This window comes from Schistocerca cancellata, chromosome 4, assembly GCF_023864275.1.
Source record: "Schistocerca cancellata isolate TAMUIC-IGC-003103 chromosome 4, iqSchCanc2.1, whole genome shotgun sequence".
Lineage (NCBI taxonomy): Eukaryota > Metazoa > Arthropoda > Insecta > Orthoptera > Acrididae > Schistocerca > Schistocerca cancellata.
In genome coordinates, this window is record NC_064629.1 from 408,409,668 (window position 1) to 408,553,846 (window position 144,179).

Here is a 144,179-nt window from a genome sequence, read left to right on the forward strand (position 1 = left end):
TAACGCGTGCCATGTTTAGCATCGTGATGTGGGTATTAGAAACGCGTTTTGGCTACGTATGCAGTGGGAAACTACGATCGATGTGTCACACTACAGGTCCATATACTGCTTCCTAAGAAGAAAGTAAAAAGGGTTATGATCAACCCATGCATTTTATAAGGTTCCTGGCCGTACTTTGTAGTACCGATTGTTGCTTACGGATATGCTATAAAACTCCCCCCCTTACTAAGTAAAAGACGTCTGCCAAACACAATAACGTAATGATGGACTTTATTATCGATAGGTTTAATTAACATGCTCATTCCGTGTAAACACTATTGAGAACCAACGTTCACAGAAAACGTAATGTAAGAGAAATTAAGATTTGTACAGATAGATGCTTTCCTGTCCCTCTCGAGGTACGTGTTTGTGAGTGGTACATGGTACTATCTGAAATTTGTGTGTGCGCGTGCGTGTGTGTGTGTGTGTGTGTGTGTGTGTGTGTGTGTGTGTGTGTGTGAGCTAAAATAATTAGGAATAGACGTCACGAGCTGTTATATATGCGACCCAGAGTTCAGACAAACATTAAAAAATTGAACACTTGCAACACATACAGGAAGGCTATGTTTCTGCCAGCCATAGCTGCGAACTGCGAGCGTCTTTCCGTGTTGGTTCTATAATAAGTAGGGGTACAGACGGAATGATTTCAGCCATTTGGCGGAGTAGCTCCCAATTCCTCCATTAGATCGTCTACAAAACAGCTGCCAGTATCGCTGTTCTGTGTAATCGATTTCCACGTCAAAACTATAGGCATACAGGGCATCGTATTATAGACCACTATAATCCTAATTGTCTATTTTCAATTTCCACAACATGTACACATCCAGCTAAAAATATAACACTTATGTATTCTAATTTTAGGAGTCACATCCTGAAAAGATGTTATGATCATGTGATCAACAACATACAAGCTAGTATTACATTCCAGTAGACAAAACTGCAGAACGATCTTAGGATTACATATACGAAAGCTTTAATAAGTATTGAGCTAAGTCTGCTCGACACACTTTTCTTCCTTCATGTATCAAGGAGGTACAGGGTGTCAATTACTGCACTGTATGAAAATAAACGTAAATTAGTTACAACCTACAGCGCGCAGGCTCTGTATTCAACATGTGAACGGCGCTAGAGATATTCTAATTTACGTTATGACACCTTCGATATCCCTGCCATCATTGGCAGACGAATAGCGAAGTTCTGCATGACCCGCTGAAACGCTGGAGCATCGATGACCTTCTGAATGGCTGTTTTCAGCTGAGGAATGGTTTTGGGGTTATTGCTGTACACCTTGTCTTTAATATAACCCCAAAAAAGGAGTCGTATGTGTTCAGATCTGGAGAATATGAGCAGCAATCGAGGCCCACGCCATTGGCCTCTGGGTACCCCAGAGCCAGAATGCGGTCCCCAAAGTGCTCCTCCAGGATATCAAACACTCTCGTGCTTCGATGGGGTCGAGCGCCGTCTTGTATGAACTCCATCTTGTCGAAATCAGGGTCTCTTTGGATAATGGGGATGAAATCATCTTTCAAAACCCTCACGTACCGTTGGGTAGTCACAGTACCATTAAGGAATGTCACACCGATTATTCCGTGGCTGGACATTGCACACCACACAGTCACCCATCGAGGGTGTGGAGACTTGTCGATTGCGAAATGCGGGTTCTCAGTCGTCCAAATGCGTCAGTTTTGCTTATTGACGAGCCCGTCAAAATGAAAGTGGGCTTCGTCGCTAAACCATATCATACAATTCCCATCATGCCCCGCGGCCAACCGTGCAGTTTGAACGTGATGACGCAAACCGTTCAGAAGTTGTGACGATTTTATTTCATACAGTTCAATAATTGTCAGCCTGTGTAATTTATGTATTGAAATAACGAGCAACCAGCTGCATAAAAAGATATTTATTTTTTTAATCGGTTTCTGGCTCTTAGTACCCTTCTACAGAAGGTTATATCTAACACATTATATGAGAGTGTCAACTAAACTTAGTGCCCTTCTTCAGAAGGTTATATCTATCACATCATATGAGAGTGTCAACTAAATGTCCGAAACCGATTAAGAAATTTAATTTCTTTTTGTGCAACAGGGTACTCATTATTTCGATACATGAAACTACAGTTGCTGAGGATGGATAAAATACTAAAGCTTAATTTCTTCTATATCCTTGCCATGAAGACGGTCAGATCTTTTAGAGATGTATAGATGTTCTTAGCATTCTGAGATTTACTGTCTCTAGAATTTTCCATATCTTCCACATACCAACAAAAAAAAGATCCTCTGGGAAGGAATGGTATCCCATACAGATTTACTTACAACGAACAGACAGTCATCCACCCATACACATTCCACAGAAGAACTGTTAGCATCGCTGTTTGGTAGCTCGTGTTATCGATTGCCAGGTTAAATAATTAAAATTATACGCACATAGGGCATAGTTCTGTAAGCAATTATCAGTCCTGATTACCTGGAATGTATGTACTAACATGCTAAAAAGTATCCGAACGAATGACATGAATTGTATTTCGTCTGATTTTTGTGCAGTCGACGTAATGTAACTGTCTTGTAGGTCCTCTGCTCTCTTTCCGGTACAACCGTTTGACTCTTAATGGCTATCAATCCAGATTCAAATTAATGTCATGATAACGCAAATATCAGAAAACATTTTATTAGAGATCATACAGCCATTACGCTTGTAAACTAAAATTTATTGGAGCATATGACATTTCGAAAAGCAAGTTTCTGCTTGAAATTATATTACGAAAATTTTTGTACTGGACTAGGACCTGCGTCTCCAATCCAACAACTATTTTTTCTGTTAACCAACCACGATCGATCTTAAATACGATTACAATCACAAATAAGTATGCACATGTTAAACTTGAAATGATATGGGATAAATGATTGTGTTGGGCAGAGATTCGAACCGAGCCCATAATCGAATTGTTAACTAAGCACAATAACATGTTAGAAATAATATTTTTACACCAGTAGCGAAACGACTGAAACTGAAATGACGAAACGAACAAGTGTTGCCTTACCAGTATTCGAAGCAGTAACCCATCGTCGTTAATTTATAGTCGCGAATAGGTGTTAAAAACCGGTTTATTTCACCGGTAGCGAAATGTGCAGACGTCTGAACTGAAAGTAACATGAAGAAAAGATCTGTGTTGACTGGGAGTCGAAACCCGCACATGTCATCATCGTTGTTGACTACACACAGAGAGATGTTTACTATAGAATTCTTTTGGGCCAGTAACTAAGAGTGGCATGTTTCAACCTGAAATGATACGACGGAAAGATCTGTGTCGCACTGGGAGTCGTGACTGGTACCAATCGTTTTTGTTGACAATGCATGGGGAGGTGCTAAAAATCATAATCATTTGTCGCCTGTAGTTTGGTGAGCGCATGCTTCAACTTGAAATGACAGGATGGAGAATTGTTGCCTCAGACCAGGATTCGAACCAAGACATATAATCTTCTTCGAGACCTTGTGGAGTTTGGCATCTTTGGGAAACAATGAAACGCTGGAACTGTATCGCCCCAAAATGCTCAAGCCAAGCCTAAAGGGGAGATCTGAGTTCGAATCCGGGTCCAGCACCAATCTTTTCTGAACAACTCAGGTTCGGATGGAATAAGAAATACGTGCCCTGTGATCTTATATGACAATCGGCTTGTTGAAAATGTTTCCCTGAAGTGTGAATGGAACTCAGACCACCAGCGTGGGTTATGATTGTATCGTTAATAAAGATGCTCCACACAGAAAGATTCTCTGGAGCTTTATTACAACCTGTTCGAAATATTCACGTTCTTGTTCGTCCACGTCGATAGTCACTAGCTGCCTTGTGCAGCCGCCGGCCGATGTGGTCGAGCGGCTCTAGGCGCTTCAGTCTGGAACCGCGCGACCGCTACGGTCGCAGGTTCGAATCCTGCGTCGGGCATGAATGTGTGTAATGTCCTTAGTTTGGTTAGGTTTAAGTAGTTCTGGGGGACTGAAGACCTTAGATGTTAAGTCCCATAGTGCTCAGAGCCATTTTGAACCTTGTGTAGCCAATGCGTGCTTTTGATTTGATTTTGTAATCACCGAAATAAAATCACATAACAGCCAGCTGCACGAACTGGCAACACGGTAGGATGCAGAAATTTCTGCAGGATATGTTGCTTTCCATTTGTGCTTCTGTGCTGACGTATGTACCATCACAGTCGTACACGAGAATCACCATAACTTTAGACCGCTCCATTCTCACCATCCACAGAACAGGCTCTGCTAACGGTATACTACGCCTTCCACATCGATGGCAACGCATTCTACACAACGCTGGTGACTACTTTGAAGGACATTAACAGGTGCCAACATGTAACGCTTTTGTATCGGTTGTGAATAAATAGTTCCCACCATTTAAGTTCCAACCCTCGTATTTACGGTCGACTGATAAATATGGCGTAGTGTAAACGCAAAGGTCAGTTATCGAGCACATTGTCATCTTTGCGTTTCTAAACCGCATTTCGTCTAATGTGATTATCTAGGCAAAGGAATAGAGACATATTCTCATGAAGCATTTTACGTGAAGATTGTTGATGTATATACGGTGAATCACCTAAAACTTGTACCGAAAATATTGCGGAAATGGAAAGTACTGTAAATGTGCCGTTTTCACAGAATGGATAGGTAGTCAGGGGTTCGCAATGTTAGCCTATCAAAAGATTGTAATAATTCTTAGATTGTACTTCTTGTGCAAATATATACTTTTTAAATGGAACAATGCCTATTGACATTAACAAACTAAAAGTACGGTAAATCAGACTGTCAGTGGTGTTCGTTGCAAGATTCTAATGCGAGTCTAATGCGAATCCCAAACTAACATGTATGCAATACCTATGGTAGCGCACACTAAAGAACAATACAAGTGCATACACTAGTTATGTGGATTTTGACCAGTACCGAGACAGCTCACCATCACAGGTTGTGTTCAAAATGACCACCGGCAGCGGCAATACTCGCTTCCAGTCTAGTAAGGAACGAATGCTGCACACGTGCTAGTATTTCAGTGGAGATGATCGAGCAAGCTACAGTAATACGTCGTTGCATATTATCAGGTGTAGTTAGCATGTCTTTATATACAGCGTCTTTCAGCTTTCCCCACAGAAAAAAGTCTACAGGCATCAAACCCGGGGAAAGGGCTGGCCAAGGTACAGGTCCTCTGCGTCCAGTCCAACGATTTCGAGACAATTCGTGAAGAAATGCTGTTGTACTTCGTGCAGTATGGGCTGGACAGCCATTATATTGGTACGTCTTCTAGCATCCGTGGACGATGATCTGTTACGAGGCTGCGATACTTGTGCGCGTTCAGTGTTTCATAAAAATATGAGAAACGTATCTAGGAGCTGATTTTCCCTTTCCCAAGCCACACTTTTATACTTACTTCATGGGCGCAGACGTTTCACCTGATGAAGCCAACGGGCATTGTCAACAGACCAATAGTGCATATTCAGGTGGTTCACCTGGCCGCGATTGGTTAATGAGGCTTCAGCATTAAACAAGATACATTATACATCTGGAGTATCCAGTCTTAATGTCCATGTACAGAGATTAACACTATTCTCATAATCGTTTCCATGCAGCTCGTGATGGAGAGAAATGTAATAGGGATGGAACTGCGGCGATCGAGAATGCGTAGGACACTTGCCTGACTCATGCTACTTCCTCGTGCAAGTGCGCGGGAGCTAATGTGCAGATCAACTGCAACTGCAGCAAGAACATTAATTTCCCCCTCTTCTCTCCTCACTGGCTTCATTCTGTCACGTTGTCTGGGTGTTACACTAACACTTTCACGTAACTGAATGAAGAGGTTGATAAATAATTCCCGCGATTGTTGACGTCTATTGGGATATTTTGCTGGGTAGGCGGTACAAGAACGAACTGCATTCTTCCTACACTCTCCACACACCACGGGCATGTCGGCTTTCAATGCTTGGTAAATTCCATCGTTCAGTCACGACCTACTGCTTTGTCTGTCAGATACTAACTGACTAACAAGTCGTAATGCACTCAAGGAACAGAAACACACTGCAAGCAAACATTGCAACCTCGTACCTACAACAGGTTGACTGGCACAAACAAATGGCGGTGTTGAAACTTTTCAAAATACGATATCTCGTAAACAACTTGCACTAGAATACTGCAGCAGACACCACCGAAGTTCTAGTTTATCCTAATTTTAGTCTGTTAATATCAATAGCCACTGTTCCATTTAAAAATGTGTATGTTTGAGCAAAAAATATTTTTTCTAAGTAATATTACAGTATGTTGACTGGCTAACAAAAAGGAGCCCCTGACTTACAATTCTGGGAAGATCGCCCGTTAATAGCACTTTCCGTTTCCGCTATATTTGGTGTGCAAGTTTTAGGTGATTCTTCCTGTATAACCCACGAAGGCAAAATTTAGTTCTCTTTGCATATAACAGACGGTTGCAGCTGGAAAGATTTGAGCCGTTTATAAGATAAATGGATGGGAAAAATCACTTAAAATTGTTTTCTCATTTCAAGCAGTAATGCTTCGACGTGAATTATTCGCCACGTTAGAATGCCTTTTCATGGTTTACCAATACGGTATACCCGATTACCGGCAAATGTGATAAACAGCGAATATTTAACCTTCGTGGTCCACTTGCAATCTATGAGCCATGTTGGGTGAGAATGAAAGAGAGGAAGCTTAAGGTTAAACTGCATCCCATGGATGTGCCCATCGCAGCTGGCAAAGGTTTTCAACAAATGGGACCCCTTGCATCCGCAACCTACGAAATGTGACCAAGGAAAGTGCAACTAGTGTTGTTACTACTCGGGAACGTACATCTACACTTTACTGATTTCACAAAAGAAATTATCCAGGACCTTGGCTGGAAAGCAATCCCTACCGCTCTTCTTCTTATGATCTAGCACCCTCAGGGGCTTATCTTTCTTGCTTCTAATCGAACAGCCATCAAGAATCGAAAAGGCAACTTGTGTACTGCCGATCCATAATGTCCAACGGGCACAATATTTCGGGGATCAGATATGTTGACATCGTCATGTGCGTTGTCGAACTGAGAACCCGAACTGCTGACTTACATCCCCTCCCATCTCGAGTCATTCCCTCCGCGGTCCGCCCCTGATCGTCAGATTGTTGTGTTTGCTGAGCGTCTTCTTAGTGAAACCCAGTGCTGGTTCCCAATCTTTGCTGAGATTATAGTCGAAGTCCTGAATGATTAGATTCTAGCTCGGTGGAAAAATATTCACCCTTTAAGACTGCGGTAGCTTTCGGTTGAAATCCAGCAGGTGATATGATTTTTACTTGTTCTGCGAGAAAGGTACACTCTGGCAGATTGACTATTAGTAAAGAACACTGTAGCTCTAAAAAGTCAGACATTAAGGATTTGCAAACTTGTTATTGCTACATTTTCTGCATCTACAGAGATAATTTTTAGTTTATTATGAAGAAACAATGTTACTGACTTATCTGGGGCACTGGATGGTTTGTTAACTGGATTTAGATATGATTTTTCCCTGACTGCTACATTTCCATACTTTAGTGGTAGTCCTGTAACAACACTCCAGTATGTCTATGGACTGCACATAGTCACAGACGGTTTTTATGCCAAAAGTGCGTAATGTCTTGCTAATTTTTGACGATTTGGGGACGTTTGTGTTATGGGTACTTTGCTTTATTATATACGTCCTTTATTTTAAGGTTATCGTGGTAAGATGCAATTCATTTGCATTAGTACAGTGTATGCTCTATAGCGTCTAATCGTCAGTTTATTGAACACAGCATATAAACATATGAAATAAATTAATCATCAATGTAGTCTTCCAGACTATCTAACATTATTGAAACTGCACTTTACGTATTCATTTACTTCACTTTCTTCACTGCGTTTTGAGTCCTGTTTTTTGGTCAATGCGAAAGTTTTCCTTGCACTGTTTGCTTTTCTTTTTTGAAACTGGATTTCATTAGCAGCCTATGAAATAGCTTTGTGGATATCTGTGTTATTTACTCAGCGTCTGTTGCCTTTTCATTTGTGTTAGTATATGTTAGAGGTGGTGTCAATGAAAGAATTCTTGGAAAAAACTGCTTTAACTGAATAATATTTTAAAAAACATTTGCCCATAATCTTAACTGTGACAATTGATGCTAAAAAAGCGAATCACTTCCAGTGAATAAGCTTCATCTTTTCAGTATATATAAGACGTAAAAAAGAAAAGATAGCTATGACATCTACTGAAGAGTAAAGCCATCCCCCGCTCTTTACAAATTATGTTCGTTTTACACTCAGTTAGTCTAAATATTATTCGTAACTATGGTTTAGATCAACATCATAGTTCCAAAATTTCGTTGGATTATACTTAAGATATTTCAGCTGCCAGTTAAAGCGGTAGAAGGCACCTTCGCCGCGTCTTCGAAAGGTAAGCTTCCACTTGCTAACCAGCTTAGCGCATCGGATAAGCGAACGTATTCTTCCTGTCGCTTGTGTAATAGAGAATTCGCATCATTGTAGAATACACTTGGCAACTACGTGGCCATCGAATTACTCCCACGCGTGTTTAAGAGTTGTCTTGCTAAATTCATTTGATATTTCGTTGCCATTTCCGATAAATAACCCAACTTATTCTCATTAAAGGTATAATAATGGGGTGTAAAATTTATTATTTGATGCAAGGAAGGTCATTCCAAACAGTAGCTATAACTAATCTCATATTTAACATTACTAATTATGTCGACTGTTAATGGACAATATCACAATAGGAGCTTTCGTTTGCAGAAGTGGGTCGCTAGCTCAGTCGCAGCCGGCACGGTTGCTCAGTGTGTTCGTTCAGAGGCTTTGCCGCCCTCTGTAATAAAAAAAAATGAGGAAGGGATCAAAGGGATCAACGATGAAAATAAACGGGTGTCATGAGACGTCCACCCCGAATAAATGCAACCAACAGTAAAACTGCGGCTTCGTGCAAGGAAGGGTGCATTAGCTCTGGGTTCTAATATCGCTAGAGGTCTACATGCTTCGTTTGCTTTTTACTTCTTCTCTTAACAAGCTCTAAGTTTCCATATCGAACACTATCAAGGAAATCTTAACTTCGTCATCTTAAGTTTCACTGAAACTTCTATTTAGTATCTCTAAATGCAAACGCGAAAAGCTTTTACATTGTGACCTTGGCACTTGTTAAAACTTATGTTTTTCTGCTTATACCGACACATATCTTACTTTTCTCGGAATAAGCAATTCAACTGATTATTCGTATGTGTGGCAGTGAATAATTTGTTAACTGGGTTTCTTTTTGGCTCTATTGCCACTGCGAGGTTTTTATATTTTTGTGGTAATTAAGAAATGCTTCTAGGGTAGGGCACCGGACTTCACGTAGACACAGAGCATTTGGGGGCAAAATGGAGTAATATCTTGCTAATGCGTGATGTATTGGGGAAGCTCGTGTAACAGATACTATTTGTTTTATTAAATTAGACTTGTTAAGTTACCCTGCTAAGTTTTAAATGATTTGTATTAGAACAGAGCACATTTTACAGCGTTTCTCATTGGTTTATGTAATGTAACAGAAAGACATAAGGGAGAAATTAATCAACAATATATTCCCTCTCCTCTCCCCGCCACCCCCCTTCATTAACTAAAACAGTCTTGACAATGGTCAGCTGATTTTTCGATTGCACGCCTGTAGAAAGCTACTTTATTGGAGATAAAGATATCCTCAACCCAAGTTTAAAGTACGTTTTCACCCACGAAGAAATTTTCTTGATGGTTGTTCGCTAAGGAGTGAGAAAGATAAACACTTGAGAGCGCTAAATCACATGAAAAAGTGCGGTAGGAATTGCTTTCCAGTCAAGCTCCTGGATATGTTCTTTTGTGATTGGAGATAAAGATATAGTCAATCCAAGTTTAGAGTGTATTTTCACCCACAAAGAAGTTTTCTTGATGGTATTTCACTAACGCTTTCCAGTCAAGCTCCTGGATATGTTCTTTCGTGAAATCATCAACGTGTAGAAGGGCGTTCTCGTACAGTAGAGACACTAGTTGGAGTTTACTTGATCGCTTTTCGTATATTACGACCTCAAGGTTCCTCAGTTGTTGAAGACAGATGACAACTGCGATGGACAAGACCCTGGGATGCAGTTCTTAACACAAAACGTCGCCTTTGTGCCACTAGACGCATAATGTTACATTTTGAGAACAAACCTTTTTTTTTGTATTTTTGTTTTTAAAAAGGGCCAACCATTGCTTTCAGTTTATGAGCTTAATACACAGTGCTTCAAACCCCCATTTCCTTAAATCAGCCGGCCGCGGTGGTCTAGCGGTTCTGGCGCTGCAGTTCGGAACCGCGGGACTGCTACGGTCGCAGGTTCGAATCCTGCCTCGGGCATGGGTGTGTGTGATGTCCTTAGGTTAGTTAGGTTTAAGTAGTTCTAAGTTCTAGGGGACTTATGACCTAAGATGTTGAGTCCCATAGTGCTCAGAGCCATTTGAACCATTTGAACCTTAAATCAATTTTTTTGTCCATTTGTTTTTTGCCTACCTGTGTGTCCGTCTGTTAAGACCTCTTTCTGCCAGGAACGGGTGGAGGTTGAAACGTCCCCTTAGAAAAATGTTATAAATGTCAGTGCTGGAAAACCTCTACGTTATTTGATTTTCAAACAGCTGAGCAAAACTGGACGTACTCAGGTGCTGAAATATAGGTGCTGAAACTTCCTGGCAGATTATTACTGTGTGCCGGACCGAGAATCGAACTCGGGACCTTGGCCATTCGCGGGCAAGTACTCTACCAACTTTTTTTTATTTTGTTCGTTGTGGATCGTTGTGTTTGGTCGTTGCGGACGTCACATGACACCCGTTCAAGTTCGTTGTTGATCCTTTCACTCAGGTTTTTATTACAGAGGCCAGCCAGCTCTCTGACCGAACACGCGGAGCTACCGTGCCGGCTACCAACTGAGCTCCCCAAGCACGACTCACGCCCCGTCCTCACAGCTTTACGTCCGCCATTACCTCGTCTCCTACCTTCCAAACTTTACAGAAGTTCTCCTGCGAACCATGCTCAGTTGGTAGAGCACTTGCCCGCGAAAGGCAAAGGTCCCGAGTTCGAGTCTCAGTCCGGCAAACAGTTTTAATCTGCCAGGAAGTTTCATATCAGCGCACACTCCGCTGCAGAGGGAAAATCTCATTCTGGAAATATAGGTGCTCTTAGTGACCTTAATAAATAATTTTGAAAACATTAATGATTTCAGCTCTTTTCATTTTATTAATACCATAAACTTATTAAATTTTAAGTTGCTTAAGAAAAGTTATATACACTTTAAAAACTTCAATATTACGTTTTATTCTTTTAAGAATAAGTGAGAAATTGCTTTACATCGAAATTTCTGCAGGTTAGTTATCACATAATTTCCCGCACCATGGGTTTTGCGTACGAGTCAATAGATCCCCAATAACGTCCTGGCTATCACAGTACAAAAGGAAAGAGAGAAATGCATTAAACTGGGATATTTGTAAGATTTTTACGTTGGATCACTATAAATTAGACGCAGTATAAACGGTCGCCCCTGCTTCATATGGACACATGCTGTTTTGTACTATTTCAGTGTTGTTTAGTGCAACGCAGCCAGAGAAGTTTGACATCTCTCCAGGAAGCACGGTGACCCACACCACTAGAATCTAGAAGACGAATATGCTGTAACGGGTGAGCCGTCGAATGAGACATATGACACAGGGTAGGTCGAAGATCATTCTGTCGGCTACAGCAATGTAACAAAATGAAAGACAAAAGGTGCAATATAATTTGTTACAACCAGTATAATGTTCTGGTGACCAAATCGAAAATTAAAGGAAATTACAAAATTTGTAATAAAACTTCCGAGAGAGAAGAGCGTTATCGTAATTACTCCTGAAGTACTGAGGAAATCTGGAAACGGATTTTAGCTGTTGTCATTTTGAGAGCATTTGTTAATTTACTCATTTCGAACAGTTCCTTCTTATTCCACATGAAGGGGCAGAAATACAGTGTGGACCTCTTTTCGGACTGCTGGAACTGAGCCAGAATGTGAAACTTACGGCGGTCCACTTCACGACCGTCCCGATTTTTGGTTTCTGAATTAACTATGCAGACTAGCGTCCCGATGTGTTATGAACTTAACTGCTAAGGGAACAACGACTGGGCATCATGATGGGGTGTGGGGGGGGGATTCCATGTTACAATTAAAGTGGACCGTTTTTACCGAAGTTAACGGAATGAGACGACGCTACTATTGTGGCCGGTGGATTTAAGAGCAGGCAGCTAGCAGCGGGCAGCTGGTGGCGCAGCTATAACGAAGGCGCGGCAAAGCATACGCTGTTGGCACCGGCTACAGCATGAATACTGAAGTATATTAACGAATGTTCAGTTTTATGTAAATTTCTGACCTGTGTGGTGTATTGTTAAGATATATGAGCCCAGATTATTTTGATTTACACTGGAGTTAATGAATTCTCAATGCTAGTCAGAGAATCTAAACGGAGCATCGCTGTAAAAAAAAAATTATGACAATATATGAGGGGTGAGGGTATAAGTGATACAAGTGACATTTCATAAGAAAATGATCACATTTGATAAGCTTAAAAGTGGATCTATCCTGAGTAAACGAAGTATAAGCGATATCGTGCATATAGCTGCACTCTGTGATGATAAAGTTCTAAGCAAATGTCTGGAGTGAATTTAGAATAAAACTAGTACCAGTGAATTGGCGGACAGAAGGAGAATTGCTGACGTCTTTAATGAAGTTTCTAGTATGTATTTTTGTAAAGTACAGCAGTAGCATAACGTGTATGCTTTTAAGAGTATTTATAGTAACATTTAACGCTTGCTTAAACAGGCCATATTTTAAAATACTGGATGTATATTTTGAGGCAAAATTAACGTTCTGACACAATACATCACAAGGTCCTTGACCCTGACTGTACATACTATATGTGAAATTTTATAAGGATTTTGGACTGTCTGAAAGGACAAAGAAACACTTCAAATATGTATTTGTTCCCAAAGACATGAACAGGATACAAGCAGTGGAGCGGATCAACAGAAAGCTTTCCGTAGTGGAAAGGAAAACAGAAAATTTTCTTTCAATTGAAACAACGGATGCCATAACAAAGGAAAAACTTGCTGCCGGCCGAAGTGGCCGTGCGGTTCTAGGCGCTGCAGTCTGGAACCGAGCGACCGCTACGGTCGCAGGTTCGAATCCTGCCTCAGGCATGGATGTGTGTGATGTCCTTAGGTTAGTTAGGTTTAATTAGTTCTAATTTCTAGGCGACTGATGACCTCAGAAGTTATGTCGCATAGTGCTCAGAGCCATTTGAACCAAAAACTTGCTAAGGACACAAAAGCAAACAAAACACAATGGAAGAACACCAGGTGGACCTGAGCCAAGAAACAAAATTCTTTAATAATGCAGTTCAGATATTCACTAAACCTGATCTTGTGTTTATATAAGCGGCTTTTAGGAGGCCCAATATTAGTTCTCCATCAATACTTCTTCTATCAGCTTTGAATCAAGGCAAAATAAAATTTTAGAATTGGAAAAACCTTCAAGAAATAAATAACAACGTCCATCCTATTTATTATGAGGTGTTTAAATATATACCCTAATTCCAGATAGCACTTGCCATTGGTATAAGAAGAGGTAGTGGAGAAAGAAGAGGATGTCAAAGAATGGGACGAGGAAGACTGAAAAAATGAACCACACAGTGGTACAGCATCACGATTGTTGCCCATGGAGGACAATCTTCAAGAGATAACGCAGAAGGGAATGATTACGATTCTGTAGGCATCGACTGTGAGAGGATTATAGAACGAGACTACGGATAACGGGAAAAAAATGGTTCAAATGGCTCTGAGCACTATGGGACTTAACATCTGGGGCTCATCAGTCCCCTAGAACTTAGAACTACTTAAACCTAACTAACCTAAGGACATCATACACATCCATGCCCGAGGCAGGATTCGAACCTGCGACCGTAGCGGTCGCGCGGTTCCCGACTGACGCGCCTAGAACCGCTTGGCCACACCGGCCGGAGATAATGGAAACACAAATTATATTTTTGTTTTGGTATTTTAACTTTGTTTGCTGTTAAACTATTGTTTTCAAGCTTGTCATGTGAATTTTTCTTTAATTGCTCACGTATCCTTGTTTTATAATAAATATGTATTGTACTATGTATACCATGTGTTTCAAACAAAAAAAAATCTTCAAAATATAGCACAGTTAATAAGATGTTTTTGCACTATTACCTATTTTACTCTAAAAAAGTTTTAAGACGAAAGAAGCATAAGTATGTTTACTATATTACAAAAAAATGCAAGGGCATTACAGTTTCTAAAGATGCATATACCTGTACACAGACTAACTAAGCATCAGGGGAAAATAGCTGATGTTTCGATAGCAGATCACATAATTTATAAACAGCCACTGAATTTTGGTAATCATTTAACAGTATGCTTCAGCAAGCACTTGTACCATATGTACTCACAGCTCCTCCTATAACGGTCTTAAATTCAGCTGTTGGTGCTGCGTGATTGTAGTGGAACTTTGGTGATATCCTGATGAGCGAATCTGATGATTAACTTTTCTACTTACTTTAAGAACCGGGAAGGATACCTTCGATAGAACAGGAAAAGTTTTTAGGAAAATGACATTCTGTTTATTCTTTTAACTGAAAGTTTCTCTGAGTTGGGTGATTTTGGCTAGTGATAGCAGTAGTCATTGTTTTTCCTTCGATAGTCTTCTGTGCAGTCCGAGACGTTTAAAGTATTCATGACTTAGCAGCGATTGCCAAATCTTAATAAAATGTAAATTCCATCCAGGCCCTATATTATGTGGTGCCGACCCTGGAACGACGACCCTAACCAAGCGCTTCAAGGTTCCTTGGGCCAATTGGTAGATCAAATACCAGAATTCTAGTATGTTCCCGGAGAAAGGATGACTGCCATGGACTTCCATTGGCAAAAGACAGGCAGTTCTCTGTGTCACAGCAGGTGGGGTTTATCCCCTGCCCATTCACATAAATTGGCCCTATTTTTGGGGTTGGCTGCATATAATACGATTGCAGTTTTACGACGTGAAACTGTCACTGCAATTCGTGTATAGTTAATTAACTGCATCACTTCTGAATGTTTACTCTGTATTGTAAGAACTGTCTAGTAATGTTTATGCCTTGTAAAACACAGTCTTCTTTTTTTACGTTTTGTTTGTGCTGCTGTTTTATTTTTACATGACCTAATGTGACTGCGAAAGAAAATGTTAGTAAGAGAATCAGCGAGAAGCAATATTTATTCTTGAGTAATGAATCCCACAGCCTTCCTGTTAAAAAAGTGTGTCATGAGCTATCTTCTGCACTTGAAGGGATAGTATCCCGAGCATGCTCAGTTTCACCTGAAACATGTCAGCGAGTTCCGGCTGAGTGAGTAGCTCTTTTCATGGTAACAGTTTGTTGGAAGATGATTAAATAAAAGGAGAGACCCACATGTAGTCGTTTTGAGTTTTAAATTATTATTATTCTCTTTGCTCTTTCGACACCAACTGTTAATATACTGCTACAAAACTAGTACCAACTGCACAACTTTTATTAATAAAGTTAGACATTTTGTCGAAAACTGACATCCCTTCTGTACTTTTTTCATTACTTTAAGCTGCAGACTAATACTCGTATCTTTCTTCCATCCTCGACGTTCTACCCAAGATATTAATTTTATCAAATCACCTGACGTTGACCTATTTACTACTACCATCCAACTCACACTCACTTAGCATCCCTTCCGCCGGGGTGCCTACTTCTATCGCACGTTGTGATCACATGAACAGCACAAAGGAGTTGACAGCAATAAAACGTGCGCCTGTCAAGGGATCGTCAGAGGAGAGCAATACTCTTTTGGACAATTTCTTTGCCTTAAGGCACTTTTATTATCAAAAAATATAGTAAATTGACACTGAGTTGAGGGATAATTTTTATATTCATTTACATATAAAGAATTTTAATCATCTGTGCATTAATAAAAGCGTGACGTGAAATCTGAGGTTCATGAGGATGTGGTCACAGTATACAAGCTCACTAGGGAATGGCGACTCCAGAGTCAGAAAAGGTCGCGCCATAACCGCCCAGGCGCCATTCAGTTTCAGCTTCGATACCGAGCAACATATGCACTCTCGTCTCGGTTGCGGCTGCTTTTTGCTATAGGCACTTGCCACAGTGCATTTAGTAATAGATTAACTCGGCTATGTAGCTCGCGTATGCACGCCGCTTAATTCGCTCGGCGAACGCTGCGGCCACAGACTGAACGCGCGAGCCCTATGATAAGACTCCGTCACCTGAATCGGTATCTTATGTCTCGGTAATCTCTTTCTGGCTTAATCGAATCCCTTTCAACATTCTCCAGCTAGCACAGCACTTCCCTTTGCACATCTCAAAGTACATTAACCAAACTCCATTACTGGCTGAAGCGAATGAACCACCCTTAAATCTGCGAAGACTATCCCTGTGCAAGAAATTGGCTCCTATTTTGACGAATATGGACCCTCGACTAAAATTTCCTGCTGTGTGTGAGGAAAATGTTGGGTAAGTAAGAAACTTCCACCCCTCGCAGACGAACATATGGACATACAGGCACTAAGACCCAGGTGTAGGAAAGTCCTCTCATACCTCACTAGAACAGACCACACGATGCGTCGACTCCGCGGACTGGTGAAAGGGCCAATTTAATGTTTCAATGCCACGGCCCCAGTAACCCAACGGCAATGGTTGTCCTGCCTCCCTACCACGATGTGCACGTGGTGTATACAGATTGGTCCAAGTCTAATGACGGCGTTGGTAGTGCCTACTGAGTACCGAAAACTAAACGAAGGTGGATCCAGCCAGGCTGACTGCCATTTTGGAAGCCCTGATATTCCGGCAGACGACCATTACAGATACGATAGTCATAATCTCTAATAGTTTTTTAGCCCTTAGACTGATTGTAAACCACCATAACAGTTATAGCATCCCCATAGTCGCAGCAATTATCGACTGTTTTCGTTGAAGAGGACCTATCGCAACGTCGTGGTAGTGTGGGTGAGAGGTAATTCTAGAATACCTGAAAATGAAAAAGTTGAAGTCTTAGCAAAGCAAGCATCCCTAAATAGAGCTGTTAAATATAATAAACTCCCTTTCACAGATATTACACTCATACTCAGAAAGCGATTGTCATTGGACTGGCAGGAGGAATGAGCGAGAACATGTAATATCAAAGACAGTCACTACGCGCTAATTTATCTCAGGATTCCAAGAGTACCATGGTATAATAACACAAAACATCGAGGGGTTTCAGTACTGTTATAGGCCGACTTAAATTTAATCATTGAAATTTCGACAAACATTTCTATCTGGTCAACCTAAGCGCCACACCTCTGTACGTTTGCGGAGAGGAAGAAGGTCCTAACCACATATTCCTACAACGTCCTCCGAGACAGTCACACAAACCTCCTTGAAAGTAGTCTTCGGAATCTTGGTAATCAGTTTCAAAGCAGCCTCCAAATCTTGTTAGCATTAACGATACTGTAACGACTAAAACACTGTACGTGGTTTTCAACAGTGCCAACATCCCGATATAGTTCCCTGCGCTGTTAATCTAATGTTCGTGGTATTTAGAATGCCAGAGGAATATCAAAGCACAATATACCTACCTTCTCACCTGCTATTCAGCAGCATATGGAATGTTAAGTCTATGAATGTGGGACACTAGGAACTACCTGTATTTACAGGTATGTGCCCGAATACTAGTGAATCTATACATATGGCTGCTATAATACGCAATTCTGGTTCTTTTATAATGTTCCTATGTTCTGTCTAGTGGTCAGCACACCACTCTCCCGGCCATTGCCAGTTTTCGTGACTGGTATCGCTACTTCACAGTGATGTAGCTCCTCGATTGGGGCTGAGTGCACCCCACTTGTCAACAGCACTCGGCAGACCCGGACAGTGACCCATCTAAGTGGTATCCTAAACTGACAGTACTTAACTTCGGCGATCTGGCGGGAACCGCTGTTACCACTGTTGCAAGGTACAGGGTGTCCAGAAAAGGACTCCCTGATTTCAAAATTAAATATCTCGAAAACAAAGATCGATAGAGGAATGCAGTAAACGGTATGTTTATTGTGAAAGCTGTAAGAAGTTTATACAGCAGTTTGAAATAATAGTTACAAAAGCTGCTAACAGATGGCGCTGTAATCGCCATACGTAATGCCTAGTATAAATAGTGATCCGAAGCCCAGAGCGATCAGTTCCACTATTGAAACGTGAAAGGAGGTTAGCGTACCGAAGGAAGAGATTAAAACCATGTACTCTATTGAACAACGCGTTTTTCTGGTGCTAGAGTACCACAGGTTAGAAGAGAGTCCTACGGCAACAAGGCGAAGTTTTCAAGCACGATTTAATGTTCCAAAAGGATCCGATGCGAAAACCATTCGTACGCTCTTCGCAAAATTTCAACGAACAGGCAGCGTAACTGATGATCTAGTGGGGCATGTTGGCCGCAAGCAAACCGCAGTTACGCCTGAAAATATCTCTACAGTTTCTGGAATTATTCAGCGAAATCCAATGTCATCCGTCCGTAGAATTGCATCTGAGACAGGTTTGAAGCGTTCCAGCACGCAGAAAATACTGAGAAAGAGCCTACACATGTTTCCACTCAAAATTCAAACGCACCAGGCCATACCCGTACGAGCTGTGCAACAAAGGGTTGCCTTTGCTAATCAGATGCTCACAATGATTGATAGTAAAGGATTTGATGTTGGCTGCATCTGGTTTACAGATGAAGCACACTTCCACCTTAATGAATACGTGAATAAGCAGAACTGGCGATTTTGGGGTTCCGAAAAGCCATATTGGTATGAAGCGAAACCCCTGTATTCTCCTAAAGTTACTGTGTGGGCTGCAGTATGCAGCAGAGGCATTATTGGCCCTTTTTTCATTCGAGAAACGGCCCCTGGTGCACGTTACGTAGCAATTTTGGAACATTTTGTCGCCACAGAGCAAGCGTTAGAGGATTGACCAGGTACTAAATGGTTTATGCAAGATGGAGCCCGACCACATCGGACCGAACAAGTATTTCGTTTTCTTGAGGAATACTTCGGGAATCGAGTCATTGCTTTGGAATATCCCAAATTTACTGGTGCAGGCATGGATTGGCCTCCATATTCGCCGAATTTGACTCCCTGTGACCTTTTTTTGTGGGGCACAGTGAGAGACATGGTCTACCCGAAGCATCCCGCCACGCTGGACGAGCTTGAATCGGCCATCTCTGTGGCATGTGAATCCATTTCGGTTGAGACACTACGAAATGTGATGGCGAATTTCATTCTTCGTTTGCGCCACCTCTGTAGTGCCAATGGTGAACATTTTGAAAACATTGTGATGCGATTGTTTGCAACGATTGTTTTCATACGATTATTTCACTTACGTATGCTGACATGAGCTGTACAGCGTACAGCGCCATCTGTTAGCAGCTTTTGTAACTATTATTTCAAACTGCTGTATAAACTTCTTACAGCTTTCACAATAAGCATACCGTTTACTGCATTCCTCTATCGATCTTTGTTTTCGAGATATTTAATTTTGAAATCAGGGAGCCCTTTTCTGGACACCCTATAGTTGGCAGATGGTACTTAAAGACTTGCACAGATGTTTGGTTCTGCATCCGGAGCCTTTGAAACAATTCTTACTGTACATCCAGAGATCATTTTTGTCACTTTAGATACATCTTCATTAATAACGATTAAATTGGGAAAAATCCAAATGTGTAAAAACGGCCCATTTAACAGTTCTTACTGCATTACTTTTAGGATTTTTATAGAATGTTGCCTATGTGTATCGTGAGGTAAATTTTCGTCTTGTTTAGTCGCTTTAGTATATTGTGTATGTGAAAATTTGTTTTATGTCGGAATCTGTCCTTTGTCAAGCCTAAGTAACTTCGTACCAGGGTAAGAATTAAACTAATGTATCTCTGAACTGTCAAAACAAGCCACAGTATAACATTTCCAGTGTTGAAGTGGCTGCTTTGGCATATTCCGAAAGTCAGTAAATAAACAAATAAAAAAGTAAGTGTACATAGAGTTGAGCGGTTTCTGTGGACTTCAACTAAGTTTGCTATTCAGGTACTCTCCTTTAGCAATGCTTAACATTAGCGAAGGTCGTCTTATAATCTCTGAATACATCCATTTCTCTCTGTTACACCTGCTACTGGTTTTTCTTTTTATATGAGACCTTTCTCCCTTATCTTCCGAGGCCACCATATTAATCAAGGACCTCCTGCAAGTAAGATCGCTTCCGACGTCATACTCGGCCGGGGACTGAATAGGTAATGATTGTTAGAATCACGGTGGCCCGTTGATCTTTAATGACACTGTAACCCACGAAAAGCTGCTTTCGTATTAACCACCTGGGGTGAGAATGTTGTAAACTGACTGTAAAGTGGACCCCTCACAAGGTCAAAAGCCTAATGTACAGAGAAGAAAAAAAATGACAATTAATTTAACATCCTTATCAAAATAATTGAAACAGAGTGGATGAGCCAGATGAGGTAAATTACGAGTATATGAGAGGTGTACAAAAATAGTTGAAATGATTGGATGAAGTTTGCTACATGGGAAGGAGTTAATTGAATTTCATCGTTTCAAATGACTCACTACAGAATTCCACACATTTCTTGGTCTCTAAGGTTTGTGACAGCTGGAGTTTTTATTATCTGTTTTCTCGTGGTGTGCGATGACAGCTGCCAGTATTAATGTGGGAGAAACCGAGAGGTGAAACCAGAATCACTAATTAACACCGGCGTGAAAACAGTAGAAACGAAGAAGTCTTGCTGTGGATCCCACAGAGTACAGTTTGAATCCTGGAACTTCCAGGCTGGTTTTTACAGCCGGTACCGCTGAAGACAACTGTTGTCTTAAATAATGGTTCACTGATGGGCACGTCGAGGTTTCCAGTGACTCAGTGTTATCACGCCTGCTGCACCCACGTGTCTACTAGCTTCCACTCATAAGAACTCATTACTCATCAGTTTTATAGGTTTGAGAACACTGAGCAATGACATTCAAGCAGGAGGTCCCCGCCCTAGCAACGGAGAAGTAACAGCAATCAGTCTCACCCCACCAAATGCCGTACATCTGTCAATTGTTAACAGTATTTACACGATTAAAAGCAAGAAACTCTGCCGCTTTGCGACGCACGAAGGGAGTCGAGCAGAGTCCCATGCTGCTCTCGGAAGTCCGTCCTCAGGGGTTGGTGCGGAAGAAATATTCTAGTCCATAAAACCCTAAGTTTATTTTGAATGGACAGTTTTTGTCGGCTTGAATCATAAATGGGCCAAACCCATGACCATAGATCTCTCGCCTGTGGGATAGTACTTTTGATTTTCGCTTCTCGCCTCCCCGCAGTTGGCTGTGGTAGCAGTATGCTACTCGTAGGACTTGATATTTTTACGGAGTCCCTCTCCACCACCTTCGTCTTTCTCGTGTAGCTGCTTATGCTGAAAGCCAGAAAATACATAACTGTTGGACTATGATCTTGGCTCCTTGGGATTTCCCTTTGTCTGAAGATTTCCTCAATTAGCGAGTGTAATACAGGTCGTCCCTACTATATTACACACAATCACCTCAATTTTCACCGTTAACCGTGCAGCAGATAGGTGTTCACCGCTCGCAAGCCTAAAGGTGACGCATATACCTATCGTTGATAACAGTTTGGCAAAAGGGAGACACTGGGCAAATAGTTTGGAAGGGTGGAGAAATTGGATGGCTACTAGTAACACAACATTCATTCGGTACATGTTCATCAAATGTTGAGGCAGACTTCTGCGGTCTTACTTGCCAGAACTGTGGTATTTCTTATGTCAGTCAGTCGGGAAGAAAGTAGCATGGACTGGTTCATAGATTGCCTCGACTGTGTCCTCGGGAGACTTCTAGCGAATCGCATCATTGTCTTTGATGTTACAATCTGCGAGATCATCGGAAAGGCAGGAAGATTAAGGTTTAACGCCCCGTCATTACAGACAGAGAACACGCTCGGATTAGGTATGGACGCAAAAGAAAGCCGGCTATATACCTCTCCGATATTTGGCTTAAGCCGTTTAATTGGGGAAATTACGGAAAACCTAAAACGAGCTGGCTATCCTCACAAATTAAAGTCAATTGTCTTACAATAGCACAGCATCGCCCTGTGAGATATTGGAAGTGATTGAGGTTGGTGAATAGCACGCTGCAATCGATAATAAAAAACAATACCGTCGTGGCATAATAACGTCAATGCTTGGGAGAAGTCATAGAAATTGTAGGATATGCACAGAATAACTGTAAGTTACCATTTAGTATTTATTAAAAATTAGAAGTTGAATTCTTTTAAATCTGTTATGTAAGTACAAGCTAAACTTTAGACCACTGAAAAACAACCACAGAAGAACCCTTCAACGTGAATTATACAAAAGAAGACCAGTAAACCAATATTGTAGAACAAAATCGACGATTTTTTAAGTAAAGAAGCGCGTGAGCGCTTATGGATGTGTGCGTGTGCGCGCGCGCGCGCGCGCGCGTGTGTGTGTGTGTGTGTGTGTGTATGTGTGTGTGTGTATGTGTGTGTGTGTGTGTGAGCGAGAGAGAGAGAGAGAGAGAGAGAGAGAGAGAGAGTGTGTGTGTGTGTGTGTGTGTGTGTGTGTGAGAGAGAGAGAGAGAGAGAGAGAGAGAGAGAGAGATAAATCGCATTTAATATCAAAGTTAAGATATTCTTTGTCATTATTCAGAATAGAACACAGAAATATGGCGAATGTAATCACCAGCTACGCGTTTTGGGAGTCAAGCTCCCATCATCTGGCTATACGCTTTCAATCCTTCATACACACGCACTTGAAAAGCACGAAATAGTTATAACGTAAAAACGTAACAAAAATATTCGGACATAAAGTCTATGCCTTACTTTAAAATCGGTAGCCGGCCGCGGTGGTCTAGCGGTTCTAGGCGCTCAGTCCGGAACCGCGCGACTGCTACGGTCGCAGGTTCGAATCCTGCCTCGGGCATGGATGTGTGTGATGTCCTTAGTTAATTAGGTTTAAGTAGTTCTAAGTTCTAGGGGACTGATGACCATAGATGTTAAGTCCCATAGCGGTCAGAGCCATTTGAACCATTTAAAATCGGCAGCAAACGTTTCGCTTCTTCTTACTACCGACCACTCACCAGAGTGTTTCATTTATGTAGTGATAAAATAGACGAAATCTGCTATAAGTCACAACAGCTGCATTTCCGTGCGCTGGAAAGTTCTGTAAACAACTATAAGGCTGAAATTGACAGTACATTAAGCACATTATTGAATGCATCTTGGGGAATTGCTATTTCGAGTTCTTCAAGAAAGTGAAGCTTTCTTCCTTTCTTTGTTATGTGCATAACCTCGAAATACATTTCAGTGCATTTTAGCGGGTGACCTGCCTCATATATATGTTTACCTATTACCGATTTACCGGAATTTCCAAGTCTAAAATTGTCAGTGTGCTCTTTATCTCTCGTCAAAAAATTTCTCTCCGTCAGTCCCAGATATTTCTCGTGCCTTAAACTGTATCTGACCAAGGATTTCTTTTTTTTATGCCAGCTGGATACGGTACGGTAGCTAGTTTTTCTTTGGTCCCCTGTGGACTATTGGTATGTTGTTGCTTCATGTCTCCTGTAAAATCTTTAGAGTACTATGGAACGGCCGACGGCTCAGTACAGTCAGTTGGAGTTTAAGTGGGTGTGTATGAAAGCTTGAACGCAGACAGCCAGATGATGAGAGCTTGACTCCCGAAATGAACACCTGGTGATTATATTCCTCGTATTTGTGTGTTGTAAGCTAAATAACGATAACGATTACATTATAACCGCTCCTCTAATCCTGAGATGGATGATAGGAAGATAACATACTTCCTACAGGGTGAAATCGAGCTTCACCGACAAAATTTCGAAAATTGTTCAGGGATATTTTCTAAGTATTTTGGTATAAGGAACCGTTGGTACCTGGATGCTCATTACACAGTTTTTGCATTTATTTTGATTTCTTACACCATTTTATGTTTAATCTGTATTGACTTGAAGATAGCTGCACAAGAGTGCAACTGTCTACTGTATGTGCTGCGTGCCTTATTACGCAACGAAATTGTTACATTCACTCATTTTACTTGTTGCTGACAAAATTACTAGCCACTCGCTCTTTAACCTAATTACAGCTGAATGAAACGGATCTCTCGTGCCATACGCCGTTCAAAATGTTCAAATGTGTGTGAAATCTTATGGGACTTAACTGCTAAGGTCATCAGTCCCTATGCTTACACACTACTTAACCTAAATTATCCTACGGAGCCGGCCGCGGTGGTCTAGCGGTTCTGGCGCTGCAGTCCGGAACCTCGGGACTGCTACGGTCGCAGGTTCGAATCCTGCCTCGGGCATGGGTGTGTGTGATGTCCTTAGGTTAGTTAGGTTTAAGTAGTTCTAAGTTCTAGGGGACTGATGACCTCAGAAGTTTAGTCGCATAGTGCTCACAGCCATTTGAACCACATGAACCAAGCTCAGTCCCCTAGAACTTAGAACTACTTAAACCTAACTAACCTAAGGACATCACACGCATCCATGCCCGAGGCAGGATTCGAACCTGCGACCGTAGCGGTCGCGCGGTCCCAGACTGAAGCGCTTAGAACCGCTCGGCCACCCCGGCCGGCTGTAAGGATTCACCGAATGCAAATGGAAGAGCGACACAATGTCTACGTGCTGAGTTGTCCTTGCAGCGATACCAGTCGTATCACACAGTTCGTACACTTCGTGTTTGGTCTGAGGGTTGTGGTATTACTTTTTGATGATTCCATATTACAGGTATTTTAACTGTTGGTTGGTTGGTTGGTTGGTTTGGGGAAGGAGACCAGACAGCGTTGTCATCGGTCTCATCAGATTAGGGAAGGATTGGGAAGGAAGTCGGCCGTGCCCTTTCAGAGGAACCATCCCGCCATTTGCCTGGAGTGATTTAGGGAAATCACGGAAAACCTAAATCAGGATGGCCGGACGCGGGATTGAACCGTCGTCCTCCCGAATGCGATATTTTAACTGTTGTGGCGGTGTTTGCGCAGAAACAGAGGTAAATTCAGCAACAAATTGAGTAATAGATATATTATACTGCCCCATCACTTTTATGTGGCCACCGCCTACGTTCGACGTCAACGTGCAATAATCACTCACAAACGGCAGATGGCAGCAGTAGCAGTGGAGAGTATACATGATCTTTGGCTTGTGGGACAAGACTGGAAGCTTTTCCGAAACGGCTAAGTTTGTAAACTGTTCTCGTGCAGCCGTGGTTAAAGTATACTGTGCATGACAAAATGGTGCAATCCAAAACCAGCGCAGAGGCAACTGTGGTGCACCAAGAGCCATAGATCACAGGGGTGGATGACGGTTGTGGAGGTGTGTATGGGCGAATAGAGGTGCAACTGTTAAGCACAAACCACCCAAATGAACCAAGTGGCTACCAACAATGTCTCCTGAACAACCATTCAGTGAATGATGCAGCGTATCGGCCTCCACAGCGTGCGCTTTCTTCATGCACTTAGGCTGACTGCCGCTCGTGGGCGACGAAGGCTGCAATATGCACGCCAATACCGAAACTGGACGTCTATTGAGTAGCGACATGTAGCCATTTCAGCTGAATCACGTCGCTGATATAAGCGGCGTGAAACATGCAACGAACATAGGATGGATCCAGGCCGGAGGAGGGAGCTGTGTGGTCTATGGAACGTTTACGTGCCATTCCCTGGGTGGTGTGGTCATTCTGGAAGGCACATCGGATCAACGCAGTTATATATCTATACACGGAGACCATTTTCACCCCTATATGCAATGTTCTTCCTCGGTACGACGGCACCTACAAACAGGAAAATGCAACGCGTCACACAACTTACAAGGTACGTGCGTGGTTTGAAGAGCACCAGGATGAGTTAACTGTACGACCCTGGCAACCAAACCCCCCGTATGTAAACTCAGTCTAGTATCTGTGGGACCACCTGGCTCGAGTTGTTGCGCCATGGATTGTCAACCATAAAACGTAGCGCACCTGGCCACGGCACTGGAGTCGGCATGGCTCCACATCAGTGTCGGTACCATCCAGAACCTCACTGACGCTCTTCCTGAACGTCCGCCCTGCAAAAGGTGGTTATTCAGACTTTTGACAGGTGGTCACATTAATAGGACTAAACACTGAATTACTGTTTCACGAATCACAGGAGGAGACAGATCCCTTATATGAAAATACTCAGACAATATTCCTGAACAAATTCCGAAATTTTGCCAGTGCAAGGATGTACAGTCTGTATATCAACAGGATTCGATTTCTGGAGCTAGAATTCCAAATATAATCCACTGAAAATATGTTAATGCCCCATCTAGCCATCCTAATTTGAGTATTCCTGTGAAATTTTTTATCAAATTGAACGTGAGCATGTTCACGCCGGATCCTTGGTCTATCCTACCCAATACCGGCAGTGAGGTAAGTAGTAAAGTGGAATCGCATCCTTCAAGAGTGATCCTCAAAGCTATGTACCTCCATCCCGAGTCAAGTCTAAGGCTTCCATCCAGTCATTCTTTGACCCGTCTGGTGCGGCAGCTGAAGATAACAAAGCGAAAGCCGAAGTTTTAAATTTCGCGCCTAAGAATTCTTTCATGCAAGAGATTTGTACGAACATAGCGCCGTTTGACCATCGCACAGATTCTCATGTGGACGAGATAGTAATAAGCATCCTTGGCGTAGAGAAACAGTTGAAAGAGTTGGAAACAAAAGAGTCACCAGATCCTGATGGAATGCCAATTGGGCTTTACAAAGAGTACTCTGCGGCATTGGCCCCGTACTTAACTTGCATTTATCGTGAATCTCTCGCCCAGCGCAAAGTCCCAAGGGAGTGGAAAGAAGAGCAGGTGACTCCTGTATATAGGAAGGGTAAAAGAATGGACCCATGAAATTACAGACCAGTGTCCCTAACATCGGTTCCCTGCAAGATATACTGTGAACTATGACTCAAGGGCGCCCGCCCGGTTAGCCGAGCGGTCTAACGCACGGCTTTTTGGAGCGGGAAGGAGCGCGTGGTCCCCAGCACGAATCCGCCCGGCGGACTTGTGTCGAGGTCTGGTGAGCCGGCCAATCTGTGGAGGGGTTTTAGGCGGTTTTCCATCTGCTTCGGTGAATGCGGGCTGGTTCCCCTTACTCCACCAGAGCTACACTATGTCGGCGATTGCTGCGCAAACAATTTCTCCACGTACGTGTACACCAACATTACTCTACAAAGCAAACATAGGGGTTACACACGTTTGGTGTGAGATGTTCCCTGGGAGGGTCCACCGGGGGCCGAACCGCAAAATAATCCTGGGCTCGAAGTGGGACGGCAATACAACAATACAATACAGTACATGCAATGGATGAAGGGCAACAGACAAATTCCATATTTCTATATTTCCGGAAAGCATTTGATACGGTGCCCCACCGCAGACTGTTAAGAAGATACGAGCATGTGGAATAGGTTCGAAATGTGTGAGTGGTTCGCAGACTTCTTAAGTAATAGAACCCAGTATGTTGTCCTCGACGGCGAGTGTTCATCAGAGACAAGGATACCGTCACGAGTGCGCCAGGAAAGTGTGATAGAAGTGCTACTATTTCATATATACGCAAATGATCTGGCGGACACTATGGACAACAATCAGCAGTTGTTTGCTGGTGGTGCTGTCGTGTACGGGAAGGTGTCGAAGCTGAGTGACTGTAAGAGGATACAAGATGACTTGAACAAAATTCGTAGTTGGTTTGATGAATAGTATCTCGCTTTACATTTCGAAAAATTTACGGTCGTCTGGTAGGGTAAGAAAATCAAACCCGTAACGTCCATATACAGCATTAGTAGTGCCCAGCTTGACACAGTCACTTCGTTTAAATATCAGGGCGTAACGTTGCAAAGCAAGATGCAATGGAACGAATGTCAGGACTGTGGTAGGGAAGGCGAATGGTCAACTTCGTTTATTGGGAGAATTCGGGAAAGTGTGGTTCATCTGTAAGGGAGACGTAGATAGAATGCTAGTGCGACCTATTCGTGAGTACTGTTCGAGCGTGTGCGATCCGTACCAGATCGGATTAAAGGAAGACATTGAGGCAAAACAGAGGCGGGCAGAGATGGTTCGGGAACTCAAACGGGAATCTCTGGAGGGAATGTAACGTTCTTTTTGAGGAATAGTGTTGAGAAAATTTAGAGACCCGGCATTTGAAGCTGACTGCAGAACTATTCAATTACCGCCGAAATATATTTCGCGCTAGGACAACGAACATAAGAAACCAGAAATTAGGCCATATAGACAGTTGTTCTACCCTAGAGTTATTTGTGAGTGGAAAAGGAAAGGAATTTACTTGCAGTGACACAGAGTACCCTCCACCACGCACCGTACAGTGGCTTGTGAAGTATGTATGTAGATGTAGGTTTCTGTGGTTTCCAAAAATCACTTATAGTGAATTCCGGCGTGGTTCCTTGTCCAATCCAACATTGAAATTTGTCTTTAATAACCTCCCCGTAAGAAGAACGTGAATCCCTAACCTTCTTTTTTACCTCGTGCTGATCATCATCATGTCGACGGCGTTTTACACTCTAAACATCCTTTCTACTTTGTTATTCCAAAGTTTATCTAGCATTAATCGTTCGAACAGTTAATTTACGAAATTAATGATGGGCTAATTTTGTTTTTAATGTGATAAAAAGTGTTCTTGTACCACTATACTCCCCACACGAATGTTTGTTGCTTTCTAAACGAATATCTACAGACATCGTACGCCGGGGCTTGCACTGACTGAACTCTTACGGATTTGGAGCGTAGAATGTTGGACGTATGGGTTTGCTTTTCTGTCCCCAACACGCTGCCAAGCGCTGCACAGAGCAAATAAGCTGTCCGTGCAGGATTAACAAACGTATCCAGATGCTTGTAGGAGAAATTAAACACAGCTGTTTCTTCATGGACTTGTGGCGTTGATTAGTATGAAGTAGGTGTGACTTGCATGCAAGGGATGCTTACAGCGACGATACAAATGAAATCAAATAAAACGAAAAAAACAGTAATGGTTCATTTTACTTAATTAATTCACACCGCTCCTCTATAGGAAACAATTAGATAGTGGTATGTACAGTGAAAAATATAAGTCGGATATTTAAAAAGATAGTAACACTAACGAGACTTCCCGATGAAAGAGTAGGTCTTGTGGCTACTGACGAATGGCTTGCGGAAAATGACGAGGAAGAGAAATCAAAAGCTGCCGAGCGGGAAACGCATCATTTCAGCTAAATTACGACAGTATCAAAAAATGTCACGTTGTCTGGCTTATGAGCACCGTCCTATCTTTTGCACAACGAAAGATATCAGTTAATTTCTTTGGATAACCGTTTTATTGCTCTAAAGAAAATATAGTACAGCTTAACATTAGTACATCACAACGGAAAGATGCCGAACTACATATACCTCGAAACAAAATCGACAAATGAAACACACTACCCATAATAACGAAGCGATTTAATTATGGAAGTTCGCTTCGTAATAAGGTATTTTTCTCTGAATCGGCACAAGGAGCTACTTGTTTTCATTTCAACTGTAATAAATTCAATAAATTAAGTACGTACGACAAAAGAATAACGTGGCGCTGAGTGCGTAAGGTTAATAAAAATAAGCGATTTATTGCTCAAAACTACATTAAATAAAATTATGTCGGTGACAGAAATGTTCCAAAAACCTCGTAGAAATCAGTAAAGGAGGACAACAAACTATAATCATCCTAAAAAGGAGGTGTATTACGATGACCGCAAATAGTAATTTCAGCCTCACATCTATGCTTCAAACTATTAAGAACAGTTTGTACACTGAGCCCTCTGAAAATGTAGTTGAGTTATTTGGGAAACAAGAATTGGAAGGAGAGAAGAACGTAAGGACTACAGATGAGAAAGGTCAGACAAATGCCGGTAGATGATATCTAACTTACCGTCGGTAATACTGAGGTATGTAATTTGGGTGCCCGCTACAATTACTGGGTCTATGGTCCTTCAGGTAATGAGTACCTGCGTGCAGGAGTGATTTAGCTGTTCCTGGTGTCAAGATAGCTAACAAGCGTTCTAGTGCAGTGAAGAGGTAACTGATTCGAATACAAGATGCCTAAAAAATTTTAGCTAGAAAGGAATGGTGGCGCCGAGCTTCACTAGTACCATTACATTGCATTTCTGCTGTCCTCCATACCTTCGTCTTTCCGTTCATCAAGTTCTGTAATTCCTCATCACTTTTTCAAATTGTGGCGTTGTCATAAGAGAATCTTATCATTGATATCCTTTTACTCTGAATTTTAGACCCACTTCTGAGGATTTCTTTTATTTTCTTCATCGCCACTTTCTACACACAGGTTGAACGAAGGAGCAGAAAGACTACGCCCCTGCCTTACAACCTATTTATCCGAGCACTTCTCTCTTGTTCTTATTCTTACTGTAGCGGTACCAAATCTAACTAGGGAGGTAAGAGCTTTATGCTTTGACATGATTAAAAGAGGGGATACGTTACTGGCACACTTCCTGAAGCACACAAAGGAACTGTGGAAATGGACTGACGTTTGAGGGGGAGGGATAATATACACCGAGTTAACACTAGTGCGCAATGACCTATTCTGGAACGCTGACTGCCTGGCGCCAGTGTAGCAAAACGACGACATGGGGAGCGAGGTGTCGTCAGTATGGTGTCTACGCTCTACAAAGTAAGCCAGGTCTGGTCAAGATTTGGGCTCCCGGAATGCGCTGGAGTTCCGTGAGTTCAGCCAAGTCAGCTCAGAGCTTCGGTTTCCCTAACCACTGAGCTATTCTGACAAGGGAAACTCCCCATCGCACCCCCTCAGATTTAGTGGTAAGATGGCGCAGTGGATAGCCAGTCAGAAACCGAACTCAGATCAAGCATGAAAACAGGAAGAAGGTGTACTGAACAGTAAAAGAAAAGCAAAATAGAAACAGACAAAGGTCCAAGCTTAATAAGCACATATCTTTTCTTTCACAGCATTATGAACTGTCCGTCCGGTCACTGACATGTTTGTTCTCTTTCTGTAATCTTAGCGGTTGTCATGCTGTACATTGGTCATCTAGTAAGAATACGTTACCGTAGCAAGTAAACGTGATGAACAATGACAGCAGACGAGATACCTCGTAGACGTCTCACAGAAATGAAAACAACAAATAAACGTGTGTGAACTATGTTACAACCAAGGAATTGAAGAGTCAGAACTTCCAAAACGTAAAGGAACTTCAACGATGTTAAAAACATATGTTTTGACAAGGCACAGATGAACTGTGTGATTGTGAAGCTGTTGCGATCATTTATTGCAGCTTGTGTGACAAACCATTATGTTTTCATCATTACCTTGGGAGTGATCACATTCACACTCATACGAACTCTTAAATCGGGCAAGGAGGAATATGCCACTAACTTACCGGGCGTACGAATTAGGTGCGTCGGTAAGAGATTCCTGTCGTATGACACACGTACTGTCACAAATGCCGTGTATGACACACCAGACGTGTTTTTCGTTGGAGGAATCGGTTGACTCGTCGTCTTGTTATCCATGTTGGATGAGAGGTCGTGGTTGTGAGTGTCAATGTTAAAAAATATATCGGCTCAACCATTCGAAAGCTACTTCTTTTCGGCTGCTAATAGAGTAGTTGTGCAGAGTCAACTGTCATTATAGGTCCTTTCCTCACACCTAGCTGTCGCAAACGGACACTACGACACAGGCACAAATTTCAGTACAGCGAACAGTGAAAAAAAAAAAAAAAGGCATGACCGAGGTTTGAACACGACTCATCTGCTTGGCAATCCAGCAGCATGACCACTTTTTTTTTTTTTGGGTGATCTCATATTCTTCATTAACGTTTGTTGATTTGTCCGGGGCGGACGTCCCATGACACCTGTTCAATTTCATCGTTGATCCAATAACTGAGTTTTTTTATTACAAGAGGACCAGCACTACATTGCACTTGTTGACTTTGAACCACTCACTTTTTTTATTTTGCATTTTTTTACACTTCAGTGCACCTTCTCCCTGTTTTCATACTTAATTTGTGTTCAGTTTTTAATGGGCTGTCCACTGGACCCTCTTATCACTAAATCTCAGGTGGGTGCGATGGGGAGTTTCCCTTCTGAGCAGATGTATGAGGGAGCTGTCTATATGACAATGGCTGCGTCCAAGGGAAACTGAGGAAAACTTGTTTGCAAAACAGAGCGACTACTTCTAAAAGGCGAACGTTGCAGCATACTTTTATAAGCAGGATTTTGTCACTAGATTTTATTTTCCACGTTTCGTTTTTCCGCCAAAGCAATAACTTTACTACTTAATGCAATAAGTACAGGGTGACAATTATCGAACTATACGAGTAAAACGTAAGTTAGTTACAAACCACGCCGCACACACACTTTATTCAACATGTAAACGTCACTACATATATTCGGATTTAGGTTATGACATGTTCGATATGTCTGCCATCATTGGCGATGATGTGACGCAAACGAATAGCGAAATTATGTATGGCCCTCTCAAGTGTCGGAACATCTATGCTGTCGATGACCTCCTGAATTGCTGGTTTCAGCTCAGCAATGATTTTGGGGTTATTGCTGTACACCTTGTCTTTAATATAGCTCCACAAAAAAGGAGTCTGGGTACCCCAGAGCCAAAATGCGGTCCCCAAAGTGCTTCTCCAGGACATCAAATACTCTCCTGTTTCGATGGGGTCGAGCTTTGTCTTTCATGAACCACATCTTGTCGAAATCAGGGTCACTTTGGATAATGGGGATGAAATGATCTTCCAAAACCATCACGCACCGTTCGGGCGTCACCGTGCCACCAAGGAATATTGCAGCGATTAATCCGTGACTGGACTTTGCACACCACACAGCGACTCGTTGAGGGTGAAGAGAATTCTCGTTCGCGAAATGCTGGTTCTCAGTCACCCAAATGGGCCAATTTTGCCTGTTGACGAACCCATCCAAATGAAAGTGGGCTTCGTCGCTGAAACATGCCACGCAGCACTTCCATCGTGCCCCGCGGCCAACCGGACAACTTGAAAGTCCTAACGCTAACCGTTCAGAAGTTATGATGATTTTATTTCATGTTGTTGTTGTTGTGGTCTTCAGTCCTGAGACTGGTTTGATGCAGCTCTCCATGTTACTCTATTCCGTGGAAGCTTCATCGTCTCCAAGTACCTACTGCAACCTACATCCTTTTGAATCTCCTTAGTGTATTCATGTCTTGGTCTCCTTCTACAATTGTTACCCTCCACGCTGCCCTCCAATACTAAATTGGTGATCCCTTGATGCCTCAGATCATGTCCTACCAACAGATCCCTTCCTCTTGTCAAGTTGTGCCACAAACTCCTCCCCAATCCTATTCAATACCTCCACATTAGTTATGTGATCTACCCATTTAATCTTCAGCATTCTTCTGTAGCACCACATTTCGAAAGCTTCTATTCTCTTCTTATCAAAATTATTTATCGTCCATGTTTCACTTCCATACATGGCTACACTCCATACAAATACTTTCAGAAACGACTTCCTGACACTTAAATCTATACATGATGTTAACAAATTTCTCTTCTTCAGAAACGCTTTCCTTGCCATTGCCAGTCTACATTTTATATCCTCTCTACTGCGACCACCATCAGTTATTTTGCTCCCCAAATAGCAAAACTCCTTTACTACTTTAAGTGTCTCATTTCCTAATCTGATTCCCTCAGCAACACCTGACTTAATTCGACTACATTCCATTATCCTCGTTTTGCTTTTGTTGATGTTCATCTTATATCCTCCCTTCAATACACTGTCCATCCCGTTCAACTGCTCTTCCAAGTCTTTTGCTGTCTCTGACAAAATTACAGTGTCATCGGCGAACCTCAAAGTTTTTATTTCTGCTCCATGTATTTTAATACCTACTCCGAATCTTTCTTTTATTTCCTTTATTGATAGCTCAATATACAGATTGAATAACATCGGGGAGAGGCTACAATACTGTCTCACTCCCTTCCCAACCACTGCTTCCCATTCATGTCCGTCGACTCTTATAACTGCTATCTGGTTTCTGTAAAAATTGCAAATAGCCTTTCGCTCCCTGTATAGTGAGCAGAACTACAAAAACCGTTACCTACAGGAATTTAAGATTAAGTTATGACGTTTACAAATTTATAGACATTCCGATTTTAGAATATGTAATATATCTGGAACTATGGTACATAGCATATGATGTTATGCAGATTAAAATCTGTTAAACCCGACAAGTGGTGAAACTTTGTCAGTTTCATAACAAAAAAAAAATGCTTTAAACCAAACATTAAAATAACTTTAACGACTTGTCTATGCAATCGAGAATATTGCTCTTGTAACTTTTCTTATTGTCTGTCAGCTTAGGTCAGACGCAATGGTGAGGTATATCAGGAGCCAAAAGTGAGAATTGCCTGACAAATAAATCGAAATCATTTTTCAACGTGCAAAGTCTTGGAACCTCTTTGAGAACTCATGATGAAATGTTTCAGTTATTATTGAAACACAGTCACTTGTGTCTGCTCCACAAAAGGCTGCCTTCAGTTCTCGTAAATGCTTCAGGTCATGAACTTGCATTAAATGACTTCATGAAATCAAACAATAGGTGATGTACACCACAAAAGAATTTTTCGGTGCTCTGTTTACCCTTAACTCATTTTTTCCCCTTGTGGCCGCTTTAAGTTCAGCCAGCATTTACTCGTGTTCTTCAGAAGACAAGTGCATCGCATCGTCATTGTGGCTGGTTTTGTAGTGATGTTTCATTGAAAGTTTTTCAATAGTGTGATGACGTATTACGGTCTTTGCATGGCTTTCAAATTACACAGAAAATAAGACAATTCCCATTCAGCAGTGAATGTTGTACTTTTTCCACTTTTTCTTTTTTTTTGACAGGTGCTTGGGCTCCAAGGTATTTCTAATGCAGAATGCAAATCTAATTTAATTGGTATTGTTGGCGAACTGTGACAAGTCGACTGCTGGAGCCTTCTCCTGTTCCTCCTCTCCCCTAAGCCCAACTGCCACTGTGCTCGGAGCGCTAGCCACGAGCGTGGCCTTAGCGCTCGCGGTCGCGAAGCATTGTTTGGCCAGGCTAGAAGTAAGCTCACAATTTCAGAGTGCAAGAATAGTTGTTCAGTGTGTCGACGCTGAGAAATACTCTAGCCACTACTTGAAAAAATTGAAGCTGAGACTCGTTTCAGTAATGTCAGGGTGTCCAGAAAAACTGACTGTTCGAGAAAAATGATGTCGCCATTTAAATATTTTCAACATTTCGCGGCCCTGTCAGCAACTGTATAAATATTAATTTTAATTTTAATAACTAACAGCCTCAGTTGCACCGTTTACCTAGAATTTACCTAGGTTTCAGTCGGGATAAACCAACCTTCTTCAGAATAAAAGTAACTACACTTTGTACACAGTGGACATCGTCAAGCTACAACTACAAATCCATAAATTATCGTCAGACCGTAAAAACGTATCTGAAACTGCCTCGGCCCCACTTCGCGACCGCGATGCGGCAGCCACGAGTGCTGTACTGGAACTGACTGCAGCATCATGAGGCCTTGTGCCTGCGCATAAACTGTGTAATAGTTACTTGTTGGGACAAGACGCTAATTTAGCTCCTGACCTTGAAGTTACTAGTAAAGTGAAATAAAAGGTATAGCTGAGGAAAAGGGCGTATATGTTATCATGTGCAGAACCTACTTAGATCGACTGTCTTAACATTAATGAAGTATTCATTGACCATGATATGAGGAAGACATCATGTGCTTACAAGGTACGGCCTGTCTAGGAAAATTTTGTGCTTAAGCACGAAGTTTAATCACCTAAAAAGAATTTAGGAATGGGAAGGATAATATAAAGCCAACATCGTCATTATTATGACTAAGTATAGAAATTTTTAAGACGTAATTGTTAATCACTTGCTTAGCTATGGTTACAACGCATCAACATCCTATTGACTTAGCACACTATTGGTCATGACTGAACTTATGAACAAGTCTATATCTAATCTGTAACATACGGCAATACGGGCCATATAAAATAGATGGTCATTATTCAAGATTAGTATATTTGACCTGAAATGGTCTAGGATCAAGTCAAACACCAATGAATGTGTTTGATTGAGCTTCTTGACGAAGTTATGATTATGAGTTGCAGAAAACACTAAAGTAGGGGGATAATGTGGCGGCAATGGGGTACTCAATTTGCCTGCAATGAGGTGATCCGCACACATGCTGTAAAAACTGTGTGTGGCACACTGCCATCATAATTCGGGCCTGGTGACCACTGCCATTAAACTTAGGGAATGGCAGTGGAATTATGTTTAAAGCTAAAGTGTGACTCGTCGAACATCGCTCCAGTCAACACACTTAAAACCATTGACCGACAGAGATCAATTATGCTCAAAGCTAAAGTGTGACTTGGCGAACATTGCTCCGGTCAACACACATAAAATAATGGACCGACATAGGTCAATATGTACTTAAAGAACTAGTCTGACTTATGGGAGGATGACGGAAAAATGGTTAAATTAAGATGTGATTTTGCGAGAAACGCATTGAGTAAGATCAATTCAAACTGATCCTGCTAGTCTGAACCAAAACTTCGAATCCAGTAGATTGTGGCAAGGTGACGTTACCCTCTCGTGATACTTATATGGATATGACTGCCATTAATTAAGTTAATAAAAAGTTGTGTATGACTAGGTGATGGCATCACTGCTATCATATACACATAATGTTGACCACAAACGGTCGTATTGAAGGATTATGTGGTAGCACCTACATTCTGTAAAGGAGTAGTGACTTGGTGATCGTCATTCCGGTTACTACAGGTACATGCTATTGACCGACGAAGTTATTATCTACTAATTAAATCAAGTGTTGAAACCGTTAAGAACGGTCGCGTGAGCGACGGTGGCTATGTGTGTTCTGTATCGGATGAAGTTAGTGGAGCTTCTATAGTTCTTAATTTTTCTCTGTTGGGGGGGGGGGGGGGGGGAGGGGTAGAGAATAACGATAATAGCATGTTGGGCTGATATATTTGAATGGAGGAGGATCTGCATCGGACTGTAGTATCTGTATCTAGTTTGGAGACGTACCAAATTGCACGCATTTCCACCGAATGGTCAATACACGGTCCTATTGCACTAACTCAGGTCGTTCTGTTTCTACACGAGTTACAGAAGGAGGTGGATATGTCTTTCTCTGACTTCTGCTCAGTTCCGACTTAAATTGGAACGATCACATTTGGAAATCTGTAGAAATGGGAGCAGTTGCAAGATGCGTAGGGAGTGACAAAAACCACGTTGGAATTTTACTGTAGCACCTAGGTTCGGGAAAGGTGACTCGTTTCGAGATATGGGCGTGCCAGAAATATGACTGAGTAGTGGTTGTAATCATGAAAGGAACTGTCAATAGGATCCAACGCAGGTATGTGCTTGAATGGAAAGACCTGGTTAAAAATCATGGACGTCATTTCTAGCGGACAGCGTAACACTAGAGATCTGGGAAGCTAGTGTACATTTTCTTACGACCTCAATCAGCACACCATCTTCTACTGTTTGTGATCCTTCTCAGTCAACCATCGCCTATAGCTCAGTGGATATATCACCAAACCTCTGACAAGGGATCGAGACAGAATGCGCTACAAATACTGTAGAAATATATAGCTGCAGTGGCATGTGCGAGTCGCAAATACCGGATTCATTCCACGTTCCTTAGTAAAATCACTTTCTAAATTGAGTAATTTTATTACGAGGTTGCACCGTCGGTGACGTGTTGGTCTGGTACTATATACTCCTGCGATCGCTGTCATGGTATTTGTCTGGGCAAAACACCACCTCATTCAGAGGTAATGTCATACCTCGATTTGTAAAGCGGATGTAGCTTTTAACACTGATACTTGTATGCATCTATAGAACCAAGACCACTTGTGACAGTAACATACAGTAGTTGTTGGGATCAGGTTTTTTAACATATGGCGGTTTGTAAGATGATCACCGTCTCGATATTTGCCTGGAAAACCCACGTGATTCATAGGTAACGCCATACGTGGATTTATAAAGCAAGCATAGCTTTTAACACGGATTCTTGTGTGCACCTGTACAATCAAGACTAATTGTGACAGTAACATACAGTAGCTGTTGTGATCGGGTTTTTTAACATATGAGATGATTACGGCTCTCTTTCTAAGACACAGTGATATCACTCACAAGAAGCGCTTATGAGACATGTCCATCCATCACTGATTTTCTCTCAATATTATTTTGTATCATAGGAAATCAGTTATTGACGAAGTATTATACTTAGTAGTAGGGGGTGCATGATAGGTTCGCCTTGAGCATCAGACTTATAAAGTATGTGTTTGTGTTCTGACATATGCAAAGGAAATGACTATGCCCATTCATAAAGAAGGTATGGATTTGACGTCTAGTACTGTGATAGTAAAGGGAAAAGTATGTCAAGTCCTAAGAATAGTACTAATATTTCTATTTCCAGTACCATAGTCGTCAACAGGGTGTGTTTCCAATATTTCGCTAATTGTCGAATGTCATTCAACTGAGACCGCGATCATAACATTTAGTTGTAAGTACAGGGATGAAGTATATATGTGACCGATTTCTTAGGATGATTTATTCTACCTGTGTGTGCTCGGCCTGCAGCGTCGGTGACCTGTGTGGGGGTGATTCACGTTTCCCTTTAATGGTAGGAGCTGTCAGAATGGAGAGGCCTGTTAGAGTGTAGGAATGTAGATGAATTAAGGCGTTGTCCTCTAGAATACCGAATAGCGAACTAATACTTAGTATGTGTTGGATAGCTTTCGTGGTCATGTGGAAATTTGGGAATGAATATGGAAGTGCGTTTGCGCTGAACCATTATTCCCTCCCATGTAAGCAGTTCAGCTGACTGCTTCTGCACACTTCGTGCCTTTATTCAGCTGAGAGATGATCAATTGTGGGGTGTGCATCTAGCATGTGGAAGACACGTTTGCCAGTTATCTAGACATGAGAAACACTTTAGTTGCCCTTTCAAATTATAGGGGTGATTTCGAATCTGTTAAATCACCAAAATCGGTATTCTCGCGTGGAAATATCATTTTTGGTCTGTTTGTTTCTAGTTACTCAGTGGTCTAGAGCACGCTCCACCTAGCTAACGTTTCGGGTTTGTATAGAAATAATTCGCAGTCTATATCTTCAGAATTATGTTTTATGAGCGATCGGTAGGATACAGCTGTGAGCGAACCATGCGAAATTAGATATGTTCTTGTAATCCCATAGTCTGGAGATGGGTGTAGAAACGCGAGCAAGCAGGCTGGTCCAGACCAGAAACAGTAACGCATTCGTACCAAGGGGAGGAAACGAGCCAGTCCTTGCGCTACAGTTCTGAGAAAGACTTCGATCCACTGACAGCTTTCTGATGTTAAAGGGATTATTTTGTATAGGGAAGGATATGATTTGTATGTTGACTACTTTGAGATGGTACACGGTGATATATTGCTGGGTTGGAGATCGGTTTCACATTCTAGTATTCAGGCTCCTGTCCTCAGTGAGAGAGCAGTGTAATTGAGTAAGAATTTTTCCATATTTGGCGATATGTATGGCACTTTGTGAGGTTTAGTTGTCTGGGTGATATGGCGATCAGTGTAAAATAGTTTATTGCTGCTGAATGTCACGTTTATAGAAAGAAAGAAGAGGCAGTCGGTGCTTCCCTAGGACTGAGGGGCACCGTGACATATAGCCCGTGTGATTGTAGGCATACCGTAATTTTTTTGGGTGCTGTACACATATAAAAGATAACTGCCCTGTTTGTGTAAAATGTGTATATATTGCATTGTAAAGTTACTGTGGCTTATGTTGTGTACAATGTGCATATACTCCATTGTTAAGCTACTGCGGTTTATGTTGTGGCATGACTAGAGAGGATGATTGTGTGTCCTACTGTGAGGGATGTATAGATTCAGAACACTAATAACTGTGAGGGTATGAGAGAGATTTTTTTACATTGAAAATTATGTTCGCTATAGATACTGAGATTTGTTCCAGAAGCACAGCTGTCAAGAGGAGACGTTATCAGTACATCGATTGGTGTCAGACTGTAGCAGCAATCGTCATATTTCATTGTATTTACACTGATAACTATGTTCCTGGCTTCCAATATTCTTGTGAGTCTCATATGTATTTGATGATCTGTAGGCAACTTTGCGGGTTTAACTGTCAATGCAATTTAGCGATCTGTGCAGAATAATTTTATTGCTGAATGTCCCATCTGCAGAAAGAAAGACAAGGTGGATGCTGCTTCGATACCGACAGCATCAGTAATTCGGCGGGTATTTCGATAAGAGCCAATCATAATGCTTGATTCATTCACATCGTTTGTGCTGGAATATAGGAGCCTCTACACAGCGGTGGGAACGTTTGTGTGTGTTGACAGCAAAACCGGTAACACATAATGGACTGGGGTATCACGTTAGAACAGCTGGGAAGAGTGCATTCGATGTTATTCTGCGATATTTGCAGTTAAGTACGGTTAGATGCATCTCTCATGTCACGCTAGGAACAATGCTCCCTGTGTTACTCTGTCATCAATGGTAAAGACACGTGCTGCCTGGGGGTGTCTCACATATGGGAGTTGCGTGAGAACACCTTGGACTTCCTTGACGTCAGTATAACACTGACTGTATACCCAAAAATAGAGGCAACTTTCACCTGTGTCTGGGTGTGGCTCGCGACTGTAACTTTCTTGTGGATGTGATAATCACTCCCAAAAAAGTGATGACGGACAGATAATAATTGTCTGAAAATAAAAAATTAAACTTTTCACTCGAGGAGAGACTTGAACCAAGGACCTTTCGTTCCTCAGCTACTCACGCTAACAACGGGACCACGGCGCTCCTGACCGCAGATTCTCCTTATGTTGTCTACCTTCCACATGGACTACTCAGTTTGTATATTTTGCTTATTTTTTTCATAGTTCCACACAACTTCTTCCTGTTTTCTCGATCTGTGTTCAGTTTTTCAAGGCCTATCCACTGTACCAACTTATAACTAAATCTGAGGGGGGTGCGATGGGGAGGTTCCCTTGTTAGAAACTGTATACCCAAAAATAGAGGCAACTTTCACCTGTGTCTGGGTGTGGCTCGCGACTGTAACCTCACCCACATCCCTGGAGTGTCTGCGCTCCTGCCTGGTTGTGTCAGCAATGGTGCCTAGGTGAACATGTATTTTGAGAGGAAATTCTCAGGTATCAAATATGAAAGGGATGTCACCGCTTCATGCATGCGGGCATCTGTGCATGGTTTGACAGCTGACGGCCGCATCACATTGCAGGACTGCCTACACTACGCTTGTCCATCCTCTTTTAGAATACTGCTGCTCAGTGTGGGATCCTTACCAGATAAGACTGACGGAGTACATCGAAAACGGCCAAAGATAGGCAGCACGTTTTGTATTATTGCGAAATTTGGGAGGGAGTGTCACAAAAATGACACAGGATTTGGGCTGGACATCATTAAAAGAAAGGCATTTTTCGTTGCGACGAAATCTTCTCACCAGATTCCAATCACCAACTTTCTCCTCCGAATGCGAAAATATTTTGTTGACACAGACCTACATAGGGAGGAACGATCACCTAGATAAAATAAGGGAAATCAGAGCTCGTACGGAAAGATATAGGTCTTCATTCTTTCCGCGCACTATACGAGATTGGAATAATAGAGAATAGTGAAGGTGGATCTATGAACCCTCTGCCAGGCACTTAAATGTGATTTGCAGAGTATCCATGTAGATGTAGATGTAGATGTAGATGTAAAATAGCGCGAAAGAAATGACACTTGGACTACCTCTACTAACCTAAGTCACTCGACCGCCACCTCTTCCTACAGATTAGTGGGAAAACGACTCAACCTGCACTGGGCTGGTGGAGAGAGGAAGGAGTGTACTTTATTTATTTTGGAACAATTTATTTAGGGATGGAGTATATTTATTACAGTGATACAGAACACATGTTCTGACATTCCACACAGCATATAGACCTGCAAACCACTCCTAAATAACACATGTATAATTCTCTACACACGTGCCTACTAATTTTAAACTGTCAAAATAACGAACTGCACAGGCTACAGACACGCAAACCGCTCGTAAATAATCCAATACATTCACGTCCAGAGAGCCAAACAACTTGTAAATTGTCATAATAATAATCCATCTAAAAGACTCTGCAAACATGATTGCTAATTGCCAACTGTCGAAATCATGCACCAACCTTCATTTGAACAATTAGAGACAGCACCACCATCCAGTGTGTTCATTAGCAGGTCAGCACTCCAACTGACCTAGTACACAGTACCACCACCAGAGGGCACTGTCGTCCATTCTGTGAAGTAATGATGTCAGCTGATGACGCAAGTACCATTATCCAAGATGGCGGCAAACAGCGTGTTCAGCATGATGTCTGGACCTAGTACACAATACCACCAACAGAGAGCACTGTCATCCATTTCGTGACGTAATCCAAGATGGTGGGGGGAAATGGCGGGAAAACGGCTCTGTCTGTGCTGGAAATAACTTTTTATTTTGCAGGCAATGTCTCCACCACGAGATCTAGACTCCAACTGACTTAGTACACAATACTGCCACTAGAGGGTACTGTCATCCCTCCTGTGGCATAATTCAAGATGGTCATCTGGAGGGGGAAAATGATGCAAAAATGACAGCCTGCGCTGGGCTGCTGGATAGAGTAAGGAAGGAGTGTACTTTATTTATTCTGGAACAATTTTCTTAGGGATGGAGTATATTTTTCACACTGATACAATTCACATGCTTGGGGTCATGCCACACAGCCCACAGATCTGTAAACTACTTCTAAATAATGCTCTGCAGACACGCAAACAGCTCCTAATTTGTCGAAATAATTTCAGTACATACATGAAGACTCCTCCTAAATAACGCAGTACACAGATGTGCAGACACGAAATCAACTCGTAAACTGCCCAAATAATGCATAGTGCAGCCTACAGACCTGCTCACAAAATAATGCAACAGACACACAATCAATGTACGCAGACAACGTCTGCCACCCCCAGTCCAGTAGACCACACAGGAGGCTACCTGCAGTCCTGCAATGTGATGCGGCCGTCAGCTGTCAAACCATGCACAGATGCCCGCATGCATGAAGCGGTGACATCCCTTTCATATTTGATACCTGAGAATTTCCTCTCAAAATACATGTTCACCTAGGCACCATTGCTGACACAACCAGGCAGGAGCGCAGACACTCCAGGGATGTGGGTGAGGTTACAGTCGCGAGCCACACCCAGACACAGGTGAAAGTTGCCTCTATTTTTGGGTATACAGTTTCTAACAAGGGAACCTCCCCATCGCACCCCCCTCAGATTTAGTTATAAGTTGGTACAGTGGATAGGCCTTGAAAAACTGAACACAGATCGAGAAAACAGGAAGAAGTTGTGTGGAACTATGAAAAAAATAAGCAAAATATACAAACTGAGTAGTCCATGTGGAAGGTAGACAACATAAGGAGAATCTGCGGTCAGGAGCGCCGTGGTCCCGTTGTTAGCGTGAGTAGCTGCGGAATGAAAGGTCCTTGGTTCAAGTCTCTCCTCGAGTGAAAAGTTTAATTTTTTATTTTCAGACAATTATTATCTGTCCGTCATCACTTTTTTGGGAGTGATTATCACATCCACAAGAAAACCTAAATCGGGCAAGGTAGAAGAATCTTTTTACCCATTCGCCAAGTGTACAAGTTAGGTGGGTCGACAACATATTCCGTCACTAGTGTCGTATAGAATATATCAGACGTGTTTTCCTGTGGAGGAATCGGTTGACCTTTGACCTTGCGATCAAATGTTTTCGGTTCCCATTGGAGAGACACGTCCTTTCGACTACTAATCGCACAGTTTTGCGGTGCGATCGCAAAACACATACACTAAACTTATTACAGTGAACAGAGACGTCAATGAACGAATGGACAGATCATAACTTCGCGGAAATAAATAAAGGAAAATTCCCACTCCAGGGAAGAGCTGAACCAAGCACCTCTCGTTCCGCAGCTGCTCACGCTAACCACGGGACCCCGGCGCTCTTGATCCCACATTGTCCTTGATGTTGCCTATCATGCACATTGACTACTCAGTTTCTATATTTTGCTTCTTTTTTTCATAGTTCCACACAACTTCTTCCTGTTTTCTCGATTGATCTGTGTTCAGTTTTTCAAGGCGTATCCGCTGTGCTAACTTATAACTAAATCTGAGGGGGGTGCGATGGGGAGGTTCCCCTGTAAGTGTCCCGCTAATAAAACGCAGTCTTTGGTTAGTCTTCCCCACAACATTTTCTATGTGTTCCTTCCAATTTAAGTTGTTCGTAATTATAATACCTAGGTAATTAGTTGAATTTACTGCTTTTAGATCTTCTGACGACTTTATTAGTCGATAAACGACAGCGTCATCTGCAAACAACCGAAGGCGGCTGTTCAGATTGTCTCTAAAATCGTTAATATAGAGAAGGAATAGCAAAGGGACTGTAACACTACCTTTGGGAACGCCAGAAATCACTTCTGTTTTACTCGATGACTTTCCGTCAATTACTACGAGCTGTGACCTCTCTGACAGGAAATCACAAATCCAGTCACATAACTGAGACGATATTCCATAACCACGCAATTTCAATACTAGCCGCTTGTGTGGTACAGTGTCAAAAGACTTCCGGAAATCCAGAAATACGGAATCGATTTGAAATCCCTTGTCAATGGCACTCACCACTTCATGTGATTAAAGAGTTAGTTGTGTTTCACATGAACGATGTTTTCTGAACCTATGTTGACTGTTTGTCAATAGAATGTTTCCTTCGAGGTAATTCATAATGTTCGAGCATAATATATGTTCTAAAACCCTACTGCATATCGTCGTTAACGATATGGGCCTGTAATTTAGTGGAGTACTCCTACTACCTTTCTTGAATATTGGTGTGACCTGTGCAACTTTCCAGTCTTTGGGTACCGATCTTTTGTCGAGCGAACGGTTGTATATGATTATTAAGTATGGAGCTAATGCATCAGCATACTCAGAAAGGAACCTAATTGGTATACAGTCTGGACCAGAAGAATTGCTTTTATTGAGTGATTTAAGTTACTTCACTACTGCGAGGATATTTACTTCTACGTTACTCATACTGGCAGCTGTTCTCGATTCGAATTCTGGAATATTTACTTCGTCTTCTTTTATGAAGGCATTTCGGAAGGCTGTGTTTGGTAACTCTGCTTTGGCAGCACTGTCTTCTATCGTATCTCCATTGCTATCGTGCAGAGAAGGCATTGATTGTTTCTTGCCGCTAACATACTTCACATACGACCAGAATCTCTTTGGATTTTCTGTCAGGTTTCGAGACAAAGTTTCGTTGTGAAAACTGTTATAGGCATCCCGCATTGAAGTCCGCGCTAAATTTCGAGCTTCTGTAAAAGATCGCCAATCTTGGGGATTTTGCGTCTGTTTAAATTTGGCATGTTTGTTTCGTTGTTTCTGCAACAGTGATCTAATCCGTTTTGTGTACCAAGGAGGATCAGCTCCTTCGTTTGTTAATTTATTTGGTATAAATCTCTCAATTGCTGCCGATACTATTTCTTTCAATTTAAGCCACATCTGGTCTACCCTTATATTATTAATTTGGAATGAGTGGAGATTGTCTCTCAGGAAGGCGACAAGTGAATTTTTATCTGCTTTTTTGAATAGGTATATTTTTTCCATATTTTTCGAGTATTTGAGGATTACAGTATTCATTCTCGCTACGACAACCCTGTGTTCACTAATCCCTGAATCGGGTTTGATGCTCGTTATTAACTCCGGATTATTTGTTGCTTAGAGGTCAAGTGTGTTTTCACAACCGTTTGCTATTCGCGTGGGCTCGAAATAATTTTCAGAGAATGCGTTTAGCACAATTTCGGATGATATTTTATGCGTATCTCCGGAATTAAACATGTATCTTCGCCAACATATCGAGGGTAAATTAAAGTCACCACCAACTATTATCGTATGAGTCGGGTACGTGTTTGAAATAAGACTCAAGTTTTCTTTGAACCTTTCAGCAATTGTATCATCTGAATTTGGAGGTCGGTAAAAGGATCCAATTATTATTTTATTCCGGTTGCCAACAATGACCTCTGCCCATACTAACTCACAGGAAGTATCTGCTTCAATTTCGCGACAAGTTAAACTACTTCTGACAGCAACAAACACGCCACCTCCAACCGTGTTAGCCTAACCTTTCGGAACACCGTTAGGTTCTTCGCAAAAATTTCGGCTGAGCTTATATCCGGCTTTAGCCAGCTTTCAGTGCCTATAACGATTTGAGCATCAATGCTTTCTTCAGCGCTTGGAGCTCTGGTACTTTCCCAACACCACCTTGCAGTTACCCGAATTGAGAATAGCAATGGCAAACAATCTCCACACACCCATTTGAAGAAGATATTTATTGATCACTCAGTACAGGTCTAGTTGCGAGACGAGACGCATCATGGAGCTCCAAATTATTCACGAATATTTTGTCAAGAGTGAACAGGCAAGTCTGGGAGACTTGTCAGTGAACATGTATTCGGAGAGGTATAGCAACAGTAAATGCTCTCAGACGAAACAAACCGCATGTCAGATCAGCACAGTTAAGCAGTTCGCAATGGGAGCGAGCCTTCAAAAACTGCATCACGAGCAGCTTGTGATACTCAAGAATTTGAACTGTAGCAAAGAGGACCATCCCCACGTGCTCTGATATCTCCCTAGAGTAAGTAAATGCTATTTTCTTACTTTCTGCAATTTTCTATTGAGAGTGCCAGCCACTCAAGGAATACATAGGGATTTAGTTTAAGTATTTTATCTGGAAGGCATCTGCCCAGTCTTTATAAGTTTTTCCCAGTATAACTTCTGTTATACCTCCGGGGCCCAAGCTGCTTCCCTTTTTGAACCATGGGAATTCTGTCCGGTTAAAGCCGCTGAAAAGAGACACCTTCATTTCTCTGCTGAATTTGCTGGCGAATCTACATCATCGGTTCATCCAATAGGAAGAATGAGAAACGGATCACGTGCGTGGCTGCTTGAAGGCCCTAGAGAGCAGAACACAGTCGCTTCGCTCTCTTGTAATCCGGACTTCAGCCAGAGCAGACGTCTCTCCTGGTTTCCAGACGTGAGAGGGGCCTAATGCCGTCCGCCAGTGTCACTGCTCGCCGAGACCGGCCAGCAGCCGCATAAACGTGAACTGTCAAGTCTCCCGCTCCCCATTCCTGCAGTTAGGCCCAAATACGATAGTCGCAGCCATACAGTAACTTCCGGCCCTCTGGACAGCCCCCATGAACCCCCCCCCCCCCAACATTGACAATGTAGATCCCAAATTCAATAAATTTCTCTCTTTCATTTTAAACAGCCGTGCCTTCCGTCATCTACTTCCCCTCAAACCACCCTATCTTTGGCACAGGAAGCCTTCACTTTCCGGGTATGGCCCTGTACCCTGTACATAACTTTCTCACAACAATTATTTATTAAATATTAAAATTACTTCATTGACAATAGGGACATTACTTTCTATTGTAGTGATCCTTAATGTGCAGTTAGTTTACGTAAGGAATTTTAATTTTTAAGAACTTGGTGTTTAAAATTTTACCGTGTCACTTATGTGCCTTAAAAATGTCGACCTTTCCAATAAACATTTGCTGAGATACGGACATGAACTGATTTAAACTACTGAGTTTCCTGATCATAGAAATGTCTTTGGTTTTATCTAATATGCAATAATTTGGGTGTTATTTCGAATTAAGAATTTAGTTATGCTACGTTCAGTAACGAAAGTTATCTGAATTCCGCTTCAAAAACTGTGGGAATTGATCAGTTGATGCTTAAAGAGGCCACAAAGCATAAACATTGTGAAGTAGGCCTATTTAACTAATTTTTGAGGTATTAATATAAATATATTCCAATTTACACTATATTTAAAGTCATGGAAGAAGATAGAGTGAGCATTACTGTTAATAGTAGCTGGTAATGGTTAGTATGTAGTCAGTATTTACGTTTTGGACTACGAATAGCAACTGCCATCCACAGAACTTTCAAATATGATAAACGCCTTTTTGAAGTCTGATCAGAATTATGCATAAGAGCTGCGTGGTATGAAATTCATTTTCTTATATGAACTATAACATTTAATGTTTTTGTGTTTCTAACAATCCGCTACCGATGTATAATCTATTAAATTTCGGGCTTGCAGCCGTGCAAATTCCATCTCTCCACTCATATTTCGGCCATTAGTGGAATAGACGCAAACTGCACGGCTGCATGCCTGAAATGTAATGGATTATTCATTACGCCGTGAAAAACTGAAAACGCACATCCGGCAATGTATTTATTAATGAATAAATGCCAAAAAACGCAAAGAATTTTAGCATTAACTTTTACGAAAATCTATATCATAAACTGTGTAATTTTTCATGGAATTCGAACTGTATTTTAAGAATCAGCTTCAAAATATTATTAGGACGTAACATTACAGGTTGTCCTCAGTAGGAGACGCTGTGGGATCAGGTGACCGCTTAACCGCTGCTCACTTGGTAGACATGGGAAGATGAAGTCTGAGACATTTGGAAAGGCTTTCACCATTGTTGGTAACACAAGCACAGCAATGAACGCAGAGAAATATAAGAAAGAGGTGAATTATCATTTATTGAGAAGGGAATACAGGATATCCCTCCCATCGGTTGTATCTGCCATAAAACCGAGGGGAGTAAAGTGATGTTTAAATTCAGAAGAGACGCGTTGGAGAGAGCCTATATCATTCTGCCCCGTTATTTGCCTCGTACTAACCGAAGCCGTTGCCGTGTGCTGTTACAGTGAAAAGAGTCTGCTGCTCTTTGTTCTAGCTGAAAGATCTAACAATGCACCCGAAATACGGCGCTGGTGGAGCTGGCATTTATGTAGCGCCTAGTCCATAACGTTACATAATTCTAAAACAGAGGATGCATCTATAGGAGACAATGACGGGTACAAGCGTCATAATGCTGTAATAGATACGCTGAAAAAGTTTGGATTAGTTTACAATGGACTGGGCTATAATTATTCGGATCAAAATATATTTTTTCTATAAGAATACATTCGTTTATCTGAACGCATTTCTTTGTTTAACTTTTGAATTTCCTTCCAACACGCTTGCTATGACGTCATCAGCCAGTTAACCGTCTTTCAGACGCTATGCATCTTAAAACTTTCTATATGTTCCCCGACATATCTCGTTAACGAATAAAGTTAACTGAAAATAGTTTTCCCCTGCTTCAAGACCTCAAAAATCTGCGTCCAGCGACAGGAAATTAAAAAGCATGTAGGTTTAGGATTAAATGAGGTATGGAAGAAATCGGTTTCTGCGAAATCGAACTCATTTCGTTGTGCCAAAATTTCGTTAAGCTTTCTTTTAAATGTCCTGATGATTTCCAACACGCGTTTGATCGGGCGACACTGGGATGATGTGAAGGAACACGAAGTTTGAGAAGTTAATGCTGCATTAATTTGTATCAGCTGTTGACTGACAAATTCAACCGAATAAACCCACAAAAAATAATTACCACTACGTATTTTACGATTTTAAGACGATTCGCACGACAGTCAGAAAAGGAAGACTTTTTTCATTTCAAATTGTTGAGGCGCGTGCCCATTGGTGATGCAGGTCCCTAGGATGTCCTGAGCACCTCACTTTCCGAATATACCGCTGAAGTTCAGCTGCTGACTATGCATCGCATTAGCTGCCGTCACATCTACATCTGCACTTCTCAAGCTAACTTACGGTGTGTGGCGGAGGTTACTTTGTGTACCAGAGTTACTTCTCCCTTTACCTGTTCCAGCCGCGAATGTCTGGGGGGAGAACGATTGCTGGCAAGTTTCTGTGTGGACTCTAAACTCTCTAATTTTATCTTTGCTGCCTTTTCGCATGATATACACGATGGAAGCTATATACTAGTTCGTTCTTCTAGTAACGTATGTTCTGGGAACTTCAACAGCAGACCTCTATTGCAGCGTCTCTCACTGAAGCTGAGATCTCCGAGCCGTTTTCGAGCTTACTATATGCCGCACTGAGAAGACAGTGGTGACAGGTTTCGGCTCACAGCAATAGTTTCAACCACAGTCCACGAATGATTTCATAATTAAGCTGGGTAGTACCTAGTTAGAGTACTTTGGAGAAAGGTCTCATGACGGACACCGCGTATCTGCAAATGATAGTAATGGATCACTGTTATCCGCCTCAAACGTACAACACGATTTCTTGCGGTTAACTATTTTCGTTATTTTGTGTGGAATAAACTCATGCACAGTGTTCGTCCTTCGCACGCTAATGTAAAAGTTGTCTCTAAATAAGGTAAGTGCCAAATTCGTGTATTTTGTATTTCTATTTATTAACGCTTCTAAGTGACGAATGCGCTCTTTTAGGGATTTGCGTAATATTTTGTCTGGTGTGCCCAGAATTCCCATAGCAATATTATGTGTAAGTTTTGACATGATATGCAATTGTTATGACACATTAGTAAATGCACGTGTAATTTATGTTGCTCCGTCAGTTACCGTTCACAATACATTCAGACCTGAATTATCGCTTACCGTTGGGTGTTACTGCGGCTAAATTCGAGGAATTCATATGACCGGCTACTCGCAGTCGGTGGTTCAGGCTTACTGTTTCATTCACTCTGACGATACCACACAAGAGCTGCTGTTTACGACTTGCTGATTTAAGTATGGGTGCAGTTACAAGTTGTAGATCAGTTCGTGCGCTCCTAAAAGCGTAGCCTTTTCCTCATGAGATTGTCTTAGCTACAGGCAGAAGTCTGCAGAAAGTACGACGTTTCAAAGAACCTTTACGAGGCAGAAAAATACTGTCGCTTTTCAGAGCTTCGTTTCTACGAAATATAAAATCTTTAGAGCAACCAGCGGACGATTTCTACGATTAGTATTCCGCCTTACGAATAGTTATTCCGGAATATGAATTAATATGTGTTCCTAATCATCATGAACGTTGAGTCCGCCCCCGCTAGCTGAGTGGTCAGCGCAACAGAATGTCAATCGTAAGGGCCCGGGTTCGATTCCCGACTGGGTCGGCGACTTTCTCCGCTCATGGACTAGGTGTTCTGTTGTGCAAATCATCATAATTTCATATTTCATCCCCATCGACGCGCAAGTCGCGAAAGTGGCGTCAAATCGAAAGACTTTCACGCGGCGAACGGTCTACCCGACGGGACGCCCTAGTCACACGACATGATGATGAACGAAAAAAAAAAGAAAAAAAACCTGAGTAGAAGCAACGTGTAGATTCTTCGTTCTTCGCAGATTTGAGTACACTACGAGTTTTATTTTTGTGTGCTTCTTCATAGAAGGGGGTTGAGGAGTGTCCACTCCTGATACCTGGTTGTTTAACTAACTGGTTGAATTTCCTGCTGCTTTGGTGCTGCTCTGCTTTTGCAAAAACAGTTGGATGTAGATAATGTAAACTATGTATCGGTTGGATCCATCCGTGGAACAGCTGATGCTTTTACTGGGTGCTTCATCATCATGGGCGTGGAAGAGGTAGGAGACTGTTGTGCCTTTCACATTTTCCTAGCTTCTCCGTGCCGTGAGATACCAGTTTCGTGGTGTTCAATTTTCCGATTTCGGATTCCTCCAGGTATACAGGACACTCTTGACTCCAGTCAGCATTATTGTTTTGCAACTGCTGAGAATGCAGAACTAAACTGCGCGATCCAGTTTTAAAGTATTTGGCTCGTTAGATATAGATCACAGTATCGAAATATTAACTGTGTAAAATTACTTGGAAATAGCTGGAGGCAATTGAAATAACTTACGGCTGCACGAATGTTTATGGTTTCAACTGAAACGTTTCTTCAAAATTCACCTGTACATAACTGCGAAGTACTGTTTGTTAAAGTCAGAAATTGTAGCTGCATCCAGTAGACGAGAGCTATTCTACTATCACACATGCATCAATTTAACATTCATTGATTCAGTCATCAAGTTCTATCGCCGAACGCGCTGACAGATTTTCGTAGTCAGAACTGAACACCACATGTGAAATATGCTGACAAATTTTCTTAGTCGCAACTTAAAACCATACGTGAAATATTATCAAGTCTCGCGACGTTGCGGACAAGTGTCTTTATGCCGACCAAAGATTAAAGTTTAGCCATGACGTTTCTCTTTCGCATCTACCAACAATATGTCTACCTACTGAAACTAACTTCATTCCCTTTCCCCCTCCCCAAGATACCGCGTTCCTCATTGGCTGTAGCTACCTCTGCTGCCCTCCAAGCCAACCGCCCATCAGCGCCACGAATCAGTACGTAGTGCAAAATAAAAATCCTCGGCCTAAATGGCCGATTTAAATAAACAAAGCGTCACTGGATGCGTGCTAAGATGTTGATTAATTCCGTGTCAAACAAGATATGGTTATTCAAATTATCATTTACGTAAATACTGGTTTAAAATTTCCAATTTTTATGAAGTTATTTTTATAGTTACATCCTCTATGAAACACAAATGAATTAGTTCACATTTCTTTTCCATTAATTCACATTTATTTACATTATGTCAGTGAAATGTTATTGGTTTGCAACGTTATCAACTTATTTGCTAAAATGCTATGACTAAAATTTACATAAGCGTATTATTCACATGTAAGTTGTTATTGAACCAAAAGGTGGTGTTCATAAGTTAGGCAAGAGGTTGCCGTGTTACATGGCCTGGTATACAAGCGCTTTTTTGTATTATTTGACGGTAAACTATCTGGTTTCTCAGAAATTAGTGATTCATTCCGATTTGTTTGATATACAGACAACCGAAAGCACTACACAAGAACTGTCTGATCGGGTGCTTTTATAGACCACCTGGGTCAGGGTCTATAGTTGTAGAGCGCTTCAGACAGAACTTGCAGAATATCATTAGTAATTTTCCTCATTATCCTGTTGTAATAGGGCGTGACTTCAAGTTGCCAGGTATAGATTGGGAGTGATATGCCATCAAAATTGGTGCCAGAGACAGGGAATCGTGTAGCATTGTCCTGGATGTCTTGTCAGAAAATTACCTTGAGCAGACTGTTAGAGAACCAACTCGTGAGGGTAACGTCTTAGACCTCCTGGCAATAAACAGACCTGAACTTATCGAATCAGTTAACGTAGAGGAAGGTATCAGTGATCATGAGACTGTGACAGCATCTATGACGATGGGTCGTACAAGGAATATTAATAAACGTAGGAAAATATGTTAGCTCAGTAAGGGTAGCAGGATACAAATTTCAGAAGGTCTCAGCAGTCACCATCAAATATTCGGTGATGAGGACGAAGATGTGGAGAACAAATGGAAAAACTTCAAAGGCATCGTTCAATATGCCCTAGACAAGTACGTTCCGAGTAAGGTTTTAAGGAATGATAACGATCCATCATGGTTTAATAGCCGTGTAAGAAAAGCATTACGAAAACAAAGGGCACTTCATCTCATATTCAAGAGAAGTAAAAATCTAGCTGACAAAAAAAGCTGAACGAAACGAAAAAGCGTAAGAAGAGCAATGAGAGAAGCTGTAAGTAGGCTGTTTAGGTTTTCTTAGCGCTCTGTATGAAAATCACTGGCTGTGCTGTGTGTAGTCTGTGGCCAGTTTGCATTGTTGTCAGCCATTGTAGTGTTGGGCAGCTGGATGTGAACAGCGCGTAGCGTTGCGCAGTTGGAGGTGAGCCGCCAGCAGTGGTGGATGTGGGGAGAGAAATGGCGGAGACTTGAAATTTGTAAGACTGGATGGCATATATATTATGATTATTAAGGTAAATACATTGTTTGTTCTCTATTAAAATCTTTCATTTGCTAACTATTCCTATCAGTAGTTAGTGCCTTCAGTAGTTTGAATCTTTTATTTAGCTGGCAGTAGTGGCGCTCGCTGTATCGCAGTAGTTCGAGTAACGAAGATTTTTGGTGAGGTAAGTGATTTGTGAAAGGTACAGGTTAATGTTAGTCAGGGCCATTCCTTTGTAGGGATTTCTGAAAGTCAGATTGCGTTGCGCTAAAAAATATTGTGTGTCAGTTTAAGGACAGTCATGTACATTTGTTCTATGGGGACGTTTCATATGTCGACCCTTAGCCGAGGATACCTCACTGGAATCTTCTGAATTTTTCCTGTAGTTTGTGTAATTAGTGTAGCTATTGTTTATTGCTAGTGCGTAATTGTAGAGAGAATCTCCTTTGTAGTTGCAGTCTTTCATTATTGTACAGTAAAACAGTTGTGGTATGCATGTAGATTTGCACCAAGTATTTCGCAGCTGCGCTTGCAATTAACTAGATATTATTTTCAGTGCTATGTTAATGTGTTCTCTTAATTTTGCTCTTCAAATTGTGCTTTTCTGTGTTATCGTGTGAAATATTGTGACAATAATGGCGTGTGAAAAACCTAACACTAGGCTTCAAAGTAAACTGAGAAATAATAGTGACGACGAGCGTAGCTTATCAGCACCACTGTGTAGTGAATTAACAGACATTCGAAGTAGTAATTTGGTAATTGTGCATAGGGAAATGGAGCTGGCGGCAAATATTGGTGTAGACAGTGAAACAGGTAGTGAACAAGGAAGCATTATCGATCGATCGGTCGGCAACAGCTCGCCTCAGGAATCCGAAATGACAGAACACAATATTGCAAATACTGTAGACTTAGGTTTTGGGTCCTCACCGTTTTCTCAAATGAGTCAAGACACATTTTCTACTTGTCAAAATGTGAATGTTGCCGGTGAAAATGCACTGCCAAAAAGCATAGAGAAACAGATTCCAGACACTAATACATTATTATTGCAATTAATGCAACAAATGGAACAAAATCAGAGACAAATGGGACAAAATCTTCAAAAGTTAGACACAATGGAACAAAATCAGAGACAAACACAGCAAAAGCTTCAAAAGTTAGACACAATGGAACAAAATCTTCAAAAGTTAGACACAATGGAACAAAATCAGAGACAAACACAGCAAAAGCTTCAAAAGTTAGACACAATAGTACAAAATCTTCGGAAGTTAGACACCACACTTGAACAAACACGTGAAGATTTAACTACTGAGTTACAAACATTGAATCGAAATGTCAAAAAGTCTGTAATGACGTAAAAACACAAATTTGTGAGCATTTTCAACCTATTTTTTCGCGGCATGAAAATGCATTACAGAATCACGAAGCAGCCATAGAAGAACTGCAAACCATTGTTCATGAAAATCATGAGACCTTGTGGGCTAAAATTGACTCAGTTGCATCTACCGATTCGGTTACGCAACTTGCAAAAACTCAGGAAAACTTAAAGGACACAGTAGATTCGATTTCAACACAAATGGACACTCTGAAACTTGGTTCAGAAAAACACACTGAGGAAATAAGTACACTATCGGAGAAAGTAGCCGAACTTTCGGATCAGTTCACTAACTTATCTGCAAAGGTAGATGATGATCTGAATGACACAAGACCTGTAGCCATCACTGACACAGAAGAGTGCGAACAAATTAGGAAATTCAAACAAAATCAGAATCAAATTAATACGTAACACCAAAGAGAAATCCGGGAAGTACAAGATCAACTGACACAGGTAATACAAGAATTACGTATTTCAGACGCCACTCGCGCTCCAATACGGGAAGAGGGACATAGAAATACGGAACAGCCACAAAATAATAACTCAGGGCACTTCGGAAATTATGAAAGAAATTGGCAAGGTACACCGAATTTTGAGGTGGAACCGCCGACACGACGTAACAATGACCGATATGCTACTCGCCGACACGATGATTTTGACTATAAGCTGTTCATTACTACACGTAAATTCAAAACGTTTAAGAATTCTGCCAACGACATTCATCCACAAGCGTGGCTCCATCAATTCTCTCATTGTTTTCCTCCCAACTGGTCATTGGAGCACAGGTTAGAATTTATGTGTGGCTACTTGGAGAATGAACCAGCTGTAAGAATGCGATCGGTCATTCACGATTGTCACAGTGAAGGAGAATTTTATCATGCCTTCCTCTCAGCATATTGGTCTCAAGCTACACAAGACCGAGTAAAACATAGCATCATAATGATGAAACATTTCGAACAATCTGAATTTTCCAGTCTTGTGAAATATTTTGAAGACATGTTGCACAAGAATCAGTACCGGTCAAACCCATACAGCCCCTCAGAACTCATCTGCATTTGCTTAATCAAACTGCCTGAACATTTACGACATATTATTTTAGCAGGACGTTGCAAAGACGACATTGAAGCTTTTCAGGGACTCTTACAAGAACTGGAAATTGACACTGCCAATCGCGGAACGCGAAAACAGGAGCACAACAATTACAGGTCACATCCGTCACAATTCCGCGAAGACAGAAATAATAACTGGACGCGACAAGGCTATTCTCACAACACAAATCGTGACCAAAACAGACACCACCCGTATGACAACCGTTGGCAGAGTAGTAATAATTACAGGGAAAGATCACCTCTCCGTGGTAATGACTATCACAGAGAGAATCAAAGAAACAGACAATATGGGGACCAAAACAATTTGTAAAATTTTTTTTGGGCAGCATGGGGGCTATGTAAGTAGGCTGTTTAGGTTTTCTTAGCGCTCTGTATGAAAATCACTGGCTGTGCTGTGTGTAGTCTGTGGCCAGTTTGCATTGTTGTCAGCCATTGTAGTGTTGGGCAGCTGGATGTGAACAGTGCGTAGCGTTGCGCAGCTGGAGGTGAGCCGCCAGCAGTGGTGGATGTGGGGAGAGAAATGGCGGAGACTTGAAATTTGTAAGACTGGATGGCATATATATTATGATTATTAAGGTAAATACATTGTTTGTTCTCTATTAAAATCTTTCATTTGCTAACTATGCCTATCAGTAGTTAGTGCCTTCAGTAGTTTGAATCTTTTATTTAGCTGGCAGTAGTGGCGCTCGCTGTATCGCAGTAGTTCGAGTAACGAAGATTTTTGGTGAGGTAAGTGATTTGTGAAAGGTACAGGTTAATGTTAGTCAGGGCCATTCCTTTATAGGGATTTCTGAAAGTCAGATTGCGTTGCGCTAAAAAATATTGTGTGTCAGTTTAAGGACAGTCATGTACATTTGTTCTATGGGGACGTTTCAAAGCGTTCAATGAAAGTAAGACGTTGTAAACCGACCTGAGTAATAACCCTAAGAGATTTTGGTCGTATGTAAAATCAGTAAGTGGATCAAAATCATCTATTTATTCTCTCAGCGACCACGCCGGCACCGAAACGGAAGATAACAGAGAGAAGGTCGAAATATTGAATTCAGTCTTCCGAAGTTGTTTCACAGCGGAAGATCGTGGCACTGTCCCTCCTTTCAACCGTCGCTCGAACGTCGAAATGGCAGAAGTTGAGATAACCGATTGCAGAACTGAAAAGCAGCTACAAACGCTTAGTAGTGGAAAGGCGTCAAGACCAGATGAGGTACCTATACGATTCTGTAAAGATTATGCGAAAGAACTTGTTCCCCTTCTGGTATTAATTTGTCGTTAATCTCTTGAGCAATGAAAGGTACCTAACGACTGGAAAAAAAGCCCAGGCCATTCCCGTTTTTAAGAAGGGCCGTACGACAGATCCACACAATTATAGACCTGTATCGTTGACATCAATCTGTTGTAGAATTATGGAACATGTTTTATGCTAAAGAATTATGACTTTTTGGAAAATGAACATCTTCTCTATAAAAATCAACATGGGTGCCGCAAACAGAAATCCTGTGAAACTCAGCTCGCTCTGTTCCTCCATGAGATCCACAGCGCCGTGGACAACGGCGCTCAGGTTGATGCCGTGTTCCTTGATTTCAGTAAGGCATTTGACACCGTCTCGCATTGCCGTTTAATGAAAAAAATATGAGCTTACGGAGTATCGGAGCAGACCTGCGACTGGATACAAGACTTTCTTGCAGATAGAACTCAATACGTCGCTCTAAACGGAACAAATCGACAGATGTAAAGGTAATATACGGAGTACCACAGGGAAATGTATAGGACCGCTGCAGCTTACAGTATACAGGGTGAGTCACTAACAATTGCCACCAAGAATAACATCGAAAGTATAATGGGAGCTGAAAAGTTTGTGGAACAAAAGTTGCATGGGACAACGGGGGCCATAATATGACTTTGGTTTTTTGTTGATAGCTGGGGTCGTTTCAGAGATATGAAGGTCATCTTTGTTTTTTTAAATGTGATCCTATTGTTTGGTACTTATTTTCTGACAGCGCCTATCGAGACGAATCCAATGATGTGTAACAGTAAGGTCTTTCAAGGTCAACGAAGGTCGCAAAGTTTGCATGAACGTCCATTTACATAAGGTGTTGGAAGTGATGACCATTGGTATCACCACAGCGCTGCAATCTTCTTATCATGAATTGAGTGGTATCCCGTATCACTTCGGCACTTATCGAAGCACATACTCTTACAATTCTCTCTCGTATGTCGTGTAAATAGTAAATATTCGCCGAATACGGGGTATCCATCTAACGAGCCATTGCCATGTAAACACTGTTCTACGGTTTCGCAATACAACACTGATAGGAACGGTAAGACTAGTATCGTCGAATCAAGCGAATGTGAATGATGTATTCCTTCAAAGAAAAGTCGATATGCTTCTCATTTAGGGAGAACGCCGACGAAATTCAGTGAGAGCTAGAGACTTATACGCTGAAAGGTATCCTCAACGTACTCACCCTACACGACGTACATTTAAATATGCGTATGATAAATTGAGAACAATTGGACCTTTAACGTATCGGAAACATATCCGGCAAAGAAAAGTTACTAACGAGTAAACGGAAATTGGTACTCTTGCCACATTGGTTCGAGATCCTTGTGTTAGTTCGCGTCAGATCGCAAGGGAATCTGACATGAGCCAGAGTAGAGTTGTCCGTGATCTGCATCGCCATAAATATCATCCTTACCATATCAGTCTCCACCAAGAATTAACTGGTACGGATTGTATGCGTCGCCCTGAATTATGCCGATGGGCTCAGCTTCAGATTCAGAGGATCTGGATTTGTTCTTGTGGGGATTCGTAAAAGATATTGTTTATAAAGGTGTTCCAACTACATCTGAAGGTATGCGAGAGAGAATTGTCAGAGCATGTGCTTCGATAAGTGCCGATGTGATAAGGATTACCACTCAATTCATTGTAAGGCAGGTGCCAGGTTGAGATTCATTGAGAGAGTCCTTAGAAAATGCAGTCCATCAACAAAGGAGGTGGCTTACAAAACACTCGTTCGACCTATACTTGAATATTGCTCAACAGTGTGGGATCAGGTCGGGTTGACAGAGGAGATAGAGAGATCCAAAGAAGAACTGTGCGTTTCGTCACAGGGTCAATTGGTAAGCGCGATAGCGTTACGGAGATGTTTAGCAAACTCAAGTGGCAGACTCTGCAGGAGAGGCGCTCTGCATCGCGGTGTAGCTTGCTGTCCAGGTTTGGAGAGGGTACGTTTCTGGATGAGGTATCGAATATATTGTTTCCCCCAACCTACACCTCCCTAGGAGATCACGAATGTAAAATTAGAGAGATTCGAGGGCGCACGGAGGCTTTCCGGCAGTCGTTCCTCCCGCGAACCATACGCGACTGGAACAGGAAAGGGAGGTAATGACAATGGCACGTAAAGTGCCCTCCGCCACACACCGTTGGGTGGCTTGCGGAGTGTAAATGTAGATGTAGATAAATTTGATTTTATTTACTAACAAGGCTACGTTCACGAACCATGGAGATGTTAATTTGCATAACATCCATTATTGGGCAAATGAAAATCCATGTTGGCTGCGGCAAGTTGCATACCAAAAACCATGGTCAGTGAATGTATGGTGTGAGATTCTGGAGGACAGAATTATAGGTTCCTATTTCATTGAAGGAAATCTTAATGGTAGGAAGTACATCAAATTCCTGCAAGAAACATTAGGTCTGTTAGTGGATGAAATAGCTTCAGGAAGAAGGAACAGAATGTAATATTAACGCAAGGGGTGTCCGGCACATTTTTCGCTGATGACTAGAAATGAGTTGCAGAGAAAATTCCCAAATCGTTGGATTGGACGCGGAGGAGATGTGTCGTGGCCGGCTCGATCACCAGACTTGGCGCCTCTGGATTTGTTCTTGTGGGGATTTGTAAAAGACATTGTTTATAAAGGTGTTCCAGTTACATCTGAAGATATGCGAGAGAGAGTTGTCATAGCATGTGCTTCGGTAAGTGCCGATGTGATAAGGATTACTACTCAACTCATGATAAGAAGATTTCAGTACTGCATTGATACCAATGGTCATCACTTCAAACACCTTCTGCCAATGGACGTCCATGCAACCTTTGCGACCTTCGTTGACCTTCAAAGACATTGCTGTTACACGTCGTTGGATTCGTCTCTATAGCCGTTGTCAGAAAATAAGTACCTAACTATAGCATCCCATTTAAAAAAACAAAGATGTCCTTCATGTCTCTGACACGACCCCAACTAGCAACAAAAAACCAACGTCATATTATGGCCCCCGTTGTCCTATGCGACTTCTTCCGCACAAACTTTTCAGCTCCCATCATACTTTCGGAGTTACTCTAGGTGACAATAGTTAGTGACTCGCCCTGTATATAAATGATGCTGTAGAAAGTGTCGGATGCTCTTTAAGGCTATTCGCAGATGATGCGGTTGTCTATACAAGAGTAGCAACGCCAGAAGATAGTAAGAATTTGCAGAATGACCAGCAAAGAATTAATGAATAGTGCAAGCTCTGGCAGTTGACCCTGAACGTAAATAAAAAAATAAACATATTGTGCATACATAGGAAAAGAAATCCACTACTGTGCAGCTACACTATTGATGACAAACAGCTGGAAACAGCGTCTGCCATAAAATATGTAGTCGTAACTATCCAGAGCGACCTTAAGTGAAATGACCATATAAAACGGATAGTGGGAAAGGCAGATACGAGACTGAAATTCATCGGAAGAATCTTAAGAGATTGTAACTCATCCACGAAAGAAGTGGCTTATAAGACGCTTGTTCGCCCGATTCTTGAGTATTGTTCATCTATCTGGGATCCCTATCAGGTAGGACTGATAGAGGAGATAGAAACGATCCTACGAAGAGCAGCGCGTTTCGTCACGGGGTTGCTTAGCTGGCGAGAGAGCGTTACGGAGATGCTAAATGATCTCCACTGGCAGACGTTACAAGAGAGACTTGTGTATCATAGAGAGATTTACTATTGAAATTTCGGGACAGCACATTTCAGGAGGAGTCGGACAACATATTACTTCCCGCCACATACATTTCACGTATTGACCACGAGAAGAAAATTCGAGAAATTAGAGCCAATATTGAGGCTTACCGACAATCATTCTTCCCACGCACTTTTCGTGAGTGGAACAGGGTTGGAGAGATTAGATAATGGTATCGAAATTACCCTCCGCCACACACCATTAGGTGGCTGGCGGAGTATGATTTAGATGTCTTAAAATACTTGTACAGTTCCAGCACTTGCTATAATTCATGACTATATAATTATATATATTATATTACGGACGGGAAAGCGGTCTGCGTGGCGCCACCTGGGGGAAGGTGTGTTGCCTTCTGAAACTGGGTTAAAACCGCCAGGAGACCCTCTGATTCCCGGAAATCTTCATCTACATCTACATCTACATTTATACTCCGCAAGCCACCCAACGGTGTGTGGCGGACGGCACTTTACGTGCCACTGTCATTATCTCCCTTTCCTGTTCCAGTCGCGTATGGTTCGCGGGAAGAACGACTGTCTGAAAGCCTCTGTGCGCTCTCTAATCTCTCTAATTTTACATTCGTGATCTCCTCGGGAGATATAAGTAGGGGGAAGCAATATATTCGATACCTCATCCAGAAACGCACCCTCACGAAACCTGGCGAGCAAGCTACACCGCGATGCAGAGCGCCTCTCTTGCAGAGTCTGCCACTTGAGTTTGTTAAACATCTCCGTAACGCTATCACGGTTACCAAATAACCCTGTGACGAAACGCGCCGCTCTCCTTTGGATCATCTCTATCTCCTCCGTCAACCCGATCTGGTACGGATCCCACACTGATGAGCAATACTCAAGTATAGGTCGAACGAGTGTTTTGTAAGCCACCTCCTTTGTTGATGGACTACATTTTCTAAGGACTCTCCCAATGAATCTCAACCTGGTACCCGCCTTACCAACAATTAATTTTATATGATCATTCCACTTCAAATCGTTCCGCACGCATACTCCCAGATATTTTACAGAAGTAACTGCTACCAGTGTTTGTTCCGCTATCATATAATCATACAATAAAGGATCCTTCTTTCTATGTATTCGCAATACATTACATTTGTCTATGTTAAGGGTCAGTTGCCACTCCCTGCACCAAGTGCCTATCCGCTGCAGATCTTCCTGCATTTCGCTACGATTTTCTAATGCTGCAATTTCTCTGTATACTACAGCATCATCCGCGAAAAGCCGCATGGAACTTCCGACACTATCTACTAGGTCATTTATATATATTGTGAAAAGCAATGGTCCCATAACACTCCCCTGTGGCACGCCAGAGGTTACTTTAATGTCTGTAGATGTCTCTCCGTTGATAACAACATGCTGTGTTCTGTTTGCTAAAAACTCTTCAATCCAGCCACACAGCTGGTCTGATATTCCGTAGGCTCTTACTTTGTTTATCAGGCGACAGTGCGGAACTGTATCGAACGCCTTCCGGAAGTCAAGAAAAATAGCATCTACCTGGGAGCCTGTATCTAATATTTTCTGGGTCTCATGAACAAATAAAGCGAGTTGGGTTTCACACGATCGCTGTTTCCGGAATCCATGTTGATTCCTACATAGTAGATTCTGAGTTTCCAAAAACGACATGATACTCGAGCAAAACACATGTTCTAAAATTCTACAACAGATCGACGTCAGAGATATAGGTCTATAGTATTGCGCATCTGCTCGACGACCCTTCTTGAAGACTGGGACTACCTGTGCTCTTTTCCAATCATTTGGAACCTTCTGTTCCTCTAGAGACTTGCGGTACACGGCTGTTAGAAGGGGGGCAAGTTCTTTCGCGTACTCTGTGTACACTCGAATTGGTATCCCGTCAGGTCCAGTGGACTTTCCTCTGTTGAGTGATTCCAGTTGCTTTTCTATTCCTTGGACACTTATTTCGATGTCAGCCATTTTTTCGTTGGTGCGAGGATTTAGAGAAGGAACTGCAGTGCGGTCTTCCTCTGTGAAACAGCTTTGGAAAAATGTGTTTAGTATTTCAGCTTTACGCTTGTCATCCTCTGTTTCAATGCCATCATCATCCCGGAGTGTCTGGACATGATGTTTCGAGCCACTTACTGATTTAACGTAAGACCAGAACTTCCTAGGATTTTCTGTCAAGTCGGTACCTAGTATTTTACTTTCGAATTCACTGAACGCTTCACGCATAGCCCTCCTTACGCTAACTTTGACATCGTTTAGCTTCTGTTTGTCTGAGAGGTTTTGGCTGCGTTTAAACTTGGAGTGAAGCTCTCTTTGCTTTCGCAGTAGTTTCCTAACTTTGTTGTTGTACCACGGTGGGTTTTTCCCGTCCCTCACAGTTTTACTCGGCACGTACCTGTCTAAAACGCATTTTACGATTGCCTTGAACTTTTTCCATAAACACTCAACATTGTCAGTGTCGGAACAGAAATTTTCGTTTTGATCTGTTAGGTAGTCTGAAATCTGCCTTCTATTACTCTTGCTAAACAGATAAACCTTCCTCCCTTTTTTTATATTCCTATTAACTTCCATATTCAGGGATGCTGCAACGGCCTTATGATCACTGATTCCCTGTTCTGCACTTACAGAGTCGAAAAGTTCGGGTCTGTTTGTTATCAGTAGGTCCAAGATGTTATCTCCACGAGTCGGTTCTCTGTTTAATTGCTCGAGGTAATTTTCGGATGTGCACTCAGTATAATGTCACTCGATGCTCTGTCCCTACCACCCGTCCTCAACATCTGAGTGTCCCAGTCTATATCTGGTAAATTGAAATCTCCACCTAAGACCATAACATGCTGAGAAAATTTATGTGAAATGTATTCCAAATTTTCTCTCAGTTGTTCTGCCACTAATGCTGCTGAGTCGGGGGGGTCGGTAAAAGGAGCCAATTATTAACCTAGCTCGGTTGTTGAGTGTAACCTCCACCCATAATAATTCACAGGAACTATCCACTTCTACTTCACTACAGGATAAACTACTACTAACAGCGACGAACACTCCACCACCGGTTCAGACTGTCTGAAGTGCTCTGCGGCTCAGAGGAACCTGAGTGGGGCGGGGACCGTAATGTCCTATCCCGTGTCCTTGACGTGGCCCCGGCGCTCAGTAACCCCCTTAGATGGGATGAAGCTAACACGGGAAGGGCCGTCCATGCATGACGTTAAAAGGCTAGTTCTTAACTGGGTGCAATCCTCACTGAACCGCACTGGCTCACCGTGAATTATCAAAAGCGGTGGGTGAGACATGGTCGGCCATGATCCCCCAGTACGTGTGGAGGCCTTCCGGGGAACGTAACTCGGGTTTGAGTGCCGCACCGTCTCGATGATGTCAAACTCCACAACATAAGACCCGGGCCATACCATCATTTTATCACATCATCACTTTCATAACACCTCCGGGCTGTGGAACGGTGAGGGTTGTCGTTGTGTCAAGGAAGGACGTTAAACTCCCGTCATGGTAGGACGTTAAACGCCCCCAACCCAAGGCGAAAGCGAAGGGTGCGTGGCACAGGGGGAGCTGTGTCTGAGGGACTAACTATCTGTCCCTCAACTCGCAGGGCACAAGACCAGCTGGTGCTCTGCATGCCGGCGACCACGTTTGTCGGCGTGGGACCTCGGCGCGAGTCGGCAAGTGCGCTTCGCCGCGCCCGTGGTTAACCGGGGCGTGTTCTGCCAAACCCATGGGGTGGTGACATCGCCTGGGCCAGGTTAGCTGGGTCCAGACCGCCGAATGACTGGGTGACCGGCCCGCCACCTGAGTAGGAGCGGGTCCTTGGCCTGCAGGTGGGAGCTCGGGCTAGTAGGCGGCGAAGGACGAGAAGTGCATCCGCTTCTCCGGAGTGCGGGGTGCACTTGCCGAGGAACACTGGGAGAAATCGTCGGTGACGAGGCCACTGAAGGAGACCAGGACACTGGCAACGGTGTGCTGAACTCGGCGGCTCAGAGGTGCCCTTGACCTAGGGACGAGGTTGGTGGGCGAGCTGCATCTTAGTCCCCCCCCCCCCCCCCACCATGCCAGAGGAGCCGGTCCGGGGTTAGAGACGGGCTCCCAACTCCCTTTTTTCTCGCTTGTCAAACCATGGCCGAACCAGAGACAAGCGAATCGTGTGCTTCTGCGAGAGCTTCGATGCCTTCTGCTCCCGACCCATCGGGGCAAATGGAGGAGATTGATGAGAGTGTGACCGAGAGACACAACAGAATCACACAACTGTTGGAGTCCAACGTCAAAAACGGGAAGATCAGCCAAACTGCTATTCTGACGATAAAGAACGAACTTGCCTCCTGGGCGATCGCTCATGCTAGACTTGAGGGGCGAGTTGTAGAACTGCAACGGGAAAACTTTACCCTTAGGAGACAACCGGCTAGGACATGGGCAGGTGTAGTGGCTCAGGCTGCCCCTAAATCCCAAACAACTAGAGAGACAATAGCGAAAGTGGCACAAAAGCCGGACACGGCGGTCTTCTTAAGACCCCTGCCCGGCCCAGACACCAAAAAGGTCCAGGAAATTTTCACCACCATAGTAAATCCAGTCAAGGATAAAATAAAGGTGAACAAAGTTAAGGCAACTAAAAATGTAGTAATTGTGGACGTAGCAACTGAAGAAGATAAAAACAAAATTCTAAATAATCAAAATTTGTGTAAGGCGGTTAGGTGTGAACCCCCAAAGAAGAGGAATCCACTCGTAATCATGTACGATGTACCGGTTACGATGGACAATAATGAAGTGTGCGATACGATTAGGAATCAAAATTTTGATAATATGACTGACGAACAATTTAGAAATGACTTTAAATTAAAATTTAAGACAGGACCAAGAGACAGGCAAACAGTACATCACGTAGCAGAAGTAACAGGATATATGTGGAAAAAGCTTACATCTATGGGAAGGATATACGTTGGATTTCATGCTATCAACGTCAGGGACTACTTGGTGGTGCCTCGCTGCCACAATTGTGGAGATCTAGATCATATCCACAAGTACTGTGACAGGAAGCCGGCTTGCTCCAGATGCGGAGCGGAAGATCACGTAAGGAAGAACTGCACAAAATCTAGAACCTGCATTCCATGTACAAAGAGAGGCAAAAAGACCTGTAATGCCTCAGGTAGGAATTGCCCAACCTATAGGACGTTGGAGCAAAGGCTGATGTCAAGAATTGATTATGGCTGAAGCTGCAGCTGTGCGCAGGATGCCAAAAAGGAAGTCTCCGGGGAAGAGGCGTAGGGACGCGGCTAGGGCTGCTAAATTCAGGCAATTCTTAACCTTCGTTGAAGGAAGTAAAACAGGAAGATCAGGTATGGTAGATGTGTCCGTCCAGACGGACCTGTGTGAACGGGAAGCTGCCGCTCTCCCCTCCCCCCCGGAACTCGAGACCGCCAGAAGATCGGGCACCCGAAGTCAGGCGTCATGCAATAGCGGGCCAAATTAAAGCCACAAACAATAGCTCCACATCCGAAGGACCAGTTCAAGTTAACACAATTAGTAGTACAATAGTTACACCTACCTCTGACCAACCGTTAGTTAAACGTCTAGAGGTGGATCCCGTCAGGATCTACCCCAATCTAGAACATGCCTTGCAACTTTCGCGTCTGGAGGAACCGGCTGTCCTGACCACAGCTTTAAGGCATATAGTGCGGGTGGGACACCAGTATGGACGTAAAGTCACCTTCTCGGCCATGGAGGCTGTCGATAGGGTACAGTTAAAGACCATGAATCTCCCCACTGACTTCGGACCCTGCGTGACCTTGTTAAAAAGGTTTCTCAAAGAAGAAACGAGAAATTCGATGTAGACGAAATTTGCAAACAGGCTGTCTTAGCCAATGGAAGGATAGCTTTTGACTGGAGAAAGACCTTTCCAGAACAATACGTACACACGTATTTCCCATGACAATTAAAATACAGATAGGACAACTTAACGCACATAATAGCCGATTAGTCATGCAGGAGCTACGAAGGGTGGTGGAGGAGATGAGTCTCGACGTACTCTGTCTACAGGAGCCATACTCTCTTGCGGGGAACATAGCTTTCGCTAGTGTTAACTGGCAAATAGTATCCTTTGGAGATGACCCTAAAGCCACCACTATAGTCATAAATAAAGCCATTCGAGTCGCAGTGCTCGCTCATTTTTCAAATGAACACTGTATTGTAACCGAACTCCAGTCTCCAGTCGGGGTCATTCACTTAGTTAATACGTATTACCAATATGGTGAGGACATTGAGACATATCTAGATCAATTATCACGAGTCACAACAGCACTAAGAGGCAGAAAGATAGTGGTGGTGGCAGATGTAAATGCGAAGTCCCCCCTGTGGTACAGTGGCACCCGGGACGGCAGAGGGGAGAACATGGAGGAAACATTAATGTCACTACAGTACTTGGTCGCCAACAGAGCCGGGAACCCCCCCCCCCCACCTACACAGGCGTAGAAGGAGAGGGAACTAATATTGACATAACATTACTTTCACCAAATTTTGCTGGTCATTTGAATAACTGGAGAGTAAGAGACCAAGTAACGACAAGTGACCATAACTTAATTACATTTGAGCTTACAGACAGGGAATGCCACTGGGACATAGGGTGGGAGTTTCAATTAAATTATAACAAAACTGATTGGGAGCGCCTTGCAAGAGAGTTTGTTCCCCCAATACGGCCGGAGGGTGATGAAGACGTCGACAGGCATGCTGAAGAGCTGGTTAGTGCCATCACAAAAGCGGTAAAGGCAGCAGTACCAACTAGGAGAAGGGCTGTCGCGGCCTCCCCGTCACCATGGTCTGCTGAACTGGGGCAGATGCGTCAGTCAGTCAGGAGGGCGAGGAGGTACTACCAGCGAAGTGTCGTCTGGGAAGAAAAACAGAGATGGCTAGAAATCTATAGGAATGCCAAGGAAGAGTTCCAGAGGGAGCTCAAAAAGGTTAGGCTGGTAAGCTGGGAGAAGTGTGTCCAAAGCCAATTGGCTACAGATCCCTGGGGTATCCCATATAAAATAGTCAGGGAAAAAATTAGGGCTCCTATGGTACTATCAACCATCCGGGATGGGAATCGGATGACAGGGACATGGCGGGAAACTGCTGAAGTCCTTCTCCGGTCCCTGCTTCCGGATGACACGGAAAATGAGGATACAGAAGAACAAGGCCTAATTAGGCAAGCTCAGCTAGAAGAGTACCAAAACAACACCTTGGTGTACCCTTTCTCGGAGCACGAAGTGGCGGAGCACATAAAGGCACTTAAGAGAGGAAAGGCCCCAGGACCAGACGGCATTATAGCGGAGGTGGTGCAATACCTCGCTCCTCAACTAGTAGCACCTCTAGCTAGAATCTACAACGAGGCCCTAAGCCTCAAAAAGTTTCCTACCATCTGGAAACAAGTAAACGTTGTAATAATAAAAAAGGGACTGGATAAGGATCCAAAAGAGGTCAAGTCCTACAGACCCATTTGTCTGTTGGATCTGCTGGGAAAACAGCTGGAGAGGCTGCTGGCTGACAGGCTGATGGCACACCGAGTGCTTTGTGGAATGAGCAGCAGGCAGTTCGGCTTTAGGCCGGGACGTTCTGCGTCTGACGCAATCGCCATGGCGGCTGAGGTCAGCGGGTCGTCCACACATAAGTACATAGTTGGCATCATGGTGGACATCAGTGGCGCCTTTGACAACCTGTGGTGGCCTTCGCTTTTCTCTCGCTTGCGAGAGAAGGAGTGTCCAGGGCCGCTATATGGCTGTCTCAGGAGCTATTGCTTGGACAGGGAGGTTTGGCTATCATCCCCTAGCGGAAGAGTGGGCAAGAAGATAACAAAGGGGTGTCCACAGGGCTCTGTCCTGGGGCCACTCTTTTGGGATATCAATATGGAGCCTCTCCTTGAGACCTTGGAGAGCTGTGCAGATGTGCTAGAGGTGATAGCTTACGCTGATGACCTCCTCCTGTTGGTTGGCGGTCGGAGCCGAGAGGAATTGGAACCAAAGATTGAGAGAACCATGACATTACTATCACAGTGGTTTCATAGAACTAAGCAAAAAATAGCACCTAACAAATCCAATTATCTACTCCTAAAGGGCGAATTGGTTAGAAACCCTACAGTTAGGATGGATGGCACGCCAGTTCTACGTCGTCGAGAAGCTAGATACCTAGGGGTAATACTAGATGAAAAATGGAGCTTTGCCAGGCATATTGAGGCAACTACACATAGGGCAACAGAAGTGTTAAACAATCTCATCAACATCGGCCATAGACGATTTCATCTTCCACCAAATCTCATCAAGCTATATCATAATACCATTCTCGTCTCCATCGTGGGCTACGGTTCCGGGGTCTGGGCCCACAGGCTCACGAGGGTCGTTCCTGCCGTGGCCGTGAGGAGGGTGCAGCGGAACATGATACTTCGATCAGTAGGGGCATATAGAACGTCACCAGGGGGAGCAATGCTGATACTCATGGGCCTGTGCCCCCTTGATGTAAAAATCAGGGAGCAGGCTGCATGGTATTGGGTGAAAAAGGGGAAAATTGAAAAAAACTAGGGATATCATGGGGGTCAGAGTGGAGGATAAAATTACAATTAAAAGAAGGGGAATGGAACTTTGGCAGGAAATTTGGGATGGGGAAGAGACAGGAAGAAGAACGCACCAATTATTACCAAACGTTCAGGAAAGATTAGGGATGAAACATTTCCAGCCAAGCAAGGGACTGCTGCACTTCGTCACTGGGCATGGCCCGTACCCGGCATATCTTTGCCGGTTCGGGAAAAGAGCGACACCGTCGTGTGAATGTGGTGCCGAAGTGGGCACACCGGATCATGTGGTCTACGAGTGTCCGCTTTTCGACGACGTTGCAGCTAACTTACGAAACTCATTGCCTAACACAGACACCTTTCATCTCATTAGGGACCCTACCACCTTCACCATCATAGATAAACTGATAAACTGATCCTAAGGGAATATAGAAGGGAGATCGAGTAGATAGTATCCAAAAAAAGTTTTGACATCACGCACCATCCCATTCCGCCAGGGTGCGTACTGGCCCACCGTTAACGACGATCGGGATCCGACGCATCCAGGAGCAGGGGGAGGGTGCGACCATACCGGCTAAGACTACAGCACACCAACTATGACTTATAATATTTATTATTATTATTTGTAGAAGTAGATTGTAGGAAATTTTCTTTAGACCTGCAGCGATTGTTGAAAGGCCAGCCCAGTGCCGGGGGCACGCCCACTGGGGTTAGCTCGGTGGGCAAGGCCACAAACAGTAGGTTTATATTATATACTGGCACACCTGTAACGCTGCAGGATGTAGTTGTCAGTAGTAAAGTAGGTTAGAGTTGATAGTATGATTGACTAACAGTAAATCACATAGATACCCATAGATAATATAGATACCCATAGATAAAACTAACTTCCTGTAGCTAATATTAACAGTAGAATATAAAAGATACAGTAAATGCTGCTGAAATGTAGTTTTGTAGCTAAGTTCGACCCACTAATGATTTCAGGTGGTGGGTTAGTTATGTATAATATTGGGTTTTGAAGAATAAAGATTTTTTAAATATAATTATATTAACAATACTTATCATTTAAACAAACAAAATAACAACATCTTCTAAGCTAGGAATGCCACAGTTCTGGCTCATCTTTCATCTGTCATATAATATGCATGTATCGGTCTTCTTAAACTCATTATAGCCCCAATCTACATCGATTTATTGCATATACATGTATAAAGGATGAGGCAGGTAAGACAGGTCATCTCATATATATCCATAATGAATAAATATCTCGAGGTCCGTCTTTCGTAGCTATAGCGGACAATGGACTTGATAAAATAGTATCAAGATAACTGTCCTCCCACCTCCCACCCCCCTCAGGAGAAGGGGTTACATAAACACATTCCGTCTTATACCAAATGTAATCAAACACATAATTCGGGTACGTTTCGTTTGTTTATTATCACAGCTGTCACACCAAGTGCTCAAAATGTTGATTTCGAGCATTGCTACTCGCTATGAAGTGATTCTGGAGAAAGCATACTGCACGTTGAATTTCATCTGGAGTTAACGTCAGCAGAGGCTCATGCTATAACAGATTTCATGCCTTCGGGGGTCGTCGGGTTTCCTAATAGACCTCTTGTTTTAATTTTCGCTACAGATAAAAATATAGAAGTGTTAAGCTCTATGTGTGTGCAGACCATTTTGTGTTTCCCGAACGACTGTTTCAGTGTTTTCCAAATACTCTCTTAAGAGCACGCGTCATTATACGTGCAGAAAGGAAGAGGCAGCCGTCTGGTTGGCACCACACTGATTGCCTTATGTCCAGTGGGACGTCTTTCAATAACTACGGCTGCAGCATGTGTTAGGAACACGAGATACTTAAGTGTACTTAGATTCGCCTCAAAAAGACAGGCACCATTGATGCGGGTCTTGAAGAATATGCACCAAACGTTGATCGACCAAGACCGTTATGGTTCTTCGCTTCTTTGAGTCAGCGTGGATTTTACACTGACGATTAGTGCATATTGCGAAGATTGACTTGCCCTTAGTTTGTAAAACATGCTTCTTCCTTAAATAAAATTTTGCACAGATATGCAGCATTACTTTCCATTTTTCCTAGATAACCTTCGGAGCACTGTAACCAATTCTGGAAGTTATTGCCATGGAGCTGCTGATGCAGCAAAAGGTGAAGATAATGAAATGCGGTGGAATATAGTGTCCGCAGAACACTCGTTTGTTTGATTCATCTCGTAATTCCGAGATGCAGCATAGTGACCGTTTGTTTGATACCTCTCCTATTCCAGAGATGCAGCTTAATGACATTTGCATTGCGTGTTACTGCTGCTAAAATGTTACTTTCCTTTCTTTCATCAGTTGCCTTCATTATCCTTGGCCTATTTTATTCTCTACACTTCCATTTTCTAGAACGTTTGTTACAAAGTTTGCAAAGACAGATCGAGAGTGCTTGGCACGATATGGATAATCTTCAGTTTACAACGGCAGCACTCCTCTAATAGTTTGGCTATATATACGCCATAAATGATATTCACTTTTTGGACTGTCGCATACATCGTTAATGCCTCAGTATCTTTACGAAGAAATTATATGATTGATACAGCAGTTTAACTCATACTGATGGGCATCAAGCGCATAGGTAAACACAAGTACTACACCTTAGCTACGTGTTTGCTTACATTTGGAATAAAAGGAAAGACGCTAGTGACCCTCTTTTCCTGACGGCGGGACAGTGGTTTGCGGCGTTGGTATCTTGATACTACTTGATGAAGTCCCATGCATGTTCTGTCGTTGAAGTTCTCTTAGAAGCTTCTTTCAGATGTCACAGACAAAAGTATATATTTGCATTACGAAAAAAACAATGTCAGTGTCATAACTCGGCGACTACGCTACGATAAAAATAACTTGCGAACGTCAGGAAATCGGCCATAGTGTTAGCTATAGCTTGGCGAAAACCGCACCTCGATATACTTGTTCATTCTGGATATACACTGACGGAAAAAGATCGCAACAACAAGGAGTTATGTGACATAAGAGAAAGTTGGTAGGCGTGTTTCTACATCTCATAGATGATATCTGCTCACATTCCCCCCCCCCTCCCCCTCCCATGTGGTTCCGGTGGTAAGAATATTCCCGTGGTATTCCTGCCTGTCGTGAGAGGCGACTAATAGGAGTCTCACAAGTTTCGGCCTTTATGTGTTGGTCCCCTGTAGGGTTTGACCTCCATTCTTCCAAATTTTTCCGAAGAGCGAGCCAACTGGGGAAAGGCGCCTTACATGGTGCATCGTGTTCATAGCGCGTTGGGATCTTTAGCCCCCTTTCTCGTCATCGCATTGCAGTCCCGCTCATTCTCCATCTCTTGGGCGAAGATACATTCCCGGGTACGGTTTCCACCATGCACTATGCAGTGTCGCTTTCTACGCCGACGACGACCATGCACTTCTTTGCACCTGATGTCCAGCACGGTAGCCAGTCCGTTGTGGTGGGGCCGCCATGTACCCTGTTTGTTGTAGCCCACTGACAACACAGGGATCGCTCTGCTGATGCCTGCGCTGTTAACTACCCACGTATGCCAAGGAGTAGATGCCCGTCACCCTGGGGCATCGGGACTCCCGGCAATGGCCATCCTGCCAGGTGGCCCTTGCTGCGGCTGGGTGGCGCCCGTGGGGAGGGCCCTTGGTGGGAGTGGGTGGCATCAGGGCAGATGACATGCGATGAAGCGTAGTCCATCATCTCAAGCTGGTGGTGAAACACCATCAGTCTCTAAGCGTTCACGAGCTCAATTCAGCGCACAGAAGTACGACTACAAATCGTTCCCCTCCCTGCCCACACCGTGGGAGGAACGTCAGGCTAAGGATGTCAGCGGATCTTATTCGCCCCGGTACCTTGCATGTTCGAGAGCTGATGAGGAGTCTTTCATGACGATGAAGCCTCAATTCTTTGTAGAGCATTTAGAGGACAAGTTTGGGGAGGTGGAGGGCTTGTCCAAAATGCGCTCTGGGTCAGTTTTGATCAAAACAGCATCCTCTGCCCAGTCACGAGCATTACTCGCTTGTGACAAGTTGGGGGATGTTTCTGTTACCATTATGCACCATTCGAGCTTAAATATGGTCCAGGGTATTATATTCCACAGAGACCTTCTTTTGCAGTCTGATGACGAGCTGTGCGCCAATTTAGAGTGGCGAGGTGTTCATTTCGTCCGGTGCGTTCATTGGGACCGAGGGACAATCAGGTTGCCACCGATGCCTTCATCTTGGCCTTAGAGGGTGGCACATTGTCTGAGAAGGTCAAGGTGATGTTCTACCATTGTGACATCAAGCCCTATATCCCTCCCCCGATGCGGTGCTTTCAGTGCTGGAAGTTCGGTCATACGTCTTCCAGCTGTACTTCCAGCCTCACATGTCGAGATTGCGGACGCCCATCACATCCCAATACTCCATGTGCCCCGCCTCCCATCTATGTCAACTGCGGAGAGCATCATTCACCTTGCTCGACAAACTACAGGATTTTACAGAAAAAGAGGAAAATCATGGAATAGAAGACCCTGGACCGACTGACCTACACTGAGGCTAAGCGGAAGTTTGAACGCCTCCATCCTCTTCGTATGACCTCCTCTTACGCCGCCGCTACAGCTGTTCTAGCCCCATCATCTCCACCTACCCTAGTCACCTCTCAGAGCCGGAAGTCTACACCTGCCCCCTTGATAGTGGGGGCACTTCCCTCCCTGTTGCTACTGCACCACCTACTAACTGTCATGAGCTTTAGTTATCTTTCAGTTTGGACATGGTGAATTGATGTTAGTCAAGAATGCCTTTAAGGTGACAAAGACGTCACTATCCACAGCTTACTGAGTTTGAACGAGGTCGTGTAATAGGGCTACGAGGATCTGGATGTTCCTTCTGGGTTACTGCAGAAAAACTTGACAGGAATGTAGCCACTGTACTTGATTTCTGGCAGCGGTGGTCACGAAAATGTAGGGTCGCAAGAAGACCGGGCTCTGAGCGGCCACGTAGCACCACCGAGAGGGAAGACCATCGCGTTTGGCGCATGGCTCTTGCTCATCTCACAGCGTCTGAAGCAGAAACATGATCAGCAATTGACACCTCAGTGACACAAAGAACTGTAACAAGTTGGCTACTTCTAGGACAGCTCCGAGGCAGACACCCTGTAGCATATAATCCACTGATCAGAATTAACGCCAATTGCGACTTCAGTGGTCTCAAACGAGAGCTCATTGGAGGGCTGGGTGGAGGTCTTTTGTGTTTCCTAATAAAAGCTGGATCTTCCTCTGTGCCTGTGATAGCCGTGTGTCGCATAGAAGCAGGCCACATGAAGCCTGCAACCAACCTGTCTTAGTACTAGAGACACTGAACCTTTACCTGGAGTTATGGGAAGGGGTGCGATTTCATATGATACACTCTCGTAGTTATCTCACGCACCCTGACTGCAAACTTGTCCGTCAATCTGGTGATTCACTCTGCTGCCGGCCGCGATGGTCTCGCGGTTCTAGGCGCTCAGTCCGGAATCGCGCGACTGCTACGGTCGCAGGTTCGAATCCTGCCTCGGTCATGGATGTGTGTGATGTCCTTAGGTTAGTTAGGTTTAAGTAGTTCTAAGTTCTAGGGGACTGATGATCACAGATGTTAAGTCCCATAGTGCTCAGAGCCATTTGAACCATTTTGAACCATCTGCTGTGCTGCCAGTCATGACCAGCATTCCAGCGAGTGTTTTCAAACAGAATAACGCGCGGTCACATATCACTTTTGCAACCCAACATGCTCGGCAAAGTGTCATCATATTGCCTTGCTGTGCTCGATCAGCAGATCTGCCTCCAGTCGAGCAGTCATGGGACACCATCCGACGACAACTCCAGCTTCATCCACAAGCAGCGTTATCCGTCCCTGTATTTACCGACAAAGCGCAACAGGCATGGAACTCCATTCCGAAAACTGACATCCAGCACCAGCACAACACAATGTACGCACGTTTGCTCGCTTGCACTGAACATTAAGGTGGTTACACCTGTTATTAATGTATCAGAATTTCGCATTTTCAATGGCGTATCTCGCGCTTACATTAACCTGTGATCTTGCAATTTTAATCACTTGAATATGTTACCTAGACAAAAGCATTATCGAAATTTCATTACTCGATATTAATTATTATTTTGTGTTGCAGTTTTTTTCCGTCAGTGTATTTGGCGAGCCTGTCTTATCTGCCTCACCCTGCGTATCTCAAGGAAAATGTAAGAATGCTGTAGAAGTATGTACAGGGTGATTTGGCTGAATGGGGACAAACTGCAAGAAACGGTGCCTGAGAGGATAAGGAGCAAAAAATTTCATATGGAAATAAAGCCTGAAACGCGTTCTGTTGGAGGTCCACCCACTTCAACGTCGACACAGAACTTCTTTGGCCATGTAGCTTTCAATGAATGAAAGTACTCATGACAATACACAAGGCTAGTGGGAATGTTCTGTCTGAACTAATGCTTTGTGGCATGGTGGTAGCGAAGCATCATCACTGATTCAGCCTAAATATGTGGTCGGGGTATATGTTGTCGAGATGCCTCCACACAGAAATGGTGAAGTTAGCTGAAGCGCCTTCATGTAATGTTTGAGGTCCTCAGTCGATATGCGGAGAGCGAAATCAGACCACGTACAAAGTAAAGACCCTTCTGTCATTAATGACGACAGTGTCTGTGTTTATTTAGTTACTGCATTTATTAGAATTCAATGTCCATCAGACATGCATGCGGACCTGAATTAACAGATACTGTCTTTAACGATTTGCAGCTGTGGAAATCATGAAATGGATTCGCATATTGTGAAGACTTATTAGCATCAGCAACTTGTAACAAATTAAATTTTTTGCAGAATATGTCTGCGTGACATATGGGGTTTGAACCGGCAATGAGGGCGTGCTCGGATACCTGAAGTTGTTAAGATGACCACTCATGACAAGTGGGAAATCCGGCTTCCAGTCCCGGTTCGGCACAATTTTTCATTTGTCACAAGTAGATGACGCTAATAAGCGTTCAAAATATGTGAATCCATTTTATAAAGACACTTCGACTGTCAACAAATTTCCTGAACTTACTGCCCCCCCCCCCCAGGAAAGTTGTCGCTTACAAATTATTCTCGAAACACAGAGCTGACTGAGGCCCGAAGTAGAAAGCTCCGAAATATTCAGCGAAGCATGGAACGTATAGTGAAATGTTACCTTCGGCACCAGAGGAGAGGAAGGAGTGTTCATTGCAGTCGGCTAAGTTATTGCATCTGTTGAGGTAGAAACTGAGACTGTGAAGTTATCTGGACAGGAGTAATAGCGTAGGCGAACTGAAGTTAATTATCGGATGTTTTCACTAGTCACCGGATTCCGCTGCGATAGTTGTAGTGGCCGAGCTGTCCTAGGCGCTTCAGTCTGGAACCGCACTGCTGGTACGGTCGGAGGTTCGAATCCTGCCTCGGGCATGGATGTGTGTGATGTCCTTAGGTTATTTAGGTTGAAATAGTTCTAAGTCTAAGGGACTGATGACCTCAAATGTTATGTCCCATAGTGCTTAGAGCCATTTGAACCATTTTTTTATAGTTGTAGCGTCATTCGAAGGAAGTCTACGCTAAGTTGCGCAGTAATATCCAGAGCATTCACCATTAGGTGGAGGCGACTTTAACCTACCGAGTTTGACTAGGACGTATATGGATTCATTGTAAGTGGTACGGACACTCGTGAAGTAGTTTGCAGCAGGTTTTCCGAAAACTGTCATGAGCAGATAGTTCGACATCCCACACGCAGCTGCTGTATTTTAAATCTTGACGTTACAAACAAGCCTGACCTTATCGACAGTGTCAGTGTAGAGACAAGGATTATTGGTCATAATGTGATCATAGCAACGATCATTACTAAAGTTAATAAATCTGTGAAGAAGGCTACGTGAGTACTTTTTCTGGAAACAGCAGATAAGCTGCTCTTAAAATCCCACTTAGACAACAAATCAACATCATTTAATTTCAATATGGCGGACGTAGAGAAATAATGGGCAAAATTTGAAATCGTTGTAGATCACACTCTGGAGAAGTATGTGTCGAGTAAGCGGATTAAGAACGGAAAAGTTCCACCTTGTCTAATGAAATTGCTAAGATGCTGAGGAAGCTGAAACCGTTGCACTCTCGGTTAAAGAAAGAACTCCCGAATGATGACAGGTTATATTTAGTAGAAATTCTGATGTCTAAAAAAGATTGATGCGCGAAGCATACAATTACACTCCTGGAAATGGAAAAAAGAACACATTGACACCGGTGTGTCAGACCCACCATACTTGCTCCGGACACTGCGAGAGGGCTGTACAAGCAATGATCACACGCACGGCACAGCGGACACACCAGGAACCGCGGTGTTGGCCGTCGAATGGCGCTAGCTGCGCAGCATTTGTGCACCGCCGCCGTCAGTGTCAGCCAGTTTGCCGTGGCATACGGAGCTCCATCGCAGTCTTTAACACTGGTAGCATGCCGCGACAGCGTGGACGTGAACCGTATGTGCAGTTGACGGACTTTGAGCGAGGGCGTATAGTGGGCATGCGGGAGGCCGGGTGGACGTACCGCCGAATTGCTCAACACGTGGGGCGTGAGGTCTAAACAGTACATCGATGTTGTCGCCAGTGGTCGGCGGAAGGTGCACGTGCCCGTCGACCTGGGACCGGACCGCAGCGACGCACGGGTGCACGCCAAGACCGTAGGATCCTACGCAGTGCCGTAGGGGACCGCACCGCCACTTCCCAGCAAATTAGGGACACTGTTGCTCCTGGGGTATCGGCGAGGACCATTCGCAACCGTCTCCATGAAGCTGGGCTACGGTCCCGCACACCGTTAGGCCGTCTTCCGCTCACGCCCCAACATCGTGCAGCCCGCCTCCAGTGGTGTCGCGACAGGCGTGAATGGAGGGACGAATGGAGACGTGTCGTCTTCAGCGATGAGAGTCGCTTCTGCCTTGGTGCCAATGATGGTCGTATGCGTGTTTGGCGCCGTGCAGGTGAGCGCCACAATCAGGACTGCATACGACCGACGCACACAGGGCCAACACCCGGCATCATGGTGTGGGGAGCGATCTCCTACACTGGCCGTACACCACTGGTGATCGTCGAGGGGACACTGAATAGTGCACGGTACATCCAAACCGTCATCGAACCCATCGTTCTACCATTCCTAGACCGGCAAGGGAACTTGCTGTTCCAACAGGACAATGCACGTCCGCATGTATCCCGTGCCACCCAACGTGCTCTAGAAGGTGTAAGTCAACTACCCTGGCCAGCAAGATCTCCAGATCTGTCCCCCATTGAGCATGTTTGGGACTGGATGAAGCGTCGTCTCACGCGGTCTGCACGTCCAGCACGAACGCTGGTCCAACTGAGGCGTCAGGTGGAAATGGCATGGCAAGCCGTTCCACAGGACTACATCCAGCATCTCTACGATCGTCTCCATGGGAGAATAGCAGCCTGCATTGCTGCGAAAGGTGGATATACACTGTACTAGTGCCGACATTGTGCATGCTCTGTTGCCTGTGTCTATGTGCCTGTGGTTCTGTCAGTGTGATCATGTGATGTATCTGACCCCAGGAATGTGTCAATAAAGTTTCCCCTTCCTGGGACAAAGAATTCACGGTGTTCTTATTTCAATTTCCAGGAGTGTACTTCCACTGTCATATCTTGGCGAAAGATTTTGCCGAGAACCCGAGAAAATTCTGGTCATACGTAAAATGGCTAAGAGAGTCGAAGATTTCTATTCCATCAGTCGTTGGTGTGGCAACAGACGATAGCAAAAGGAAAGCTGAAGGTTTATATTTCGCGTTTAAGCAATCATTCACGCGGGAGTGTTGTACGAACGTACTTTCATTTGGCTGTCGTCCAGTCTCCCATATCGACGTTAGGCGTCCCTGAGTAGAGAACGAGCTGAAAGAATTGAAAACAAGTAAGTCGTCAGGTCCGGATGGAGTCCCAATTCTGTTTTACAAAGAGTACTCTCCGGCATTGGCCCTTTACTTAGCTTACATTTATCGCGAATCTCTCACCCCACGCAGTTCCAAGCGACTGGACAAAACCTCAGGTGACTTTTGTACATAAAAACGATAAAAGAATGGACAGGCGAAATTACAGATTAATATTCCTAACATCGGTTTGTTGCGTGATATACTGCGAACTGTGGATTAAGGACAGTAGCCACATTCCAGAATTCTAGAACGAAGAACTGGCTCGAAGACTTCGTATGTAATAGATCCGTGTACTCTGTTCTCGAGGGCGTGTGTTCACCAAAGACAAGGGGTAGTCAGGAGTACCCCAGGGAAGTTTGATAGAACCGCACTTGTTCTCTACATACGTGCTGACTCTTAATGTAGCAAAATGTAAGTTCATGCGGATGAGTAGGAAAAACAAACCCGTAATGTTCGGATACAGCGTAGGAGAACTGAAGTTAATTATCAAATGTTTTCAATAGCCACCCGATTCCGCCGCGATAGTTGTAACGTTATTCACACACACTCACGTCATTTAAATATCTGGGCGTAACGTTGCGAAGCGTTATGAAATGGAACGAGCATCTGATAATTGTGGTAGGGAAGGCGAATGGTCGACTTCGGTTTATTGGGAGAATTTTGGGAAAGTGTCGTTCATCTGTAAAGGAGACCGCATATAAGACCTAGTGCAATCTGTTCTTGAGTACTTCTCTCGCACCAGGTCTGAATGCAAGAAGACATCAAAGCAATTCAGAGACGAGCTGCTAGATTTGTTAGCGGTAGGTTCGCTCATCACGCAGGTGTTACGGATATGCTTCGGGAGCTCATTTGGGTATCCGTGGACGGAAGAAGACATTTAGTTCGAAGAACACTACTGAGAAAGTTTAGTTCGAAGAACACTATTGAGGCATTTGAAGCTGACTGCAGAACGATCCTAGTGCCGCCAACATATATTTCGCGTAGAGACCACGAAGATAAGATACGAGAAATTACGGTTCACATAGAAGCATACAGACAGTCGACTAGCTGTGGTACAGCGTACCTTCCGCCATGGACCGTATGGTGGCCTTCGCATTATGTATGTAGATATAGGTGTAGAAATGATCTGACGCAGAGGGTGAGCAGCAACCAGCAGCTGTTTGCTGATGAAGCTGTGGTGTACGGGAAGGTGTCGTCGTTGAATGACTGTAGGAGGATATAAAAATGACTTAGACAAAATTCTAGTTGGTGTGATCAATGACAGGTTGCTCTAAATGTAGAAAAATATAAGTTACTGGAGATGAGTAGGGGAAACAATCCCGTAAACATACGAATAAAGAATTGGTAGTGTTCTGCTTGACCAGTCACATCGATTAAATATCTAAAAGTAACGTTGTAAAGCTACCTGAAATGGGACGAGCACTTAAGGGCAGTAGTAGGAAAGACGAATGGTCGACTTCGCTTTATTGTGAGAATTTTAGGAAAGTGTAATTCATTTTTAAAGGAAACTGCGTGTAGAACACAAGCACGAAAATTCTTGCTACTGTTTGCATTTTAGGGACCGGCACCACGGAAGATTGAAGGAAGACATCGAAGCAATTCAGAGGTGATCTCCTAGATTTGTGGCCGTTAGGTTCTATCAACATGCGTGTATTACCGAGATGCTTCGTGAACTATAATGGGAATCCCTGGAGGAAAGACGACGCTCTTTTCGTGAAACATGAAACGGAACTTGTTGCCCCGTTCCATATTTTTTCCAGTAAATTAGAACTATAGCCAGAGTGTTTCGACTGTGCAGAAGTGAATTCCGTGTATAACAAACAGAAGAGAATGGGCCATGTGGTGTTTATTTATTTATTTATTTATTTTATTTCGTGTGTGCCACGTTTCCTTGTATCCTTTCTCGTATGCGACTTTGGACTGTACGAATGAGATAGTATGTTATGTAGCAGAAAGCTCTGGTCAGAGGTCGTTGCATTGCATGTGTAGAGTCGTTCTGTGGTAGGATTGTACCAACCCCCTAAACGTGAACAAGTTTAGCAAAGATGGTGGGCAAGTCAAGTCAGATGGATCCTAGTGTTGGATCCGTTAGGTTGGCGAACCATCCCCTCCACCACCTTTTGAACGAAGAACGGTTACGCGAGGTGTCTGGTGGATCACTTTTCCCTGGGTCGCGTCGCTGGACAGACATGGAGACGCAGCTCTCGTTTTGGAATGTTAACAAAGGTATTAGATCGTCTAAAATCTGCTCGGTAATGAAGTCCAGATGTTGAAATCAGGTGCGAAATTACCACTAAACCACATAAGGGAATTTATTTTCATAATTTATTCAAATTTCACCAGAACTCTGCGTTTGTGCCTTGGTCAGGCCACGCACCATGGGCGTTAAGCTCACGATCATGTTATTGCTCTGTGCTTAACGGAAATTCACTCATTCATTGTATTTTAATCTGCTCTCTCATATACAGTAATATTTTGGGTGATTCTTATTTATTTTCCATATGTTTTCTTTGTGAACTTGCTTTCGCGCTACGTGGTCGGTTGGAGCAAACGCCACATTGATAAATTGGAGTTTCGGTCTGAAAATGTATTGTACACTATGAATAATCATACAGTAGTGGGCGAGTGTAAAATAGGGAATGAATAATCTTGTGTGTCCGTAATTTCCTGGACTTTTGTTGGCTACCGAAACTTGTCCACGTGTGTTGAGTAGCATTGAAGTCATGTTTCTTGTGCTCCCCCATAACTATTTGATTTGTTGGCGATACTGTGCGATAAGTAAAATACATGGTTTAAACACGTGCCACTAGGAAAAGTATCGAATTTTAATGCCCATTGATTTGGTAAGGACTTGCGAAATACTCTTCCACCCTGACCAAGTTTTGCTTGTAGTGTCTTTGCTGAACATGCTCTTAGTCACCTACAGTAATTGAATGGGTTTAGGTATAACTGCGTGTCTGTATGAAATTACATTGGAGTCAGGTCTGCGCTCCCCTATCCCATTCCATAATTACGTGGCGGAACTGAACCATGTTAACTAGAGAGACCAGTTTTGATGATGTATATTACAAGAGAAATACGACTAGTTATTGAAATACCATCGGTACTGAATAAATATCAGTTAATCTCTACCCTCGACTGATTATTTGCTCCCTCCATCATAAAGAATAGGTCAAAGTCAGTATCACAGTCGAATTCTGGGTCCTGAAAGCAAATGAAACCTATATACTGCCTACTAAGCCCTGTGTAGGTAGGTGCCTTCTGTAGTGGTTAAAAAATATTGCGTTATCCGTTGCGTTCAAATTTTTACCGGTTGGTGAAAACCTTCCCCTAGAAATTATTAATACCTGGCAATAACTCGCAGGAGCCAGTAATTTCGTGGACCACACGAATTTAAGAAAACATTTACTACAGACGGCAGCTTGCAGGACTTGCGGTAAGACATTGACAAAGCGATTGTAATCTTCGTACTTAGTAGAGTTTTACCACCACCAGTACTGGTACGTTACGTTGCAAACACACTTGAGAAAATTTAGAGAGCGAGGATTTGATGTAGACTGCACAACGGTTCTACTGCCAGCAACACGTATTTCCCCTAAGGACTACGAAGACAGAATAAGAGAGATTAGGGCTAGTGCGGGGGCGTATAGGCAGTTGTTTTCCCCTCGCTCTGTTTACGAGTGAAACAGGAAAGGGTCAGTGGCTTGCGGAATATGTATATAGATGCAGGTGAAGTAGCCGCATTAGCCTCCGTACCATCAAACCCGCGTCTTCCATCAAGATAGGCTGGAATACCCTCAGGAAGTGCAGATATGTCTCGTCTGTGAGGCGTTGTGGAACTATTGCTGGTCCCACGAGGCTTTCGGCAGTAACTCCGGCCCACACATTGAGGCTGGACTGGTACTGAAGGTTCGCTGCCATTATACCGATAAAAGACTAGCACGGACGGAGCAGTTCCACCAGCCTGGTGTGTTCTCGCGCTGCTATCAATTATTGCAACCACTGTTAAAAGTATTTTATCTCCTTATTCATGTAGCAGTACCTCCCTTGGAACACATCTCTGGCCATATGCCGATATGAGCATTTTTGCTTCTTATCCTCTCAGCGATCGTTTCCTGTAATTATTCCACATTTAGTTAAATAACCCTGTATGTGAATTAAGGAGCGCTGAACTACGGACAGGCACATTTAAAAGTTGACTGTTGGGCGCGCGGTCGTGTGTGCGTGCGCGCGCGTGTGTACGCTTGCGTGTGTGTACACTTGACGAAAAGCTTGGTCCTATATCCCATTCAGCCTTCTAATTTAAAATATACTCATTTTCTCCCTAACGCCTCCCGTATGTGATGAGCAGAAATTTATTATGTAATATGCTTAACAAAAAAAAACTTAACTGAAGCTCCCAGAAGAGGAGGAGAAACGAAATGAAACTTCACGAGTTAAGAGGGGACGTGATGTCATTTCTTTTAGGGACTGCAAAAGGAGTCAGATTTGCAGAGAACTTGGCAGTATGAGAAGACTTATTATTGTGATTTTGCACGCCCTCTGGTGTGGCTGCATGCACTGATTCTGCTGGCAAGGGTGTCACAAAGCCGTTGTATCCTCCTCTGAAGCAAGCTACCCTAAAACTGTTGTAACTGAGCCTCAATATACTAGATACTGACTCTTGGATGGAGTCGACGTCCGAGCTGGCAGCATACATGTTCTAGTAGGAATCGACCAGTGAATCTTCCTGATGACGGGAATACTTCAGCATCACACAGGCATTTCATAGTGGGACGTGCCATATGTGGGCAAGCATTGTCCTATTAAAAAGGGCACCACGATACTGTCACATGAGAGTAACGCGTGAAGACATGGGACGTCTTAGATACTTGACGTATCTTTATGCCGTCAGTGTTCCCTCAGTCGCCACCAGCCGTCACTTGAAGTCATACCCGATGTCTCCCTACTTGTAACACTGCTGCGCCCCTCCAAAGCATTGTAAGACTGGAACCTCTGATCATCTTGCCGCCATACTCGCCGACGGTGATCATCCGGGGTAGTGCAGCACCGTGATTCATCGCTGAACACAAGGCGACCCCATTCATCGATGATCCATGCTTCCCGGGCACGAAATCGCCCCACACGCATCTGTTTGTATTTTGCTAACGGCAGCCTTTATATGGGACGGTTATTTCCTAGTCTGGCTGTTGCTAGTTTCCAACCAGTCATATGGGATAACACAGAATGTTACAAGGAGTGCATTACTTGTTCTCGGATGGCAGGCGCAGATGTGAAGGTGTTACGCTGTGCTTGGTGCAGAGCACGCCGATCTCCCTTAACGACAAACATATCTGCCCTCACCTTCCCTTAGAGTCCAGCGTCAAGCCACTGCCACATAAGTGCCCCAGAAATATGGATATTGCATTGGCCAAATGGAGACCCGCAATGAGGCCCCTTTCATATTGTGTCAGGTGTTGATAACGGTGTCTCAACGGCCAAACATCTCTTATGGGTGCTTCATTTTCTGTCATTCAGTGTGAACACTGAAAGCGTGAGTAGCAATATTAGTATGTTTAACGCAGCGAAAGATGTTCGTTCCACAGCGCTACGTGCTCCAGTAAGAGAAGCCCTTAAAGTGTTTTTAATGGCCCAATAAGCCGCTTAGCACTCAAACAGACACAGTAAAAATGCTAGCGCTCCGGCCTCTTCTTTCTGGAACTGAATCCTTTTACACCTAGGTGCTACCTTCTGCAACCTTTCAAGGCGGACGAAGTCTCTATTATGTGTTCTTGAAGCTTAGTGTGAATAAAAGCTGACATCTACTGGAGCTCTTCGTAATAGTTCTGACGTCTACGACACCCTCACTCTCATATTCTTCAGTCAGTTCACATATTTCTCTACCCATGATGTCTTTTGCTGTAATTCACAGCAGTGAATTGCGTGATCACGGAATGATATTCCCCAAGATACGTGGAGCGTGATAGTAATATTGCCAAGTGTGAGGTAGAGGTGCCTATTAACAAAGTCTCTTTTCTGTGCCTTTTTACTGATTTGACGTTTCGAGCCACTGTAATCGACGCTTTCTGCATATAAAATAGTGACAGTTCCTCAAAACTTACCTCCTCTCAGGCTCGTAAAATTTCGAGGTGTTTAGTGGAAGGTTAGAAAAAAATAACTATACTCGAATACAGTACTGACAAAATATCCTAGTTCATCCTCATTGTAACCTGAATGATGGGCCTAATTCACGGCGCGGAGAACGCCACGAAAATGTCACAAAACCATCTTTGACCTGAACTACACCCTCCAGACATCGCGATTTCAGGAGAGTATTTCTCAGGCTGGAGGTGGTTCTGTGATATTTTGAGGGTGTTTATAATACCATTAATTTAGTCCACTCAGTCAAGTTACCATGAACAGCGATGTTGCTTTGAACTTTCTAGATGACTACCTGTTGCCCTTTCTCTAGAATTTCATGGTGAGTATACTGTGGGTAAACCTCTCTGACAAAATTACAACTGTCGTGTTGACAGGTGCCGGCAATCCCTCAGACACTGAAGCATCACGGGTTTGCTTACGTACGAGGTGTTGCCTCTACGGACTGCATCGATCGCAAGGATGAAAGACGGCAGGAGAGGCGCCACCAGAGGTCCTCCGTACCAGGGATGTATTTCCTTCGCCGTAGCACGAATTCCTCCGCGCCCTGGCTGTATTGGGCGGCGTAAGGCAACAGGTCGTCAGTTCGCTCCACCGGAGCTCTGGGCCAATTCTTGCGCCGACCCTTAGCAGCCTATCAGTCAGAGCCCGGTCGGAAGCCACTGCAGTGGGACTTACTACTTTCCAAGATATTCCGAGACGTACCTGTCGGCCAACTACGCCGAACGCTCACCCATCGTCGTTAGAGATTATCACTGACATACTCTTCACGCCCCCACTACGTTTATTCACTATGAGTTCCAGGCATATGCCTGTTAGTGTCTGAGAAGTTGTATTAAATTTTTTATTGAGAAGAGTTTTCCTTTCAAGTATTATTGTTTTTCTGTCTTGAGTTTACTGCAATTTAATTGAAGAGAATTACACCAGACGCGTTTCGCTTTTATTTATAAGGCATCTTCCCTGGTTATTGGTATTTCTTTACATTTTCTTCAAATTACTGCTTCTTCCCTCGTTGTTAGCAGCGGTTGATGTTGAAAGACCTCCCTTCACATATGCACTTGACAGTTTTTTCCATTCTGCAATATTTCTTGCGCTTTATTTGGGTTATTTAAACTTCACCTGTGTAAACTGAATTGAAGTTAGTGTGTTTCTAACTCCTTTGTTATTAAATCCCACTATTATGGTCGTAATAAACCCTTGTCCTTGTTTACATGTGTCTTATTTGGTTACTTATCAAGCATCTCCCCGTGTAGATGTAGCAACAGGGCTTGTGTCGCGTGCCCCCGGACTCCAACCGCGTGCTGATGTAGTCGACGCCGTACAGCTGCCACTGCCACAGCTCTCGCGGCAGAGTAGAGACACGATGCGATATAACGTCAGTCCCCGCAGATTAACGGGAGAAAAAACCTGAAAAACTTCCGAAAAGGCGTTCCTCGCGTAGTCGTTGTATCTCAATTACAAGTCCGCAACGTTTCCACTTATGCGAATTCGTATAATTGATGCTTTTCATTATTAATATTGTATTGTTAATTGCCCGGATTTGCAGTAGTTATTAATTCTTCTCTCGTTCGCATAGCACACACCACTGATTGCGAGGAAATTTTAGTTAACAGTTTTTTCTTACGCTGTTGTCTCGTTGCTACGGATTTGCTGTGCTGGTATGAAGTGAGATCCAGAGATACTCTTTGATTAAGTCTTTGTAAGATTGCGTCGTAATACGAAAATATTTTAACGTTCACTTCTCAACTAATCACGTGAATATTTGCACTTCAATGAAATAGTGTTTCATGATTAGTCGTTGATTTAGTCATTTATCAAGCTATTTAATGAAGTAGTCCACACCGGGTATTTAACTGGTAACGAACAGTTTATTGTTATTTTGTCACTAAATACTTATAACTCCCGCACGTCACGTACACGGAATAGTTTAGTTAAGTCAGTCTGATTGAGTTATAGTTTCTTGGCAATAACCACAACTCAACACTTTAGCGTAATTGTTTTATCTTCATGATGTCGTGTACTTGGGTCCTACTCAAGACTAACTGCGTTTATTCTTTCATAGAATGTTCACTTCTTCTTAAGGTCCAACTAATTTAAATTCAAGTCCAATGTTCACTAATTCCGTTATTAGATTTCAATTAACCCGTAGTGCACGGTTAAACGAGTCTATCTGTTCCTGTCTCAGTTCATAAAATCAGTTTCTTAAGCAGTGAATCCCGTCACGCAACAAACACTTCTAAACTCGAAAACAATCTCGGCACGATTCACACTCTCAATAATTCAGATCAGAACTGGTTTCGTACGTCTGCACTGGATGAGTTCTAGCAAGCGACTTCTTCTGTGGAAGAGCATTGTAGGCGCATTGAATTTCTTCGTTGCGCTTACAACTCTCTTCCACATAAAAGTTATCTCTGATGACATTACTTTGGACTTAACTTTTGAGATATTAATTTCACATTTGTCACATGGATATTTGTCCATTGGTGAAATACGATGTTTCTTCTTTCTCTTTCGCTAACAAATATGCTCAGTGGTGTACAATGTACTTGTTGACAAAACTCTTTCGTGTTAGCTCATCGGCAAAGATGTCGTAACTGCCAAGATAACTTTCCCTACTTCATGTTCTTTCTTAATTGACTTTAAGGTGGTCGTTGGGGCGTTACAAGCTGCACGCTTACGTTTCTGGTTTGACGTAAATGTAGTCATCCTATCGCACGTCCACTAGCTAGCTAAAACATCCGACCTGGTATTCAGCATCCCCGCAAATTGGTACCTCTACAGGATCTTATCATCAATGAATGGCTTCACCTGGACATGGCGTACCTGAAGAAACTTGTGGACTCTACTAGCCGGAATGAGGTCGTTATCGAGCCTGGAGGTGGTGTTACACGGAATTAACATAATGTCTGGAAGTGACTAATGGTTTCTCGAGACATCAGAAGATGACGTCAGAAGGATTTCTACGGGTCGAGTGTAAATAATATTTGTAGTAAATGGGAGTGTCCTCGAAGAGCCTTTACCTCACGTATAGAAACTACTGACTTCTTATTGTTTTGCATTAATCCCGTACCTGCACGGGGTCGGCATTTTTATTATTGAATTTGGCATTGTTGATGTTAGTATGTGGCTGGATGTCCTCCCTGTGACCGCGATCCTTCCAACCCCCTCGCCCCCTCCCGTCACAGGACGGGATTTGTGTACTGTCTGCGTGTAGTGTCATCCATGTGAAAGTGTGCGAACGTTTTGCTAAACATTTGCGAATCGTATAACTCAGACGGCACGTAGGAACCAGCCCGGTATTCACCTAGTCTGCCGCGGGAAACAGCCGCTTCCAGGCTGGTTGGCACACCGGACGTTGTCGTTATTCCATCCGGCGGTTTCGATATGGGGCGTCTGTCCGAATTCCGGAAGCGACACCCAACCACTCGCAGCTATCCAGGCCTGTTACAGAAACAACTAACTGATTCATATTATTAACGTTCTTAAGAGTGCTTTCGTTGCAGCAAAACAGAAAATAATTTAGTGTATACTTCATTACGTCTGCTGAGCCACTAGGGTGGAAGGAAAGAAAGAAGCGAGCCCGGACTTCGATAGAGAGCAAACTGTGTTAAAGCCCAGTGAGCAAACGTGCTGCAGAGTGGATCTAAGTGGGTGCAGCCTGAAGAGCGCTTCACTTCCCGAGAGGACAGCGACGCTTCAAGTGGCCGAGATACGGCGCCAGCGCTCCCCTTGCTGAAAGCTCGTATGTCCTCGTATATTGCGAGTCCCTACCGTTTCCATTTGACACAAGCCCTAGGCTGAACCACTTCACTCATTTTAGCTCATAAGCAGCATTTCTCGCTCCTACGCGTTACACTGGTGGTTTCAGGAGGAATAGAAGTAAATATAAAAGGCAATTTCCTGACTGACTGATTCATCATCGCTCAGCCCAAACCACTAACGACAGAAATTTGAAATCTGGAGAATTTGGGGAGCTTATACTTCAAGCAACATATAAGAGAGGATTGTTCGACATTCCACTCCTAAGGGCGTGAAATACTGGATGAAAAGCTTTTTGAGTATTTGTCTTTATTACGGCAATTTTTAAGCTAGAACTACGAAAATTGTAATTTGGTTTCTCAGTCAGAAATAAGAAAAATACATGTTTCAGCATTTTTGGAAATTCAATCACTAAGGGGTAAATAGCGTCCGAATGTATTCTTTGAAAATAGATCATTATTAAAGCTACATCTATGAAAACTGGTATTTGACTTCTCGGTTAGAAATATGCGTTTCAGTGTCTTTTGGAAATTCAACCCTGTGAGGGAGTGGGGAATGAAAAGTTTTATGAAATTATTTCATTGTAAAAGCATTTTCAGAGCTAAATCTATAAAAATTTGTATTTGGCTTCTCGATTAGAAATAAAAAAACATGTTTCACTGTTTTTAGAAAGTCAGTCCTTAAGAAGGTGAAAGTATTTCATTTTGAAAGCATTTTTGAAGCTACAGCTATGAAAATTTGTATTTGGCTTCTCCACTAGAAATTTAAAAAAGTGCGTGTTTCACTGTTTTTGAAATTCAAACCCTAAGATGATAAAATAGGGGATGAAAATTTTTAAGAAAATATTTCGTTTTATTAAAAATATTTAAACGTAAATCTATGGGAATTGTTATTTCAATTCTCCATTAGATGTAAAGAAATACTTATTAGGAGATGAAAGTTTCTATGAAAATGTCACCATAAGAACGCAAAAGTCATGATTAACAAAAAGCTTGGGCTTCAGCTACCGGAATTACATTTTAATCAGAAATACATTTAGTAAAGACCATGTTTCTATTTCCTTAATTAGCGTGAATAGTTTAGAAGGTGTTGCAATTTGTGAACAACATTATAATTCGATGAAAGAAAAACAAACAAAAAATGTGTACAGACAACGCGAGCGAAGCAGCGGCGGTAAGCTTAGAGTAAATATTATGGGAGGTGGTAGTTTAAGTTAATTCCAACAGAACATTTCTCGTAACATGTGTCTAATTTTTTTTTTTGTTGCAGAGACACAGCTGTTAAAGTGCAGCCCAAACAGATACTCACACAAGGAGCCAAGTGAAGGTAAGTGATGATGTTCGACGTTCATTTCACAAATTTCCCCTCTGACTGCAATGTACTTTCGAATTCTCTTGACAACACCGCTGTGTAGCTCTTCTAAAGTCATCATTGATTCTTTTATGAGGGCGAACTATTCACAATACTAGCGATCAATTCGTCTCTTGTGTTTATTTTTTTCTTTCTAGGCTTCGTGTTTCTACCATCCCAACAGGCAAAAGTCTGAAGGTGTAAGGTCCGGAGAACTTGATGACTAAGGTAGCTAGCCATTTCTGCCGATCGATAGTGCGGGGAATATTAGGTTTAAATGATGTATCAACTGGGTACTAGAATGTGCTGGAGCCCCGTTATGCTGGAAGATCAGAACCATCTTCGTAACCAAAATAACCTCTTCCAATAATGCTGGAAGTTCCTTTGGAGGAAATCTAGATGACAGGGCTGTGTAACACTACAGGCCCAATCAACTTATTGTCTGTCATGCTACATCAATGCTGAACATATCAATAACCTAATATTAAGCCCAGCTTAGCAACTTGAACTTCAAAACAAAAGACACTAGATAAATAAAGCCATAGTGACTAGACTACCAATACGGGAAATGAAAACTTATCTCTGTAACAGTTGTATCTCTGTAACCGATAGAAACTGTACACATTTGCTGCCATCTCCTAAAATATTTCTTATTGCTCCTGAAACAATATGTACAATATTTGTGTGCATATCAAACACTTCCTCAGCGTTTCGTTAAATATTAGTGTACTAATTAAATAGCATGTCAATCTGTAAAAACGTCACAACTTTCCGTAATTAATATCGCTTGCTTGTTACCTGATAGTCCAGGACGTCCCAAAAAGGTATGGCACCAAACACAGGGAAAAATAATATGAGGACGTGGGTGTGAAAACGCTTTAGTTCTGTGGTAGAACTCTTCACAAGCGCGAGATCGCTTGATCGAATCTCGCTGCCGGTTCTACATGATATATGGGCATAGATCTTTAAGCTATCTGTACCAACATTCGGTGACAGGGTCGCAGTTTTTCAACGATTCCAGAGCCGGACTAGTAAGAGCTTAGTTCGCAAGCGCGAGGTCACTGGATCGAATTAAGCTATCTGCACCGACATTCGGTGATACGCTTCAATATATGTGGTATGCCGCACAGATTTGTGGCGATCGATAAATTTTTATTAATGTAGACAAAGTTTCCTTTGACATAGATACATTGAGAAAACCGTGCACATGGAAAAACTTCAGCCTTTATTCCATGTGCTGTATATGGCAGTAATCATTGTTTCCTATCTTTCTACTATCAGTAGCGTCCTGATTCGTGCAGTTCTTCATAGGTTATACAAATGTACATACAATAACATAAATAAAGATCTCGTGTATCCTTTCTTATTTTCAGTCTCCTTAAGAAAATTAATTCTTCATTTCTCAGGATGAAGTTTATGAAAATAATAAATGAATATTTAAATATTGATAATTTGCACAGTCGTAAAAAATGTGTTGTCACAATTACGATGGAATAAAACCGAAGTACCAGAGGCGAGATTCGATCCCAAGATCTAGCACATATGAAACTAAGCGCTCACTCGCTCGGCTGCGGTTTCTGAAAAACTAGCTCCCATAAAAAGTATATAACAGAGTGTAAATTTTTCAAACTCAATTTTCTAGAAAACGGTTGAGTGTTGCGTTATCCTGTTTGACTATGCTGAAGTCGTGATCGCGCCCTACACGTCTTACCACTGGGAATCAAATCGGAGAGAGGAAGTTCGTACGGTCCCCTTGTAAGTGCTAATACTGAGGTTCGCTGCAAATCTTTTTTTTTCCTCTTCGTCGTAAATAATGTGAACATGCGACTCACTTCACTGTGTTATTCCTCAACAACACAAACCACCGTCACGGTCGTAGCGGGAACCAACTTGTACACTTGACTAATGACTAAGTACAACTGCACTCCAGTTCAAAGTTGTGCCCGTTGTTACCTATTAAGAGCACAATGACTTCAATACTTGTTTGACGTAGGAAGAGCTAGTCGGTGAGCCATAATTCCACGTTTTCATCATTGTTACGCATCTTTCCCGACTGCTGGATCACTGTCGGTTCGCGCCGACAATGCTGCCAGTAGAGACCACACGGAGCCAGCAGTGGTGTCGACCTGGAAGTTAAAATCGGTTGTGTTAACATCCTGCCATTGAGTCACCGGAAATGGATAGGTGTCTGTTAAGATGTCAAGAGTTTGGAAAGCTACATTGATAATGAGAGGAAGTGATTTTACGGGGCCGGATGTGAACTTAGGCAATTCGCGTGGATGCCAATTGAGTGGATGAGTGTACGAATGTTACAAGAGACGTTCATCTACGTCTACGTGATTACTCTGCTATTCGTAATAAAGTGCCTGGCAGAGGGTTCAATGAATCACCCTCAAGCTGTCTCTCTACCGTTCCACTCTCGAACTACGCGCGGGAAAAACGAGCACTAAAATTTTTCTGTGCGAGCCCTGATTTCTCCTATTTTATCGTGATGGTAATTTCTCCCTATGTAGGTGGGTGCCAACAGGATGTTTTCGCAATCGGAGGAGAAAACTGGTGATTGAAGTTTCATGAGAAGATCCCGTCGCAACGAAAAACGCCTTTGTTTAAATCATCGCTCTTCCAATTCACGTATCATGTCTATTTCGCGATATACAAAACGAGCTGCCCTTCTTTGTACTTTTTCGATGTCATCCGTCAGTCTCACCTGATGCGGATCCCAAACCGCACAGCAATACTCCAGTATAGGGCGGACAAGCGTGGTGTAAGCAGTCTCTTTAGTAGATCTGTTGCACTTTCTAAGTGTTCTGCCAATGAATCGCAGTCTTTGGTTTTCTCTACCCACAACATTATCTATGTGGTCGTTACAATTTAGGTTATTTGGAATTGTAATCAAATTCAAATGGCTCTGAGCACTATGGGACTTAACTGCTGCGGTCATCAGTCCCCTAGAACTTAGAACTACTTAAATCTAACTAACCTAAGGACATCACACACGTCCATGCCACAGGCAGGATTCGAACCTGCGACCGTAGTGGTCGCGCGGTTTCAGACTGTAGCGCCTAGAACCGCTCGGCCACTCCGGCCGGCGAAGTGTAATCCCTAAGCATTTAGTTGAATTTACAGCCTTCAGATTTGTGTGACTTATCGTGTAATCGAAATTTTGCTGATTTCTTTTAGTGCTCATGTGAATAACTTCACACTTTTCGTTATTCAGGCTCAGTTGCCACTTTTCGCATCATACACGTACGTTTCACAGTAAAATAATGTAAGCGCACTTTTGGAAAGCTAAAGCGAGGATCTTTTCAGAGTAAAAGATGTACAAACGATTTCCAGCACAGTTTTGCACTTTGTGATCCTAAACTTTAGCCTCTGAGTCAATGCCTGCACTGCATTTGGAATACAACTAGTACAAGTAAAATGGCTGCTATCTTTAATGAAGCTTCAGTTAAGCATTGTTTTGAAAGTAGTGCAATAGCCTTGTGCGTATGCTTTTGAGATTAGTTATAATAATATTTAATGCCTATTTACATAGGTCCTATTTTGAAGTAGAAGATACAGCTGTTGAGGGAAAGTCAGCATCAAAACAGAAAACTTTCTTTCAATTGAAGCCATTGACGCCATAGCAGAGGACAAAGTTTCTGAAGACGCTCAAGAAAACAAAATACAATGGAGGAATATTAGTAGGATCAGAACCAGGAAAGACAACGCTCTAACAATGCAGTTCAAGCATTTACTATAACGTGATCTTGGTTTATTGAAGTGAATTTTAGGAGGTGCAATATTGGTCGCCCATCAATTCCTCCTCTGCAGTCTTTGCATCAAGGTGATTATGAAATAAAATTTGAGAAGTGGAAAAATCTTCAGGAAATGAAAGAACTACATCCCTCTAATTTGAGGAAGAAGAAGAAATATACAGCCAATAAATTTCCAATTGATTATGTATATAAGTGTGACATTAGGCCGCAATTTATGCGATATTATGAACAGTACAGGTAAATACCAGTTTTGCTAAGACTTCACAGCTTTTATCTCGCACGACTGTGAGAGAAATTGTTCCATCTACAGGGCCTGATTTTAAAACGTGCCTAAATAAACGAACCATCAAGCGCGAATGTGACGACACTGTAAGGTGGCTTTCGAGGTACAGATGTAGATGCATAATTTTTTCCAGGATAATAACTCAAGAGCTTGCCGTACTCCACTGCACGGCACATGTGAGCGGAAGTGGAACCCAATCTGCTGTGAGTAGCTGCTGGCAGCTGCTAGCGTGCCACCAGGGCATGTGTGAAGGTTATTAGATGGAGTGCTGGGAACCACCCAAGCCACGCGATCTGAGTTGCTGCTGGCTGCACACGAGAATGCTTCCATTCTATTTTCATTAAAAGTGCATACGCTAGTTTCTAAGTGCTGCTTTTTGCATTAATGTACATTTCACTGGACACATTTTCATAACGACACGACTGACACAAACACACCACTTCACTGTTATGACTTATGCAAGCGCTGAAGGAAATTGGAAATTTGTGGTAAGAACTATGGGACCAAACTGCTGAGGTCATCGGTCCCTAGGCTTAGTTTAATTAAACTAACTTACGCTAAGGACAACACACACACCTATGGCCGAGGGAGGACTCGAATCTCCGACGGGGAAGCCGCTGAAGGGACACATGATTTGGTGGCACCACTTCTGCATAGTCTACGGTGTTCCATATCGACCACTTTACTCTTTTAAGAAGGTGACTAACACTTTATCCTCTAGGCTGAATTAATCCAACAATGAAATAGATTACAAATCCAGTTCCTAACTAGGACTATCACCAATTACGATTAACAGAGAAGGTAGAAAATTTCCTAAGAATAGAACAGCGCTTTGTCAAGAATTAGTTTAGTAAGCAGGAGAGTGTCACGAAGATGTTCATCGAATCGCAATAGTAGACGCAACAAGAGAGGTGTTGTGTATCGCAGAGAGCACATGCTCCAAAAAAAGTCAATAGCCGTTGCACCAACCACAAACTAGCTCGGAGTTGCGTCACTTTCTACGCCTATTCGATATGGTCCTCTAACAGACCATGACACTTCGGGCGGCAGTGCTACCAACATGTCAAGTAGGACCACAAACCGGCTATCAAACTAGAAACTAGGAGTATTGTAGTATCACGATATTTTATAATGAACTGTAGAGTCCTATTTTTTGCTTCCGTTAAGGCTGAGATGCCTGTTCTTGTATGAAACAGCCCACCCGTTGACAATGTAGCATCTCACAGAAGGCAGATTCAAAATTTTCAAGATCAGTGACTCATTTCTCGTTAAAACAATGTAAGGTAGTAACAACAGATGAGTCAGTTTATGGGTGTATCGAAGCAAACTGTACAACTTGTCTACAAGGAATGGGCGATCACTCGTATCCGTGAATAATTGCGTAAGAGCAGTGGTCGTAAGGGGTTCCTAATCGATAGGGATTGAAGACGACTATCATGCAAAGTCAATGACAATCGGTTTCTGAGCTTTGCAGCCAAAGGCATCTTTTCCAATATTATTGGGAGCTCGTTTCCAAGGAAGTCGAGATAACCGGGCCCATTTATACGATATGAGAACAAAATGTGTCGAGTCAACTGATTGTCTATCGTAGCACACCACACATTCACAGAGAAGCGCTCCTTTGACTATAAGGATGGGTATGTTCATCCACCAGCATGATGGGACCCTTGCACGTTACAATAGTCAGATGACATATCATCTAACCCTAATACTCCCCGGAAGATCGATCGGCAGAAATGGTTACGTTTCTTGGTCACCAAGAATCACAGACCTTATCCCACTAAATTTCTGCTTGTGAGGATGATTGAATGGCGGAATCTCTAAAGAAAATGTAAACAGAATAGAGGAATAAGTCGTTCGATTATAGATAGTGCCACCCCCATAAAAGAAAACCGAGACGCCCTCAGAAAAGCTACACGTGGTTTTGTCAAGAAAATTCGAAAGTGGCTTGAAGTCGGAGACGTAATTTAAGATAATCAAATTTGAACTTAAACATTTGCCTTTGCTTAATATCTTCTCTAAGTATTTATTTAAGTTATATTGTAAAAGCTGTATCTTTGTAACCAATAAAAAATCGACAAATTGTATATGAAATATTTTATTCCTATTAGTTTATACTATCACCTTCTAAAGTACGTGCTACTACTCCTGTAACACCACGTATATCGTTGACAGCAGCAGTCCTATCATACAATCTTAAGGCACGCCAGACGCTACCTTTGCCTCTTACACTGCCTCTCTGTTTGTGAATGACATGCTGATTTCCGTTTGCTAGACTCTCTTTAGCCCAATCGCAACTATATTCTAATTTTTTGTGCATTTACGTTTTTTAGGAACTACGGTACTTACTGAATACTGACTGTCGTGAGCGAACAAATTAAGCTAGATCCCATGTGACTCTTGCTTGCTGGAATCGTGTAGATTCATACGTAGTATTCGTTCGGTCTCCAGAGAAGCCGTCATACGCGACCACCATATAGTCAAACGCCAGTGAGACAGATGAAAAGTGCTGCGCGTCGGTTTTGAGAGCCTTCTTGCAAATTCAATCAGCTACACCTTTAGTTCAGTCGCGTGACACACTCCGTTAAGCTATTGACGTACGGTAAACTGATTCTAGAAGACGTGCCAGTTCCTTCGCATATTCAGTTTAGAATTCAACTGGCCCTAAATCCTGTCTATATCTTCGTCTACATCTACATAGATATTCCGCAAGTCACCGTATGGTGCGTGACGGAGGGTACCTTGTACCACTACTAGTCAAATCCTTTCCTGTTCCACTCGCAAATAGGACGAGGAAAAAAGACTATCTATATGCTTTCGTACGAGCCCTTGTTTCTCGAATCTTCGTGGACCTAAAGCGCAGTAGAATCGTTAGGCTTTGCTTATTTTAGAATTTACAAAATGTATGTGATGATGGACGCGATGTAACAAAAAAGAAAACGGAGTCTGTGATCACTGGAGAAGAACCAAAGTGTTACCCCAAAGCAAATACACAATACATATATGTTGCATTAATTTACACAGTCACCTGATGGAGCCAGCCAGTGTGGCCGAGCGGTTCTAGGCGCTTCAGTCCGGAACCGCGTGACCGCTACGGTCGCAGGTTCGAATCCTGCCTCGGGCATGGATGTGTGTGATGTCGTTAGGTTAGATTTAAGTAGTTCTAAGTTCTAGAAGACTGATGACCTCAGATGTTAAGTCCCATAGCGCTCAGAGCCGTGTGAACCATTTGAATCACCTGATGGAGGTTGAAACCTCTGAAACGCACTGTGAAAATAAAATAGTGTGTCTGGTAACAGTACACTCATACACGGTCCAGTCACATGGGACCGCCGCCCATGTGCAGTAACCACTCACAGACGGCAGGTGGCAGCACTAGCAGTGGAGGGTGTATGAAACAGTCGTTTTTATGCTGAAACGGAGATACTTAACTGACGTCCAAAAGCGCTTGATCATTGGCTTTCGGGCGAAGGGTGAAATCATTTCCAAAACGGCTACGTTTGTGAACTGTGCCGCGTGCCGCCGTGGTTAAAGTATACCGTGCATGGCAAAATGGCGCTATCCAATACCGGCGCCGAGGCATCTGTAGTGCACCATGTGCCACAGATATCGAGGGCTAATAACGGCTGCGGAGACCGTCTCCTCAACTGCCCTTCAGCGTATGGGCCTCCGCAACAACCACCCTGCTGATGCATCCATGCCGTTCATTGGCGACAAAGGCTGGAATCTGCATACCAGCACCGCAACAGAGCGTCCACTGAGTGACGATAAGTGGCTCAAATGGTTCAAATGGCTCTGAGCGCTATAGGACTTAACTACTGAGGTCATCAGTCCCCTAGAACTTAGAACTACTTAAACCTAACTAACCTAAGGACATCACACACATCCATGCCCGAGGCAGGATTCGAACCTGCGACCGTAGCAGTCACGCGGTTCCAAACTGACGCGCATAGAACCGCACGGCCACACCGGCCGGCAGATAGGTGGCCGTTTCAGGTGATAGGTGGTTGTTGGCGTCTGCTGAGTGAAACATCACGGCCTACGAGCGTTTGGTTTAATTTGCGTAGTGCCGCGACTGATCATGTTAGCAGTGACAATTTCATTTATCGTGAATCTTCCCCTGTCATAAATTTCTTGTCTCCTCACTAAAAAATAATTGTCTTTTTTTCTTTTTAGATGCAGGTAAATTTTAAAACATAGCTCTGTAACCGCAAGCTTCACCGATCAGCATTTAGTCCTAAGTGAATGGAGCACAGTTTCGTAATCTTCCTCTAGCCATAGTATTGACAATATTCACTGAATGGTAAATTTTGAATAGGAGCCGTGGGTACGCCTATGATCTGTTAACGTTGTGAGTATATTTTAGACATTCCTTTATTAATTTTAAAATCCAAAAAAATGTGGTGACACTATACATTCCTCATTGCCATGTTGATTGCTCCTTATGATGCGGCTGTAGGCTGCGAAACCGGTTGGTGAATTGTCACCTGTAGCCTCGACGTGATGCAGCACAATAGCGTTGCCGATCTGCTTTACCACCTGGCATTGCAATGTACAAAATGCGGCTTTGAGCTTCATGTTGTATATTTCTGCATTCACATATGCTTGAGACTTAAGTAATGAGTTTGACCGCGATTGCTGAGCACATGACTATGACATACCGAGACGGTGCCGGCTCCTGCGCCGACAGTCGTTGCTCAGCGAACGACGTTGGGAAACACCTGGGACGCCATCTCACACTTCCACACAGTCGGAATGCAGTGCACTAGTACACTAGAATAGAAGTCTTCGTCTCAGTGTTCTAAGTTAGTCACATATATCAAAAACGTGGCCATGAGATCATGAAATGAATGGGCAATACAGTTTATTAAACAGTAACAATAAGTCAAGATTACAAAATACTGAAACTAGTTATTTACGGCAGAATGGAAAAACCGTTAGAAGCCGACATCGGGGAAGATCATTTCGGATTCCAGAGAAATGTAGTAACAAGCGAGGTGATACTTGTCATAAAATTTATAAGATAACGAGGAGCAAACAGAACATACACACATCAAAAAAAGTTTTGCATCATCTCGGTCCCGAGAGTTCCGGAATCTGTACAGAAAATTGGAATAGAGATCAACATAAACATCATTTCCGTCCTTTTTATTGCTCATGAAAACCACACATTGCATGTTGTACCACCATACAGCGAGATCTTCAGAGGTGGTGGTCCAGATTCCTGTATACACCGGTACCTCTAATACCCAGTAGCACTCCTCTTGCATTCATGCATGCCTGTATTCGTCGTAGCATACTATCCACAAGTTCATCAAGGCACTGTTAGTCCAGATTGTATCACTACCCACAGAGATTCGGCGTAGATCCCTCAGAGCGGTTGGTGGGTCACATCGTCCATAAACAGCCATTTTCAATCTATCCCAGGCATGATTGATAGTGCTCATATCTGGAGAACATGCTGGCCACTCTAGTCGAGCGATGTCGTTATCCTGAAGGAAGTCATTCACAAGATATGCCCGATAGGGGCGCGAATAGACGTCCATGGAGACTAATGCCTCGTCAATATGCTGCCGATATGGTTGCACTATCGGTCTGAGGATGGCATTCACGTATCGCACAGTCGTTTCGGCGCCTTTCATGATCACCAATGGCGTACTCGTACGTCGGCCCCACATAATGCCATCCCAAAACAGCAAGGAACCATCCCCTTTGCTGCACTCGCTGGACAATGTGTCTAAGGCGTTCAGGCTGACCGGGTTGCCTCCAAACACGTCTCCGATGATTGTCTGGTTGAAGGCATATGCGACACTCACCGGTGAAGAGAACGTGATGCCAGTCCTGAGCGGTCCATTCGGCATGTTGTTGAGTCCATGGGTACCGTGCTGCATGGTTTCGTGGTGGGAAAGATGGACCTCGCCATGGACTCTACTGCGTACAGTTTGAGTCGTAACACGACGTCCTGTGACTGCACGAAAAGCATTATTTAACTTTGTGGCGTTGGTGTCAGGGTTGCTCCGAGCCACAATCCGTAGGTAACGGTCGTCCACTGCAGTTAGCCCTTGGGTGGCCTGAGCGAGGCATGCCATCAACAGTCCCTGTCTCTCTGTATCTCGTCCATATCCGAACAACATCGCTTTGGTTCACTCCTAGACGCCTGGACACTTCCCTTGTTGAGAGCCCTTCCTCGCACAAAGTAACAATGCGGACACAATCTGTAACTCCGGAAATGCATATCCTCCTATTTTCATCTATTGTACTATAAATTTTTCCTTATTTTGTTACCTGAAGATATAACATTTCTGTCTTTGTGTATTGTAATTGTTTCACTATTTGTATATATATGCATTTATGTCGATGTATAATTGGTTTGTTTTGTGAATATTATTTGTATTTATACGCTGGGTCTGGCCTAGGGAAATCTATGCTATCGAACGAATACATCGATAGGTTGTGTGGAGAACCAAAGTGTTTAGGATCTTTGGTAGTGTTAACTCTGTCGCGTGGAGCGCGGGCAGAGGAGAGTCAGGCTGGAGTAGTGCAGTGGAGCAGGTGTGTTGTGTGACGCTCCCGCGAGTTGCCGCGCTTTCGGGGTTTGGTAGCATGTAATTGCGCTCGAATTGCTATGATAGTTTCTGACATGGTGTCTCGGACGGGAAGCGTTAGCTGTCACACATCAAGAGCCCGTTTCGGCAGGAGACCGTGTCGAGAAGAAGGCGCGCCAACATCCAGCTTCTGCAACAGCGACAGCCGACAATGAGTGACTGTCGCCACCTCCTCGATCGACGAAACCTTCAATCAACCAACAAGGAAGACTAGTAGCACGCAAAGTTTTAGAACTGTATGGCAGACCTCAGCTTTTCAAACTGTTAAATTTTTCTCACTAAATTACAGAAACGTAGCATGAACCTTCGTTGCTCATTGTCCCAATTGCATTACCAAGCAGGATCCCTTCCTTTTCCGGAATGAACCCGAGTGTCGTTGAAATTCAAACGCCAGCATTAAAGTAATATCATTCGATTTCACTGCTTTAATTTCAAAGTTCAGTTAAGGTATTCATAGCTGGCTACAATATTCAGATTACACAAGCACAAATTAAGAGTGCGAGTTTTGTTACCGTATTTTAGCTTACCTGTGACTGCAGCTCAGCTTGGTACGTACTAAATTTTACTATTGTTAATTGTTCAGAATCATTTAATTCAAGTTCAAAGTTAAATCTCTTATTTCTAAATTGCGTAGATTCAAGTAGCTTTTGAAATGATTGTTGAGGTAGCCCAAGACTAACCGTATTTTACTGAATTTCGATGTGCTTCAGAAACAAAGCTCACTATTAATTTCAGTCACTAAATTAACTTTCAATTTTCCGGTTTTATTAATTCTTTTGCTAAATTAAGTCAGAGTGTAGCGAAATTTATTACTTCTGACCAACTTTCAGTTTTCACACTACACGTGTCAACCTTCAGTTGCCACGCCTCTAGTGCTAATTATATGTGTAATAACCTTTCTTTTTCAGTTATTATAGTAATTGTCAATAGGACTGGCGACCATAATTTCCCCCAAATCTCAAATATCTAATTACCGCTAGTTAATTGTTAACGTAACGGCCGCACATTTACTTTCTTTATTAACTTTACCCCTTTACAAAATTATTTTCCACCAGTTTCAATTGCATTTTTCCTTTCATTTAGATGTAACCCTTTCCTCCCTCTTTACCGACAGATTAACTTCGGTGACGATTGCTTTTCCCAAATTTCCATTAGGTACACGCGGTTTAATTTTTCACTGTCATTAAGGTCGATAAGTGAGGGGGAGATTACGCGGTATTGGCCGTCTAAGCGTGGTTAAACTATAGACAACACGAGCCGTGTACGTCCTTCCTGGTGGAATGACTGGAACTGATCCGCTGTCGGACCCCTCCGTCTAATAGGCGCTGCTCATGCATGGTTGTTTACCTCTTTGGGTGGGTTTAGTGACATCTCTGAACAGTCAGAGGGACTGTGTGATACAATACCCGCAGTCATCGTCTATGTTCAGGAGTCCTGGGAACCGGGGTGATGCAAAACTTTTTTTGATGTGTATACATTTATACCATTTGTACATTTAGACAAAGCCTTAACTGGAATGCACTCATTGAAGTTGTGAAGGCTGCAGGGATAAAATATATGGAGCGAAAGGTCATCTACAACTTGTAAAGACACTAAGTTGCAGTTATAAGCCTCGAAGGACATGAAGGGAAAGCACTAGTTGAGAATGGCCTGAGACGGGCTTGTAACCTATCCCTTACGTTATTCAATCCGTTTACTGGGCAAACAGTAAAGGAAACAAAGGAGAAATTTGGATAGGTAATTAAAGTTCAGGGAGAAGAAGTAAAGATATTGACGCCTGACCATGACTGTAATTCTGCCAGAGAACTTGGAGGGGCACGAACGGAATGGATAGTGTCTTGAAAAGCGGTTATAAGATGAACATAATCAAAAGTAAAACAAGAGCAATGGAATGTAGGCGACACTGAATGAATAAGACTAGGAAATTAGACACTAAAAGTAGTAGATTAGAGTTGCTATTTTTGTATAAAAATTACTGATTATGGCCGAAATAGAGAGGACATAAAATGCAATTTGGTTCTATCAAAATATGTTTTTCTGAAAAGGAAAATTTTTTAACATCGAATATAACTTTAAGTGTTAGAAAGCCTTTTCTGAAATTATTTGTTTGTACTGTAACCTTTTAATCAAGTGAAACGTGGGCGATGAACTCTTTAGATAAGGGAAATTGAACCTTATGAAATATCGTGCCACAGAAAAAGTTTGAAGACGACAAACATATCGAATAAGATTGGCTCTGAGCACTATGGGACTTAACTGCTGAGGTCATCAGTCATATCGAATAAGAAATGAGGATACTGAATTTATCCGCAGCTCGTGGTCGTGCGGTAGCGTTCTCGCTTCCCACGCCCGGGTTCCCGGGTTCGATTCCCGGCGGGGTCAGGGATTTTCTCTGCCTCGTGATGACTGGGTGTTGTGTGCTGTCCTTAGGTTAGTAAGGTTTAAGTAGTTCTAAGTTCTAGGGGACTGATGACCATAGCTGTTAAGTCCCATAGTGCTCGGAACCATTTGAACCATTTTTTTTTTTTAATTTAGTTGGAGAGGAAAGAAATTGTAACGTTACGTGAATTTAGGGAGCTAATCGGCCCAGTATTGGTACGACGTAAGATGATTTTCTTGTATGGCTGAACGCTAGTGAGTCCTGGTCTTGGGCGCGCCGAGGCAATTCCGGCTTCCGGCTAGGTGACCGCTATGAAAGAGTCCAGGTACAAAGACTAGCAGCGTCATCGGCAACGGACAAATCCCATCGCTGTGAATTCTGACCGCTGTTACGCGCATGGCCTTTGTGCGGGAGATGCTCCAAGAAATGGCGGAGTGTCGGACAGTCTTAAAGACGGCTAAGTTACAGCTCTTTGAGATTCGACAATAACTCACATCAAATATTAAAGCAAATCTGAATACATCGACGATCTCAGGTAAATCAGGCGCATCCAGTGACAACAATTTTTCAATATCTTTAGAACTGCAGTTGTTAATATTTCACAGTGAATTAACATTTTCACAAGGAATCTCTGAATTAACAACTTCTAATCGCTACATGCGATGTCAACATACTATATCTCAGATAATAGAATTGCACTATAGTATTCTCCCTGAAAGGTTGTATCTGTATTTATCGATTTGCTACGGCTTTTGTATCCTTTTCAGTGTGCAAATGTTTGCCACAACATCTTATTCTCCACATTTACAGATAAAATGAGCATACTGTCAATACCTCACCTTTAGCCATACTTCTGCTTTTATTTAATCAATGGTATACTATTTTAGCAGTAACCTTATTTATATGTTGATTGCAAGTGCTATTAAAAAACTGTGCTAATTTAAAACTGGTCAGTTGCATGTGTTAGCGGACACCACAGTTGAAAAGACAACCAAAAGATGCTTCTGTTAAGAAGGCATAAATAATTGTACAAATAATTTATAACGAGAAACTGTTGTCATTTGCCGCGCGGAATTAGCCGAGCGATCTGAGGCGCTGCAGTCATGGACTGTACGGCTGGGGCGCTAAAGACTACACTGTTGAGCGCCCATAACACCATATCCATCCATCCATGTACGGGTGGTCCCGGCGGAGGTTCGAGTCCTCCCCCGGGCATGGGTGTGTGTGTTTGTCCTTAGGATAATTTAGGTTACTTAGTGTGTAAGCTTAGGGACTGATGACCTTAGCAGTTAAGTCCCATAAGATTTCACACACATTTGAATTTTTGTTGTCATTTATCGTGTGCGCACCTGCACAAGAATACTGACATATGGACAAACCTTTATTTATAAGTGTTTATTTATGAGTGTAACCAAATGTTTATGACATTTCCTTATTTAAATGTTGTTGTAATATATTAATTTAGTCCGAGAAGTGGTCAACTTGATTCATGTAGAGCTTAAGGACGATGTATTTTTGGTGGGCATGGCCTTTAGCCAGTGAGAGTTGAGCAGTGGTGGAACATTTCTGGAATCAAATGGAGACGGATTTTTCGAGAGAAGAGCACAGGGGAGCGATTCGACTTTGTGGCGAGTTCTTGAAGAAGGCAGACGTGTCTACAGTAACGTGCGCGATTCAGTCATATACGTGAGTGTTTCTGGGTGTTGGACGGACGCCACAATACTCTAACTTTTGAAGGGACTTTATATTCGAGAGGTCTGAATGTGTTCCAGAATAAGACTCTAACTTTTGCCACTTTATTTAAGGAACTGAGAATAGAAAAAGTATGAGTTACTATTCTTTGCATCGCGTGTGTCAATTGGTGTATCATCTTGTTGAACTGTGAATTGTTTTGAGCTGGTGAATATTTCGTGTTTTTTTGATCACGATTAGTTTTCGCGTATCTTTCATAATAATTTACTTTGGGGATCTTGCTACCATTCTCGTAACGCTCTCAACGTAACTTTACTGTATTTGATAAGAGTATTTTTATCTGTATTTTGATTGAATATCGTAGGACCACTTACCGTTTATTTGAGATGTCTTTTCTTGAATAAACATTATTCAACATAATTCTCTGTTGCCTTCATCAACTACGGACATTAGAATACAACGATTTTTATTAAATTATTCGTTTATCTATTATTTTATATTTCTGTGTAATTTACTAACTTGCAATTCTAGCCAATGCATAGACTATTTGATGCACGGTCACAGTTATTATTTATTTATTATTATTTATTATTTATTTTTATTATTTGCAGCAAATTAGCTTGGGGCATAATGGCTCACGTGAGCCGCTCGACCCTGTGACTACATCGAGCTATTCTTTTTAAACAGGATTGTGCATAGCCTGAGCACCTAAAGTATGAGTAACCGCAGATAAACACGCAACTGGTTTGCTAGTATGGGACGCTGTTAGGAATAGCGAAAACTCAGCAGCAGTAACCATTAGGTACAGTCGTAAAATTTATTTCACAACTTGACGAAAAGTATAGATCGGCTAGCAGGACATATCCTGAGGCATCAAGGTATTGTCAGTTGCTTAATGGAAGGAAGTGTGGAGGGTAAAATTTGTAGAGGGAGACCAAGGCTTGAATACAGTAAGCAAATCCGAACGTAGGTTGCAGTAGCTGTTCAGACAGAAGAGGTTTCGACTGGATAGAGTAGCCTGGAGAGCGGCATCAGTCCATTATGCAGATTGGAGACAAGAACAACAACACAACTATGACTTACCATGGTAAAGTCTTCAGTGTCTTATATATTGTAAATCCAGTGTGACTTCTGTTATGTTTATACGAAATAGCTAAGCACAATATACTTTGCCTGTAGCCATTACCTATAGCCAATTACTGTTCAATAATGCAAGTACATACGGAGTGTCTACCGCTCATTCTAGCATGTGGTGCACCTTATCACGGTTTATGTCTTTAATTGCAAATTCCGCATTCAGGCGAACGTATTTAGCTAGGTACTGCTTTAATTAACATTGAGTATCACATGTTTACGAAGAAAACCACGAAATTGGTCACAACATTACCGCTCTACAGCGTGGAGCTGTATTATCTGATAGATCAGTCACTGCAATACCACAGAAACAGTTTAGACTTTGAGGTCCTGTCAACAAAACTTGGCCGGGCGGAGTGACCGAGCGGTTCTAGGCACTACAGTCTGGAACCGCGCGACCGCTGCGGTCGCAGGTTCGAATCCTGCCTCGGGCATGGACGTGTGTGATGTCCTTAGGTTAGTTAGGTTTAAGTAGTTCTAAGTTCTAGGGGACTAATGACCTCAGAAGTTAAGTCCCATAGTGCTCAGAGCCATTTGAACCATTTTGAACAAAACTTGTTGAAGAAATTAACCCTGAATTTGTCCGAAATTATGCAACAAAAACCGCAGAAAATCTAAAGCAAACTGGCTGAATGCGAATTACAATTCTACTGATCCCTAGAAAAGAGTCAGACGTACTACCGTTGCACCACTTCTGCGACAGAGGGTCAACAGCAACCAGTAGCCCATAGAAATCGTAGCAAAGGGCAAAGGTCGCAAGCCGCATCCCCTGTCATTAGCTCCATCTGGCGCTGCTCCCACATACGTTACTTTTTTGCTAGCCAACTACATTTTCCAGAAATCACATTCACGCTAAAAGTCAAATGAACGAAAGGTAGCAGAGGCAATTAACAATTATATATGTCTACATGATGACCATTTATTTATATTCAAGAATTCGCCTACTGTATAGAATTAGTTCGTAAGGATAAATGACTTTAAGCTTCATCTGAAAACTTTCTAAGGCTTTTTATTGATTTGGGAAGATTGCCATAGTGTTTTATAGTTGTGTAGTTCACTTCCTTCTGGGCCAAAGTTACATTTAGTAGAGAGGAGTATAGATCACTTTTCCCTCTTTTATTGTGCTAGTGACTATCTCTATTACCGTCAGACTGCAACCACTTTTGATACAAAATTTCATCAATGAATAAACCACAGTGCGGTTCTGGTTAACACTCCCAATTGCTTAAACAGACGTACTGTATGTGTGAACGCCAGACTTAATTATAATTAATTTCTTTTGAGTAACAAGTCCACTTCCCTGATTGAAGAGCCACTCCACAGTATTATCTATACCTTAAGGCATCAGTACGTAGCAGTGCAGCCCGGTGGACGGTAGCATGTGGCGGTTCGCAATGACCGCTGCGGAGTGCTGGAGGAGCCGTGCTTCTAGTGATCAGGACGGCGATGGCTTTCCCTCCCTGGGCGTTGTGGGTTCGAAGGGCTGGCAGGAGCTACGGGAGTCCTCCAGAAGTGAAGATGGCTGCAGCAAGACAGACGGCGTGAATGTCAACTATTTATTACTCCAACATTCTACAACTCTCGTCCGGTGGCGCAGCCCGGCTCGATCCACAGTGTCCATGTTCCACGGTGTGGCCAAGCGTCGATCTCGCGTCCCACAACGAAGTGACGCTGCGTCGCGTCTGCTGTCTGGCAGCGTGGTGGCTCTGCGGTGCTGATGCACCAAATGTTGAGATGGCAGCTGGTGGTCACGGCTCCCGCAACGGCGCTTGGCCCTGCTCGGCGAAGCCCGCAGCGCTGGGCGGCAGCGCAGAGGAAGGGCAGCAGGGCGCCCCAAACTCAATATATCGGCGTATTCGTGGCTGATAAAGACGACGCGGCTGTCCAGCGCATGCGAGAGCAGTCCGGTAGAAGGGCGGTCGCTGATTAACGCCCCGATTACTGACTGGCTATGTGTCGACGAAGGAATGCACCGCTGGTTGGTGCATTGCTACGTCGATGACTACGAGAGCCTTGCCACACGTCAGCTGCATGAATTCGGGATAGTAATTAGAACATCGTGTCCCGAATACCCTTGACGCCACCACAGTATGCCACAAGAAGTGCATGAAAACATGTAAAATATGTTAACTTACTGGATTGTGTGTCCCCAACGTCCGCTATTATTCGTATGGAAAAATAGAAAAAATTAAACTTTTAGTAGATGTATCATATCACTTAAAGTTTTCAATCCGCGCACCCAAAAACTTGTACACTATGTGATCAAGAGTATTCGGACATCCCCAAAAACATACGTTTGTCATATTACCTGCATTGTGGTGCCACCTACTGCCAGTTACTCCATATCAGCGACCTCTGTATCATTAAACACCGTGAGAGAGCAGAATAGGGCGCTCCGCGGAACTCACGGGCTTCAAAAGTGGTCATATGATTGGGTGTCACTTGTGTCATACGTCTGTACGCGAGATTTCCACACTCCTAAACACCATTAGGCCCACTGTTTCCGATGTGACAGTGAAGTGGAAAAGTGAATCGACACGTACAGCACAAAAGCGTACGGGCCGACCTCGTCTGTAGACTGACAGAGATCGCAGACAGTTGAAAAGGATCGTAATGTGTAATAGGCATCCATCCAGACCATCACACAGGAATTCCAAACTGTACCAGGATCCACTGCAAATACTATGACAGTTAGGCGGGATGTGAGAAAACTTGGATTTCATGGTCGAGCGGCTGCTCATACGCCACACATCACGCCGGTAAATGCCAAACGATGCCTCGCTTGGTGTAAAAAGCGTAAACATTTGGCGACTGAACAGTGGAAAAACGTTGTGTGGAGTGACGAATAACGGTACACAATGTAGTGATCCGATGGTAGGGTGTGGATATGGCGAATGCCCGGTGAGCGTCATCTGCCAGCGTGTGTAGTGCCAACAGTAAAATTTGGAGGCGGGGGTGTTATGGTGTGGTCGTGCTTTTCATGGAGGGGGCTTGCACCCATTGTTGTTTTGCGTGGCACTATCACAGCACAGGCCTACATTGATGTTTTAAGCACCTTCTTGCTTTCCACTGTTGAAGATCAATTCGGGGATGGCGACTGCAACTTTCAACGCAATCGGGAACCTGTTCCTAATGCACGGCCTGTGGCGGAGTGGTTACACGACTCTAAAATCCCTGTAATGGACTAGCCTGCACAGAGTCCTGACCTGAATCCTATAGAAAACCTTTTGGATGTTTTGGAACGCCGATTCGTGCCAGGCCTCACCAACCGACATCGATGCTTCTCCTCAACGCAGCACTCCGTGAAGAATGAGCTGCCATTCCCCAAAAATCCATCCATCACCTGATTGAACGTATACCTGCGAGAGTGGAAGTTGTCATGAAGGCTAAACGTGGGCCAACACCGTATTAAATCCCACCATTACCGATTAAGGGCGCCACGAACTTATAAGTAACTTTCAGCCAGGTGTCCAGATACTTTTGATCACGTAGTGTAACTTTCCAACTTATTTGTTCTTTTTATTGGCACACTATTTTAATAAGAAGCGATACGTTTATGACAATACGAAACAGGATGAGCTGAGGTTTTTCAGAGTTTAAAGTTAGCCCATTTGTGCGAAACCAAACTATTATTTCCCAATTTTTTCTCGCGATACTTCTCTCTCATCTTGACTCTGATACTTACATCATCTCCAAAAGGAACTAATTCTACCCTCTGATTGAAGTCAGAAATTAAGCATGTGGTTTTCAAAATATCAAATATTTCGGAGAAACACAGCAGAGAAAAAACCCTGACCGTAGCAAGTTGTCTATGCTTCAAAGATATAATTCACACAGTCTCTCCATTCGATAGTATACTTAAAATACCTTCGCCTCTAGTATGAGCTATGATCCAACTTAGACATATACAGCTTATAGCCACTTGGCAGCTAGAATCCTCCAGAGGCTAGCACCGATTACGTAACGTCTCTACGACGCTACACAGTACGCTTTAGTAGGAACCAAATGCTTGTCTGGTACCACAATGTGACGTACAGCTGCTTTGATAGGCGTCTTTCAGTCCACCTCTCATGTAATTTCGTGTTGTCATGAATTTTTTCATAGTGCCCTTTTCTGCATGCCAGGGAGGAAGATCATGCTGGGAACCGAAATTAAGTGTGTTTTATTTTTGTTTTCTATTATATTTGATATTCAGCATCTACATCTACATGTATATATTCATAGATAATCCGCAAGCCATCGTACGGTGTGTGGCGGAGGATATCATGTACCACTACTACTCATTTCCTTTCCAGTTCCACTCGCAAATAGCGCGAGGAAAAAAATGCTATCTATATGCTTCCATATGAGCCCTATCCTATCTTCGCGGCCCTTGCGTGCAATGTATGTTGGCGGCAGTAGAATCGTTCAGCAGTTAGCTTCAAATGCCGGTACTCTAACTTTTCTCAGTAGTGTTTCTCGAAAAGAATGTCGCTTTTCCTCCGGGGATTTCCATTTGAGTTCCCGAGGCATCTCCGTAACACTTAAGTGTTGTTCGAACCTACCAGGAACAAATCTAGCAGCCCGCCTTTGAATTGATTCGATGTCTTCCTTTCATCCGAGATGGTGCGGATCGCATACGCCCGAGCAGCACTCATGAATAGGTGACACCAGTGTCCTATTTGCGGTCTCCTTTACAGGCGAACCACTCTTTCCTAAAATGCTCTCAATAAACCTAAGTCGACCATTCTCCTTCCCTACCACAGTTCTCACATTCTCATTCCATATCATATTGCTTAGCAACGGTACACCCGGATATTTAAACGACTTGACTATGTCAAGCAGGACACTAGTAATACTGTATCCGAACATCATAGGTTAGACTTTCCTACTCATCCGCATTAACTAACATTTTCCACTTGTAGGGCTAGCTTCCATTTATCACACCAACTGGATATTTTGTTTAAGTCGTCTTGGATCTTCCTAGAGTAACTCAACTTCGCCACTCTACCGTACACCACGGTATCTTCAGCAAAAAACCCTGTAACCAAATTATGTTTATAGAGAACAACAGCGGTCCTATCACACTTCTCTGGGGCACTCCTGACGATACCCTTGTCCCTGATGGACACTTGCCGTCGAGGACAACACACTGGATTCTATTACTTAAGAAGTCTTCGAGCCACACACAGATCTGGGAACCTATTCCACATGCTCATATCTTCGTTAACAGTCTGTAGTGGGGTACCATGTCAAATGCTCTCCACGTGTTGCCATCTGTTTAAGCATGGATGATCGGTAGACTGAATAAATGTGGTATAACTGCAAACGTATACAACTTGGGTGAATTCGGATGGACATTCTTGCTTCAGCTTTGCAACAGAGGTCTAGGAACGGCAGGACTGGACGCTCCACTCAGATGGAGCGTCGGAGCGCTATCTGCACACGTTATCTTAAAGGGCGCCCTCGCGATTGTCTCTTTCGGACACGCGCGTGAGGGATACGTTTCTTCAAATTTTAGATGTTCGACTGGTGGAAAATTTTGTGGACTAGTAAACAGGAGTCGTCTCTCTTGTCTTCTGATTGGACCGGGCGTCTGGCACCACTGAAATTTTCGTCTTGTTGACTGATCAGTTCGCCCCCTCCAAATTTTGCTGTGCATGAAGGCGAGGCAGGGTGGAATTTATATAATAGTCAGGCGCAGTAGAGTAGAGTAGCAGGAGAGTTTCTGAGCTGTTCTGTGATCAGTATGATGTCCCACTCCTGTTAGCATTTCGACGGTGATTTTGGCTGGGAGTTAGCTCATATGTTTCGATTTGTTAATTTTCTGTTATCTGAAAGTCATTTCTTAAAAGCGTTATTGGATTCTAGGAACTGATAACTTTGATCTCATGTAACTGAATTTAGATGGGGCAGTACTTGCTCCTCAAGCAGTCACGATTCACTCCATGCATCGTGTTTCTGATTTATTTCGTCTGCTGCAATGCGCTGGCCAGTTTTCTAGACTCAACTTCTGCTAGAAAATGGAAAGCTATACCTTCCGTTATTCTATGAATGTTTGAGTCTTTGGGTGTGACGAAATGTGCGTCCATGTTGCGTCCCTGACCCAGTCTAATGCATGCTGAATAATGGTGATTGATACAGTTTGCTCACACAGAACCATAGAGTTAATATATTATACGTGTTACATAATTAATGAAATTCAGGATTATGCTCCACTTCGTGTATAAATGTCCTTTATCCGTTTAGTTCGTTAAGTTTTCCTCAGTGTGCATACCACCACTCCATCGTCCCTCCTGTGATCACCAATCTCATTCACCCTGTAAGAGAAAGATACTAGGAGGCACTTAGTAAAGTTCGATCCCTGATAGGTCGACCTGAAGTCCGGTAGTTAGATTTCTGTTGCGGGTTTACTTTGTCATCTAACCTAGAGAAAAAGTGTGAGGCTTAAGACGTCTTGGCACTCATGGGTAGACAGAGTATGATAAGCATTGTATTTGTTGCATTAGAAGTTCGCGGCAACGAAAAGTCCCCATTATTAGGGAAAAGATCGTCGCACCAAAGAATCAACTTTCAACTTTTTGTACGTTTTGATTAGTCAAGAAACAGTGTGCGTCTTTTAGCTCCACTTTCATTTTAAAGTACACCTACCACTACAGCATGTGTGTGTGCAGTTCGCATGTCTCTGAAGCTTTAAGGATTCTCTCATATCACTGTCAATCGTATGAAAAGTCATTTTACGAATAATTTTCTTCCATTCATTTCTCATTGAAGTGACAGCAGTTGTATTTGCGTTAAGGGTATTTCATAAATGAACTAGAAATGTATCCATTACTGACACAGATGCATGCAAAAAAATGTGAAGTCCAGTTTTAAAACGGACTCTCTCTCATGCTTCTGATAGTTCTCGAAACGTCTGCCACTCCTGATACATGGCAAGATAAATTACAAAGTCTGCAAGACACAGTTCGAGTGAGCTAGTTATTCATTAATCTGAGCTAAGTTCCTATCAGAGTGGATAGAAACTAATCCGCCGATCAAGTCCAGACGACTGCTTGTTGCCAACAGGCTGCCGTGCCCTCCACTGCCATACAATGAGGTGACAAACGTCATGGAATACCTTCTAATATCGCGACTGACCTCCTTTTGCCCAGCATAGTGTAGAAACTCGACCTGGCATGGATGCAACAAGTTGTTGGAAGTCCCCTGCAAAAATATTGAGCCATGCTACATCTATAGCAGTTTATAATTGCGGAAGTCCTGCCAGTGCAGGATTTTGTGCACAAACTGACCCTCAATATCGCCCCATAAATGTTCCATAGGATTGGTGTCAGTAGTAGAACAAGCCCAACGCCACCTCACTCTCCGTTGTTGCTAAATTTATTCAAGATGGCGGATCCAAGATGACGGATCCAATATGGCGGATCCAAGACGGCGGCGATAGATTTGGCAACATCGCAATGAGTCATGGTGCGAAGTTCAAATTTTGGCGGGAAGATAGGTCAACTGGGCTACCTCCAATAACCTAACCCCCTCCCCTCCCCACCCCCACCCCCAGAAAATGGCGGAAATTCGAATTCCAGCAGGACAATGCTACACACCATGGCTACCTCCACTAAAATAAGAAAATGGCGGGAAAATAGGTCACTTGTGCTACCTCCACTAACCTAAGTCATCCGACTGTCAACTCTCCCTTGGAATTGGTGGGAAAAGGATGCAGCCTGTGCTGGGCTGCCAGATAGGATGGATATAAGTCTTTATTTTCCGTCTTTATTTAAACAATTTGTGGCAGTAGATCCATCCAGTGTGTCCAGCATGAGGTTTGGAGTCCAAATAACCTAGTATACAGTATCAGAGTGTGCTTTCATCCAATGACGGTCTGGGGGAAAAATAGTGGGAAAATGACTCAGCTTGTGCTAGGCTGCTGGAGAGAGGAAGGAATGTACTTTATTTATTTTGGATCAATTTATTTAGGGACAGATTTCAAGTAGTTTATTTATTACACTGATACAAAACACACACTCTGGCGTGCCTGGGGTCTTAATTCACAGCCTATAGACCTGCAAACTACTCGCAAATTACCGAAATAGTGCAGTTCCCTAATGTGCAGACACGCTCACTAATTATAAACTGTCGAAATAAATCATACAGTTTATTTAGGGACAGATTTCACCTACTTTATTCATTACACTGATACAAAACGTTCACACTGGCGTGCTTGAGGTCGCAGTAAATAGTCTACAGACTTCCAAACTACTCGTAAATCACCAAAATAGTGCAGAACACTGATGTGCAGAGACGCAAACAACTCGTAAATTGTCAAAATAATGGATGAAAAAGGCTCGGCAAACACGCTTGCTAATCATCAACTGCCGAAATCATGTATTGCACAGCCTACAGACCTGTTCACAAAATAATGCGACAGACATGAAAACAATTCGTAAATCACCGAAATAATGGATATATAACGCTCTGCCAACACACTCACAACGCTTAAACAGTCGAAAATAATGCACTGCACAAACAGTCAGTGCACATAAAAAACGCATTCGAACTATAGTCAACTGTGTCATATCAGCGAACTTCTCCCCTGAAAAACTCCAAGATGCACATGCTAGGTAGCGAGCTCACGCCGGTCCCATATGTGAGACGCCTCTGGGCGTGTTAACCGCTGCTGGCGTGATACCCCTCTATCTATGGCTACTGACGTCACAGGTCGTGCTATTGAAATCTGTTCCACAATGACATCGACTGCTTTCTCCCTAGCGATCCTAATGCGAGCTACCTCTAGCCCTGCACACATGCTTACCTGCCCAGCGTGACTGACGCATCACTGCAAAATGCGCGTGGCGACTCACAATCTAAAATGTTCTCAATGTTATACTGATGGCATATGGCTATCTAAAATAAGAACCAAGTCGACCTCTCGGAAATTGTAAAGTGCTGCAGAAATAGTTAATGGTCGGTTTCGTAAGTGCTTTCCTGATGTTTCAGCTTGTCTGCATGGAAATTCTAATCTTAACAGAAACTGTTTACGAAAAATAGCGCAGAATAACGACAAATGCAGTCCTCCTGATGGTCCTAATAGGGTACACCGTCCATCATGTATTACCCATCCTGGAAATCGTTAAGTTCTGCTTTCAATGAACATCTCTGAAACACAAACGTTCTGACCGCTATGCAGAGGCTCCTACTCCCCGGCACAAAGGATGTCTTGAGGAATTAATGGAGCATTATGATTGGCTCTTATTGAATTTATCCGCCGAATTACTGATGGCGCCGATGTGGAAGCACCATCTGCATTTATTTGCTTTCTGCAGACGAGACTTTCAGCAGCAGAAAACTATTTTGTACAGATCACCATATTGCACCGACAATTAAACCCTGCAAAGTGGCCTACAGATCGTCAAATATGGAAAGAGTCTTACTCAGTTACACCACTCTGCCACTGAGGACAGGAGTTTAAATATTAGAGCGTGAAACCAAGCTCCAACCCAGCAATATATCACCTTGTACCGTTTCGATGTAGTAAAAATACAACTCGTATCCTGTGCCATACAAAATCGCCCCTTTTACATCATTCGTATAGCTATCGGCCGCCAGACACTCGTACATATACGGCGAAGACACACAGTATAAGCACATGCACTGTAGGTATACTCGTCGCTGCACTAAATATTTCCCGCGAGTTCGGGCAGTCGTCCACTCCCAACCCGTCACCAGAGCACCCTCAGCAGACCGAAGTCACTCTCAGAACTGTTCCACAAATTTGAAGTCGGCTCCCCTTGGCACAAAAGCGTTACTGCTTCCGGCCCCAAGCGGCTTGTTTGCTTGCTTTTCTACACTCTGGGATTACAAGAAGATATGTAGTTTCGCATGGTTTGCCAGTATCATACCATTTTCGCAGTACTTCTCGATATCAATCACATAGCAATATCACTTGCACAGCGGTATCACACGTGCAACATAATTCCGAAGATATAGAACTTATTTCTCTACAAACCCGAAACTTAAGCAAGATTCATCATGCTGTAAACCACTGAGTAATTAGAAACTTATCCAATCTGCGAAGACCTTTACATGAAAACCAGGAAAAAAATAGAGGAAACTAACATTTCCACTCGCGAATATTGATGTCAGTGATGTAACAGATTCCAAATCATCCCCATAATTTACAAAGTCAACTAAGGTGCTTCACATGTCTAGAAAACCAGAAAATGTGTTGTCTACCTGTCTTTCACCTACTAGATGCACACACCACAATCGATGTTCCCTCAACGAAATAAAGGTGTGAAATGTGCAGAAGCAGTCAACCGGATAATTTACATGGGAGGGAATAATAGTCCAGTGCAAACACACATCCATATTGAATCTTCTCAAATTTCCACGCGATCACGTAAGCTGCCCAACACATACTAAGTATTAGTTCACTATTCGGCCATCTAGATGATGACATTAAGTCAGCTGCATCCCAACAGGCCTTCCCATTCGGACGGCTCCTGCCATTAACAGGAAACGTTAATCATTCCCAGCACAGGCCACCGACACTGTACGTCAAGCACACACAGGCAGAATCATCATCCTAGAAAATTGGTCACAGATATATTTGATTGCTATACTTAGAATTAAATGTTACGATTGTGGTCTCACTTGAATGACATTCTACAATGAGCAAAGTATCGGAAATACACCCTGCTGACGGGTGTGGCTCTGGAAATAGAGATATCTGTACCATTCTTATGACTTGACATATTCTTCCCTTTGCTATCACAGTATTCCATGTCAAATCCATACCTGCCTTACGACTTTACATAATCATTTCCTTTGCACATGTCAGAACACAAACACATACTTTATAAGCCTGATGCTCAAGGCAAACGTATCAAGCATCCCCTATTACTAAGTATAATACTTCGCCAATAACTGATTGCTGGCGATATGAAATAATACTGACAGAAAATAAACGATGGATGGACATGTCTCATAAGTTTTTCTTGCGACTGGTACCACTGTGTCTTAGAAAGAGAGGCGTAATCTGCTTACAAACTGCCAGATCTTAAAAAACACGACCATATTACTATCACAAGCTGTCATCCTTCTACAGGTGCACACAAGTATCTATGTTAAAAGCTAAACCGGCTTTATAAATCGAGGTATGGCACTACCTTTGAATGAATTGGTTTTTCCAGATAAATACCTCGACACTGAATATATACGGTGATCTTAGTAGTTTATATTATCAGACCAGCAGTATGGTTACAAGTAGCCCACGATGCAACCTCGTGATAAAATCGCTGAATTTTGAGTGATTCGGCTAAGGAACATGGTATTAAACCGCTATTTGCAGCTCCCTCACGCCGCCGCTAGATACTTCTCAAGTATATGTAATGTATTCTGTATCGATACCATGGTGGAGCCCGCCGATGTGGATGAGCGGATCTAGGCACTTCAGTCCGGAGACGCGCTGCTGCTGTGGTCGCAGGTCCGAATCCTGCCTCGGGCATGGATATGTGTGATGTCCTTAGGATAGTTAGGTTTAAGTAGTTCTAAGTCTAGGGGACCGATAACCTCAGAGGTTAAGTCTCATAGTGCTCAGAGCCATCTGAACCATTTGAACGATGTCACAGGTGCTTCTCCTACACTTTTCTCGATTCTGCTAATTTCGGAATCAAAACGAGTATTTATGCTCGCAATTTCCGCCTGAACGCCTATCATTTCCTGTTTAAGATTACCGATTACGGTATTAATTACAACAATATCTTCTTTGATTTTATCAACTTTTGTATTAACAACTCCAACATTGTTGTTAACAACGTTAATAGCTTTGTTCTGATTGTCTAGCATCCGTTCAATTTTTTCAGACTGAGCTTCTTGCTTGGCAGCCTGAGCTTCTTGCTTGGCAGCCCGAGCCTCTTGCTTGACAGCCTGAGCTTCTTGCTTGGCAGCCTGAGCTTCTTGCTTGGCAGCCTGATCTTCTTGCTTGGCAGACAGAGCTTTAATTTCTGCCGATTGACTCTTGATTTCGTTAATCAAAACATTCAATAAATCAGTTAAATTCCCGGAAACTACCGGTTTTCCTTCCGTAGCGGCTTCCTCTTTAATTGTCCCCCCGTATTCGTCATCAAGGGATTCACATTTGATTTTCACTTCCGATTCCGAAACATTTTCTAAAGTGTGGAATTCCATTTCTGCTCTTTGTTGCGTTTCGGCGGTCGCGTCTTTCATGCTAGCCGCCTGCCCCTGAACAATGGGTACCGCGGTGCGCGTTTCCCACTGTTCGACCGATTGTTCCGTATCCAAGTCTACCAAATTTAGGCAATTGTTGCCTTCACTCATTTTAATAATTTTCAATATAAATGCCAAACCTCAAATATAATTAGGATTACTCCCACTACTTATTCTCGCTGACGTAACGGCCTGTACGTAACCAGTACTTTGTTACGAGATTTGCACAATGCAAAATTCGTGTCCAGAACAACCTCAAATCCGAAGATTGTCCTGTCACCAGGTCGCCACGTGTAACCTCCCCCTCACTTACCGACCTTAATGACAGTGAAAAATGAAACCGCGTGTACCTAATGGGAGTTTTGGAAAAGCAATCGTCACCGAAGTTAACCTGTCGGTAAAGAGGGAGGAAAGGGTTACATCTAAATGAAAGGAAATGTGCTAATGAAACTGGTGGAAATTAATTTTGAAAAGGGGTAAAGTTAATAAAGAAAGTAAATGTGCAGCCGTTACGTTAACAATTAACTAGCGGTAATTAGGTATTTGAGATTTGGGGGAAATCACGGTCGCTAGTCCTAAGGACAATTACTATAGTAACTGAAAAAGAAAGGTTATTACACATACAATTAGCACTAGAAGCGTGGCAACTGAAGGTTGACACGCGTAGTGTGAAAACTGAAAGTTTGTCAGAAGTAATAAATTTCGCTACACCCTGACTTAATTTAGCAAAAGAATTAATAAAACCGGAAAATCGAAAGTTAATTTAGTGACTGAAGTTAATAGTGAGCTTTCTTTCTGAAGCACATCGAAATTCAGTAAAATACGGTTAGTCTTGGACTATCTCAACAATCATTTCAAAAGCTACTTGAATCTACGCAATTTAGAAATAAGAGATTTAACTTTGAGCCTGAATTAAATGATTCTGAACAATTAACAATAGTAAAATTTAGTACGTACCAAGCTGAGCTGCAGTCACAGGTAAGCTAAAATATGGTAACAAAACTCGCACTCTTAATTTGTGCTTGTGTAATCTGAGTATTGTAGCCAGCTAACTGAACTTTGAAATTAAAGCAGTGAAATAGAATTAGCTGTATTACTTTAGTGCTGGCGTTTAAATTTCAACGACACTCGGGTTCATTTCGGAAAAGGAAGGGACTCTGCTTGGTAATGCAATTGGGACAATGAGCAACAAACGTTCATGCTAAGTTGCTGTAATTATAGTGACGAAAATGGAACAAGATTAAAAGCTGAGGTCTGCCATACAGCTCTAAAACTTTACGTGCTTCCAGTCTTCCTTGTTGGTTGATTGAAGGTTTGAAGCCGTCGATCGAGGAGGTGGCGACAGTCACTCATTGTCGGCCGTCGCTGTTGCAGAAGCTGGATGTTGGCGCGCCTTCTTCTCGACACGGTCACCAAACGAAACGGGCTCTTGATGTGCACTAGTTAATGTTTCCCGTCCGCGACACCATGTCGGAAACTATCATCGCAAGTCGAGCGCAATTACACGCTGCCAAACCCCGAAAGCGCGGCAACTCGCGGGAGCGTCACACAACACACCTGCTCCACTCGCTACTCCCGCCACACCCCTTCTCTCAGCCCGCGCTCCACGCGGCAGAGTTAACACTACCAAAGATCCTACACACTTTGATTCTTCACACGACCTATCGACGTAATCGTTCGATAGCAGTTTTCCCTAGGCAAGACCCAGCGTAAAAATACAAATAATATTTACGAAACAACCCAATTATACATCGACATAAATGCATAAATATACAAATAGTAAAACAATTACAATATACAAAGAGACAGAAATGTCATATCTTGAGGTAACAAAGCAAGGAAAAAAAATAGTACAATAGATGGAAATAGGAGGATATGCATTTCCGGCGTTACACACTCTCATATCTCAAAAGGAGTCACTATTCTCGAACTCTGCTACAGTAAAATTCCAACGTGGTTTTAGGTAGTCACTATGCATCTTGTAACTGCTTCCATTTCTGTAGCTTTGTGCAGGTAATCGATCCAGTTTAAGTCAGAACTGAGCAGAAGTCGGAGAGAGCCATGTCCACCACTTTCTCCAACCCGTGTAGAAACAGTCACCTGAGTTAGTGCAGCAGGTACGTGTTTTGACCATTCGATGAAAGTGGGAACAAGTTGTCGTAGCTCTGTCAACAGTGTACGACATATAAGGTCAGCGCCAAATGAAGCCTGCTCCTGTAACACTAGATAGTATAAAAGACAGAACGGGAACTGGGAGAAGGACGAGGATTTTGCTACTGCATTGTGATGCGTCCCCAAGCGGCGTACAGACACTACAATCCGAAGCAGATCAACGTCCCTCAGGGCACATACACGTCTATCAGCCCACCATGCTATCTTCATTATTCTGAATCGTCCAACAGAGATCAAGAACTATAAAAGCTCCACTAATTTCATCTGACAGAGAAGTTGATAAGACTTTTACCACATCTCTCTCCGCCCATATATGGAAAACAAATACCGTCTACGTGCTGGGCCAGCCCTTGTGGCCGAGCTGTTCTAGGCGCTTCAGTCTGGAACCGCGCGACCTCTACGGTCGCAGGTTCGAATCCTGCCTCGGGCATGGATGTGTGTGATGTCCTTAGGTTAGTTAGGTTTAAATAGTTCTAAGTTCTAGGGGACTGATGACAACAGATGTCAAGTCCCATAGTGCTCAGAGCCATTGGAACCTTTTCTGCGTGCCGGCATCAAGCATATGTGATGATCCTATTACGTGTATAGGTACTGATCCACTGCACAGGCCAGTTTATAGTTTTATCACATGTATTGTAGGAGTACGACCGTACCACACAAAATATACTACACTCCTGGAATTGGAAAAAAGAACACATTGACACCGGTGTGTCAGACCCACCATACTTGCTCCGGACACTGCGAGAGGGCTGTACAAGCAATGATCACACGCACGGCACAGCGGACACACCACGAACCGCAGTGTTGGCCGTCGAATGGCGCTAGCTGCGCAGCATTTGTGCACCGCCGCCGTCAGTGTCAGCCAGTTTGCCGTGGCATACGGAGCTCCATCGCAGTCTTTAACACTGGTAGCATGCCGCGACAGCGTGGACGTGAACCGTATGTGCAGTTGACGGACTTTGAGCGAGGGCGTATAGTGGGCATGCGGGAGGCCGGGTGGACGTACCGCCGAATTGCTCAACACGTGGGGCGTGAGGTCTCCACAGTACATCGATGTTGTCGCCAGTGGTCGGCGGAAGGTGCACGTGCCCGTCGACCTGGGACCGGACCACAGCGACGCACGGATGCACGCCAAGACCGTAGGATCCTACGCAGTGCCGTAGGGGACCGCACCGCCACTTCCCAGCAAATTAGGGACACTGTTGCTCCTGGGGTATCGGCGAGGACCATTCGCAACCGTCTCCACGAAGCTGGGCTACGGTCCCGCACACCGTTAGGCCGTCTTCCGCTCACGCCCCAACATCGTGCAGCCCGCCTCCAGTGGTGTCGCGACACGCGTGAATGGAGGGACGAATGGAGACGTGTCGTCTTCAGCGATGAGAGTCGCTTCTGCCTTGGTGCCTATGATGGTCGTATGCGTGTTTGGCGCCGTGCAGGTGAGCGCCACAATCAGGACTGCATACGACCGAGGCACACAGGGCCAACACCCGGCATCATGGTGTGGGGAGCGATCTCCTACACTGGCCGTACACCACTGGTGATCGTCGAGGGGACACTGAATAGTGCACGGTACATCCAAACCGTCATCGAACCCATCGTTCTACCATTCCTAGACCGGCAAGGGAACTTGCTGTTCCAACAGGACAATGCACGTCCGCATGTATCCCGTGCCATCCAACGTGCTCTAGAAGGTGTAAGTCAACTACCCTGGCCAGCAAGATCTCCGGATCTGTCCCCCATTGAGCATGTTTGGGACTGGATGAAGCGTCGTCTCACGCGGTCAGCACGTCCAGCACGAACGCTGGTCCAACTGAGGCGCCAGGTGGAAATGGCATGGCAAGCCGTTCCACAGGACTACATCCAGCATCTCTACGATCGTCTCCATGGGAGAATAGCAGCCTGCATTGCTGCGAAAGGTGGATATACACTGTACTAGTGCCGACATTGTGCATGCTCTGTTGCCTGTGTCTATGTGCCTGTGGTTCTGTCAGTGTGATCATGTGATGTATCTGACCCCAGGAATGTGTCAATAAAGTTTCCCCTTCCTGGGACAATGAATTCACGGTGTTCTTATTTCAATTTCCAGGAGTGTATGTCGAAGAGACCCTCGCTGTGACCCTGTACCATTGGTTGAAACATAGCTTTTTTTCTGCTGTAACACGCTTTGTACACTGCCATACATTTTGTTTTATCTGCCACGATTTCGAGGTCTGTGTCAGTTTCTAAACTGACATTAACACGTTTGATCCATTGCTTGTCACAGAAAACTAGACGCCGCACGGTATAAGTCATGTTGTTATTGCAGCTACCATAACACACCACACACACTGGATGATTTTAAATAAAAGAAAGTTACAACATTAGGAAACTGGAAGAGTTTGGCGGCGTTGTGGAGAGTTTTCAAGCTGAAGTCTGATGTTGATTGACGACCTCGACATTTAAACTCATCTGTCACAGTGACAGAATAGCTGATGGCTTGGCATTCCGTTTCGACTGATTCCTCATATTACAATCATGTATGCGATCACTGTTTCAGTGCTAGTAACCCCCAGAAGGTGTCACCCAACCACAAAACTCTTTTCCCAACTCAAACAAGCGTTGTCAGTCCATCGTTTTGAGAGAACCAACAGCCTGTCAGTGGATGGATGGGATGGAAAAGACACCGCCGATTTACTATAATAATAAGCATTACAGTTGATAGTGCGAACAATTTTAGCAATTTTACAGTAGTTTCAACATCGACCAATGATGCGACAGCATGTTTCCCCAGTTTCAGCATCATAGCTAAACCATCTCTTTTCTACTTTGCGAGTATCATTGTGAATGTAGAAAGATGACTGTGCAGTATATCCATTTATTGTTAATTCTCGAACACATACATCATCAACGTATACCAGACAGCGCTCTACATATTTCCAACACCTCGAGCATAGTGCATAATTTACGATCTATGTCTATGCGGATGGGGGTCACAGAGCATTCTCGCAGTCTTAGGATAAAATTAGAGAGTGAAAGATCCCTCACACAGTCTTTGACCAGCCCCCCCTGAAGCACCGTTACTGATGTAATCTGCAGCCGACCAAAAGTAGACCGCTATACTCCATGTCTCGTGAATGAATGGAGCTGTCCGAGTCCTCGCCCATCAAAGTGCACAAGATTTCTCCAGATGCACCCATGTCGAGTAGTCAGACCCACACAGAACAAGCGGTTGTATAAGAGTCGAACGGAGGCACACAACTGATGCATCCTGACAGAACATCAGGAAAAAATGGTAAAATGACCTGCAACAGCTTCTGTCTGTCTGTCTCTCTCTCTCTCTCTCTCTCTCTCTCTCTCTCTAGAATGCGTCATCAGTCTCCCATTAAATCGTACCTCGTTGCAACTCCATCTCAACTGACCACTCCATCCGTTAACGCAGATACAAGTAGGTTTATAGGCAGGAAAGCATTAAAGACAGCAGTCGACTCGCGTGTATCACTGTTACCTCAATAGACATACAGTAGAATGCTGCCTCGAGGGAAAAAGAGTTACGGTTTCCCTGGTTCCCTTCGCTTCCATGTCGACGTTTCCTCGGATTCCTGTTGCTGTAGCATACTTATTCCCATGTACAAATTGTTCAGCTCCAACCAGAAGACACGCAGGTACTTTCTCAATTTCCCCGCATTTCGGTGTATATTCCCTCAATTTATGCGCATTTTTCGCAATTCTATCGATTTTATGTGAGTTCTATCCATGCGATCATGAGATAACTTCTTGTTCCGTGTTCTAAAATTGCTTGTAAATGTAGTACAGCTGCCAACACCTAGCACAAATGTACTGATCAGGCATAGTATTACACTGTACTCGATTTTATCCATTCGCCTCCACACCACATATCCCACGTTTGCAGAGCGTCTGCTCTGTTTTCTGTATGTCTGTGTATGTGCATGTGTCAGGGATGGAAAGCGCACTATGGTGGCAGTACTGTGTACTTAGTTATTTGGACTACGAACCACATGGTGGACACACTGGATGGATCTACTGCCTGAAATTGTTTAAATAAAGACTGAACATAAAGACTTAAGTCCATTCTATGCAGCAGCCCAGCACAAGCTGTGTCCTTTTCCCACCAATTCGAAGGAAGAGGTGGCGGTTGGATGATTTAGGTTTGTGGAGGTAGCTCAAGTGACCCATTTTCTTAGGTTAGTGGAGGTAGCTGTGGCGTGTTGCATTGTCCTGCTGGAATTTGAATTTCCCGCAATTTTCTGGGGTGGAGGGGAGGTTTAGGATGGGAGATTGGGGAGGGGGTTAGGTTAGAGGAGGTAGCCCATTGGACCTTTCTTCCCGCCAAAATGTGAACTTCCAGCCATGACATCATTGCGACATTCCCATATCTATCACCGCCATATTGGATCCGCCATCTTGAATAAATTTATGAACATGGAGAGTGAGGTGGCGCCGGCCTTGTTCTGCTACTCATGTCGGGCGATCTGGGTGGCCAAGTCCAAACTCTCCGCCGGCCGCGGTGGTCTAGCGGTTCTCAGCACTCAGTCTGGAACCGAACGACTGCTACGATCGCAGGTTCGAATCCTGCCTCGGGCATGGATGTGTGTGATGTCCTTAGGTTAGTTAGGTTTAAGTAGTTCTAAGTTCTAGGGGACTGATGACCACAGATGTTAAGTCCCATAGTGCTCAGAGCCATTTGAACCATTTTTTTTTTAACCAAACTTTCCAGAATGTTCTTCAAACCAGTCCCAAACAATTTCGGCCCAGCAAAATGATGCATTGTCTTCCATAAAATTTCCATTGTTGTTTGCGAACATGAAGCTCATGAATAGCTGCAGATCGTCTCCAATCAGACGAATACAGCCGTTTACTAGTCTATGGTCTGTTCAGTTGGACCATGGGACCCAGTCCATTCTATGTAAGCACAACCCACACCATTATGGAACCATCAGTAGGTTGCACAGTGCCTTGTTGACAACTTGGGTCCATGGTTTCATGGAGTCTGCGCCATACTATAACCCTACCATCAGCTCTTACCAACTGAAATCGGGACTCATCCGACCAGGCCACGGTTTTCTAGTCGTCTAGGATCCAATCGATATGATCTTGAGCGCAGGAGAGGCGCTGCTTGCGATGTCGTGCTATTAGCAACGGCACTCTTGTCGGTCGTCTGCTGCCATAACCCATTAACGCCAGATTTCACCGCACTGTCTTAATGGATACTTTCGTCGTACGTCGTACACTGATTTTTGCGGCTATTCCACGCAATGTTGCTTGTCTGTTAGCACTGATAACTGTACGCAAACGCCTCCGCTCTCGGTCGTTAAGTGTAGGCCGTCCGTCCCTGCGTTGTCCGTGCTGAGAGGTAATACCTGAAATTCGGTATTTCCGGCACACTCTTGACAATGTGGATCTCTGACTACTCAATTACCTAACGATTTCCGAAATCGAATAAAGCCGTCCCATGACTTTTGTCACCTCAGTGTACGGTGTTATGCGGATGCGGCATGTGAGGATGGGGTCAGCACACCGCTCTCTTGGTCGTCATCAGCTTCAAACCTTGGAGCCGCACTTCAATTGGCACTACGAGGCTTAGTGGACTCCGTTATAGTCCTCCCACCAAGTAAAAAGCCGTAATAGTATTGGGAACTGAGTTAGGTCTTCCAGATGGTAGTCTGCCTAGCTTAGCCCTTAGCTACGGAGGCGAAATTTCAAAGTGAATAACGAGATAATTTCCTTCGCACTAGTCATTGTTATTTGTGGCACTAGATCCGTCTAGAACTAGTAGTAATTATCATCTCCTGATCATCTCGATCTCTTCAAGATTGCCGGTCGGTGTGGCCAAGCGGTTCTAGGCGCGTCAGTCTGGAACCGCGAGACCGCTACGGTCGCAGGTTCGAATCCTGCCTCGGGCATGGATGTGTGTGATGTCTTTAGGTTAGTTAGATTTAAGTAGTTCTAAGTTCTAGGGGACTGATGACCTCAGATGGTAAGTCCCATAGTGCTCAGAGCCATTTTTTTCTTCAAGATTCTTACCAAATGGTTCAAAAATGGCTCTGAGCACTATGGGACTTAACATCTATGGTCATCAGTCCCCTAGAACTTAGAACTACTTAAACCTAACTAACCTAAGGACAGCACACAACACCCAGCCATCACGAGGCAGAGAAAATTCCTGACCCCGCCGGGAATCGAACCCGGGAACCCGGGCGTGGGAAGCGAGAACGCAACCGCACGACCACGAGCTGCGGGCACCAAATGGTTCAAATGGCTCTGAGCACTATGGGACTTAACATCTATGGTCATTAGTTCCCTAGAACTTAGAACTACTTAAACCTAACTAACCTACGGACAGCACACAAGATTCTTACCATCAAAGCAACGTGTCAAAGACGGTGTGGTATGAATTTCAAGATGACATTGAGATACGTTATTTAACTCTGTTTCAGTATTAAAATGTAAATACTCGCGACTGATCTTGAACTGCCCGATAACAACGACGAAGAGATGAATGAAGGGATGCTTGAGTGGCACGCTTTTGGTTTTAGCTTCACACTTAAAGACAAGTTTATTCCGAACGTGTTGTATTTATCACAGGTCCGTTCAGGCACAGATTACATAATTCTAGAGAAGCGTAATGAAGCAGTCTTTCTCCTCATAGTAATCCACATGTTACTGTACCGATTTTGTCCAAGTAGCAATTGGAATAATGATAGGGTTTGGTCGTAATAGAGATACATTCAGAACTTACGGAACGTGGTTTGTTGTACCTTATTAACATTTTAATGGGTTTTCTAAACCATAGGAAATTAATCCAAGAATATATCACCAAATAGTTCTTCCTAAGGGGTTTATTCCACTTTTATGAAATACCTGAGGCAGAGATTGTGTTGTTAGATTTACTTCCCTCTACGTAACATTTATTTTATCAGCCGACTGGTATCCGAATGAAATATATACATCATATTCAGAACTCTATGTAGGTAAGCTGCTAGGACGCTTTATATTTCAGAGCAATTGCTGGATCCGTGTAATAACAGGTCGGTTGCATATTTCGAGAGAGTGTTCACTGCGTACACAAGTTGACTTTGGCATTCGAATGGTATACCTCGAGATATGCGCTACGCCACCATTCGCATTCTAACCCACAATATTCTCATTGCATTATTACTTCTACTGAACACGGGCTTTCTCATATAGGAAAATCTCTTTTAGCTATAGCAGAACACTCGCTCTTGCCCTTTCAGTCTTTTCTCCAAAATCACATTTTTTCCAAGGCGTTATGAATCCTACGAGCTTTACTTAAATTTCTTACCGTAGTCTTTTAGCAGTGCATTATACTGAAAGCAGTCAGTAATTTTCTTCCGACAAGTTGAACAAAAGGCTTTTGTGCACAGCACTTGAATCTAATTTTTACGCTTCGGAGTGATATTGGTCTGCGCAGAGGGGGAAGGCGCTTTTTGTACCCCAAAAGCAGCCATACTTCTGAAAAGCGTTCCTTCTGAGCCCAAAGGAAAATCCTACGTTGACGACGGCAAATATAATAAGAAGAACTGTGATATCCCCTGGACGTGGAACAAAATACCTGCAACGCAGCTATCTTCTTATAAAAATTATTCCGCTGAGCGCTGTAATTAAGATAGAGAAAGAACTGAAGGTTAGAGACTAGAACAATATTTAGTGAGCGGAAGCACCGTCCCTCTCAGATGTGATAAGGAACGAATAATATAAAATGAATGATGTTTCGAGTTTCTCTTTTTAAAAACGTGCAAAGCTGAGAATATTCGTCTCGAAGTTCATACTTTAATGTTTCCTCATGTTTGGACTCACATAAATGTGCAATTTGCGCTTACTTGGAATGAATTAACAGAAATCAAGGACTCGAATTTTAGGGAAATATAATGAATATTTCTTCTTAAATCAAAGGAAAGGTAAAATATTAATTACAAAGGAGAACATCGAATCAATGTTTATTTCCATCATAATGTTGAACCATAATTTGCCATACAATAAAAAAAACTTTGTTTTCTACAAAAAAAATGAAAGAATGACATCAGCTTGCAAAATGTTTGTGTGTTCGTGACTTCTTTTTAAGTAATATGTGGTAACCACAAATTCTTGCTCTGTCTTAAGCAAACGTGACATGTTTTTGCACGTGGACTCATTTCGATGAATTCATGTGGAAAATATTTTTCAAAACATTTTTTTAATACCCGTACATCATAACAACAAATGTTAGACACTGATAAGTCTCCTAAAGCAAATAACCCCTTCCTCCACAACTATGGCCTTCCTTCGACTAGATTCCGCTCTTGCATGCCCTACGGCTCCTGTTGATTCTACAAATGTTCATGATTTTAATAATATGTTGCAGTTCGTGGTTATGAAGTAAAGGTCGTTTGCCGTAATAATCAAATTCAGCTGCTTCCAGGAAATTTTCTTTTTTGGTGACGTAGTCGAAGCCACCTACGGGTCCACAGTCGCTAAACTCCACCAAATACAATCGAGGAATAAGAGAGGCAGTCGCTGGATTTAAGAGCGTTTCTAGTAAAAGGAAACCCAGGTGGGATGTTTATTTGGTGTGCGTACACATAGTGTCCCAGCATCTTTCTTATGGTTTATTCACCCTTTCCGTTCTCCCTCCCATTAGCTTGAGTATGTAGATCACTCGTCCTTACGTTCCTTGACCAAATCTGACAAAGTTGGTTCCCTGGTGTGGTATTATCATTTCAGGTACCCTGAACTTCAATAGGCAATTGTTTACCAGAGCTTGTGCCACCTTTGCTACCTGTTGGTTTGGAATTCTCACCATTTCCACATATCTCGAAAAATAATCTGTAATCGTGAGTACCTATTTATTCCCTGTGGGTATTTTGTCGAAAGGAACTAAAATATCAATCCCAAGAAATTCCAAAATTCCTAATGCTTCAGAAAGTCTGCAATGGTAATCCCATCGGACACAAATCCGCTCTCTGCGCACACTATGCAATTCCACACATACTGGTTCATGGTCTTCCCAGAATGAATTCGTTACTGAAAATTGGAAACACTAACAATGGGAGGCCACGACGTTTGGAACGCGGATTTACTGCAAACTTCGTACACTCGTAGTACTCCATGAGGACAAAAAAATGTATAAGCAGTAGCGCGTACTTCTCAAGCGTTATTGAGAAAATCGCAAGATAATTTCAGTCGTCAAATATATACCTGTGCGTGGCTGTTTTGACTAGAGATGGGGGATCCGCTCTTGAACTAATTCATAGAGTTCAATCTTTCAAAGGAGTGAACAATCAGTGATTCAGAAAAAAGGAACGGTAGCTCCAAACGTTTCCCACGGCAGAGAGAGAGAGAGAGAGAGAGAGAGAGAGACGGAGCATATCAGCAGCGCCTCTGCTGCTCACAGCACAGTGCACGCCACACAACACAGCCAGCGCCGGCCTCTGCCCTGCTTCTACCTTGGCTGCCTGCATTGTGCAGTGCCCCACTGGATTTTGTGTTTCACATATGCCGTGGGGTCTCTGTGCGTCGTCTGCCGCGCAGTGTCTGGCACAGCGTAACTTCGCATCACACTCTGTCGGCGATCGTTTCAGTCGCACGTCCTGCCCTCTGGGCAGTTGATGCGAGCAACAGGACAGAGAGCCACCTAGCGGATAACATAGGAACTACTTGCAAAAACCCGCTCACAAGGGAACGAACTATTTGTCTCGGAGCGGGTGAGTTCACCGCTACCCCCTCCCTCGGAACTCGCCCGCTCAACGCTCGCCCCACCGTCTCGACTCTAGCCAGAGCGTCGAGCAAAGCGACTCAGGTGTCACTGTGGTCTCTGCGGTCTCAGCTCACGCAGTAATACAGCTCGCGGCTCGACCTGCTCGACTCAGCGCCTCTGCATCGGAGTTCGTCCTCACTGGATATTGTTCTTCGTAGTAATGCCGCTATGTATATTACATTATTATGTTATGCATACATCAATTGTTTTTATTTTATTTTTATTTGTTTAAACTGATTAGATTAGGTTCCTGATGACTCCTCTTACTATAGGATTTTTATTATAGACACTCGAATTTACGCTTTAATTACGAGCGAACCGATAAACGTATCGCAAAATGTGATACACCAATATTTTCCTTGTTTTATTCTGCGTAAGGCTATATGCAGCACTTTCGTTTTACAGTCAAATTTATATTTTTTTTCTTATTCTGGTACGGATTTTGCGATTTTAGGCGTCTTCGAAAGGAAACGTTCACTTTAAAAATATATGGCTTGCGATGTATTTGTATGAGGTTAATGAAATTTTAATACATTATAGCCAAATATATTGTTAATGTAAATCTCAAGTTACAACATTTTCCGATCACCCAAAAAACCACGATAGTGCAAAATAAATCAATAATCAAAAACTTTGTCATATCGTGGAAATTTCAATAAACAATACAAAATTCTTACTCATTATCTGTGTTACTTCAAAATAGGATCAAATAAGATCAAAATACAGGTATAGTACTGGAATAAACCAAGTTTAAAGGGCAATGTGCCTTCCATTTATTTTATATTGTAAATGAGTGGTGAGTCATGAAAAAGAGCTAATTCATTTCAGGGAGTGAACAGTTCTGATCCAATCTCTGAAAAGAACAGTTTTGCCCATCTCTAGTTTTGACCATGAAGCGGCGGCAGGCGAGTGTTGCCGGCACGGTAGCTCAGCGTGTTCGGTCAGAGGGTTAGCTGCCCTTTGTAATAAAAAAACTGAGTTAATCGATCAATAACGAACTTAAACAGATGTCTTCCGACGTCCGCCCCGAGCAGATACAACCATCAAACACGAACAAAATGAGATAATAAAAAAAATGAAGAAGTGGTTAGCGTTCAAGCCATCTAATCGTTGGGTCGCTGGATCGAGTCCCGTTCGTCAGGACTTTTTTTTTTATTCCTAACACAGTCATTTTCTTTACTACTTATATTACAATTGATATAATGGGAAAATACGTGTAATTGGATGAACTTTTATTAAATTTACAATGTTATTTGGCAGTCTACAAATTTTTATTATCACAAATAATATAATATTCATAAATATCGACTAGTACACGACTAAACGCATAACGTGATCCTGAAAATGTATGCTTGTCCGTGATTTGAGAAATCCCTTATACCTGGAAGGAGCCCGAAACGTCTTGTTACCTCCAACTTTTGACCGGCACAGACGGCTTTCGTAAGCTGTACAATTAATCGTCGCTTTCGACATTACGAGTACAATGGCAGGATGGCATTTTTCGTAAAAACATGGAAAACATATAGTTAAACGGCCACCAGCTGCATTGAATAAATGCTGTTTCCGCATACTCAAGATTCTTTGAGGTTTCCCATGGAAAAACAAACCTCGTTAACATTTTCAAAAACCTCTCTTTCAGCCGATAATTTGGAAGCAAACCATGCATAACGCAGCATTTCATTAAGTATCGGCGCGTATAATTGGTCATTCAGTATCGAGTGTATTTTAGTAGCGTCTTCACGAGAAGCAATTTATAGTTCTTTTTCGATTAAATACGAACAGTTTTGAAGACACGGACAAGTATACATTTTCAGTTTCACTTTATGCGATTGGTCGTTTACTAGTCGGTGGTTATGAATATTATATTATTTGTGATAGTAAAAATTTGTAGACTGCCAAATAACATTGTAAATTTAATAAAAGTTGATCCGATTACATGTATTTTCCCAATTACATCAATTGTAATATAAATAGTAAAGAAAATGACGGTGTTAGAGCCGGCTGGGGTGCCGAGCGCTTCTAGACGCTACAGTCTGTAACCGCGCGACCACTACAGTCGCAGGTTCGAATCCTGCCTCGGGCATGGATGTGTGTGATGCCCTTACGTTAGTTAGGTTTAAGTAGTTCTAAGTTATAAGGGTCTGATGACCTCAGAAGTTAAGTCACATAGTGCTCAGAGCCATTTGAACCATTTTGACTGTGTTAGGAATAAAAAGAGAAAGTCAGGAACGGGACTCGATCCGGCGATTGAACGCTAACCACTTTCTCTCTCTCTCTCTCTTCTTCTTCTTCTTCTTTTTCTTTTTTCTTTTTTTTTTGCATTTTGTTCGTTGTTGATCGTTGTGTTCGGTCGTTGCGAACGTCACACGACATCTGTTAAAGTTCGTTTGTTGATCCATCCACTCAGTTTTTTATTATAGAGGCCAACCAGCTCTTTGACCAAACACGCTGAGCTATCGTGCCGGCATCACTCGGCTGCCGCCGTTTCGTGGTAAAAATGGACACGCACAGGTATATATTTGACGACCGCGACCGAAATTATGTTGCGATTTTCTCAATAACGCTTGAGAAGTACGCGCTACTGCTTACACATTTTGTTGTCCTCATGAAGTACTACGAGTGTACGAAGTTTTCAGTAAATCCGCGTTCCAAACGTCGTGGCCTCCACTTGTAAGTTCAAGCTTCTCTCAGTTTTCCAAAAGCGTCTTCACAACCCTCTGACCAAACAAATTTTGAACTTTTTGTTTAGTAATTGCGTCAATGGTGTAGCACTATACTCAAATCCATTTACGAAACTTCGGTAATAATTTTCGACTCCAAGGAATTATTGTAGTTCCTTCTCTGACAGAGGCACAGAAAATTCAAGCGTAGCTTTAACTAATATATCTTAACCCCAACCTTACTAATTATGTGACCAACGTACGCCACTTCTTCGAACACAGAATTACACTTTTCTGTAGTCAAAGTTAAATTCGTTGCCCTCAGTCTCAGGAATACTTCCCTCAAGCTTGGTATGTGTCGTTGCGCATCACTCACATAGACGATTATATCTTCAAGACAGACCAACCATTGACTTGGTTTCAGTCCTCTGAGAACTCCATCTAACGACCTCTGAAACATCTCAGGTGCGTTCTGTAATCCGGAAGGTATCCTCCAAAACTAATAATGACCCCACGGTGAAGAAAATGCTGTTTTTGGTCAGTCTTTTGGCCCTAATAGTCTAGTCTAGTCTGGCCCAAATAGTCTATGGTTTCAATGTTCGGTACAGATTGGGCGTCAGTTATAGTCTTAGCAGTCAGATGTCTATATTTCCATGATCCATCCACTGATTTGTCAGGCACGACGATGACTCCGTGCCCCTACTTCCACCTCCATGGCCTATTACTCTCGTCATAAATCCCATCCTTCAACTGCTGATCGATAAATTCTTCCACAATCGGGTGCAGGTACCTTGGGACTCTGCATGGCGTGCGGTAAACGGGTGAAACACATTTCCTGTTGGTGCGTAATATGTGTAGCCGGGAATGGGCCTACTGGAAAAAATCCCTAAATTATAAAAGTAACTCTCCCATCCGATCCCTATCACTTCCCTTTAGATGCTGTAGCTTCTCTCGTAAAGCAGTTTCAGTGGCGTTTGGGGATTGTCCGTGGCTGACATACCCTGTGTGCCACTCTCCTTCCTCTAGGATATTCACATTATTGATCAACATCCCCTTCGCTAACCGTAAAGATTATACACAAACACAGATAACATTTTTTCAGCATTCACACACACTTCTTCTTGCTAAGCACCTTGCGTGATCCGTTACTTCATTTACTTCCCGTGGTTCCACCACACATAAAATTCCTATTGGTAAGCTAGACTCAACATTAACACAAAGTGATTCCCCGGTACCCTTAGGTACACAGTTCTCTGAATTGAGTCTTAGTGTGATTATTCACTGTTTAAATTGTTGTTAATTCGCTACAATGGGAGCAGTTTCATCCAGATGAAAAATTTTCCTGTCATGCCATACCGCATTCTGCCGAAGATCGGTTTTGGGACAATGATAACACAAGTAATCCAACCCCAGAATCATGTCACAGTCGTTGCTCATGTGTGGCAGAGTGTCTACACATTGTTTGAACTGAACCGTACCCAGGCAAAAATCTACATCCAGTAATCCCAAAGGCGTGACATATTTATCCCCCAATCCACGTAATCTATATCGTGGTGGGATCCATTGCTGATGTTCAACCAGATCCCCAATGGAAACCAACACGTGCGCCCTTGTGTTCAAAAATATCCTGAAATTCCTCTTTCCTGCTATTTCTCTGACCGCGCAGTTCACCTCTGTGTATGACTTTGTATCATCTAATCGTCTGGAGCCGCGCGACCGATACGGTCGCAGGTTCGAATCCTGCCTCGGGCATGGATGTGTGTAATGTCCTTCGGTTAGTTAGGTTTAAGTAGTTCTGAGTTCTATGGGACTGATGACCTCAGAAGTTAAGTCCCATAGTGGTCAGAGTCATTTGAACCATTTTATCACACTTATCAGACCTTACATTGGTTGAAGACATTGTATGTCTAACCCAGGGCTTCACAACATACATGCTCGCGGAGCAAGCTGTGAGCAGCAAGGCGCGAGCACGGAGCAGGGCGAGCACGCTACCCCCACTACCGGACCAGAGCGGAGAGTGGGGAAAGCCACGTGGGGCACACAACAGCTGCCGCCAGTCAATGTAAATCCGCGGCCACCTGCAGGGATATCACTCACGAATTATTACTGCGACAAATGAAACATATAAAGGAGAATGTACACATGCCACATAATTTTATTAGCTTAGTGCATGCCTCTACATTCGCATTAATTTGTGAACTGTTACACAATAAAAGGTGTCACTGAAGTGTGGGATTCCCTGTTATCTTGTACTTTTTGCCCTTTACAATTGCGTCTATGTTCGGAGTAATTGTTCTTGTGCATTTTAGGCGCAGCGTGCAGTTTAAATTTCGATCAGACAATGCGTTTCTCAGGCGCGTCTTGTTACATTTCATTGCAGAGAACAGTTGTTCACAAACATACGTGGAACCGAACATTGATATTATTGTAGCCGCCAGTTTGTGCAAACTAGGAAATCTATCCTGAGGGAAGTGTCTGTAGAATTCCAAAATGTTTTTCTTGTTCTGAAATTTGTCACACTGCAGGTCAATAATTTCTTGCTGCAGCTCAGGACGAATCTCTTAAATATTCGCTGAATATGGAGAGAACAGATCAAAATCACTGTCTAGTGCTGTCAGATCTTGGAAGCGCTGATCAACTAAACTATGTGAATAAAGTTCACAGTCTTTGTGAACATCTTGCATGGATGATAATTTAGGAAAATGAGCTAGCTTTCCTGTTTCCAGCTGACTCACCCAAAGTGTCAATTTCACTTTAAAAGCTCGTATTCGATCTATGAAATGAGTAATTAGCAGATCTTTACCTTGTAGTAAAATGTTCGAAGCATTCAGATGGCTAGTTAAATCTGCTAAGAACGCGAGATCACATTCAAACGTGCGCGCGCATTTCCCCTCCCTCGCCTCCCTCCCTACTCCGCGACCTTGTACCTTATCGCGAGCACGTGCCTGAGCAGACGCGAGTACTCGCGCTCAAAACCGGACAGTTGTTAAGCCCTGGTCTAACCTGAACTGCAGTTGACATGTCAATTTCTTAACATTCTATTGTTGATCTGGCAGATGCGCACAAGTCAGTTGGGCCCCTGTCCGTACATTTCTTGACATCTTTAAAGGCAATCCTTTTTAAAATGCTCCAAGCGCCCTCTGCTTAGCCTCTCGTGAAATCACCTCATTCACCATAGCATTCTGTCCCAACTCTTACGTACACCAATTCGTCTTCCGTATTCTGTCTGCAGATCCTACCACGAACTCCGCATGCTTCTTCGTTACCATGTTCAACTGTACCGTAAAACGTCTCTCACTAATCTGTTTCATATACTACTGGACTAACCCCTTCTTAAATTCCTCAAACGTTCTAGTTCCCTTGAGAGCCTCTGTATACCAACATATGTTTTTTCTTCTCCTGTTAATCTCAACTTTGCTACTCTTACAAGTTTTACATCAGACCATTGTTCCATCTCTACGAAATTCTTTAGATCTTACACAAATACTTCTCAGCTGGTGTCCCTCAGAAAGGAGCAAGTAAATTTGCGGCTGACAAATCTATACCTCGCTGTGGTGACTGACACTCCACTAGACCACGTAATTCCATATTGTCTTCCGTCAACTGCACCATCTTTTCCAATCATATGTGAACTGCTTCCGATTGTGACACACCATGCGTCTCTGACTCTGCAGAAGCCTTGTCCTTCACGTCATTCATCCTTAAACGCCAATAATCGGAAGATATACAAAATGAAATGCATTTACCTAGTTCTTAAGTCTAATCATTAATCATTTAGATTCTGAGCACTGCCTAGCCATATACCCACAGCGTTTACATGTGAAACATACTACTGATACTGATTCTGTACACAGTACTGAATGACCTCCGCTACACTGTGTACATCTAACAGGTACTAGCCAATTATGACCAGCATTACCCATGAAGTGCGGCAGATTTATTGACTCTATATTTGTAACAAAATTCCCCTTACAAAAATCACAGCAGTCAAGCTTCTTTTCCATGACTAAACCACTCAACAATTACATTTTCCTGACTCACCGTACTGTAAGCTGTGTGTTAAGACCTTGCTCTAACAAGGTGACTTCAGTATCCTGACAGTAATGAAGTAGGACTGGGGCCGGTAGACTTGTTTTGTGGTTTTCAAATTCCTTTATTATTGCCCTTCACCGTGATTCATTACAAGCAGCGGCAGTGTTGTTGAGGCATCCACTTTCATCCCACATGTGTCTGCGTGACTTCTCGCAATGCTGACAACATGCAGCGTAGCCAGGTGGTAGTGCAACACCGCTGCTGCTGCGTCTGACAGCAAGATCCTCCAGACTCGGCACGCAGGGCAGCGGAGGCCGAGGCAAGGCTGATGTCTCCAGCACTGCACCGGCCGTGACGCACAGTAGCAGCGCTGTGGCTCGCGCCCTATATCCGAGGGATCACATGGTCCGGCAGTGGTGATGGCTCTGCGCCTCGTGTTTCATTACAGGCTGCCCTGATGCGAGGTCGAATTGTGGGCTCTGTACAGTATTCTGGATGGCGGCCCAAGTGTCACAGCACCATGGTGGTAGTCCTGCTGTACTAAAACAAGACGATTCCAGTACAGAAGTAAGTACTATTTAAATGCTCATGGGCTTCACTTCTTCGTGTTTTGCTGTGCCTTGCAGCACATATACTCAACACTTCCACAGTTGCTGGTGTGCGAAGGCTTCCGCCTCCTTTCGCTTAGATGGTGCTGTGTCAACTATTTACACACATCGCCTGACCGTCTCACCTCACCACATGCGATGGCTGAGTTGGGTTTTGTAAGGCATAGCATCCATACTCACCTGCAACTGGCTCTGCTGTAATCTATTTCGTACTTTGCACGTTCCTGACGGAATATTGCCGGTATGTTACACACATTACGTCATATGTACACTGACGGAAAAAAATGGCAACACAAAAAATAATCAGAGTAGAGTACTAAAATTTTGGGTATATATTTGCCTAGGTAACATGTTTATGTACTTAACATTGCAATATTACAGGTTAATGTAAACATGAGGTAAGCCATGGGAAATGTGAAATGCTGGTACATTAATAAGAGGTGTAACCCCTAGAATGTTAAATGCAAGAGTGCAAATATGTATGCATTGTGTTGTACAGGGCCGGCTGCTAGAAGTTGTGGGATGGAGTTTCATTCCTGTTGCACCTGGATGGTCAATACGGGAATTGGTTAATGCTGATCATGCATGATGCTGGAGCTGTCGTCCGATGATGTCCCAAATGTGCTCGATTACAAACTTATCTTGTGATCAAGCAGGCCAAGGTAACATGTCGACACTCTAGAGCATATTGGGTACAACAGCGGTATGTAGGGGAGCGTTATCCTGTTGGAAAACATCCCTTGGAATGCTGATCATGAATAGCACACGACATGGTGCGTGGGATAACCACCCCCTGCTGCCATACGAAATCGCACACCACACCATAGCTCCAGGTGTAGGTCCAGTGTATCTAGCATGCAAGCACTTTGGTTGCAGGCCATCAACTGGTCTCTTCCTAACCAACATACGTCCATCACTGGCACCGAAGCAGAACCAGCTTTATCAGAAAACACAACAGATCTCCACCCTGCCCGCCAGTGAGCTTTCGCTTGACAATAAATTGCAGTGGTTTGGGGTTGGTGGAATGCAGGCTACAGGGCGTGTGGTTCGGAGCTGTCCTTGAAGTAAGCGATCTGTAACAGTTCGTTGTCTCACTGGTGCCAACTACTGCTCAAATTGTTACAACAGACGCAGTACGATGAGCCAGTGCCATACGCCGAACACGATGGTCTTCCCTCCCGGTAGTGCCACGTGGCCGTCTTGACCTTGGTTTTCTTTCGACCATACATTCTCGTGACCGCTGCTGCCAGTAATCATGTACAGTGCCTACATTACTGCCAAGTCTTGGTGCAGTATCGCAGAAGGAACATCCAGCTCCTCGTAGCCCTATTACACGACCTTGTTCAAACTCAGTGAGGTGTTCATAATGGCGTCTTTGTCACCTTAGACGCATTGTTGACTAGTAACTGCCAGCCCTGTGTAGCCGAGCGGTTCTAGGCGCTTTAGTCAGGAACCGCGCGACCGCTACGGTCGCAGGTTCGAATCCTGCCTCGGGCATGGATGTGTGTAATGCCCTTAGGTTAGTTAGGTTTAAGTAGTTCTAAGTTCTAGGGGACTGATGACCTCAGTTATTAAGTCCCATAGTGCTCAGAGCCATTTGAACCATTTTGGACTAATAATTCACCACGTCCAATCTCATAGGTAACTAACGCTCACAACTGTCCAGCGTCTATTTAAAGCAAACCTGATTTGCATCATCATAGCGGCGCTACTAGCGACACTCTTATGCGAGTTGTCCGAAATTTGAATAGACATCTTTCAGATGCAGAAACACTCCTATCAACTATCGTTTATGTCGCACAACTCCTTCGTGTTGTGATTTTCTTCCGTCAGTGTATTTACATTCTTTGTCAGTCCCCTAGTCCCTGCACTAATCGTCCACCTTCTGCAGTTCGCTACGCTCTACCAGCGCTGGTGTAAATAGGATAGGTTTTTTTTTTTTTTTTTTTTTTTTTTACACAAACAGTTAGATGATGTTCAGATCTGTATGAATACCTGAGGGACCAAAGTGCTGAGGTCATCGGTCCCTAGACTTACACACTAACTTATGCTAAGAACGACACACACACACACACCCATGCCCGAGGGAGGGGCCGCGCAATCCGTGACATGCCACTCCGCAGGCACACACAGTTACTCTCCACTCCAAAACACCTACTTTGGCAGTAAATCTAGCTGTATATACGTACTAAAGTGACAGTTATATTACATCATCATCCTATAAAGCTATACGTACCGCTACAGCAAATCTATTTACAGCGTATTGATGGTTTTCACCTGCATTCAGAAATCTGTTAGCATACATGTCTATCAAGCTTATCAACCTACATCAGTTTTATTCTACCCACCATACTTGCTCCGGACACTGCGAGAGGGCTGTACAAGCAATGTACACACGCACGGCACAGCGGACACACCAGGAACCGCGGTGTTGGCCGTCGAATGGCGCTAGCTGCGCAGCATTTGTGCACCGCCGCCGTCAGTGTCAGCCAGTTTGCCGTGGCATACGGAGCTCCATCGCAGTCTTTAACACTGGTAGCATGCCGCGACAGCGTGGACGTGAACCGTATGTGCAGTTGACGGACTTTGAGCGAGGGCGTATAGTGGGCATGTGGGAGGCCGGGTGGACGTACCGCCGAATTGCTCAACACGTGGGGCGTGAGGTCTCCACAGTACATCGATGTTGTCGCCAGTGGTCGGCGGAAGGTGCACGTGCCCGTCGACCTGGGACCGGACCGCAGCGACGCACGGATGCACGCCAAGACCGTAGGATCCTACGCAGTGCCGTAGGGGACCGCACCGCCACTTCCCAGCAAATTAGGGACACTGTTGCTCCTGGGGTATCGGCGAGGACCATTCGCAACCGTCTCCATGAAGCTGGGCTACGGTCCCGCACACCGTTAGGCCGTCTTCCGCTCACGCCCCAACATCGTGCAGCCCGCCTCCAGTGGTGTCGCGACAGGCGTGAATGGAGGGACGAATGGAGACGTGTCGTCTTCAGCGATGAGAGTCGCTTCTGCCTTGGTGCCAATGATGGTCGTATGCGTGTTTGGCGCCGTGCAGGTGAGCGCCACAATCAGGACTGCATACGACCGAGGCACACAGGGCCAACACCCGGCATCATGGTGTGGGGAGCGATCTCCTACACTGGCCGTACACCACTGGTGATCGTCGAGGGGACACTGAATAGTGCACGGTACATCCAAACCGTCATCGAACCCATTGTTCTACCATTCCTAGACCGGCAAGGGAACTTGCTGTTCCAACAGGACAATGCACGTCCGCATGTATCCCGTGCCACCCAACGTGCTCTAGAAGGTGTAAGTCAACTACCCTGGCCAGCAAGATCTCCGGATCTGTCCCCCATTGAGCATGTTTGGGACTGGATGAAGCGTCGTCTCACGCGGTCTGCACGTCCAGCACGAACGCTGGTCCAACTGAGGCGCCAGGTGGAAATGGCATGGCAAGCCGTTCCACAGGACTACATCCAGCATCTCTACGATCGTCTCCATGGGAGAATAGCAGCCTGCATTGCTGCGAAAGGTGGATATACACTGTACTAGTGCCGACATTGTGCATGCTCTGTTGCCTGTGTCTATGTGCCTGTGGTTTTGTCAGTGTGATCATGTGATGTATCTGACCCCAGGAATGTGTCAATAAAGTTTCCCCTTCCTGGGACAATGAATTCACGGTGTTCTTATTTCAATTTCCAGGAGTGTATGTGCAAAACACCGCGAAAAAAATGGTTCAAATGGCTCTGAGCACTATGGGACTCAACATCTTAGGTCATAAGTCCCTTAGAACTTAGAACTACTTAAACCTAACTAACCTAAGGACATCACACACACCCATGCCCGAGGCAGGATTCGAACCTGCGACCGTAGCAGTCCCGCGGTTCTGGATTGCAGCGCCAGAACCGCACGGCTACCGCGGCCGGCAAAACACCGCGAAGAAGCACTTGAAAATCTGAATCATTTCCTGGAACGTGTCGTGCAGGCGATAAAGTATTGAACTTTAGATCTGTTTGGTGGGTATTTGTAGGTATTGTGTGGGTATTCGTAGGTATTCTATGGAGGTTGAATGAGAATAGCGCACTGGGGACTGCAACACATACTGCTGAGTGTCTTGTATAGTTAGAGCAGTAAGGACTCTGACATACGTATGAAAGCAGCATCTATTACCAGTAGATTCGATCAGTATGCGAGTATTAGGGAAATCTTTGTTGATCCATTATGGACTGTGGGACAACGGCTGGCATGTATTTCTTGTTGCAATAATTTACCAACAGCCGTATGTGTTGCAGAAATTTATTTTGTGAACTTATATGCGGAAATGTTTCGTGAAATGAAATGGGAATCTCTGGATGGAAGACAGCATCCTTTTGCAAAAAATTCTTCATGAAATTAAGAGAATATAAATTTGCGGTTTGTTCGCAGAATGGTTGCATTTCGTGAAAATAGTATAAGAGGAATTAGGGTTAATGTGGTAGCATACAGGCAGTTGTTTTCTCTTCACTCTATTTGCTAGTGGAACAAGAAGGGAACGAATAGTAGTGATACAAGGTATCCACCATTCGCTACTCGACAGCTTGCGGAGCATGCGTGTACAAATAGTTGTGCTCTATAATTCAGGAGCCATAACCAGAATTCACGTAATTAGCATGTGACCAATTTATGAGCGTAATGTGGACTAGTGTGTGGTCTAGCATTACTTACTTAAGTGGTTCCTCACACAAAATCTGTAGGTGTGCAAGTGTTATACAGGATATTACTTTGAAATTCTTAGGTATTCAGGGCTTTCTCGAAACTGATGATCTATAGCCCTAATGATTGTGGACAAATTACGTCCTTTATTGGGTACGCTCCAGCCTGTAGAAGTGTGGAGGAGTTTGCTTTTTAATTTTATTGCTACGATTGTCGAGTGTGCGCCAAACAACAGTACATGCGCCTGTCTACCCAACCCTGCTGCTCGAAATTCCTCTAGCTGCCACCCTACCTTTGCCAGCAAGATCGCCGCATTTTCCCCCAATTGCGAATGTTTGGAGCATTATGGGCAGGGCCCTCGAACCATCTCAGGATTTTGACAGTTTAACACGTCAGTTTGACAGAATTTGGCACGACATCCATCAGGAGAACATCCAACAACTCTATTGACGATTCCCAAACCGAATAATTGCTTGTATAAGGACCAGGCGTAGGAAATGGCGTTGTTGGCTTGTTTAACCTGTGAAGTTCTTTCTCTTGAATAAATTATGCAATTTTTCTGAAATTGTAATAATGTGCATCACATCTACTGATTTCTGTCCCATTCGGATACTTTCTTCATGATGGGTCCTTTTTTTTTGTCAGAGTGTAGTTGTTAAACAAGGGTACCCTGCTACTGGGCGAAGCTGAAGGAAGCGGGGTTCATAAATGAAATCGATTTCACAATAACCAAATATTTATATACAAATTCAAAACCAGCTTGGTGTCTTACTGCAGAATGACTCTGAAAAAACAAAAACACAGAAAAGTACCATGAAATACTGAAATTAATTATATGAAGAAACGTAAAATATTTCGATAGGAAGATTGATAGACTAATAAAATCAGACTTCCTCATCTTCACAACTCGAATTTTCCAATACAAAGGAAATAACCTAATGAGCACGAGAATAGAGAGAAACGCAGCAAACCTTTACCTGACCTGGCATAGTCGATTTCTGAGGCTGGT